The following is a 144179-nucleotide window of genomic DNA, read 5'->3' on the forward strand; positions in this document are numbered from 1 at the left end:
CTGATGACGTCAGGTACGCGCTTTAATCAGGCGCGCTTTAGTGGACCGCGGTTTTGACGGGTCACGCAGAACACCATGTTACTAACTGAAGAGCTGCAGTGGTTCACTTAACAACGGTGGCAAGAAAGGTCGTAAAATGGGGCAAAACTTATTTAACGACTGACGGTTTTGTAGGCAGGGTCTCTTGGCTTAGCAACAGAAGTTTTCGGCTCAGTTCTAGTCCTAAATTGAGATTGTATTCCCAATCTGCCCTTTGGATCTTCAGTGAGCGAATCCATTGCTGCTGTAACTGTAATCCATCCACCTAGCTACTGATGTCCTCATTCTTTACACTTTTCCTAATATTACCGTATTTTTTGGAGTATAAGATGCACCTTCCCCCCCCTAAAAGAGGGTGAAAATTTGGGTGCGTCTTATATACCAAATGTAGCCCCACCCATCCACCCACCCTTTGGCCTCTGCCCCCCAGCAATTTACCTCCTTGTGGAGGCTGCAATAGGCTACAGCAATCCCTGCAGCTTAAAACAGCTGATGATTGGGAGGCCCAAGCTGAAATTGAAGTGAAACTTGCTGTTTCCCGCTGGGAGGCAGAGGCAGATTTTTTGGGGGGTGCTAATCAGGCTGTTTGCTGTTTGCTGCAAGGAGGTAAGTCAATAACTATAAATGCCTGTAGAATGTTCAAATTATTAGACTTGTTTTTTAAAGACTGCTTTATTATTGTTCTAGACAACTTAACAAAATGAAGCAGCTTTTTAAAATAAATGCTTGAGCTGAAGAGGCCCAGTGCTATTGTATCTTCTTTTAAATAGCAGAGAATAACTATACTTCCAGAAAGCCACATCCATTTTAACAGCATCTGTACAAGTATAGTCTGAAATATAACACTACAAACAGTGTATATTGTCTGTACTGTTTGCTGTTTGTTGCAAGAAGGCAAATTGCTGGGAGGCAGAGGCAGATTTCCCCCCCCCTTGTTTTCCTCCCCAAAAGCTAAGTGTGCCTTATATTTCAGAGCGTCTTATACTCTGAAAAATACGGTAGGTATCTTTCCCCCCCAAAGGAATTGACCTTCCTAGAGTCCAAAATATGATCCTTTGAGCCTGGTCATTTGTGGTTCAAGGGAGAATCCTCGATTAATTTATTCTATGATCCATTTGTCTATAACAGGAGTCAGAAACCCACGGCTCTGGAGCCACATGTGGCTCTTTCATCCCTCTGCTATGGCTCCATATTGCCGGTCGGCTCCATGTTTGATACAGCTTTCAGTTAGGATAAGTAGAGGAAAAAGGACACTGCGCTAGGAGGAGACTCTATGGTGGGGGAACCTTACTTCTGATCAGATGAGGAAAAAGGATGCCACGGTAGGAGGAGACTCTATGGTGGAGGATACCGGACTTCTGATCAGATGAGGAAGAAGGATGCCACGCTAGGAGGAGACTCTATGGTGGGGGAACCGGACTTCTGATCAGATGAGGAAAAAGGATGCCACGCTAGGAGCAGACTCTATGGTGGGGGAACCAGACTTCTGATCAGATGAGGAAAAAGGATGCCACGCTAGGAGACTCTATGGTGGGGGAACCAGACTTCTGATCAGATGAGGAAAAAGGATACCACGCTAGGAGACTCTATGGTGGGGGAACCAGACTTCTGATCAGATGAGGAAAAAGGATGCCACGCTAGGAGGAGACACTATGGTGGGAGGAACCGGACTTCTGACCAGATGAGGAAGAAGGATGCCATGCTAGGAGGAGACTCTATAGTGGGAGGAACCGGACCTCTGATCAGATGAGGAAAAAGGATGCCACGCTAGGAGACTCTATGGTGGGGGAACCGGACTTCTGATCAGATGAGGAAAAAGGATGCCACGCTAGGAGCAGACTCTATGGTGGGGGAACCGGACTTCTGATCAGATGAGGAAAAAGGATGCCACCCTAGGAGACTCTATGGTGGGGGAACCGGACTTCTGATCAGATGAGGAAAAAGGATGCCACGTTAGGAGGAGACTCTATGGTGGGGGAACCGGACTTCTGGTTGGCTCCAGAATTGAATGGGCGGCTTCCAGTTAGGACTTTTGTGGCTTTTTGAGTGTTTAAGGTTGCCGACCCCTGGTCTAATAAAGATAAATGAATCCAAGTGGCCTATTGCTCTGCCTTCGCAATTAGTACTGGCAGTGCCATTTGGCCTAACATTACACACAGTATATGAAAGAAATTTGAATTGCAAATAGATGTAGAATCTTATGAATTTTGGACTTGCTTTACAAGGGGCGATGATTGTTGCAATAGATTTGTCAGTGTTCAGTTAGGGGGCGTAACGTGTTTTGTTTCTTCTCCTTTTTAACTCACATTTTTCTTTTTAAAACCCTTGTCTACTTTTGTTTCGTCTTTATTAATGTGTTTTTATTTTGTATTTTAATCTTTTGAATTAAAAAAAAATGAAGAAAGGCAGTAACACGGCCTGGTGAGTGAAAAGGTGCTATTTACCCCTTTTAATATACAGGGGGGAAAACATTTGGGGGGGAAAAGATTCTTATAGAGCTTCCTAATATGGGGGGTCTACTGTACTAGCTTTTTACAAGGGATTGAATAATTGTAAAGGGGGTTGATTTTTCTCACTGAAAATTCCTAGCTTCTCATTCATTGCTTCATTCAATTAAGCAATTCTATCTTTGACCACACAGTGGCTCCCTCCCCATGTAAAACGCATCCAAGAAGCCCTCTTAAATATATATATTTTTCTTGAAATATGACCTTCTCTTCCCAGCTTACCCTGTCTACAGTCTGCTTGCAGTGTGGATACCTGTCCTCTAGATGGCAGTGCCTTCCTTTATTTATTTAGCATATATGACATATCATACATGGACTATAGAGGTGGTCCTTGACTTAAAATCCATTTAATGACCATTCAAAATTATAATGTCACAGAAAGGAGTGACTTAGGGCTGTTTATCACCCTTACGACTATTACAGCATCCCCATGTCACATGTTCAAAATTTGGAGAGAGAGAGAGAGAGGGAGGGAGGGAGGGAGGGAGGGAGGGAGGGAGAAAGAGAGGGAGGGAGGAAAGGAGGGAGGGAGAGAAAGATTTAAATTTATACTCTCTGCTGGGCTTTGAATTTGAGCTTGTATTCTGATTGGTTGTCTCTCATGGGGCAATGCAGGGGCAACTCTGTAGACTCTCCTGAGTCCCAAGCTTGGTTGACACTTGCTGGGTGATGATGTAATGAAAGGGCTTTGGGATGCCTATTATGGCTCTGCTTGAAGGAGGTAGATCTTTGTTATGTAGAATAGGCTGGCCCAGGCCTTAAGGGCCCATTGACAAAGCTGGGGGTGGGGAGGGTGAGTTTCTGCCTCCCTTTTAGGGGAAATATTCTGCCCTTTTAATATTTCTGAACATATTTCTTTCTCTTTTTTTTGGCGAGGGGTGGCTGCTAATTTCCTACACGACTATAAATGAATTCGCACGACAGTCTAAGCTTAGCATGATCTACGATGCAATTCATATGCAAAACTTTGCACTCCGAATCTCATCACAGGTACATTCCCAGTTATAAAGCCGGTAAAATAAAATTGCTTGAAAATGTCCTCCCTTCCAAAGAGGATTCTTCAACTCTGTGACCCTTTTTCTGCAGAAGGATCTTCTGTTAGCTAGTAGTGAAAATGCTCAGCAATCCAAAAGCTTAAATACAATATTTAAAGATTTTTACTTCGGGATGCCATCATTCTGCTTAACAACTAATTTCCACAACACTGTCAAATAATTTACTCAGACTGTATTATTATTATTATTCTCTTCCTAATATCTATCTTTTCCAACTTACTACTATAAACATGTTGCTTGTATCTTTCAACTTATGTTGTTTTTATTTGTTTCCTAATACGATTTGATAGCTTATTAGTAACCTATGACTATCACTAAGTGTTGTATCTTTTTATTCTTTATGAATGTATTTTATTCTCCTTATGTACACTGAGAGCAAATGCCCCAAAGACAAATTCCTTGTGGGTCTAATCACACTTGGCTAATAAAGAATTCTGTTCTATTCTTCACTCTTCTCTTCTATTCCCTTCTTATTCTATTCTATTCTATTCTATTCTATTCCCTTCTTATTCTATCCTATCCTAACCCCTTTCTTATCTATTCCCTTTCTTATTCTATTCTATTCCCTTTTCTATTCTATTCTATTCCCTTTCTTATTCTATTCTCTTTCTTATTCTATCCTATCCCCTTTCTTATCTATTTCCTTTCTTATTCTATTCTTGTCCCTATTCTATTCTACTCCCTTTCTTATCTATTCCATTCTATTCCCTTTCTTATCCTATTCTATTCTCTTTTTTATTCTATTCTGTTCCCTTTCTTATTCTATCCTATCCTATCTTTTTCCCTTTATTATTCTATTCTATCCTATCCTATTTCTTATTCTATTCTATTCCCTTTCTTATCTATTTCCTTTCTTATTCTATTCTATTCCCTTTCTTATCCTATCCTATCCTATCCTTTTCCCTTTATTATCCTATCCTATCCTATCCTATCCTATTCCATTTCTTATTCCATTCTATTCCCTTTCTTATTCTATTCTATTCCCTTTCTTATTCTATCCTATCCTTTCCCCTTTATTATTCTATCCTACCCTACCCTATCCTATTCCATTTCTTATTCTATTCCCTTTCTTATTCTATTCTATTTCCTTTCTTATTCTATCATATCCTTTTCCCTTTATTATCCTATCCTATTCCATTTCTTATTCTATTCCCTTTCTTATTCTATTCTATTTCCTTTCTTATTCTATCATATCCTTTTCCCTTTATTATCCTATCCTATTCCATTTCTTATTCTATTCCCTTTCTTATTCTATTCCATTCCATTTCTTATTCTATTCTATTCCCTTTCTTATTCTATTTTATTCCCTTTCTTATTCTATTCCCTTTCTTATCCTATCCTATTCTTATCTATTCCCTTTCTTATTCTATTCTATTCCCTTTTTATTCTATTCTGTTCCCTTTATTATTCTATCCTATCCTATCTTTTTCCCTTTATTATTCTATTCTATCCTATCCTATTTCTTATTCTATTCTATTCCCTTTCTTATCTATTTCCTTTCTTATTCTATTCTATTCCCTTTCTTATCCTATCCTATCCTATCCTTTTCCCTTTATTATCCTATCCTATCCTATCCTATCCTATTCCATTTCTTATTCCATTCTATTCCCTTTCTTATTCTATTCTATTCCCTTTCTTATTCTATCCTATCCTTTCCCCTTTATTATTCTATCCTACCCTACCCTATCCTATTCCATTTCTTATTCTATTCCCTTTCTTATTCTATTCTATTTCCTTTCTTATTCTATCATATCCTTTTCCCTTTATTATCCTATCCTATTCCATTTCTTATTCTATTCCCTTTCTTATTCTATTCTATTTCCTTTCTTATTCTATCATATCCTTTTCCCTTTATTATCCTATCCTATTCCATTTCTTATTCTATTCCCTTTCTTATTCTATTCTATTTCCTTTCTTATTCTATCATATCCTTTTCCCTTTATTATCCTATCCTATTCCATTTCTTATTCTATTCCCTTTCTTATTCTATTCCATTCCATTTCTTATTCTATTCTATTCCCTTTCTTATTCTATTTTATTCCCTTTCTTATTCTATTCCCTTTCTTATCCTATCCTATTCTTATCTATTCCCTTTCTTATTCTATTCTATTCCCTTTTTTATTCTATTCTATCCTATTCCCTTTCTTATCTATTCCCTTTTATTCTATTCCATTCCATTCCTTATTGCGCATACTACCAGCCATAGAATGAAAACCGGGTAATCATGCTGGGAGATATAGCTATGCGTGTATCCCTTTAAAAAACATGGCATTCCCGTTATTTTCCTCTACTACTATGATCTTCTGATTTCCGTTCTTCACAAGCTTCAATCCTGAGCGACGCGTTAGCTCTACGATTGCCCCGCATATGGCGGCGTTCCAAAAGGATACCGGAAATGAAGGCTGCTCTCTTTCCTCCCGCTCCCTAAGGACCAGGGGGAGGAGAAAAGGAGCGCGCGGCTCCACCCCAGCGCGTGAATGTTTATCCCCCTCCTCGCCCTTTAAACCGGCGTCTGCGCGCTGGCGGCGGAATCTCCTTCCCCCTCCCTCCCCCCAGCACCCGGGTGAGAAGAATGGGCGGAGTTGGCTTCGCCGCGGAACGAGGATTGGTCTGAGGCCGGGGAAAGGGGGAGGCGTGGTCAGGGGAAAGGTGGGCGTGCCTCGCGCGAGCGGCAGGGGCGGGGCAAGGGAGAAAAAGAGGCGAGTCCGCGCGCGGGCTTGTCAGTCGGCGCTGGGCAGCGGCAGGGGGCGGAGGCTGCGGCAAGAGCAGTGGCAGCAGCGAAAACGGCGACAAGCGCCGGCGGTGGAGGAGCTGCCGCTGCCGCCGCCGCCCCCTCGCGGCTTCCTTCCTCCCAGCCCCGGGCCCGAGCGGCGGCCGCTGCCGCCACCACCGCCACGCTGAGCTCCTCTCGGGGGGCCCCTCCGCCGCAGCGCAGGTGAGGCTCCGCGGAAGCCTTGGCTGAGGCTCGGCCCGGCTGCTGTTTCAGGCGCCCCTGCACGGCCTGAGTAACCAGGCCCCGGCCCTTGGGAATTCCGTCGCTTGTTGAGACTCGGCCTCCTCTGTTTGAATGGGAGCTCCCATTTCTCTTTGCAGGGAGGATGAGCGATCTACCTTTGTGCAGGTTAGATCGAGGCTGGAGAAGGAGGATGGGAGCTGTAGTCCCTCGGGGAGGGGAGGGGAGGGCAGCTGTAGCAGGTGCAGCAGTTTGAGGGGCTGGGCCCAAAAGCAAGGATGTCTCTTCAGGCTGCTCAGGGTGAAGACCACGAAATGAGTGGGTGATATTTGGGATGGTGTGTATGTGTGTCTCTTCTAAGGTCTGGATAAAGAGGAATATTGCTTTATTATTATTATTATTATTATTATTATTATTATTATTATTATTATTATTATTATTATTATGTGGTTAATCTTTGGTGAGATTCACAGCCTTTGGGGCTGGTTGGTAGCTCAACAGCTTGAGTCCTAACCAAGGATCTAGGAACTGTTAAGGTAACGTGGGAGGATATAAGCTATTCCAAGTAGGGTATTATCGTTATTATTATTATTATCATTATCATCATCATTATCATTACTACTACTATTACTATTGTTACTATTATATTATTATTATCTTTATTATTATTATCTTATTATCTTTATTATTATTCATTAAACATGAAAGTCAACTGAACATTCAAAAATACATCACAAATACCACTGTCTCTTGTTACTGGTTGATACGGGTTGCTGCCAGCGTCCCAGGTATCAACCATGTACCTTCTTAAAATATACGATGTTATGATGATGATGATGATTTTATTATTATTATTATACTTTATTCATTAAACATGAAACTCAAGTCAACTGATCATTCAAAAACGCATCGCAAATACCATTGACTGGTGCTAATGGTTGATACGGCTTGCTGCCAGCGTCCCAGGTATCAACCATGTACCTTCTTAAAATATACGATGTTATGATGATGATTTTATTATTATTATTATACTTTAGTCATTAAACATGAAACTCAGTCAACTGATCATTCAAAAACGCATCACAAATACCACTGACTGGTGCTAATGGTTGATACCAAGGACCTTCTTAAAATGTACAGTGTTCCGAGTAGCACAGGGTTTTTTTTTTTACAGTTCTGCTGGTGTTATTGCAGAAAGCTGCAATTTGTGGATGTGTCTTGTAAAATTCTTGAACATGGTGCCAAGTGTCCCCATGACAATGGGTATCACTCTTACACGTTTCATCCATAATCGCTTAGTCTCGATGACCAGGTCACCAACTCTTAATGCCTTTTTGGCAATGCTGTTACAGTGAGCTCTGGCACTTAGATCATTTGATGTGAGTGGCCTTGGAGGTCTTCTAGTCCAACCCCCTGTTCACACAGGAGACTTGTACTCGGGATCCAAACTGTCGACCTTTCTGATCCACAAGCTCAGAGGAGAGTTGGCGGGAGGTGAAGTTTTGCATCCCGAGTCAAGAATGAAACCAAAGGACTGGCTTTGGAAGAAAAAGGTGGATTAAAATTGGGAAGAGGGAGGCTGCTGGAGAAGGAGATTAAAGTTATATAGTGGACGTTTTGGTTCAAAGTTGAATAAAAGGAAACTAGAAATAAAGAATAAATTTGGGATCCTTTGGATAGGCTGGGACTGCAGCTCCCAGAATTCCCTAGTTTGGCTGGCTAAGAATTCGGGGTAGTGGTGATGAGCATGATGGGACAGCAAGGTTTAAAGGAGAATGTGTAAATGGATTTTGCCAATGTGGGCCTTATTTCAGAACATCATTGAGGTTGCAACCTTCTCAATTTTCTTCTGTAAGGTTTACAGTGGCCTTTCTCAACGTGAACCGCTTTTAAGATGCGTGGTCTTCAATTCCCAGAATTCCCTAACCAGTTATCTGGACAACAACTTTCCAAAGATGTTTTCATTCAGTTGTTGATGTGGAATTGTTGTTGCAGCCTGAAAAAAAAAAATCACACCATTTAAAAACATTATGCCCTTTAATGTATCTAGCTTTAATCTTATGCTTTGATATAAACTGCAGAGAGTAAATTGTTGGAAGGATCTTGTTGGGTAAATCTGAAGACAACTATTTAATATTCAGGTCAAGATATCCCTCAGGAAGATCTGAAGGAGGTTAAGGAATGGCTTCCCATTTTATTCCTTTCCTTTTCTGAGGCAGGAATTGGAATTCCATTTTTAAATAGTTTGATAGTTTGATAGTTTGATAGTTTATTAACATTTATAGGCCGCCCTTTTCCCTGAGGGGACTCAGGGCGGCTCACATAAAATCAGGAGGGGGAATACAAACATATAAATGGCATTATATCCAAATGTCTTCCATGAATTGGAATGGAATGGAATGGAATAGAAGAATAGAATAGAATAGAATAGACTTCTTTATTGGCCAAGTGTGATTGGACGCCCAAGGAATTTGACTTTGGTGCATATGCTCTCAGTGTACATAAGGAGAATAAAATACATTCATCAAGAATAAAAAAAATACAACTTTAACAAGTGATAGTGAAGGTTACTAATAAGCTATCAAATCGTACTAGGAAGCAAATAAAAACAATATAAATTGAAAGATACAAGCAACATGGTTATAGTCATAAGTTGAGAAGAGAAGAATAATAGTAATACAGTCTTAGTAAATTATTTGACAGTGTTGTGGAAATTAGTTGTTAAGCAGAGTGATGGCATTCGTGAAAAAACTGTCCTTGCGTCTAGTTGTCTGATCTGCTTGTTTATTTATCAAATATCTCTAGCTGCTGATCTCACGGATGCGACTGGTTGGCGTACAGTAAAAACAAAATAACGAGAAACAAAGCCTGAAAACTAATTTATTTATTTATTTATTTATTTGTCTTGTATGCCGCCCACTCCCGGAGGACTCCGGGTGGCTCACAAAAGACAAGGGAAAGGGGGGAACAAGACAAAGACAACATATTAAAAACAAAACCAACATTCACAATTTCTATGGAGGTAGATGCTTCTTAGCTCCCCCAGCCTGCTGGAACAGCCAGGACTTGGTGGCTTTGCGGAAGGCCATCATTTTAAAAAATGATTAAAAATATACTGTAAATATACATAAAATCACTGGAGTTCTTGGGTCCTTTAAGGATGAATTCCAATGTATGGATATAAAATCCAGGCTGTGACTACAATTGCACTTGAGTGTCAAGGAACCAATAAAACAGCTGGAAATGACTGTGTTCTCAAAAAAATCAAATATTATCAAAGTTATTTTCAGGTTAGCATTAATAATGCAAAAAAATCAGTGGAAAGGTTAACCCACACACCGCCTTTGTTCACATTAGGGTCAGCATTAAGTCTTCCTTCTTTAATTCCTCTTTTTACCACTTCTGGTGTCGAGGGAGTCAAGTCTTTAACTGTGTTTAATATCAATCATATTTATTAGATATTTATTATATTTATTCAAGAGGAATAAATATTTATTAGATATGTATAGATATTTATTCAGAGCACCTGCGATGATCAAAGGCCTGGAGACTAAAACAGGTGAACGGCTGCAGGTGCAGTGTGGCCAATTTGATGTCACTCATGTCCAGGGGCGCCTCACCAGCCTCTACTCGCCACTCCTCCCCTACCTATTCGGACTCTTTGGGGCCCCAACAGGAAGCAGTTGCTGGAGCTAAGCAGCCACCATGAGAAAGAGTCGGCTAAACAGCTCAGTTCAAATTGGATCTGACCGAGAAGGAGGCTCAGCAGAAGCAACTCACTGAGGAGTACGAGCATAGGCTTTCCAAGCAGAGGGAAGACCTGCAGGAGTTCAAGGCCAGGTGCCAGCGCCTGGAGGCTCAGCGGGCTGAGATGGTCAGCCAGTTCCAGGCCATGATGCAGTCCCACTGGAACAAGGCCCTCCAGCTCTTCGCCACCAGCGGCACTTCCCTCCAGCCTTCGCCCAAAGCCCCACACCAGGAGGCCGAAGCAGTCCCCTAGTCAGAACTTCTCTCCCCCTCCAATCTGCACAAAATGACCCCGAAGGGGGAGACACTCTGCAGCAACACAAATGTTCATTGCACGTATCCAGCCCAGGGGCTGTAGTGTGAGGACCCCCGATTTAGCGCAAAATAAAAAATGCAAATAGTTTTTCTGTAAACAAACACCAGGCACATATTGCCACATGTGGTGGACCTGTAAAAAAGCAAGGAAATTTTGGTTACAAATGCATATGAGGTTAGGAAAAATAGTTAGACAATATATAGAGTTCAAGCCAGAATTATTTCTATTAGGCAGTATCACCGATGGCTAAGATAAAGGAACAATATACCTAATACTACACATCCTGACCACAGCAATAATAGGTGTATGCGCAGCAATGGAAGACTGAAAACACCGTTCCAAGGCAGAGATAATAAGATACTAGTCTGTGCAGAAATGGATAGATTAACATTAAAAATAAAAGACAAAAGGAGAGTCAGAATATTATGATACATGGAACAGATTCTATCAATGGTTAGAAGCACGAGGTGGAAGTCGGGATACGAAAAAATTAGGATAGGGGGACCTGGAATCTATATACGCATCGTGATATTAGAATGAATATGATGGTCAAAAATAATTGTATAACACTAGCACTGTTTAAGTAGCATATATGTTATTTGATTTCACTTTGGTTTTTATGGCAAGTGAAATGCCAGAGCAATCACACTCTGTGCTCAATATACCATATTTTTCAAACTATAAGACACACTTTATTGTCTCCCGAAAGAGGGTGAAAATGTCTCTGCGGCTTATAGACTGAATATTGACAAAGTCCCACCCGCCTGCTGATCATTTTTTGGCCTCCGCACGGTCCTTTTTCAGGTCTTCTTTTGGCCTGTTTTTGAGGCTTTTTTGGTCCATTTTTGAGGCACTCTTTGGCCAATTTTTGAAGGGTTTTTTGGCCTGTTTTTGAGACTTTCCTTGGCCCATTTTTGAGGGTTTTTTGCAGTTGTTTTGGAGGCTTGGGGGGGGGGGCTTTTTTGGGCCATTTTTCAAGTTTTTCTTGGCCCATTTTCGAGGTTTTTTCAGGCCATTTTTGAGATTTTTTTGGGGCCTGTTTTTGAGGATCTTTTTTGGCCTGTTTTTGCGGCGTTTTTCAGCCTGTTTTTCCCCAAAAGTGTGCCAAAACCCCCTCAAAAATGGGCCAAAAAACCCCCTCAAAAACATGGCAAAAAAGCTTCAAAAATATGCCAAAAAGCCCCCAAAATGGGTGAAAAAAGCCGCCAAAATAGGCCACCAAAACCTCAAAAAATGGGTAGAAAAAATGCTGGAAAAGGGCCCAAAAAGGTCCTAAAAAGGGCCAAAAATAAGGCACGCAGAGGCAAAAAACGTTTTTTTTGTTGTTTTCCTCTTATAAACTTAGGTATGTCTTATAGTCAGGTGCTTCTTGTAATCTGAAAAATACGGTATATGTAAATAATAAAAATGTATTTTAAAAAAATGTGAAAAAACAATCATAAGTCTGTTTTTTTCCAGTCCCATTGTAACTTTGAATACTCCCGAAATGAACTGTTGGTAAGTCTAGGACTACCTGTTCTGAGAGACTCGAAAATCCACCCCCCCCCCCCGAATGTTCCATCTGTTTCTGCCGGTTAGGAATTAACGCCGCGAGATTTTTTTTATTCAGCTGCATTCTTCTCCGTCTCCTGCTTTCCTCCCTGTTCCTTTGGTGCCTGAGGGACAAAGAGGAGGGGCAGAGGTGAGGGAGATGCTCCGACTGGAAACGCGCGCCAGCTTGGTCTAGTGGGTGACTGGAGGCGGAGGACTTCTCCCTCGAGGAGGTACAGCGCTGGAAAAACAAGCGAAAGAAAGTCCCTCAACCGGGAGAAGGGAAAGGAGAGACTCACAAAAGATGATCTGTGTTTTGGAGTTGAATGGAGAAGAGTAGACAGTCTGTGGTCATTTTAAGTAGCCTTCTCTAGCCTTGGTGGGTGGGTGTCTCCAGAAGGGTGGAGATAGGAGATCAAGAAGACCGTAACCGCCTGCATTCTCAAGGAGCCATGATTGAGGCACCCAGCGAGAGTGTCATTTGGACCATCGAATTAGCAAGGTGTTGTCGGCAAGACAGGATGGAACCTTGAACACCTGTCCTTGAATTTCCCCTTCAGGTTATGACAGCTTAATGAAGTCTTCTGTGTGTGTGTGTGTCATGCTTTCCCCCGAAATGGACCAGCCATCCCTCTTTGGACAGGCAACTTGAGCTGGGAATTTAACCATTTAACAGATTGACAGAGTTGGAAGGGACCTTATAGGTCATCCTGTCCAACACCCCCCCCCCCCCACTCAAGCAGGAGACCCTACACCATTTCTGACAAATGGCAGTCCAATCTCTTCTTGAAAGCCTCCAGTGATGAAGCCCCCACAACTTCCGAAGGCAACTTCTGTTCCATCGGTTGATTGTTCTCACTGTCAGAAAGTTCCTCATTTCCAGGTTGAATCTCTCCTTGGTCAGTTTCCATCCATTATTCCTTGTCTGGCCTTCAAGTGCTTTGGAAAATAGCTTGACCCCCTTCCTCTCTGTGACAGCCCCTCAAATATTGGAAGACTGCTATCATGTCTCCCCTGGTCCTTCTCTTCACTAGATTAGCCATGCCCAGTTCCTGCAACCGTCCTTCATATGTTTTAGTCTCCGGTCCACTAATCATCCTGGTTGCTCTTCTCTGCCCTTTTTCTAGAGTCCCAACATCTTTTTTATAGTCTGGTGACCAAAACTGGGATGCAGTACTCTAGGTGTGGTCTTACTAGGGTGTTACAGAGTGGTATTAGTACCTCACTTGATCTTGATTGTATACCTCTGTTAATGCAAATTAGGATTGCATTGGCTTTTTTGGCTGCCACCACACACTGCTGGCTCATTTTGTTCTCTGAGACCTTGGTATCTAAGCCAGGGTGTTAAGACTTGTGGACTTCAACTCCCAGAATTCCCCAGCCAACCAGGCCGGCAGAGGAATTCTGGGAGTTGAAGTCCACGGGGCCAAGGTTGGACATCTCTGAATTAAAGCATTGGAGGTGCTTAGGGCTTGATCAGCTTCAAGTCATCTTCTCTCCAAAAACAACAATACAGTTTCCTGGTTATTCCTTTTTTAAATTTCCGTATCTTACAACTATTATGTTGAGTATTCACACAGGTAGCGAGATAAAGAGTTTTGAAGGAGTACCCCAGCGTTTCCAGATTTGTGGACCGGTGGAGGTGTGGGGGGTGTTATAGGGGATGGTTTTTGTAAAAGTGGTTGGCAAGAGCTCACACATGGCTCCATTTCCACGACCAGCATGGCTGCACGCCTGCCGCTCCCTTAAATGGAGTGTGTACTCAACCAGCCATTTCCGTGGCCCAGTGGCAAACCCATCGTGGCCCACAAGTTGGGGATCCCTGCTGTAGCACTTGGCTCGTAGTTGGCATCTTGGTTTTGAGAACGTTCATTTCGAGAGGAAATTCCATCCTAAATGCAAAGATCTTGACTGGCTCTAAGCTTATGCACTGAAGATTTTGCCTTTTTTAAAAAAATGCAAATACCGTATTGTTCGGAGTACAACATGCATCTTCCCCCCCCCCCCCCATAAAAGAGCGTGAAAATGTTGATGCGTCTTATACACCGAATAGAGCCATTTTTGGCCTCCTGAATCCTGCCCCGCCTCCCATTTTTGCAAGAAAAATGGGCTGTTTTTTGCAAAAACGGAGGTGTTTTTGGCTTTCTCCAGCCCCCAGAAGCACTCTACAGATTTCAGCAGGGCTGGGGGAAGGCAAAAACACCCCCATTTTTGCGAAAAAGGCTCATTTTCTGCCTGTTTTTCACAGAAACTTTATGCCTTCTCCCATCCCTGTTGAAGCCTGCAGAGTGCTCCTGGGGGCGGGGAAGACAACAACTATTTTTTCTTACTTAACTCTTTCAGATTGGTGCGTCTTATACACAGCTGCGTCTTATAGTCCAAAAAATACGGTAATACAAACATAGTATATATGCATCTAAATACAAAAAGAAAAAAAGAAAGAAAAAGAAAAAAACCCTAAAATTACAGTGCATCTCCAACCCCCCCAAGACCCTGTTTCCCCCCCCTATATTTCTTCATTTATAACCGCTAAAAGATATACAATATATTCAAATTGGTCCCTTATGCCCTCCAAATAATGTATATTCTTGTGTGGGTTTATTCCCTTTACCTTCCACCAACACTGATTTTATAAACCCCCCCCCCATATTTCATTATAATTGTTTGCTTTGATCACCCCTTTTTTAAATGTAATTTCCGTTATTAATTTATCATTTGTTGCCATATTCCAAATTTCATTATGCCACCCATATCTTTGAATATCCCAATTTTGTCACCAATATTTAGCCATCACTAATCTGGCTGCCATTATGAAATTTACAATCAATTCCTTTTTTGTTTCATTGATATCCCATTTTTCCACCAGTAACAGTAATGCAGTTCTCGGTGACATGGCTAAATTTACATTCAAGAGTGCTCTAATTTCTCTAAACACTCATGTCCCATATTTTGGGTGCACTCCCACAATCCCACCATATATGTTTGTATGTTCCAACCTCTTTCTTGCACCTCCAAGAAATATTTGTATATTTACCTTCTATTTGATTTAATTTATGTGGTGTTAGGTACCACCTCCATATCACTCGCAGAGCCGAGGTGGCGCAGTGGTTAAATGCAGCACTGCAGGCTACTTCAGCTGACTGCAGTTCTGCAGTTTGGCTGTTCAAATCTCACCGGCTCAGGGTTGACTCAGCCTTCCATCCTTCCGAGGTGGGTAAAATGAGGACCCAGATTGTTGTTGAGGGCAATATGCTGACTCTGTAAAACCGCTTAGAGAGGGCTGAAAGCCCTATGAAGCGGTATATAAGTCTAACTGCTATTGCTATTGCTATAATATCCATTTTCTTTAACTCTAACTTGATAGCCCTCAGTTTAAGGTTAAGGAAAATGAGGATTTTGTCTTTATGGGGATGGCAACCGAAGGGTTGGGTGGGGTTTTCCTCTTGAGGTATGTCTGGAGTCCCTCAACAGAAGGATGTCTGTGACACCTATTGTTCTTCCCACAGCATGAGGCCAACGCCAGGAGGAAATGGTAGGAATTCTTTTCACACTAAAGCAGTTGGGTGTGCAAACCGATCATAGAATATTCCCAGGTGCCCTGTAGCGAGATTGGTAAAGGACTAATACAATCATGCCTTAATCCCATCACCCTGGAGCTGAAGGGGAGAGATCCTTGTTATATAGAATAGACTGGCCCAAGCTCTTTTAATGGCCCACTGACAAGGGGGTGGGGGAAGGGTTATCAAGAGTGAGTCTGCTTCCTGCCTAAAAACATGTTTCTCCATTTCGGATCCAGGAAAATGTACTATTTTGCCTTTTCAATATTTCCCAGGATATTTCCTTTTTCTAGGAGAGGGGTGGGTGCTAACTTCCTACAGTATTTGGTGCAATATAAAAAATGCAAATAATTTTTCTGCGGACCACCAAAATTTTCTTGCGGACTACCAGCGGCCCGCGAGCACGCTCACATTTGCAAACCGGTAGGGAAGGTGAAGTGAATACCACCCCTGATGTAATCACATAGTATAGAGTTGTGCTTGACTCAATCAAAGGAGATACTATTCTCCCAAGGAGCAGCTCACGGGGAATCTGGTTGTGCCCCATTCTATTTTTAACTTTCAGCATCCATTGTCTTCAAGCCACTTTAGAAATAGTTTAATGATTAATTTCCCATTAACCAGATTAAATAGTTTGTTTAACATTCATGGGGATTTCATTAAGCATTACAATTAAAAAAAAATAAGGACGACTACAGAAATTTTTAAAAAAGGACAGAAACAATGACTAAAAAGCTCAGAAAGAGTTTGGATACCCCCCCCCTCCATCCACACAAACACACAAATGTGACTTCAACTCCCAGAATTCCTGTGCCAGTTTGCTGAGGATTCTGGGAGTCGAAGCCCCATGCTCAGAGAGATACAATCTGTGCAAGATTTTCAACAGTTGCATGAATATGAATATCTTGTTAGGGAGCCAGATTGCCCAAGGGCATCAATGACCAGTTTGTGACACTGCAATTTCTGCCGGAGAAGTTGCATCTACTGTATTTTTTGGCGTATAAGACGCACCAGTGTATAAGACGCACCAAGATTTTGAAGGGGCAAATTTTAAAAAAAGGTTTTGCACAGTGCAGACCTCCCCAAAATGGCCTGTTTTTTGCAAAAATGCCAGTGTCTTCCACCACCACCCCTTGGAACTGAACCCAGAAAGGCATTTCTTCCAACAGTACAAGATCTCCTGCTTGAGCAGGGGTTGGACTAGAAGACCTCCGAGGTCCCTTCCAGCTGTATTTTGATTCTGATTTATAGTTCAACCTCGGGGTGAATTTGATCAGCTGCACGCAACCGGTGTGCGTTGACTGTCGGCCGATCGCAAGTGGTATGATGGTATATCTTTTTTTGTGTGTAATGTTTTTTTCCCAATATATTTTTATTATTTTTACATTTAAAACAATGCAGTACCGCGAAGTCGAAATAACCATACATTCACATTATATACAGCTAGTCTCAATCATTGACAATTAGCCTACTTAATACATTATCAATCCTTCTGTCCAATCACAATATATAGCGTTTGTTCCAGTCTTGTCACTTTGTCTTATACCAGTCATAAAATCTGTTCCAGACTTCAAAATATTCTGATTCCCCTTTATTTTTAAGTTCAAGAGTGAGCCTATCTGCTTCTGCACAGGCCAACACTTTTCTGATTATATCTAGCTCTGATGGTGTATTTTCTTTTTTCCAATATTGTGCATAAGTTATGCGCGCCACAGTTAGTATATGTATAATTAAATAAAGTGTATCTTTCTTAAACCCCTCCGGTATTATACCTAGGAGAAAAATTTCCAGTTTGTACAAGATTTGGTCTCCCACCATTTGTTCCAATCATGATTGAATCATTTTCCAATATATTTTGGCCTCATTGCATGTCCACCACATATGATAAAAAGTGCCTGGTGTTTTTTTACTCTTCCAATAATTTGGGGACAGATTTTTAAACATTTTGGAGAGCCGTGCTGGGAGGAGATGCCATCTGTAGAACATGTTATAAAGATTTTCTTTATACGACGTAGCCATTGTTCGTTTCTGATTAAGTATCCAAAGTTTTTCCCACTTAGCCAATTCCACATTGTAACCAAAATTTTTCACCCAAGCGACCATAGTTTCTTTGACATGCTCCTCCTCTAGCTTATATTCCAACAAAAATCTATACAACACTTTAATCAGCCTGTTTTCTGTCTGTATCAAAAGTTTCTCTAATGTTGTGTAGTCTTTGGCAATATCGTCTTTCTTCCTATCCTGTGCAAACCGTGACTGTATCTGTAAATAAGACCACCATTCTTCTTGTACCCCTTGTGATAGGTTTATAGGTTTATTACATTTATATGCCCCCCTATTCCCCGGAGGGACTCAGGGCGGCTAACAAACCCAAGGGAGGGAGTAATGCAAAACAAAAAGCAACCAACAGACAAGATACAGAGAGGGTTTAAAAACGATCAACAGTCACCCAATTCGAGCGGGGAAGGGAATTGGTCAACCTCAGGCCTGTCGGAACAGCCAGGTTTTAACGGCTTTACGGAAAGCCTGGAGGGTGGTGAGGGTCCGGATCTCCACGGGGAGCTCGTTCCAAAGGGCCGGAGCAGCCACAGAGAAGGCCCTCCTCCGGGTGGTCGACAACCGGCATTGGACGGCAGATGGGATTCGGAGGAGGCCAAGTCTGTGGGATCTGATGGGTCTTTGGGAGGTAATTGGCAATTCTAATCTAGTTTTAATCTGTGTGATGGTATATCTTGCTGGCAAGTGTTTTGAGGCGTCGTAAATGTTTATTCCTTGCCCTTCTCCCTCTGTTGCTTCTGAATGCTCTGTGACTTTCAACTCAAGTGGGAAAGGCTAGCCACCAATGACTATGAAAATAGAAGCTGCTTTTAGTAGCTGCACATGTCTGAGTCTCTGAGACCCACAGAGGCCAATTAAATGCCCCTGATGTTGCAAGGCTCTCGGGAAGCCAGAGGGAACAAAACCGTAAGTAGCGAAATCCTGGAAAAACAATATCTGAGCTTCAGTCTTTTCTTTATTGCAGTCATTAAAAGAAAACACAATCCAAAAGTCCAAATCCTGCTTCTTTTTTTGCAAGCTCACAAGGATTACTCCAATCCCCTTACTACAGCCCCTTGCTACAAATTCCCCCCCCCCCGCCTCCCCCCAAGCAGATTTGTGTGGGGTGTCAGTGTTGACTCCCGACAACTGCCTGAACAAGTCCCACCCCCCGCCGGTCTCTTGGTGAAGATTCGGAAGTGGTCTCCCGTTGCCTTCTTCGTGAAGTTGTTTTTGCACAATGTATTGGTGGTAGGCGAACGGCAGGGCTAAGTTAGAACCACATTGGTCACCTGACCTCTCTCTCTCTGTTGTATGAATCGGACAGTTTTGTGGTTTGCTTTGACTTTGCAAATGGTGTAAAAACACAGCCGTTAACGGTTTGTGCAGCCTCGTTTGTGGCTCAGTGCTTTGTGAGAAAACAGCCATTGTGGCTTGCTAATCATAGCTTATGATGTTCTGTAAACACAGCCTTAGTTGAGGGTTATCTGCGGTGCACTGGCCAGGATTTTGATTGTGTAGCAGTACGCTCTGTAAATTATACAGTGTGAAAAGTTTCCTTCCTTTTTCTTGTTCTGACTATGCTGGCAACTTTTACTTGAGTGTCTTTGATTTCTTATATACTGTTTATCCATAAAGAACGCCAGATTATTATTTTTTTCTAATAAGGTAAATGTAAAGGTTCACCTTGCACATGTGTGCTAGTTGTTCCCGACTCTAGGGGGCGGTGCTCATCTCCATTTCAAAGCTGAAGAGCCAGCGCTGTCCAAAGACGTCACCGTGGTCATGTGGCGGATATGACTAAATGCCGGAGGCGCATGGAACGCTGTTACCTTCCCACCAAAGGTGGTTCCTATTTTTCTACTTGCATTTTTGCATGCTATCGAACTGCTAGGTTGGCAGAAGTTGGGACAAGTAATGGGAGCTCATTCTGTGGCACGGCGCTAGGGATTCGAACCGCCGAACTGCCGACCTTACTGATCAAAAAGCTGAACGTCTTAGCCACTGAGCCACCGTGTCCCTAAAGTGCATTTCTAAAACGAACTGAGAATATGTTGAAACTGGCAGATAAAGGGGTCCACTCCCTCATCCTACCTTTTTTTTAAAAAATAACAAGAACCAGGAATTATAAATTTTGGGTTTCTTATCCCTTTGGATATTTTAAGAAAAAAATTTCCATCCTGGACATACGTATTATATTTTTGGCATCTTTCTTCCTATACTGAACTTCAAAAAACATTGACTCAACCTGTGTTTCTTCAGGACCATGGGCCCCTATTTGTAAAAGCCAACATCCTTTAAAACAGCGGTCCCCAACCTTTCGGGCACAAGGGACCGTGTTAAGTAAGCTCCCCGTTGGGAGAGCGAGTACATTCAGAGAAGTGTTGTGAGAGTTGTGTTGGAGAACACACAAACCAGCATACAGAGACACTGCAGTTTAAATAGGCTTTTACTTTCATGGAAATAGAGGTATCAGAGTCCATCAAACAGTCCAAGTCATACACGGATAAAACAGTCAGTCATCAACGTCTTTCAGTTAAGGGATAATCCAAATAACATAGTCCAGTATCATATAATCAGTTCAGTACTCAAAGTTTGCTAGCAGTTTCAAAACTTACAATAGCTCACGGCACTTTCTAACAGCCAGCTTCTAAAACACTCAGATCAGATCAGCCCAGCATCTAACAAACAGAGAGCTAACAGTCATTTTGGCTCCCTCTTATGGCCAATTGAGGAAAACAGCAACCAATCACATGTTACAGTATGATTTAAAGTAACAGGTACAGCTTTGCTATATGATTTATATATTGCCCACCCAACTGTTAGAATTATATTCCTAACAGACCGGTTTTGGAAAAATAAAACATCTTCCACAGACCAGGTAGGGGGAATTGTTTCGTGCGCAATCTATATTGTGCACGCAGATGGCGCTTTAACTGCTTGCCCACTGCTTGTGCGGCGCAGTTCCTAACAAGCCAAAGACTGGGACTGATCCACAACCCTAGGGTTGGGGATCCCTGCTTTAAAAGAAATAAATATTTTGACGGAATTCCCTGTTCAAGAAAACTGAATATATTTGGACCTTTGGCTGCTGCTGATTACTTGGCCAGGGGTTTGGTTTGTCAAACATGTACAAGATAACGGGTATAAGTATAAACATAGACATGAACAAAGGAAATGAGTACAAATAAATGGGGACAGTAGGACAGGGATGGTAGGCACGCTGGTGCGCTTATGGACGCCCCTTTACGGACCTCTTAGGAATGGGATGAGGCTCACGGTAGACAGGGTTAAACTTTTGGGGGCTTGAGGATGTAACAATGGAGTCAGGTAGAGCATTTCCAGGTGTTGACCAGGGGTGGGTTCCTGCCATTTCTAACCTCTTCTACAGAAGAGGTTCCACAAATCTACAGTGCCATTTAGAACCGGTTCCAGCTCCCTCCCCCCGCCCGTCCGCACATCATCACGATGAAGAGCAAGAGGAGGAATTCTGGGAGTTGAAGTCCACAAGTCTTAAAGCTGTCAAGTTTGAAGACCCCTGGTTTTTTTTTTCCCTAAAGGGTTAGGGGTGCAAGGGTCTTGTAACTTGACAGCTTTAAGACTTGCGTGCTTCAAATGCCAGAGTTTCTGAGCCAACATTTTGGTTGCTAAGCAAGAGCGTTGTTAAGTGAGTTTCACCACATTTTACATTGGCCACACACCCCCAGACACATGGCTGACAAGCCATTCCCACCCAGTCACATGGCCAGCAAGCCACTCCCATAAAGCAGACCACACCTACAGAAGAGGTTCTAAAATTTTTTGAAACCCACCACTGGCGTTGACCATTCTGTTGCTGAAGTCGTATTTTCTGCAGTCGAGTTTGGAGCGGTTTACCTTGAGTTTGTATCCATTGTTTGCCTGCAAACATGAAGCTGAAGTAGTCGTTGACAGGTAGGATGTTGTAGCAGACAATTCTGTGTACTATGCTTAGGTCAGACCATAGGGAGCGTAGTTCCAGGTTGTCCAAGCCCAAAATTTCGAGCCTGGTGGCCTAAGGCAGTGGTCCCCAACCTTTTTATCGCCGCGGACCAGTCAGCCTTTGATAATTTTACCGTGGCCCGCTGAGCGCGCGCAGGGGTGGGGGGGCGTTGTTCCCTCTCTTCCCTGGAGCCTTTGCGCACGGCCCAGGAGCTTTTGTGCACGGCCCAGGAGCCTTTGCACTGCAGCGAACATCAGAAGCCCAAAGCAGCATATATAAGTCTAATAAATAAATATTGTGCCATTTTTTCCTGCAACAACAGTGATATTGATTCATCTGAGAGCAAATGACCAAAATTACCCAGTGGACTTTTAGGTAAGGGACACCATTGACGGGGGGGGGGGATGTTTGATTTAAAAAAATTGTCTCACTTAACAAATGTGGCAAGAAAAATTGTAAAATGGGGCAAAACTCAATCAATTTCTCACTTAACAACATACATTTTGGGCTCAATTGTGGTCGTGCATTGAGGACTACCTGCACTTACCTTCAGTGTTACTTCATTCTACTGTAGCATTAAATTTCATATAGAACAAGCTTGTTCTTTCAGAATTGTGGAATTGTTATATAACTGTCTACCTTTAGAAAAGTTTCTCTTGAGTTAAATTCAGCTCCTATAATTTTATTGATGTGTCGTAATTTTCTTAGCAGTAGTATGAAAATTGTCATTGTTGCTTTTGGACAATTTTTAATATTTTACTATTAAATATACATTACTGAGATTCCCAGGTGGGTTCCCCTCCAATTATTAGCCAGGTTCAACCCTGCTCATCTTTTTGAGAGCAGGCAAAAACAGCCAGGTTACATCCCTACAAATTGAAAGCTCTCTCTCTCTATCTCTCTCCCCTCCCTTCCTGTCTCTGTCACTCTGTGTGTATGTGTGTGTGTGTGTCTATCTCTCACTCACTCACTTAATCACACACTCTGTGTGTGTCTGTCTCTCCCTCCCTATCACTCTATCCCTCTCCCCTCCCTTCCTCTCTCTGTCACTCTATGTGTATATGTATGTGTGTGTGTCTATCTGTTTCTCACTCACTCACTCACTCTGTGTGTGCATCTCTCTCTGTGTCTCTGTCTGTCTGTTTTTCTGTCTGTCTCTCCCTCCTTCCCAACCTGCAGATGGGCTCCGGACCAGTGGAGCCTCTTCCTTCTTTTTAACCAGGTGATCTTTATTAAGGCATAAAAATGAACCTTAATTAGAGGCTCAACAAAAGAAGCTGGAAAGAGATAATGAGATAATGGAGCCAAGAAGCTGAAACCTGGAACTGGAGAAAAACCTTTTCTATCCCCTTACCAGCCCATTCGGGAAGACGATCCCTCCCACCGTGGATGGGTTCTAGACCAGCGGAGCCTCCCTGGACATCACAGCAGCAGCAGCCCCAAGTGTGCCGATCTCGGCGTTTTTCACATCGGGGCGTGCTGCAAGAGGGAGTGAGTGAAGACCGGGGATTCAGTAGAAAGGAAAGCAACTTCAGAGCTACGGCTGGCGTTGGGCCAGCAAAGGCTTCCCACTGACCTCCCCCCCCTCCGAGTTCCTGACAGATCGAATTATTTCAGCAACAGCTTCCCCCACCATGGCGCCCAGCCTCCCCCTCGTACGTCACCTCCGCTCCGTTCTCCAGCAAGCCTCATGGGGGTTTTTGCCTTTAGGAATAAGAATGTTTAAAAGGCTTTTTTTTTTAAGTGCGCTCCCTGGCTCCCCGCTCCAATCTCGCCCGCCCAGTTCCCAGACCCTCTCTTTGGAAAAAGTTCTCCAGCAGCCTCTGGCGAGGTGTTTTCCCCGCCCCACTCGGGCGCAAAGCAAATAAAGCAAATAAAATATAAAATGCTGGTTTACCTTTCTCTGCTGCTTCTCTCCCTGGCTGGAGCCAAGAGGAGATCCCTGTCCTAGTCTTCCTGCTGCCCTCGTGGCATGGGCAAAACGGACGGTACTTTGTACCGGGAACTCCGGGAAGGTCCTTTGGTGGCAGCCCCCGGCCGCTGCAGCGATCATGGCCCCCGGCTGCTGCGCGGCCCGGTGCCAGGTACTCCACGGACCGGCACCGGTCCGCGGACCGGGGGTTGGGGACCACTGGCCTAAGGGATTCTGTTGTGAGCAGAGGAGTGGAGGACTCTACTCCTGAAATACCTCTGGACACATTCAATTGTATTAATGTCCGATATACAGTGTGGATTCCAGACAGAGAAGCTGTATCCAAGGATTGGTCTGGCAAAGGTTTTGTATGCCCTGTTTGCAGTACAATGTTACCAGACAAGAATCTTTGCAAAATTAGGTTAACAACTCTTAATGCCTTTTTGGCAATGCTGTTACAGTGAGCTCTGGGACTTAGATCGTTTGAGATCAGTACTCCTAGGTCCTTGACAGAGTGAGGGTCGTCTACGAGGTCGTATCTGCCCAGTTTGTATTTGATGTTCTGATATTTGTTGCCAATGTGTAAGACAGAATGTGCTGGTGTTTCCCTTGTCCATTTCTAGCTAGCAGGAGTAGGAGAGAAATGTGGTGTGTGTGCCGTCACCTAGCAACCTATGGAAGGCTGCTCTCTTGGTCATCCAGAGGCTTGCAGCCTTCCCGTACAAACACCGTCACGGTAGAGTCACATCCTGTGGTTGCCTCCATTGGAGGCGTGGGAGATGCTCCCTTATGGACCAGACCCGTCTATCTGGCTTGTTCCATTGACCAGGCAGGCTTTGCTCTACAGTGAAGTGGCAAGCACAAAGAGAAGGAATTAGTTGATACGGGCTGATCACAAGGAAAACGTAGCCCATCGTCGTGCATGGTCCACCTCTCCACTTTTTCCCCCTTGATTTGGCATGGGGAATGGTGGTCAGCTTATGGTCAACCTGAACCCACAGCTTTATTTAGGTGTCCTTCTGACTGAGCTGTGTTGTTTTGGGCTGTGTTGTTTTGTCCTAGAGCAGGGGTGTCAAACTCAAGACCAGGGAGCCAGATCCGGCCCACGGGGTGTTTAGATCTGGCCTGCAGGTTTGCCCTGGACACAGCGGACCAGCACGTGGTGCCTCTGCGAACAGAAAGCTCAGTTTTTGCTGGCAGCGGGTTGCAGGAGGCCATCACAGCTGAAAACGGAGCTCACAAAGGCCACAGGCTGCACTCCCAAGCTCTGTTTTGACTGGCAGAGGGTTGCACGAAGCTGTTGTAGGTAAAAAACGGGGGTCACGAGGGCTCCGGGTGGCATTCCCAAGCTTCATTTTCACTGGCATAGGGCTGCAAGAGGACATTGCAGCCAAAAACGGAGCCCATTTTCGCTGGCAGAGAGTGCTTGAGCCACCACAGGCATCCCCAACACGAGTGACGTTGAGCTGGCCATGCCCCCCCCCAAGGTCAAACACAACCCTGATGCAGCCCTCGATGAAATCCAGTTTGACACCCCTGTCCTAGGGTAAAAGGATCTCCAGATTGGGAAACTTTTTAGATTTGTGGACTTCAAGAATTCCTCAGTCATGCTGGCTGGGGAATTCTGGTAGTTGAAGTCCACGAATTTTAAAAGTGGTCCAGTTTGGAGACCCCTGTCCCTTGGGTATGTGCACTATTTTCAGGTCTCCTTCCAGATTTTGATAACACACTGTTTTGAGTTCCTTCCTCCCCCTCCCCCCTTTTTTTGTCTTCTTCAAACGTTGTGCGCCAGTGTGATACCAAAGCTATTATTCTAAATTTCTCACTTTTTTTCTCTTCCTGCCTTTGGATACCTGAAGTGTCACCGGATTCTGCTTGCTTTGCTGTCACATTGTTCAGAGATTGTTTCTATGCCGTGACGATGTTTCTTGCGGGGGTGTCTGTTCAACGCTTGTAAAGACTGTGTCCTTACGAAGTGCCTTTCTTCCACTTTCATTTGAATTAGCTTGGTGTGTTCAGGGTCAGTTCAGGAAATGCATTTGGTTGTATTTTTTCCCCCTGTGCAACAGTGGTGGGTTGCAGATGGTACACCCCAGTACGGGCATACTGGTGCCTGCTGGGAGCATTGGGTACCATTCCAGTACGGTGCTCCGGAAGGCCTGCCCACCCATCCTCCTCCTTACCTGTATTTGAGCTCTTCGGCGCTTCCGCACATGGTCCGTACGGTGCTCCCTGCGCAACACTCTGCCGAGCAGCTGGAGCATAGCGGAGGCTCGCAGAGGCACTACAGGAGGTAAGGACACATGCGTGCGTTCATGTGGTGGATGCTGGGCCTCGTACCGGTTGCAATGGGATCCGGAACCCACCACTGCTGTGCAAGAACGGGGAAGAATAAGTGGAGGGGAACGGTGGCTTGTCTCCTGTAGCCATTTCTGGGAATACAACAGTAGTTGAATTCTTTGGTGAAGTCCTAGAAAACCTTAGAGCAGGGGTATCAAACTGGATTTCTTTGAGGGTCAGATCAGCATTTTAGTTCTCTGTGGCCTGGCGGGGGAGATGGGACGGACGCCTCCTCTAGCACCTCCTGCAGCACTGGCCAAAACGGCACAAGGACACACACACAACCTCTTTTTCAGCCTGCCCAGCCTCCAGCAGCACTCTGCCAGCTAAAAACGGGCCACACGGAAGCCAAATTTAAGCACCTCGCAGTCCAGATCCGGCCTCCAGGTGTTGAGTTTGACACTCATGCCTTAGAGTTTGAGAAACTCTTGCTGCAAGGGTACACAGCTAATTAAGATGCAAGTGAACCATACCAATATTATTAATGGCGTAAATTAATTAAGTAAAATGTTTATTATATATAAAACAACTGAATTTGAAGATACATGTAACTTATAGAAAACAGATGGAAACGATGGAATGAAATATGTTAATCCTGGCAATGGTACGTACCTAATTAAGATGTGAGTGAACTATACTAATTCTCTAATTCTGTAAGTTAATTAAGTAAAATGTTTATTATATAAAAAAAAGCTGAAATTGAAAATGCATGTTGCTTACAGAAAATAGATGGAAAGGAAATGATAAATTTGGTTTATTTAAGAAAATAATAACAGCTAAAATTGAAATGTAAATATAATGCAAAATGAATTATGTATATGTGAAAATGTTAAAGGGGGAAAACTGGACAAGACTCTGTTTGCAAAAGAATTCTAACAATATAACAAAAAATGGAAAACTTTGTTTGAAAAAAAAAGAGAGAAATAAACTCTTGCTGCCCTGGAGAGGACCTGTGGTTATTATTTCATTTATTTATTATTTTTACAAATAACTCAAGGCGATGAACATATCTAGCACACCCTCCTCCTCCTATTTTCCCCACACAACAACCCTGTGAGGTAGGTTGGGTTGAGAGAGAAAGTGGGAGGAGGGAACTGGTCATCCAAGCTGGATTTCATGGTCAAGGCAGGCCTTGAACTCACATCCTCCCACTTCCTAGCTTGGTGCCTTAACCACTAAACCGAACTGGCTCTAGAGATGAAATTAAGAAGACTGAAATAGTAAGTTGAACTTGGTCCCCATGTCTTTCCTATAACGGAAGGGGCCTATACTGACGTCAGTCAGGGCATCATGAGTGATTTGTGTAGATCAAGGGGGTGGTGGTGAAGCTTGATTTCATTGAGGGCAGCATCAGGGTTGTGGTTGGTCTTGGTGGGTGTGGCCAGCTCGATGTCACTCATGTTGTGGGCGCTTGTGGCAGCCCAAGCGCTTTGCCAGCGAAAACGGGCTCCCGAGCTCCGTTTTCGGCTACGGCGGCCTCTTGCAACCCTCTGCCAGTTAAAACGGCGCTCGGGAGGGCCGCACATAGCCCTCCCAAGCTCTGTTTTTGCTGGCAGAGGCACTGCGGGCTGGTCCTTTATTGTTTCCAAGACTGCCCCCCCCCCCCCCGGGCCAAGTTTAAGCAACCCACGGGCTGGATCTGGGCATTGAGTTTGACACCCCTGGTAGAGACGGACGACAAACCGAACACAGTGTGGTCCTCGGTTCTCTCAAACCTTGTGGGGGTGGTGTCACCCACCTGAAAATAGATCCTTCGAGCTCCCTCTCAGTTGTATTGATGGTGCAGACGTATCTGTGGTTTTCAAACCTGTCCTCTTCGTCACACATCATGCTATAGTTTGGCAGGAAGAGGGAGGGGTGAAGTACAGAATCCCTTTTTGGGTGGTTGTTGCTAATTGCCTCCTTCTGGGCAGAAGGCTACCGACAGCAATTAGCATGCATCAGATTATGAAGCAGTTTCTGAGCTTTGTAGTCTCCAGGAAAAAAAAAAAACCCAGTACGAATAGCAGTATTACTAATCCGAGGTCAAATGCCCTGGGATCTCATTAATTCCAATTGGAAGTTAGTGTCTTTTTCTTCTTCTTTTTTCTTTTTTTTTAATTTTTTTAAATTTTAAACACATGAACACATCAACAAAAACAAACACATGTCTTAAAACAACATAGGAACAAGAAGTTCCATCATATATCATACAGCAGTTCCGTATCGGTTTCTTTGCAGTTAGTGTTTTCCCATCTATACATTTCTATCTTGCATTCATGGTCCGCTTAATCGTTATCCATTTTTATGTACTATTCTATATTTATTTATACTTAGCTATTTATAACAAAATATTGTTTACCTATATTATGCTTTATATTCTTACTGTCATTTATTCTCTTACATACAATTATAGATATACATTCACATCGTTATTCTTTTTTTTGCCGTTCTTATTCTTTTGTTATTCCATTTAAAAGGTTATAATATACAGTTTGGGTTACTTTGTTTACCATCCCTAGCACCTGTTGTAGCACCACCTTATTTTCCCTTTCTTTTCTCCCTCCCTTCCTTCTCTACTTCCTTCCTTTCTCCTCTCCTTCCCCTTCCTTCTTCCCTTACCTTTCCCCTACTCCTACCCTCTCTTTCCCTTCCTGCCCTCTCTCCTTCTCTTTCTCTCCCTTCCACCCTCCTCTCTTTCTCTCCCTCCCTTCTTCTTCTTTTTCTTCGACGCACAGGTGGGTTCAGGAAAGTTACTCAGCCATCAGCATTAGCCAAAGACGTTCATCTGTCGCAACGCAAGAATTACTTTATCGCTCCTCCCCTTTTTTGTCCAAATTAGTTGTCAATGGCTCAACGCCACCTGGGCCACAATTCCTTTCCCTAATGAGAAGCCACAATGGGAAGGTCATATTCTCGTTTCCTGGAGTTGTGATTACTTCAGTGCTGGAAGTTTTCAAGGAAAGAATTGGACAACCATTTGTCCAAGATGGTTTGAGGATTCCTGATTAAGAGGGTTGGACTAGAACAGTGATTGCTAACCCTTTTGTCCTCACGTGCCGACACCCATAATGCAATGCGTGCACGGGGCCTCCCCTGCGCATGGACATGTGACCCCCCCAAAAAAACTCTCCCTCCCCTTGTGCATGCATGTTCGACCCTCTGCCCCCAGCCTAGCAAGCCTCCCTGAAGCCTCCTGGGACCAAAAAGGTGTTAGAGTGGGGTGTGCCGCTTCCCCCTCGCGCTACCGCCCTACCCCCCTTGCAAGCCTATGCTCTTACAAGTGTTAGGTCTGCCTTATATGCGGCTTTATTCCTCTCTAGCATTCATCTCTGTTGTTCAGTGATGCATTTCCTGCCTCTCTAGGATTTACCTCTATCTGTGCCTATGAGGCACTTCCTGTCCCTGTTTCATTTCATTTCATTTATTGAATTTCTAGGCCGCCCAATCCCGAAGGACTCCGGGCGGCTTACAGAAATGAAAAATATTAAAAAAGAATTAAAACAATGAGACACAACAAAGTTAAGAAAAAGCACAACATACACCCAATCGGAGAGGGGGCTGGACCTCAATCAAAAAGCCAGGTTTTAATAGCTTTGCGGAAGGCCATGAGAGTGGGTAGGGCCCGGATCTCTGGGGGCAGCTCATTCCATAGGGCCGGAGCGGCAACAGAGAAGGCCCTACTCCTAGGTGTCGCCAGCCAGCATTGTCCCGCTGAAGGCACCCGGAGAAGGCCCATCCTGTGGAATCTTATTGGTCTAAGGGAGGTATGTGGCAGAAGACAGTCTCGCAGGTATCCAAGTCCTAGGCCATGTAGGGCTTTAAAGGTGATAACCAGCACCTTGAATCGTGTTCGGAGACCAATGGGAAGCCAGTGCAGCTCGCGGTGCAGCTGTTGGATGTATATAGTTATATTCTCGATGGCTTGTATAGTGTTTTAACTGCATTTTGATTAAACAACACGCGCTGCAGAGACCCGAAAGTCAGCTGGCCGGCGGGAGGCACGCAGGCATGCGCAGTAGAGCTCAGCTGGGGCGACGACTCGTGTGCTGGCAGAGAGGCTTCCACATGCAACCTCGGCACGCGTGCCATAGGTTTGCCATCACGGGACTAGAAGATCTCTACGATCCCTTCCAACCGTAGGTTTCTTGGAAAGAACTCGGGATTAGCAGGACTTTTAACCGAGGCTGTTGATTGTTTTTGGAAGTCATGCGGACGATCGGATGTGTTTGAAAGGCAAATGATGAGAGAGGTTTGCTAAATAAGTGGATCTGGGCTTTACTTGGATAGGTAGTGCTCGATGCTCGACTGCAATTGAGCCCAACATTTCTCTGGTAAATGAAATATTCGTTAGCCCTTAGACTTGTATACCGCTTCGAAGTGTGTTACAGCCCTCTCTAAGCAGATTACAGAGTCATCCTATTCCTCCCAACAATCTGGGTCCTCATTTTACCCGCCTCGGAAGGATGGAAGGCTGAGTCAACCTTGAGCCAGTCGGGATCAAACTGGTGGCAATCGGCAGAGTTTGCCTGCAATACTGCATTCGTTTTTCAGTTTTTTATTTTTTATTTTATTTTTTACAAACATATCAATGCGTGAACAGTGTGGGACCTGGGTATCATACATTCTAATACAAATAAAATTAATAGGATTAGTCAGTTATTACTTTCAACCAACTTATCGTATTTTTCGGAGTATAAGATGCACCTTTTCCCCTATTATTAAACTACATGTCCCAGCATCCTCGTAATCTCAGGGATAACGGGAGTTTCTGTGTGCCTGTGTGTTTCTGTAGGTTTATTTTTCTGTTTGATGAGACTCTTATCTGTGATTAATATGTATACACACACATATTATATACCGTATTTTTCAGAATATAAGATGCACCCTTTTCCCTCAAAAAAGAGGCTGAAAATCTGAGTGCGTCTTATACACTGAATACAGCATTTTTGGCCTCCCAAAACCCTGCCCCCTTTGCAAAAGGGCATTCCTAGCTTTTAGGAGGCTTCCATGGTGCTCCTGGGGCTGGGGAGGGGGAAAATGAGCAAAACATGGGCCGTTTTTCACTCATTTCCCCCCAGGAGCACTCTACAAGCCTCCTAAAGGCTATGCATGCCCCTTTTTTCCACAAAAAACGGGCCCGTTTTTGTTTTGAGGAAAACAGCAACCAATCACATTTTACAGTATGATTTAAAGAAACAGGTATAGGATTGTTACATGGTTTATATATTGCCAACCCAACCGTTAGATTATATTCCTAACACCACCTTTGGTGGGAAGGTAACAGCGTTCCGTGTGCCTTAGGCGTTTAGTCATGCTGGCCACATGACCATGGAGATGTCTTCGGACAGCGCTGGCTCTTCGGCATTGAAAAGGAGATGAGCACCGCCCTCTAGAGTCGGGAATGACCAGCACATATGTGCGAGGGGAACCTTTACCTTTACCTGTTCTTGTTGTATAGAAATAGCTATACAACCCCCTCAAACTTTCAGGCCAAATTATACCGGGTGTATTTCCTTGAGGCCTCCCACCCAACTATATTAGTAGATCCGTCCTTCTTACTTTTTGTATTTACAAGATCAACTTTCATGGTGTGACCTATAAGTTAACAAGATGCAAAATAAATTGGCGGATAGTCGGAGGGGCAGGTTTTTTGTTGTGTTCCGCGGTTCCCATTTAGCATAATCAACAGAAAATGGGACAATAGTGACAGATTTTAGAAGCTGGGAGGTTTCCTGGGCTTATGGGGGTTGACTTTACCATTCGACTTAATGAGGGAGCTGCCTTAAATAGCCAATTTCAGATGGTTGTGGGGGAAAAAAACCTGGTGCATTATATTTTAGATTTGGGGGAAGGATTTTCTGCTTCCTGGCTGTCAAAACTTCAAGGGCCTTGGGGTTGGATCGCTCAACCTTAGACCAGAAAATGCCTGGGGCCACTGTCCCTGTTTATCATTTTCTCTCCAAACCAGGATTCTTGCTTATCTGGTCGTAGCCTGCTTTAAATTCCCCTAATTTGGTCCTGTAAGTTGGGGGACAGGGGACATGCAGAAATGTGTCAACAGAAGTACCGATAAGTGGCAATGATAGCTAGGCTTCATTTATGCTCCTTGGCGTCAAAGAGAGGAATAGCTAGCCCATATTATGAATTTGGCTTTCCAGCTAACATGGTGTTCCTTTGGGGCTGCCAAGAACAGGAGAAGTCTTAATGGAATTAAGCCAAACTTAAAACTGACCTACAGGTAGCCCTTGACTTAACCACCACAATTAGCCGTAAATTTCTATTGCTAAATGAGACGGGAATTAAGTGAATTTTGCCCCATCCTAAGTCCTTTCTTCCTGCTGCTGTTAAGTTGTTAAAGTTAGTAGCAATAGCACTTAGACTTCTGTACCGCTTCACAGTGCTTTTACAGTCCTTTCTAAGCGATTTACAGAGTCAGCCTATTGCCCCCAACCACAATCTGCGTCCCCATTTTACCCACCTTGGAAGGATGGAAGGCTGAGTCAACTTTGAACCGGTGAGAATCAAACCGCCAAATTGCAGTCAGCCGGCAGTCAGCAGAAGTAATCTGCAGTACTGCATTCTAACCACCGCGACTCATAGTTACACTGTTGTTGAGTGAATCTGGCTTCCCCATTAATTTTGCTTGTCAGAAGGTCGCAAAAGGCGATCACAATCGCCATAAATACGAACACAATCGCCATAAACACGAATCAATTGCTGTGTCCGTCCTGCAGCCATCTTTTCTTTTGGATCTTTGGCCTGCCGCACTTTCTATTATTCGACTATGCATTTTCTATTGTGGGAAAATAGGAGGAGGGATTGTAAGGAGTGAGATGCGATGTAGCCATAACAAAATTCTTTCTACAAAGCCAAGGTCATCCTTTGCCTTCTCACCTCTGCACCTGACTGGAACTGGATGGGTGGAACTGCCAGCACGGCAGTGGGAGATTGGACCATGTGATGGACTTGTGGGTGTGGGGGCCAGATCTTGAACTTTCAACCGGGTGGGGAAAACCGGGAAGCTTTCAGATTCGGTTTTTCCCAGATGTGCCAACATGTCTCTCTTAATAAATTGGAACTTTAAGGAATCCTTTGCCTTGGATTCTGATTTATTTTGGGATGCTCTTTGGAACCCTGACATCCAAATTTTGATCATGTGACCATAGTGATACTGCAACAGGTTGTAAGGGTGAAAAACGGTCGTAAATCACTTTGTTTAGTGACGTCGTATCTTTGAATGGTCACTGAATGAACGGTTGTAAGTCGAGGACTATCTGCATTGTGTAAAATTGCATAAATGAATGTGAATATATGTGTCCCCCAGGATAACGTTGCAGGATCCAATCTGGGTCAGTCACCAGGACTAGAGGTTTTGTCTTCTGAGCTTTTGGATTCGTGCCGGAACTTTTATTTACCACACAAAAAACCACACACATTGGGCTATAGAGAAATTCCCTGAAAATGGGCTCCAGCAGAAGAGAAAACCTTTGGTCCCAGTGGCCAAACCAGATTGAATCCTGTAAAATTGGAATTAGGCTCAGGCATTTATATGAAAATAATACAATAACAGAATTGGAAGGGACCTTGGAGGTCTTCTAGTCCAACCCCCTGCCTAGGCAGGAAACCCTACACTATTTCAGACAAACGGTTATCCAACATCTTCGTCAAAACTTCCAGTGTTGGGGCATTCACAACTTCTGGAGGCAACTTGTTCCACGGATTCCTTGTTCTAACTGTCAGGAAATTTCTTCTTAGTTCCAAGTTGCTTCTCTCCTTGATTAGTTTCCACCCATTGCTTCTTGTCCTGCTTTCAGGTGCTTTGGAGAATAGCTTGACTCCCTCTTCTTTGTGGCAGCTCCCTGAAATATGGGAAGACTGCTATCATGTCTCCCTAGTCCTTCTTTTCATTAAACTAGACATATATTCCTGAAACTATTCTTGATATGTTTAGCCTCCAGTCCCCTAATTATCTTTGTTGCTCTTCTCTGCACTCTTTCTAGAGTCTCCACATCTTTTTTACATAATGGCGACCAAAATTGGATGCAGTATTCCAAGTGTGGTCTTACCAAGGCATTATAAAGTGGTATTAACACTTCACGTGATCTTGATTCTATACGTTTGTAGGGTTAAGGGCAAAAGAGTAAGGCTAGAGCTGATTTTTTTTTTAATGGCTAGGGACCTTGATACTTCGATAGTCACGAAAAACATAAGGCTGCTTTATAACGTCTGGACAGAGGTGATTTTAGAAGCAGGTTTGGGGGTTTAGCCCTCCTACAGGGTTACGTTTCTACCACATGGACTTCCTACTTCCAAAGGTCAGAAAGCTGCTATCAACTGTGAGCATGTTATGTTCAAGAGGGACCTCAAGGACCAGATAGAGGTGAGTTGCAGGTTGCTCACCTCTAGATTATGGCATAGAATGTGGGGTCATCCTGGTCAGTTGAATGTGTTCAATAAATCATAATTAACTCAGAGTCTGATGTGGTAGATGAACCTAATCCAAAAGTCTTCAGGACCATCTCTCCCGGCCCACCTTGAATAAGAGAAGTAATGGTGAAGGTTCCTCCCAATGGAGATAATATCTTAGGAGCATCTTCTCAGTTGAATACCCGATATCAAGATAGGTCCAAAACTCCTGATTTGTAAAAAGGTAAAGATTACCTTTGCACATATATACTAGTCGTTCCCGATTCTAGAGGGCGGTGCTCATCTCCGTTTCAAAGCCGAAGAGCCAGCACTGTCCGAAGATGTCTCTGTGGCCATGTGGCTGGCATAACTAAACACCGAAGGCGCACAGAACTCTGTTACCTTCCCACCAAAGTGGTCCCTATTTTTCTACTTGCATTTATACATGTTTTTGAACTGCTACATTGACCGAAGCTGGGACAAGTAACAGGAGCTGTGGCGCTAGGGATTCAAGCCACCGAACTGCCGACCTTTCTGATTGACAAGCTCAGCGTCTTAGCTACTGAGCCACCATGTACGTCTCAAAATACACCTTACCCAGAGCAGTATTTCTCTCAATCTAGAGGACTTTTAAAGTACATGAACTCCCAGAATTTCCCGGTCAGAATTCTGGGAGTTGAAATCCGTGTATCTTAAAGTAGCCCAGGTTGAGAAACACTGCCTTTAAAACATTGTTACTCCTCAGAGCTCTCAGCTGCTGCTGTTGCCAGGGTGCCTTAACTAGCTAGCAAATTGTCAACGCAGGTTTAATTGTTGCTTGTTTATTGTCATTGCAGCCATGCCGTAAACCATCCCTCTGGGAAATGAGTGTTTTAGAAATGTGTACATAAATAAATACCTCTAGATTATGGCTAGGAGATAAAGAGTAGCTCAGCATGCTGAGCTCTACATGTCCTTGTAGGACCAGCAACTCATAGTGATGGGAGTAAGCTAGAATGCAGTTTGGCATCAGCTGTCACCTTACTGCCTGCCACACACAGTACGTTAGTGCAATTATGTAATAACTTGGCAGAGGTACATTGACGAGGCGTTCCTGGAATAGGCGTGAGCCGCACGCCGTGTGAAATTTGGGGTTGCTCAGACGGACTGGCAAAAAAAAAAAGACACAACAGAAGGTTTTCTAAGCAAACTCTGTGGTCGCTCCCGCACCTACACCATCTTCTCTTTCATGCCAGGTAAGATGTCTTCAGTTATAGAATGAATCTCTACATCAAGCACAAAAAAGTAAAATAACAACAATAGGCAAACAAGAAATGATCCCTAGCAGTTCTCACAATGTTCGGCACTCTTGGGAGGGTAAACCATGCAGGATATAAAGTAGGAGAGTTAGTTTATTAGGTCAACAGGATCATCATGAAGACTCAGTTTTGGTTTTTCATCTGAGTACCAATGGTGTAGCCAAACGAGCAAATGCAATGGTAGAACAATATATAAGACGCTATGTAAATTTGGGCTGATTTATTGCCGTTTGCTGAAGTAGCATACAGTAATGAGGTACACAACAGCACTGGATTTACACCTTTCAAAGTGACCTCTGGGAGTGAATATGTGGCTATGCCTGAGATCCCTCAAGACATCCCATCATCCACAGCCTGGATGGGTAATATAAAAAGCACATAGCCGGGGGTACGCAAAGCTCTAAAACAGAGATGTCAAACTCGAATTCATTGAGGGCCATATCAGGGTTATGTTTGACTGCGCTGGGGTGGGCATGGCCAGGGTGGGCCTGGCCAGCTCTATGCCACTCGTGTTGGGGGCATCTGTAGCAGCCTGAGGGTTTTGCCAGTGAAAATGGGCTCCTGAGTTCCATTTTCCACTGCGATGGCTTCCTGCAACCCTCTGCCAGTGAAAACAGAGCTCAGGAGGGCCATGCGTTGCAGTCCATTGCTTTATTTTTGTGCCTTGGTAATTCTGAAAAAGCCAGGGAAGCAAATTCCAGTTATCCTCTTGGCATTGCTCATAGGCAATTCATCCTCACCCTGACAAGCTTCTGATTGGGAGGGTTTTTGCTGCCAACCAATAAAACAAGGTAAAAGGGTCCTTGCACATTTTACTCTGCCAGTTGTTGCCGATAATAAGGGGCAATTTTCATCTTCGTTTCAAGGCCATTGAGTCCAAAGACATTTCTGTTAGGAATATAATCTAATGGTTGGGTTGGCAATATATAAATCATGTAACAATGCTATACCTGTTCCTTTAAATCATACTGTAAAATGTGATTGGTTGCTGTTTTCCTCAATCAGCCATAAGAGGGAGCCAGAATGACTGTTAGCTCTCTGTTTGTTAAATGCAGGGCTGATCTGATCTGAGTGTTTTGGAAGCTGGCTGTTAGAAAGTGCCATGAGCTATTGTAAGTTTTGCAACTGCTAACAAACTTTGTGTACCGGACTGATTATATGATACTAGACTATGTTATTTGGATTATCCCTTAACTGAAAGACATTGATGACTGACTGTCTTATCTGTGTATGACTTGGACTGTTATGGACTCTGATACCTCTATTTCCACAAAAGTAAAAGCCTATTTAAACTGCAGGATGATGGTTTGTGTGTCCTCCAACACAACTCTCACAATGCTTCTCTGAACGTACTCGCTCTCCCAACGGCGTGTGGCCAGCATGAGTCACAGAGGGCTGTTCCCTTCCCACTGAAGTGGTACCTATTTATCTACTCGCATTTGCATGCCTTTGAACTGTTAGGTTGGCAGGAGCCAGGGTGAAGGCTGGAGCTCACTCCGTTCCATGACGCTCAGGTCTTGAACCTGGCTCCTGCCAACCTAACAGTTCAAAGGCACGCAAATGTGAGTAGATAAACAGGTACCACTTCGGTGGGGACCTATTTCCAGCCAACAAGCCCAGCATCTTAACTGCTGAGCCACCATGCCACCCGTTTGCTGCCACCTGCAAAGAATTACGGGAAACTCTCCTTGATTAGTTTCCACCCATTGCTTCTTGTCCTGCCCTCAGGGGCTTTGGAGAATAGCTCTTCTTTGTGGCAGCCCCTGAGATATTGGAAGACTGTTATGTTGTTGCCCTTAGTCCTTTGTCCTCATTAGACTAGACATACCCAATTCTGGCAACCGTTCTTCATATATTTTAGTCTCCAGTCCTTTAATCACCTTTGTTCAGAGGTGGGTTTCTGCCTGTTCTCCCCGGATCCCGCAAACTGGTAGCGCCAGCGACCAGAAGCTCTGCCCACCCACTCGGACGCTTCTGCACATGCAGCAAAACCAAACAGATCCTTAAATCTTTAAAATATAGTTTTTTGAGGGAGTGGAATTACATTTAGTACATTGCCTTATTGAATTCTTGCATTCAGGGCAATATTTGTTCCTAATAGAGATTGAGATGTATTTCCTCCCCCTCCTTGGCTATATTTCCTTGAGTATAATCTCCTTCAGTGACTACACGGTGGTAATTGATGGTGCTGGAGCTAATCAAGATTACCTTGCTAGAGGCCTGAAGTGGTTGCTTTGAAATTAGGTTAAGGGCCTTTTATCTTACCCTATTAGCATACTTTAGGAAATGTAATCAGGGTTAGGCATTGGGAAATAAAGAGATGTCTGTCCACTGATGTATACCCTCTCTTCCTTCAGGGATCTCAATGCAAAATCCCCTTTGTACAATACAATAGCAGAGTTGGAAGGGACCTTGGAGGTCTTCTAGTCCAACCCCCTGCCTAGGCAGGAAACCCTATACCGTTTCAGACAAATGGCTATCCAACATCTTCTTAAAGACTTCCAGTGTTGGGGCATTCACAACTTCCAGAGGCAACTTCTGTTCCACTGATTGTTTTCACTGTCAGGAAATTTCTCCTCAGTTCTAAGTTGCTTCTCTCCTTGATTAGTTTCCACCCATTGCTTCTTGTTCTACCCTCAGGTGCCCTGGAAAATCATTTGACTCCCTCTTCTTTGTGGCAACCTGAGATATTGGAACACTGCTATCATGTCTCCCCTAGTCCTCCTTTCTATTAAACTAGACATACCCAGTTCCTGCAACCGTTCTTCATATGTTTTAGTCTCCAGTCCCCTAATCATCCTTGTTGCTCTTCTCTGCACTCTTTCAAGAGTCTCCACATCTTTTCTACATCGTGGGGAGCTAAACTGAATGCAGTACTCCAAGTGTGGCCTTACCAAGGCCTTATAAAGTGGTATGAACCCTTCACGTAATCTTGATTCTATCCCTCTGTTTATGCAGCCTAGAACTGTGTTGGCTTTTTTGGCAGCTGCTGCACACGGCTGGCTCATATTTAAATGGTTGTCCACTAAGACTCCAAGATCCCTCTCCCAGTTACTACTGTTGAGCAAGGTACCACCTATACTGTACCTGTATGATCTCTACAATAATCTTTTCTTAGGGCTTGGAGTTAGTAGCCAGGCAAGATGGGCTTAACCCTAATTTTCCTAGCCCTGTGATGGCGAATCTATGGCACAAGTGCCACAGGGGGCACGCAGAAAGCCCTCTCTGCGGGCATGTGAGCTGTTGCCCCAGCTCAGCTCCACCGCGCATGTGCCTCCGGCCAGCTGGCTGATTTTTGGTCCTCTGCCATGCATGCGCGGGGGTGGGGCTCATGCGTCACGTTTTTGCTCCCAGCTTGCTATGGCATTTTCACCATAGCAAGCTGGCAGTGAAAATAAATCAATAATTTCAGGCAGTCCTCCACTTACGACCGCAGTTGAGCCCCAGATTTCCCTCGCGAAGCGAGACCTTTTGCTATTTTACGACCTTTCTTGCCCCAGTTGCTAAGTGAATCGTTGCAGTTGATAAATAGATCACATGGTTCTTGAGTGAAGCTGGCTTTCCTCATTGACTTTACTTGTCAGAAGGTTGCAAAAGTGGATCCCATGACCCCCCCAGCCCCGGGACACGGCAGCCGTCATAAATATGTGCCAGTTGCCAAGCCTCCGAATTTGGACCATGAGGATGCCGCAAAAATCAAAAAGTGTGAAAAACGCTCATAAGTCACTTTTTTCCAACATCGTAATGACAACTTTGAATGGTCACTAAACGAATCATTGGGGAACAAACTTAAAAATGACACTATCAGTTTCATACAAGGAAAACCAGTACAAAATGTTTTACAGGTGACACCTGGCACCAACAAGGTTAGCTAAAATCTTAACAAATGCCTCCCCAAAATGTTGGAAATGCGAATCAATACATGGAACATATTACCATTTATGGTGGACCTGTGAGGAGGCTAAAATTTTTTGGAAAAGGATCAAAAATTGGCTGGAGGCAATAACAGGGGTTAAAATAGAATGGAAACCTGAAGTTTTTTTTAATTAGGAATAATGTCTGCGAAATACAAAAAAGAAATCCAGTATTGAATACTACATATAATTACAGCAGCAAGGATTGCCTTTGCCCAGAAATGGAAAAACAAATTAATTCCAAGCGAAGATGAAATAATAAGAAAGGTTATGGATTGTGCTGAAATGGACAAACTAACTAAAGAAATCCAGGGAAAAGAAGAATCAGAATTCTACCAGATAATGGGATAAATGGTATAGGTGGGTGGAGGAAAGAAACAAGAATCAATGAAGGAATATAACAAAATTCAAAAAAATAATAGTTATGAGTAAAATAAGAGGGTTAAGAATGGTGAAATCCAAATGAAATACAATAGAAGGGGAAATAATATAAGGTGAGTGATATCGATTGATAATTGCTATTAGAAAGAACAGAAAGCTGTTCGTGTTGTGTAAATGTGGTGTACGTCTAAGTTTTGTGTGTGTGTATTTTACATGTTTGTTAATAAAAAAAAAACCCGAATGGTTCTAAGTGGACCACTTACCTCAATAACGTTCTGATTTTTGTAAAGCAGGAGGTCCTTTTTTTCAAACTCCTCTAATTCGTTGAGGACTGGAAGCTTATGCTACTGTGTTTCCCTGAAATAAGACTGCATCTTATGAATACGGCATTCAGTTTTGGTCGCCACGATGTAGAAAAGATGTGGAGACTCTAGAAATAATTCAGAGAAGAGCAACATAGGTGATTAGGGGACTGGAGACTAAAACATATGAAGAACGGTTGCAGGAACTGGGTATGTCTAGTTTAATGAAAAGAAGGACTAGGGGGAGACATGATAGCAGTGTTCCAATGTCTCAGGGGTTGCCACAAAGAAGAGGGAGTCAAACTATTCTCCAAAGCACCTGAGGGTAGAACAAGAAGGAATGGGTGGAAACTAATCAAGGAGAGAAGCAACTTAGAACTGAGGAGAAATTTCCTGACAGGGAGAACAATTAATCAGTGGAACAGAAGTTTCCTCCAGAAGTTATGAATGCCCCAACACTGGAAGTCTTTAAGAAGATGTTGGATAGCCATCTGTCTGAAACGATATAGGGCTTCCTGCCTAGGCAGGGGGTTGGACTAGAAGACCTCCAAGGTCCCCTCCAACTCTGCTATTGTATTGTATTTATTTTTGCTTCAAAAGACGCATTAGGGCCATGATGGCGAACCTATGGCACATCTGCCATGCAGAGCCCACTCTGCGGGCGCTCCAGCTGTCGTCCCAGCTCAGCTCCCACCACGCATGGGCACGCGCCTCCCGCCGGCTAGCTGATTTTGGGGTCTCCGCCGTGTGGGGGCATGCAGGAGATGTATGCGTGGGGCAGGGGATCGTGTGTGCATGTGCATGGGGGGAGCGCCCACCCCCTCCCACTGCCTTTTTTTTGTCCCAGGAGGGTGCGGGGAGGAGCAGAGGGCGGGGTCATGCACGCAAGCACGGGGGCAGCATACGTAGGAGGGCGGGGCATGGGAGGTGTCGCACATGCATTGCCTTATGGGTGCAGGCGCGTCCGGCATGCGTCAACAGAAAGGTTAGCCGTCACTACATTAGGGCTCCTTTTCCAGTGATGTGTTATTTTCAGGGAAACGCCCGGATTGCTAACCACACGTCCTTTTCAGGTCTTGCAAACTCCTGTTTTGAATGCAGGCCTGCTTCTTCCCTTCGTCTGTGTCTTTCTCTCTCCCCCCTCCCCCCTCCCCTCATCTTTATTTATCAATGGCCACAGGCTGCCAGCCCTGTCAGGCGGCATCAAGGAGAAGAGATGGCAGCTTGCTCGGCATGCCAGGGGGAAAGGGGAGGTGGGAGGAAAGGTCATTGAGAAGTCGGGATTTTTTTTCTGGTGGAATACAGGTGGTCCACGATTCATTTAGTGACTGTTCAAACGACCAAAGGCCCTGACCTACGGGTCATTTTAAACAGCGACGACTTGGGTAGTAGTAGTAGTAGTAGACTTATATACCGCTTCATAGGCCTTTCAGGCCTCTCTAAGCGGTTTACAGAGAGTCAGCATATTGCCCCCAACAATCTGGGTCCTCATTTTACCCACCTCGGAAGGATGGAAGGCTGAGTCAACCCTGAGCCGGTGAGATTTGAACCGCTGACCTGCTGATCTAGCAGTAGCCTGCAGTGCTGCATTTAACCACTGCGCCACCTTGGCTCTTGGTAGCCTCCCTGTGATTGTGTGATTGAAATTCAGATGCTATATAAATAATGAATACTATTATGTGTTAATATTATGTTTGTTACATTATAGGACAAGGTTCAGGAGTGGGTTCCTGCCAGTTCTAACCTCTTCTATAGAAGAGGTTCCACAAATCTACAGTGCCGTTTAGAACCGATTCCAGCTCCCTCCCCCCGCCCATCCTCCCATCATCAAAATGAAGAGCGAGAGGAGGAATTCTGGGAGTTGAAGTCCACAAGTCTTAAAGCTGTCAAGTTTGAACACCCCTGGGAGTTTTTTCTAAAGGATTAGGGGTGCAAGGGTCTTGTAACTTGACAGCTTTAAGACTTGCGTGCTTCAAATGCCAGAGTTCCTGAGTCAACATGACTGGAGGAGGAATTCTGGGAGTTGAAGTCCACAAGTCTTAAAGCTGTCAAGTTTAAACACCCCTTAAGTTTTTTTTCTAAAGGGTTAGGAGTGCAAGGGTCTTGTAACTTGACAGCTTTAAGACTTGCGTGCTTCAAATGCCAGAGTTTCTAAGCCAACATTTTGGTTGCTAAGCAAGAGCGTTGTTAAGTGAGTTTCACCACATTTTACAAGTTGGCCATGCCCACCTGGTCACATGGCTGGAAGCCACTCCCACCCAGTCACATGGCCAGCCAGACACTCCCACAAAGCAGGCCACACCTACAGAAGAGGTTCTAAAAAATTTTGAAACCCACCACTGACAAGGTTATAGTGAGAGGAAGGCAGTGCAGAAGGGAGAATTATAAAAGCTAAGAAAGAAAGCCGATAGAGAAAGCTGTAAAATTACTGTATATTGTCATGTATGTTCTGTGTTTTGTTTTGTCTTATTGTGTTTTTTTCTTTGCTGTGTCTTTCCTATTGTTTTTAAAGATCAAAACATTTAATAAAAATTATTTAAAAAATAAAATTCAGATGCTTGGGAACTGGTTCATATTTATGACCGTCGCAACGTCCTGGGGTCACACCTTTGTGACCTTCTGAGAAGCAAAGTTAATGGGGGAGCCAGATTCACTTAACAACCAATTCACTTAACAATTGTGGCAAGAAAAGGGGCACATGGGCAAGAAAAGGTGCATGCAAAGGGGGTGAAACTCACTTAAGAAATTTGTGACTCAACAAACGGAAATTTTGGGCTCCGTTGGGGTTGTAAGTCGAGGACTACCTCTAGTATTTTATGAACGATGAGTTCATTTGTGTCAGCCATCTTGCCCTTAGCTATTTAACGCCGAGTGGTCCCAAAAATTAGAGCAGGAGTCCCCAAACCCCGGGCAGCAACCAATTCAGAATTGGGCCGCAGGAGTGGTGGTCCAATTCTCCCGCCCTCTCTCCCCCCTCCAATCGGGCCATAAAGGTTGGGGACCACTAGGTTAAAAGTTCTGTCATAGCTAGTCGTGTGGATCCAGTCAATTTGGATTCATTCACGGTTTAGCCCACCCGGTTGAAACCAAGTACCTTGACTTACTATTGTGGCCCATCAGCGGCCAGCAGAGCTGGCAGCAGATTCGGGCCATGGGGAGGAACATGGGCCAGTCCTGGAGTCTGGGGGAGGCTCTGATGAGGGCTCTGTGTCGGAGACAGAGATGGGGCCAAGGAGTTTGCTTCATGCTCTTGAGGAAGCCTTGGTCAGAACACTTAGGACCACAATTGAGCCCAGAACTTATGTTGCTAAGTGAAACATTTGCCAAGTGAGTTTTTTTGCCCCATTTTACGACTTTGATCCAGCGAATCGCTTGCAGTAGTTCAATTAGTAACGCTCGTTGTTAAGTGAATCTGGCTTCCCTGTTGGCTTTGCCTGTCAGAGGTGCCCCCTCGGGATGCCGTGACCATCATAAACACCAACCGGTCGTCAGGCATCCGAATGTCAATCACGCTGGGATGCTGCAACGGTGGTAAATGTGAAAAACTGTCATAAGTCACGTGTTTAAATGACCTTGTCCCTTCAAACAGTCGCTAAATGAACCTTTGTAAGTCGAGGCCTACCTGTTATCTTTCCTTGAGCAAACCCTGCTACCCTTCAGGTCTATTTCTGCCTCAATCTGTGACCTTGTTGTTAGTTGTGAAGTCGTGTCCCACCCATCGCGACCCCATGGACAACGTTCCTCCAGGCCTTCCTGTCCTTTACCATCCTCTGCAGTCCATTTAAGCTCATGTCTATAGCTTCAGTGACTCCATCCAGCCACCTCATTCTCTGCCGTCCCCTTCTTCTTTCGCCCTCCATCATTCCCAGCATGAGGCTCTTCTCCAGGGAGTCCTTCCTTCTCATTTGGTGGCCAAAGTATTTGAGTTTCCTCTTCAGGATCTGGCCTTCTAAAGAGAAATCAGGGTTGATCTCCTCTAGGACTGACCGGTTTGATGGCCTTGCAGTCCCAAGGGACTCGCAGGAGTCTTCTCCAGCACCAGAGTTTAAAGACCTCCATGCTTTGGCGCTCAGCCTTTCTTATGGGCCAACCTTCACAGCCATCCATGCAACTGGGAAAACCATCGCCTTGACTATACGCACTTTTGTTGGCAGGGTGATGTATCTGCTTTTTAGTATGCTGTCTAGATTTGTCGTAGCTTTCCTCCCCAGGAGCAAGCGTCTTCATTTCTTGGCTGCAGTTCCCATCTACAGTGATTTGGGGAGCCCAGGAAAATAAAATCTGTCACTATCTCCATTTCCTCCCCATCTATTTGCCAGGAATTGAGAGGGCCGGATGCCATGCTCTTAATTTTCTTAATGTTGAGTTTCGAGCCAACTTTTGCACTTTCCTCCTTTACCCGCATCAAGAGGCTCTTTAGTTCCTCTGTGACTGTAAAGGTCTAATTACAAAAAAAGCTTTCTGAAAAAGTTTTTTCAGGCCTGCACAGTCAGCCTTCTCTCCCCCTCACCCCCGCCGCCGCCTCACCAGGCAGCAACGAACGGCATTTGAAAAACAAATGGCAGAGAGTAGATTCTGAATTGAATTGAAAAGCACCTTCCCAACGGATGACATCCCCTGTGGGAAAATGAGTGTGCCCGTTGCATTTTGTGATATGCTCGGCCCCGGTTTCCATGCTCGTTTTTTGGGGGAGGCTGTCAATCTTTGTGACATGAAACTTCCTCGGAAGCGTGGATCCTCCCCACTCTCATATTTTCAGAATATACAGGTAATATATAAGGTAATATACAGGTCAAACTGCCCAAGGAGCTGCTGATTCAGTTCTACAGAGGAATGATTGAGTCTGTCATCTGCACCTCCATAACGGTCTGGTTTGGCTCTGCAATCCAACAAGACACAGACTTCAGAGGATAATCAGAACTGCAGAAAAAAATCAATTGCTACCCATTTGCCTTACATTGAGGACCTGTATACTGCAGGAGTCAAAAACAGGACTGTGAAAATATCTACAAGACTCCTCACATCCTGGACATAATGTTTTTCAACTTCTACCCTCAAAACGACGCTATAGGGCACCGCACACCAGAACAAATAGACACAAGGCCAGTTTTTCCCCCGAATGTCATCACCCTGCTAAACAACTAATTCCCACAACACTGTCAAATTAGTTTCTAAGATTGTATTACTTCTCACCCTTCCTAGTTGCTTGCATCTTTACGATTTATATTGTTTTTAATTGTTTCCTGGTATAATTTGATTGCTTTTTAGTAACCTATGATTATCACTGTGTTGTATCTTATGATTCTTGATGAACGCATTTTTTTTTTATGTACACTGAGAGCCTATGGACCAAATTCATGTGTGTCCAACCACACTTGGCCAATAAAGAATTCTATTCTACTCTATTCTCTATTCTATTCTCTATTCTGTTCTGTTATAGTCTATTCTCTATTCTATTCAATATTCTATTCTATATTCTGTTATATTCTATTTTACTCTATATTCTGTTATATTCTATTTTACTCTATATTCTATTCTATTCTATATTCTGTTATATTCTATATTCTATTCTATTCTATGTTCTATTCTATGTTCTATATTCTATTCTATTCTCTATTCTCCTATTCTATTCGATTCAATTCGATTCGATATTCTATTTTTTTCTCTTCTATATTCTATTCTCTTCTATATTCTATTCCTATTCTATATTCTAGTCTAGTCTAGTCTATATTCTATTCCTATTCTATATTCTATTCTAGTCTATTCTATATTTTATTCTCTTCTATATTCTATTCCTATTCTATATTCTCTTCTAGTCTAGTCTATTCTATATTCTATTCCTATTCTATATTCTATATTCTATATTCTATTCTATTCTATTCTATTCTATATTCTATTCTCTTCTATATTCTATTCTATTTTATTCTCAGTTCATTTAGTGATTGTTTAAAATTACAGAAGCACTGAAAAAAGTAATCATTTTTCACACTTAACAACCGTTGCAGCATCCCCATAGTCACGCAATCAAAATTTGCACGCTTGGCAACCGGTTCATATTTATGACGGTTCCTCTGTCCCTGCCATCACGTGATTTCCTTTTTGCCACCTTCTGACGAGCAAAAGTCAACTGGGCAAGCCAAGTGTAGTGTCTAACTCGGGGGTGTCAAACTTGATTTCATTGAGGGGCTGCATCAGGGTTGTGTTTGACTTCGGGGTGTGTGTATGTGGGGGGGGGGGGCGTCTCAGCTCAACATCACTCATGTTTGGGTTACCTGTGGTGGCTAAGTGCTAAGGCAAGACTTCCCTCAGACCTACGCCCCCTCATAATCTCCTTCCTTCCTTCCTTCTTTTTCCTTCCCTCTTCCTTCTCCTTTACAATACAATAGCAGAGTTGGAAGGGACCTTGGAGGTCTTCTAGTCCAACCCCCTGCCTAGGCAGGAAACCCTATACCATTTCAGACAAATGGCCATCCAACATCTTCTTAAAGACTTCCAGTGTTGGGGCATTCACAACTTCTGGAGGCAACTTCTGTTCCACTGATTCATTGTTCTAACTGTCAGGAAATTTCTTCCTCCTTCTTTTTCCTTCTTTTTCCTTCCTTGCTCTCTTCCCATCTTCCCATCTTTTTCTTTTCCCTTTCTCCTTTCCTGCCCCTTCTTGCCTGCTCAAATGCAAAAGGGGGAAACGTTTCCCCTTGTGTTTCATTTTCAGTTTGTTTTGCTAGCCCCCTGCCAGCTAAAACGGTGGTTAGAGGGGTGTGTGTTTTAGGCTTGGGCAGCATCCTGCAGCCCTCTGCCAGTGTAAACGGAGTTCGTGCGGCCCTTCCTTGCTCCGTTTCACTGGCAGAAGCACCACAGGCTCATCCTTTGCGGCCAGATGTAAGCACCCCTGGGCCTTGAGTTTGGTACCCATGGTCTAATAACTTAACCACTGCAGGGATTGACTGAACAACTCTGGCAAGAAAGATCGTAAAACCGGGCAGAATCCACTTAACAAATGTCTCGCTTAGCAGCAGAAATGTTCTATTGCGGTTGTAAAGCGAGGACTACCTGTACTTCTAGTTTCCTTAGCTTTAAATTATTGATTTCTGTCTGTTGTACCTTGGATGACATCTCTTCTCCCCCCCCACTCCACCCAGGGTTCTCCCCCCCATTCAAAAAAGGTTTAGAAACTTTATTAATTGACTTTTATTTAAAAGATGTCATAAAGTTGTAATTGGAGGATTTTTTTGAAATAGCTAATGAATGCCATTGTGTGGTTGTGTCTTTAAGTATAATTGTAGTCAAATGAGAATTGTGGTACATTGATAGAAAGATATGCAAAGATTTTTGACTTAAAGTGTATAATCTCATATGAACTATAAGTAATGACTGTGGAAGAAATGCACAAAGGTTATCTGTAACCAATCAACACGCTTTCTACAAGATGTAATGAAGGATGATTCCTTTTTGTGTATGTTTTTGTTCAGTTAAAATATAAAAAAACTTTTTTAAAAAAGGTCTCTTTCTGTTCTGACCGAGGCTTCCCGAGAGCATGAAGTAAACTCCTTGTCCCGACAAAAGACCCTTTAATTAATTGATTGTGAATTCTGCTCATTCACATCCAGCAAAGTTTTTCAAGGGAGGATTTACAGTCACCGACCATATCTGGCTTGGAGAGCTGCCAGGTCGAGATCTGCAAAACTTGGCAAGGAGTCTCCAAGAGTCATGAACCAATGAAGCGAACTAATGGTCTCCTGCAAACTCCACTCCCCTTTCACTCCTCTTTTATTTCCTCTGGGAGGGGCCATTCATCGTCCACCTGTGGCCTTACTCTTAAGTTGACCCTCGTTCTTTAGCTGGTTCCTTCAGCTGGCAACTTTGCGCATGCGCACAGTAGGAACAGGCTCCAGCTGTTCGTCAGCCTCACTGATATCTGACTCTGAAGGCAGCTGATAACTGTCTGATGGTTCACCGACAAAACCGCGCCCGACTAAACCGCGCCCGACTAAACCGCGCCGCTGACATCATCAACAGGGCGACAACAGCGCGGAGACAGAAGCATGCTGTAAACCCTAAACCTAAAATTAACACCTAAACCTAAACCTAATCCCCCTAAACCTAACCCTAACCCTAACCCTAAACCTAACCCTAAACCTAAACCTAACCCTTACCTTAAGTTGAATTGGCTTGCTTTCAAAGCACTATTTAAAGCGCCCTTCTTTCTCCACGCTGGCTGTTGTCGCCCTGTTGATGACGTCAGCGGCGCGGTTTAGTCGAGCACGGTTTTGACGGGTCACGCTGTCCGATGGCCCTGGCCCCCTCTCTGCCTCCAACACACAGCCCTCATCAGAGACTTCCCCAAACTCCAGGAATGGCCCAGGTTCCTCCCCAACCTCCTCACTGTCCGAATCTGCTGCCAGATCCACTGGCCGCTGGCAAGCCACAACACTTTCTCCCCCCACCCTCTCTTTTGCTATGGCCTTAATTTGGATTAGATAGCGCTACTCAAAGGATCTACAGAGGCCTCTCTTTTACAAAAGCCTATTCCGCCACTAGAAAAGTCTCCATGAACCAAGTGTGCACACTTGTGTGTGCTTGGGTGGGCATGCATTTTGTTCCTCCTACAATTCCCCCACCTCGCCCGCACACCCTGCCACTCGACTCGGGGCTGATGGGAAGGTGAGAGCCAAGCGTGATTAATTCCTGGCGGCTATAAGAGGCTTTCTCTCAAATCCTCGCCGTAGTTTGGGGGCCGAGGAAGCTTAGCGGTGCTTTGCCTTAATAAGAGCTGGGCAAGAGAAAAGATAGCGTTGTGGACAGAGGAAGGGGTTTGATGTCTGATTAGAGAGGAGACCCAGCTTATTTTAACAGTGCAGATATTATCAGCGTTCTCCTCAGAGCATCCTCTGAGTAGAACAGAACGGCACAGCATAGAAATGAATTCTTTATTGGAAAGTGTGATTGGACACACAAGGAATTTGTCTTTGGTGCATATACTCTCAGTGTACATAAAAAGACAGGATACATTCGTCAAGAAGCATAAGGTACAGCACTTAATGGTAGTCCCAGGGTACAAATAAAGAATCAAATCATACTAGGAAACAATCAGTATAAATCGTAAGGATACAAGCAACAAAGTTACAGCTATATAGTCATAAGTGGGAGGAGATGCGTGATAGAAACAATAGAAGATTAATACTAGTGCAGACTTAGTAAATAGTTTGACAGTGTTGAGGGAATTATTTGTTAGCAGAGCGATGGCATTCAGGAAAAAACTGTTCTTGTATCTAGAATAGAACAGAATAGAATAGAATAGAATAGAATAAGCATACTCGATAGATGATTGATGGGATTATACATAATTGAAAATAGTGATATATTAATCGTAATTGAATATATGTTGTACAATGAAAGTAAGGTATCTAGTTATATTAGACGGAAAATCTGTGATTGTATATGTAATTGAGAATATGGATGCAAAAACACTTATAACCAAACGACATGCTGTATGTAATGGATGAGAATTTTTTTATGTTTAAAAATAAAAAAAATGCAAAAAAAGAATAGAATAGAATAGAATAGAATTCTTTATTGGCCAAGTGTAGTTGGACACACAAAGAATTTGTCTTTGGTGCATAGGCTCTCAGCGAACATAAAGAAAAATAAAATACATTCATCAAGATTCATAAGATGCAACACTTAGTGATAGTCATAGGTTACTAATAAGCAATCAAATTATACTAGGAAACAAATAAAAACTATAAATTGTAAAGTTACAAGCAACATGGTTATAGTCATAAGTTGAAAGAGATAGGTACTAGGAAGGATGAGAAGAATAATAGTAATACAGTCTTAGTAAATATTTTGACAGTGTTGTGGGAATTAGTTGTTTAGCAGAGTGATGGCGTTCGGGGGAAAAACTATTCTTGTGTCTAGTTATTTTGGTGTGCAGTGCCCTTTAGCGTCATTTGGAGGGTAGGAGTTGAAACAATTGATGTCCAGGATGCGAGGGGTCTGTAGATATATTTGCACAGCCCTCTTTTTGACTCGTGCAGTATACAGATCCTCAATGGAAGGCAGGTTGGTAGCAATTGTTTTTTCTGCAGTTCTAATTATCCCTTGAAGTCTGTGTCTTGTCTTGTTGGGTTGCAGAGCCAAACCAAACAATTATAGAGATACAGAAGACAGACTCAATCATTCCTCTGTAGAACTGAATCAACAGCTCCTTGGGCAGTCTGAGCTTCCTGAGTTGGCGTAGAAAGAACATCCTTTCTTGCGCTTTTTGAGTATCTATCTATCTATCTATCTATCTATCTATCTATCTATCTATCTATCTATCTATCTATCTACATACTATGTATGTATGTATGTGTGTGTGTGTGTGTGTGTGTGTGTGTGTGTGTGTGTGTGTGTGTATGTATGTATGTATGTATTGTGTCAAAACCCCTGGTATGCCCAAATATGGGAGGAAGCATATTGCTTCCTTTCTCTGTCTCGGCTCATCACAAGAGACCATCCAGACAGAAAGCCATTATTTTTACTGTTGCCTTTGAATCCTAGTAAGGGTATGGCTAGCTGATGAGAGCTAAATAGCTTGAAATAGATCTATACTAGTCTCCCTTTATTTATTTATCAGCACAAATGCAACATATGTATGTATGTATGTATGTATGTATGTATGTATGTATGTATGTATGTATACATGTATACATATATATACAGCTGATGTAGGTTTTTGTCTATGCCGTTGGGGAATACTGAGAGTGGAAGGTCCAGTACATCCACATGTGAATATTTCCAGGAAATTTGTAATGCCTGCGTCCTCCTGCAGCCGGAGCATCAAAAAGACTACAGGGAGTCATTGACTTAACAACCATCCGTTTATGAGAAAATACCATTGCAGGAGGAAGTTATTCATAAAATAATGGAATGTGCTGAAATGGGTAAATTGACATTTGAAATTAGAGAACCAGAAGATAAAACAATTTTATAATTGAAGAGGGAGTTTATTCTTTATAAAAGAAGAAGGAGTCAAACTATTCTCCAAGGCACCTGAGGGTAGAACAAGAAGCAATGGGTGGAAACTAATCAAGGAGAGAAGCAACTTAGAACTGAGGAGGAATTTCCTGACAGGTAAAACAATTAATCAGAGGAACAACTTGCCTCCAGAAGTTGTGAATGCCCCAACACTGGAAGTCTTTAAGAAGATGTTGGATAGTCATCTGTCTGGAACAGTATAGGGTTTCCTGCCTAGGCAGGGGGTTGGACTAGAAGACCTCCAAGGTCCCTTCCAACTCTGCTATTGTATTGTATATCATAAGACATGGGATTTATTTTACCAATAGTTAGATAAAAAACATGGAAATGAAAGATATTAGAGAATGTTATTAATACAAGAAGAATAGAATGATATTGAATATAACATAAAGATATATTATTATTGGATAGATTGAAGATGATGTAATGAATTGTTATAAATGAACCCAATATTCAGTAAATCTCGTTTAATATAAAGGAATAATAGTGATAGTCAAACAAATGAGATATAATGATAATAATGTTTACAAACCTATTCGATTTGATAATATGTGATTCATATAAATTGGTAACCAATCAGCACACTGTATGTAATGGAGGATGGTTTTGTGTGTTGTGTCTTGTCTATCTCTGTCTAAAAAATCTTTAAAAAAACAATAACAACCATCCATTTAGAACAATCAACAATAAATTAACAATAAAACAGCAGAAACGGAGGCTCTGGAGGCTTTTGCGGAAGAGTAGTGGGTGACGGCTGGCGTGCCCGGAGAGATGGCTCTGCGGGCCATACATTCACCATCTCGGTCATAGAACAGAACTAAGTTCTTGGGGAAGGATAGACCCACTCCCCTAATCTTTAAATATGCCTTCCATTGCTATAACTGGTTAGCTGTGTATATCTTACTTTGGGGCTGGGGGCTTCTTGCACTGGATGGGGGTTTCCCATGTTTCATCTTAAGGACAAGGTTGTTCAATTCTCCCGGCAGGACCAAAGCTGCTGTCACGCTGAAGCGCCACAGGTAGCCTTCCTTCGGACGGACCTTTCCGGCATTTGACCATTTTGCAGGTAAGCCGAGGAGGAACGCCGCGCTTTGCCCTGGAGTTAGGAGTGGGCAGCCTGCAGAGAGCACTGATGACGGTGGAGGGTGTAAATCGGATGTAAATCAGTGAATGGGATTCTCTGCAACGGGATTGTTAAAATCAAAACCGCTGGGCAAGGGAGAAGACCAGGTTTGAAGTTGGGATGGATCCAGGCGGATCGTTTAGTAGAGCTGAGCTGGCATCTTGTGAGTAAATGCCAGCCATGCTCAGGGTTCAATAAGGCCTCTTCCAAAGGAGGACATCTCTGACATGTTTGTCTGTCTGTATTTCTCTCTCTCTCTCTTCCTTCCTCCCTCCCCCTCTTTCCCTTCCTTCTTTCCTTCCCCTCCTCCCTCCCCCTCCCTTTCCTTCTTTCTCCCTCCGTTCCTCCTTCCTTTCTTTCTCTCTCCCCTTCTTTCCTTTCCTTCTCATCCTCCCTTCCTCCATCTTTTTTCTTTCTTTCTCTCTCTCCCTCTCTTCTCTCTATCCCTTCCTGCTTTCCTTCCCCTCCTCCTCTTCCTTCTCCCCGTCTCTCTCCTCCCTCCCCCTCCTCCCCCTCTCTCCCTGTTTCTTTCTTTTGTTCTTTGTTCTTTCTTTTTTCTTGTTTCCTTCCTCTTTCTTTCTCTCTCCCTTCCTCCTTCCTTTCTTTCTCTCTCTCCTTCTTTCCTTTCCTTCTCGCCCTCCCTCTCTCTTTTTTCTTTCTTTGTCTCCCTTTACCTCTCTTCTTTCTATCCCTTCCTGCTTTCCTTCCCCTCCTCCTCTTACTTCTCCCGTATCTCTCCTCCCTTCCCCTCCTCCCCCTCTCTCCCTCTTTCTTTCTTTCTTTCTTTTGTTCTTTCTTTTTTCTTGTTTCTTTCCTCTTTCTTTCTCTCTTCCTTCCTCCTTCCTTTCTTTCTCTCTACCCCTTTCCTTTCCTCCTCCTTCTCCCTCCCTCCATCTTTTTTATTTCTTTCTTTCTTCCTCTCTTATTTCTATCCCTTCCTTCTTTCCTTCCCCTTCTCCTCTTCCTTCTCCCCTTCTCTTTCATCCCTTCCCCTCCTCCCTCTACCTCTTTCTTTCTTTCTTTTGTTCATTCTTTTTTTCTTGTTTCCTTCCTATTTCTTTCTTTCTTTCCTCCTCCCTCCCACTTCCTTCCCTCTCTCTCTCTCTTCCGTTCTTTCTATCTATCTATCTATCTTTTGTTCTTTTTCTTGTTTCCTTCATCTATCTTTCTTTTTCTCTTTCCTCCTCCCTCCCACCTCTCTTGTTCTCTCTCTCTCTCTCCGCCCCCCCAGTGGAGTATCGGAATCGCGCAAATCTGGGTTTGAAACAATGAGTTCGGTCGCTGTGTTAACACCCGAGAGCTTTGCTGAGCACCGCAGCGGCCTGAGGGACGAAGAATCACGAGGTGAGAGGGTTATGCCGGTGAAGGATGCTGGCGCAGGAAGAACATCCTCACTGCCAATGAGTGGCAAAACCGCTCATAAGTCACTTTTTTCCAGTGCTGTTGTAACTTCGAACGGTCACTAAATGACCGGCTTGTAAGTTGAGGGTTATCTATTTGTTCTGACCCCTCTTGTCCCACACCAACACACACTCCGAGCCAAAAATAAGTTACAGCATTTAAGTAACAGACAGACAAGTCCTTGGCAACAAACCGGCACAGACAAGCTTGGGCAGCAATCCAGCACAGATAAGGCTTGGCAGCAATCCAGCCTGCCAAGCTCACAATAATGTTCTCCGACATTCATTCCTGCATTGACTTCTGCAAGAGGGGCGTGTGCACAAGCAGCCTTTTTATAGTCTGGAGAGGAGCATAATGACCACCAGCTGAGTGCAATTACCTCCTGTAACTGTGCAACTGTTCCTGACGCCTATTAGCTCTTTGGTGCCGAGCATCCAGGAACAACTCATTGCTGGCATCCGGCTCACTCTCCCTTGTCTCCTCTCCACTGGTCCAAGGCTCAGGCGCCTTCTGGTGGCTAACCAGCCTCTCTGCGCCCTGCTCAGAGTCAGAACCCTGTCCATGGTCCTCCATATCCTCCAGAGCTGACTCATAGGGCCCCTCGCTGTTGGAGTCTGGTGGCAGCTCCAATGGCTCCTGCTGGGCCACAACATCTATTTAATTGAAGTTCACTCAAAAGAGCCGTTGTCTTCATACATTTCTCTCTTTATGGTCTTGTAATATTGGTTTCTTTGTGGTCTCTGCTCCAAGCAGGTGGTGTCCCAGAAGATGAGGCCTACATCCCCCACTTACTTGGAAGCTTTCCCGCCGCTCCCAGAAAAGGGGGCTCCGGGGGAAAGATCCAGTGAGTTCACAGGAGTATGGAACAAAATCCGGCCTATCAAATCTTCGGTCATCACCCAGGTGAGCGTGCGGAGGAGGTGTGTGCAGTGCGCAGTGTGGTGTGATCCATGGATAGGATTGAAAAAATTTATCAACTGGTTATCTGTCCAGTTGCTGGTTCGGCATGGCCATGGGGGGGGGGGCTACTCGGCATCCCGCACCATGGCATGGGGGGTCATATTCACCCTGCCCAGACTCTGGAGGCTTTCCTTGAACCTCTGGGAGGGAGAAGACGTCCTCCCCCAGGCTCTGGAGGCCCTCCAAAGGATGGAAACAGGCCCGTTACTGGACTTCCAGGAGGCCTATTTTTCGCCCTCCCCAGGCTCTGGAGAGTTTCTTTGAGCCTCCGGGAGGGCGAAAATGGCCTCCTCCCCCGGCTTCTGGAGTCCAGAAACAGGCCCATTTCTCGACTTCCAGAACTTCTGGGAAGCTTGTTTTTCACCCTCCCAGAGCCTCTGCGCTGGCCTTGCACTTATCTGGCATGATCAACAAGCCATATGGAGGCTCCTGGGGAGGGATGGGCATGGCCAGCCAGTCTTTCTAACTACCAGTTTGGCAAACCAGATGCAAAATTAGCATCCCGAACCAGTCCGAAACAGCTGCATCCCACCCTTGGTGTGATCTCTCACAGAAAACACGTGTGTGAGTTGGAAGCCACCTTTACCGATGTCTTGTCCTCCCAAGTGGGTGTTTGAACACCCCTGGGTTTCTTCCCCCTAAAGGTTAGGGGTGCAAGGGTCTTGTAACTTGACAGCTTTAAGACTTGCGTGCTTCAATGCCAGAGTTCCTGAGCCAACATGGCTGGAGGAGGAATTCTGGGAGTTGAAGTCCACAAGTCTTAAAGCTGTTGAGTTTGAACACCCCTGGGGATTTTTTTCCTAAAGGGTTAGGAGTGCAAGGGTCTTGTAACTTGACAGCTTTAAGACTTGCGTGCTTCAAATGCCAGAGTTTCTGAGCCAACATTTTGGTTGCTAAGCAAGAGCATTGTTAAATGAGTTTCACCACATTTTACAAGTTGGCCACACCCTCCCAGTCACATGTGCCAAGCCACTCCCACTTGGTCACGTGGCTGGCAAGCCACTCCCACCCGGTCACACGGCCATCAAGCCGCTTCCACTCAGTCACATGCCCGGCAAGCCACTCCCACAAAGCAGGCCACACCTATAGAAGAGATTTTAAAAAAATTTGAAACCCACCACTGCTACAGTCCTCCTCCTCCTGCTCCTCTTCTTCTCCACAAACCCTACTCCCTTCTTGCACTTACGATGTTATCTAGTTTTGGTCAAAAAACGCCTGCAAGAAAACAACAACCAAGTTCAATGAGCACCAAGGATTCCCCCAGAGCCTGTTTTATTGTGGGGATGTGTGGGTTAATGGCTTTGTTGGAGACTGGGGAGAGAGATAATTTGGGTCAAACCATTTAAGAGCAACTGATCTGGAAAATTAATCATAAATGCAAGGAAATGAAAAGACAGAATTGCAATATCTCCCCCACCCCCCACCCCCAACCTCATTTAAAATCTCTATAGATTGAATTCTGCTTGGAAAGGGAGACATGGGATTGGGGCCATGGGCATTTGGCACCCTGCTACGATTAGTTTCTCAACCTCTGCAACTTTAAGATGGGTGGACTCCAACTCTGGTCACACACACACACACACACACACACACACACACACACACACACACACACACACCGGCCCAGGGAAAGAAGATTTGGTGTTCTGGATCAATTCTTTGGGCATGATCCAAAGAACAAGTAGGAAGGCATTTTGGGGGTCTTCTAGTCCAGTGGTCACCAACTAGTGGTCTGCGAGAAAATGTTGATGGTCCACAGAAAAATGATTTGCATTTTTTATGTTGCACTAAATCAAGGGTCCTCAAACTACGGCCCCTAGGCTGGATACCTGCAATGAACTCTTGTGTTGCTGCAGAGAATCTCCCCCTTTGGGATCTTTTTGTGCAGGTCAGAGGGGGGAAGAAATTCCATCTTGGGTCTGCTTCAGCCTCCTGGTGTGGGTGAAGGCTGGAGGGAAGTGCCGCTGGTGGCGAAGAGCCGGAGGGCCTCATTCCAGTGGGACAGCATCATGGCCTGGAACTGGCTGATCATCTCAGCCCACTGAGCTTCCAGGCGCCGGCACCTGGCCTTGCACTTCTGCAGGTCTTCCCTCTGCTTGGAAAGCCTGCTCGTAGTTCTCAATGGGGTGCTTCTGCTGAGCCTCCTTCTCAGTCAGATCCAATTTGAACTGAGCCAGCTGTTTTGCCAACTCTTTCTCATGGCGGCTGCTTAGCTCCAGCAACTGCTTCCCGCTGGGGCCCTAAGGAGCCCGAAGCGGGCAGGTGAGGAGTGGCAGTAGACGCTGGCAAGGCGCCCCTCGACATGAGTGACATTGAGTTGGCCACGCCCACCCAGCCACATGAATGGTCCGCGGGATTTAAAATTGTGAATTTAGTGAGGTCCGAAAGGTTGGTAAACGGTTTTGCTCAAGGAGGAGACCCAGTATCGTTTCACGCCAATGGCTATCCAGTCTCTTCTTAAAAACCTCTGTGGATGGATTTGGTTATTTGTTTTGACTGTTAGGAAATTTCTCCTTAGTTCTAGGTTGTTTCTCTCCTGGATGAGTTTCCACCCATTGCTTCTAGTCCTGCCTTCAGATTCTATGGAGAAGAGGTTGAACCCACCCACCCACCCGCTTCTTTGTGGCAGCCCCTTAGGATTTCTCTTAGGATCCAGCAAGGGCGACTGGAAATGTTGTAGGACAGGGGTGTCAACCTCAAGGCCCAGGGGTCGCATCAGGTCCATGGGGTATAGAGAACCGGCCCGTGGAAGCAGTGAAGACCCGCCCTGTGGTGCTTCTGCCAGTGAAAACAGAGCCCATGCTCCGTTTTCGGCCACGACAGTCTCCTGCAGTCCTCTTCCAGCAAAAAAGGAATTCCGGTGTGTGTGTGTGTTTGTGTGGTGGTGTTGCACCCCTGCCCTGTGCTTTTTTTTTTTTTTTTTGGCTGGCAAAGGGCCATCAAAGCAAACTAAAAATAAAACAAAAAAGGAGAAATGTTTCCCCTTTTGCATTTGAGCATGCAAGAAGGGACAGGAAAGGAGAAAGGGAAAGAGGAAAGGGAAAGAAGGGAAGAAAGAAGATGAAAGGAGAATGAAGGGGGAAGGAGAAATAAGAAAACAGAATAGACTTCTTTATTGGCCAAGTGTGATTGAACACACAAGGAATTTGTCTTGGGTGCATATGCTCTCTGTACATAAGGAGAATCAAAGTACATCCATCAAGAATAAAAAGATACCACGCTTAGTGATAGCCAAGGTTACTAATAAGCTATCAAATCGTACTAGTAAACAATAAAAACAATATAAATTGTAAAGATACAAGCAACATGGTTATAGTCATAAGTGGGGAGAGAGAGCGACTAGGAAGGAAGAGAAGAATAGTAATACAATCTTGGTAAATTATTGGCAATGTTGTGGGAATTATTTGTTTAGCAGAGTGATGACATTCGGGGAAAAACTGTCCTTGTGTCTGGTTGTCTTGCTGTGCAGGGCTCTATAACATCGTTTTGACGGTAGAAGTTGAAATAATTTATTTCCAGGAAGTGAGAATTATAATAATAAATTAATATAAATAATATAATATAAATAATATGAATAATATAATATAATTAATATAATATAATATAATATAATATAATATAATATAATATAATATAATATAATATAATATAATATAATATAATAATATAATATAATATAATATAATATAATATAATATAATATAATTATAATATAATATAATATAATATAATATATAATATAATATAATATAATATAATATAATATAATATAATATAATATAATTAATAGAATAGAACATAATAAATATAATATAGAATAGAATAGAATAAAATATAATATAATATAATTAATATAATATAATATAATATAATATAATATAATATAATATAATATAATATAATATAATATAATAGAAGAAAAGATGTAAAAAAGATGTGGAGACTCTAGAAAGAGTGCAGAGAAGAGCAACAAAGATGATTAGGGAACTGGAAACTAAAACATATGAAGAACAGTTGCAGGAACTGGGTATGTCTAGTTTAATGAAAAGAAGGACCAGGGGAGACATGATAGCAGTGTTCCAATATCTCAGGGGTTGCCACAAAGAAGAAGGAGTCAAGCTCTTCTCCAAGGCACCTGAGGGCAGAACAAGAAGCAATGAGTGGAAACTAATCAAGGAGAGAAGCAACTTAGAACTGAGGAGAAATTTCCTGACAGTTAGAACAATGAATCAGTGGAACAGCTTGCCTCCGGAAGTTGTGAACGCCCCAACACTGGAAGTCTTTAAGAAGATGTTGGATAGCCATTTGTCTGAAATGGTATAGGATTTCCTGCCTAGGCAGGGGGTTGGACTAGAAGATATGCTAATATGTGCGAGAACTAAAATGGCTGCAAGGCTCCGTCCGCTCTAAATCTACCCGACGAAATTCAGAAAAAAAACCGCGAGTAACAACGCAAATATACAATATGAGAGGCTCGTCCGGGAAGCTTAAGACCCAGGGAGCCCGAAAAGATCAACTAGCGGTAGGGGCTACCTCTTTGGGGATAGCCCCGGACCGCAAAGGCTCCGGCGTCTCCAGCGGCTTCCATGCTGGTCGGGCCGCTCGGCACCGAGGAGGGGAATTTCAGCTTGGAAACGGCGGCGGCGTTCTTCGGCGGCTCCGTCGCTTATTCCACCTTCTGGCTTTGCCTGCTTGCGACGGGAGCGCCCTACGATCGTGGGACCACCCCCAGGACCATCTTTGGGCCGTTTGGACGCTGCAGCCGCGGACCACGGGGATTTTGGCGGTTCTAGCGGTCTCCGTGCTGCTTTGCCTACATCAGCTGTTCGGCGGCGAGGAGAGGAACTCCAGCTCGGTGGCGGCGGTGTCGTTCTTTGGCGGCCCTATTGCCTGCCCCACCTCTTTATTCTGTCTGCCTGCAGTGAAATCGAGGAACTGGGGAGACCACCCTTGGACTTTGCAGACCTGGATGACCCCATTGGCTTTAGAGATTCCGGAGGTTCTCGGGCTGCCTTGGCTATTTAACGCTGAGGGAGCAAGCTCCATCTTGAGAACAGCGACGGTGTCTCCTGGCAATTACAACGCCTGTTCCATCTTTTTATCCCATCTACTTTTAGTGGTGTGCCTCTGGGAACCCCTTGGAGTGGTTTTACCCCCAGAAGGAAGACTCTGGACCTGGGCTGCGGGTGGACAGATGATGGCAGCACTGTGTGTCCGCTCTGAACCCCCACAGGACCCTCTGACTAACAAAGTTATAGAAAAAGAGAGGGGTTATAAGACACTCCCCCATATATTCCTTTTGAACTATAATTGGCCCCCAGCCACTTCAACTCTGAACATTAAGAGCCAATCTCTGCCATCTGAACTCGCACCTTAAAATTTTAATCAATTGCGCAATTTTTAATTTCCTTCTTTTCTTTCATCTTTTTCTTCTTTCTTTGCATGGGATATGTATGAGATGTGTATGAGATGAATGAATGTCCCACTTTTATTATTATATTGTTGTAATTTTCTGTGTTTTTAAATTTTGACGTGGGGATTGTTTGGGGGAGTGCATGGGTATGTATGATTCGGAGGACCTGCCGGGAGATGTGGGGGCCATGGGGGTGGTTGGGGGGACCAGAGACACGGGAGAGGGTCGGGGTATTACGGTCGTAACAGGGAGGGGCAGATACGGCGGGGACTTTAGGGCAGGCCATTACCGGGGAAGGAGGGTTCGCTACATTACAGAGATCCCTCCTTCCGGCCCTTTAAGTCCCACTCCGAGACCAGATGGCGCAAGTAGTCAGGACCCTGGTCTCAGGCTGTTGTCGCTAAATGCCAGGTCTGTTGTACATAAAGCTCCTCTCGTCCGGGACTTAATTTTAGACGAGAGGGCAGACCTGGCATGTATTACTGAAACCTGGCTGGGCCCAGAGGGAGGAGTCCCCCTTGTAGAGCTGTGCCCAGAAGGATTTCAGGTGCTACACCAGCCGAGAGCCCAGGGAAGGGGTGGGGGTGTGGCCATTGTTATCCGGGAGTCGTTAGTTCCTCGTAGGGTCCCTGCTCCGGAGCTTGTCGGGTGTGAGTCTCTGCTGATAAAGTTGGACCTCAAGGGTCAAGTGGGCCTGCTGTTAACGTACCTGCCTCCCAACAGCGTTGCAGCAGCCCTCCCCTCGCTCCTCGAGTCAGTAGCCGAGCTGGCAATTGAGTTCCCTAGGTTGATGGTCCTGGGGGACTTTAATTTGCCGTCGCTCGGTGAAAACTCTGATGGGGCGCAGGAGTTCATGGCTTCCATGACAGCCATGGGCTTGACCCAAGTAATTCGGGGCCCAACCCATTCGGCGGGGCACATGCTCGACCTCGTATTTCTCTCGGAGCAGTGGATTTGTGATCTTGGTCTGAGGGGTAACGACATCATACCCCTGTCGTGGTCAGACCACTGCCTACTGAGGCTCGACTTCCGGAGACCAAACCCCCACTGTAGGGAGGAGGAACCGACCAGGTGGTTCCGCCCCAGGCGACTTATGGAACCGTTAAGGTTCCAGACGGAGCTTGGGGTTATTCCTGACACTTTCGCCCACAGTCCGGTAGAGACTCTGGTTGCTGCTTGGCACTCAGCAGCATCGGAGGCCCTCGACCGGATTGCGCCACTACGGCCCCTCCGAGGCGGCGGATCCCGGAGACCTCCTTGGTTCACCGAGGAACTCCGGGAGATGAAGCGCCGGAGGAGACGCCTAGAGCACCGTTGGAGGTCCGATAAGTCCGAATCGAGCCGAGCAATGGTAACCACCTGCACCAAGGAATACACCAGGGCACTTAGGGCAGCTAAAAGATCCCACATAGCCACCTTGGTTGCGTCCGCTGAGTCCCGCCCAGCCGCCCTGTTTAGGATAACCCGCTCCCTATTGAATAAAAGGGAAGCGGGGGAACCCTTGCAGGGCAGAGCTGAGGATTATGCCCAATTCTTAGCGGACAAAATTGCTCGGTTTCGGTCGGACTTGGACTCCTCCCCCGCAGTTCCAGCCGAGGCACAGGAGGATCAGGTAGAACATCTCTGGGTTGAGTTTCAGGATGTTACCCCCGGGGATGTGGACAAGGCCATGAGGGCTGTAAGTGCCTCCACCTGTGTACTGGATCCGTGTCCCTCATGGCTGGTTACTAACAGCAGTGAGGTGACACGAGGCTGGATCCAGGCGGTTGTTACCGCCTCTCTTTGGGAGGGGAACTTCCCCGCCTCACTGAAAGCGGCGGTGGTGAGACCCCTCCTTAAGAAACCATCTCTGGATCCAGCCGTTCTTAATAACTATCGCCCAGTCTCCAACCTTCCCTTCCTTGGGAAGGTTGTTGAGAAGGTGGTGGCCTTCCAGCTCCAACGGTTCTTGGAGGAAGCAAACTATCTTGACCCCTTCCAGTCAGGCTTCAGACCCGGTTACAGCACTGAAACCGCTTTGGTCGCATTGACCGATGATCTCTGGAGAGCCAGAGATGGAGGACATTCCTCCATCCTGGTCCTCCTAGACCTCTCAGCGGCTTTCGATACCATCGACCATGGTATCCTTCTGCGACGACTGCGGGAGGTGGGAGTGGGAGGCACCGTGTTGCGGTGGTTCTCTTCCTACCTCTCGGACAGGTCGCAGTCGGTGTTAGTGGGGGGGCAGAGATCGTCCCCTAGGCCCCTAACATATGGGGTGCCTCAGGGCTCGGTCTTATCCCCCCTACTATTCAACATCTACATGAAACCGCTGGGAGAGATCATCCGCAGGCACAGGATCAGATACCATCAATATGCGGACGATACTCAACTGTATCTGTCCGCCCCGTGCCAACTCAATGAAGCGGCAGACGTGATGAACCGAGGCCTTGAAGCCGTTATGGACTGGATGAGGGTTAACAAGCTTGTACTCAACCCAGAAAAGACCGAGTGGCTGTTGTGCTTCCCTCCCAAAGATTCGATCAATATTCCATCAATCAGGCTGGGGGGTCAAATTCTATACCCCTCAGAGAGGGTTCGCAACTTGGGAGTCCTCCTGGACCCACAGCTGTCGTTTGACCACCACTTGACGGCTGTGACCAGGGGGGCATTCGCCCAGGTTCGCCTGGTGCGCCAGTTGCGACCCTACCTGAATCGGGAGGCTCTCACAACAGTCACCCGGGCCCTTGTGACCTCTAGGCTGGAATACTGCAATGTGCTCTACATGGGGCTGCCCTTGAAGAGCATCCGGCGACTTCAGCTAGTACAGAACGCGGCCGCGCGAGTGATTGTGGGTGCACCTCGGTTCACCCACATAACACCTATCCTCCGCGAGCTGCGCTGGCTACCTGTCGATCTCCGGATGCGCTTCAAGGTGCTATTAGTCACCCATAAAGCCCTACATGGTAGTGGATCTGGATACTTGAGAGACCGCCTTCTGCCAATTACCTCCCTGCGACCAATAAGATCCCATAGATTAGGCCTCCTCCGTATTCCATCGGCCAGCCAGTGCCGGCTGGCAACTACAAGGAGGAGGGCCTTCTCAGTAGTAGCCCCGACCCTTTGGAACGAGCTCCCCGTGGAGATTCGTACCCTCTCCACCGTCCAGGCCTTCCGCATAGCCCTTAAGAACTGGCTAGCCCGTCAGGCCTGGGGACAAGGATAGCCGCCCCTCCCGAATGATGAATGTATGTTGCTGACTATTTTACTATATGTCTCTTTGTCAATGTTCGTCTTCCCCTCCCCTGATTTTATGTGAGCCGCCCTGAGTCCCCTCAGGGAAAAGGGCGGCCTACAAATATTAATAAAATCTCAAAAAATCTCAAAGACCTCCAAGGTCCCTTCCAACTCTGCTATTGTATTGTATTGTAAAGTCAAACTAGAGTCTTGCACTTTAAGAGAGCTAATTTCAATAAACTTAGAGAGAGAGCTTGGGAAGAATTCCATGGATGAGAATCCTCAAGGGAATCCTTATATTGTATAATATAATAAATATAATATATATTATAATATAAAAATAATGTGAGGATATAAGGGAAGGGAAGGAGGAGATTATGAGAGGGAGGGAGGGTCTTGGGGAAGTCCTGCCTTAGCCCATGGCCTCCACAGGTGCCCCCTCCACAAGCCCTGTATCATGGCCACCCCCAGCCACCTCCACCCCAACCCTCCGAGGTAAAACAAAACCTTAACGTGGCCCTCAATGGAAATAAGAGTTTCAAACCCCTGTTGTAGCATTTCAATAACAGTGCCTGGTTCTTCCGGACAGGTGTTTCACGTCCCTCTGGAAGAGCGACGCTACAAGGACAACAGCCAGTTTGGAGAAGGCGACGAGGCCAAAGTCTGCGTGGACATCATGCAGAAGACGGGGGCTCATATTGAGCTTTCCTTGGCCAAGGACCAGGGCCTGTCCATCATGGTGACTGGCAAACTGGACTCTGTGATGAAAGCACGGAAGGAAATTGTTGCTCGGCTTCAAACCCAGGTGACGCATCAAAAGTTAGCTTCCCTGGCAGTCCTTGCGCTGATGTTTTCACCATCTCCTGCTTCCAAGTCAGCACTTAAAATATTACAGTTAACATTATTTAAGGGTTTCCAGGGTGACACATTGACTTTGTCGTCGTCCTTCGAAAACTGGCGGCAAATCGGATCTTTTGTAGAAGGCTGCCTTCAACAGAATCTGGGGCCATTGGCCTATTGGTCCCAGTTCTGCCGGAGCACCTTTGAACAGTCTGGGGGCTACACCCCTGGGGGGGGGGGGGGTGTTCTGTGAAGATACAGCCTGTTGTGCCTTAAAATGGCTTCTAATGTACTGCCGTAAAATGGCTTCTACTCTATGGCGCAGTGGAGTTGCCATGGTAATGGCTTCACAGTACTCCACAAGGGGGTTCCCTCTAGTAAGGGGGAAAATCCAGCATTAGAAATTAGGTTTAGTCTGGACATTTCCCCCCTATAAATAAATACCTGAGCAACGCCGGGTTATTAACTACCATGTTTCCCCGAAAACAAGACAGGGTCTTATTTTCTTTTGGCCCCCCCAAATATATGGCTTGGGCCTTATTATCAGGGGAGGGCTTATTTTTGGGGGTTGCTGGGTAGCTGCTCTCTTGTGAGCTCACTAGTCAGCCTTATTTTAAACTAAGTTTCCAAATTTAGAGTGTTCTCTTTCCAATAAAAAAAGATTTAAAACTCACACCAAACGACATGTTCTTATCCAGTCTCCTTAGGGCTATCCGCAGTTTCATCAGCCTTATGGCTGGTTCGGAAATCACTGGCAAAGAGGGTTTTTCCTAGGTCCCCAGAGACTTTGCGAACATCTCTGGGACCACTGGGTCTCCCCTACCTTTCACTGTCTCTTCGGGACAGCTTGGGTCCAAAAAAGGACCATCCAGATGATCCGGTTTAGATGGTCCTTCAGGAACAGCCTGAAAGTCCGTCTTCACACTGCTAAGCCTTATTTTCTTTTGACGCCCCCCCCCCCAAATATGGCTTGGGCCTTATTATTAGGGGAGGGCTTATTTTGGGGGGTTGCTGGGCAGCTGCTCTCTTGTGAGCGGGCTCCTGAAGAGCCGGGCACAGCCTCAGGGGCAAACGGCTGGGTTGCACTGTCGCAGCAGCGCAACACAGCAGCCATGAGATGACCATGCTAATGAGTAGCAACCTGGCATGGCCTTATTTTCAGGACATGTCATATTTTCGGGGAAACACGGTAGTAGCATAAAAAAATAGCAATCAATCTCCTCCCTTATTATCAAAGGTTACATTCTTCACTCCGGACTTTTGGCTGGGTTGTTGATTAACTTTCCTCTCTTCAACAGCCACCTGTGTATCTGACCTTGGTTCCCATGAGAAAGCTTTTTGTTTTGACTGCTAGCTAGGTTATCATGTCTCCCCTTCCCCTCTACTAGTTTGTGGCAACTATGAAGCAGCAGAAGATGGCTTTGGCCAGGTTCTCAGAGTTGACAGCTTGACCTTGGGTAAAGTTCTGTTCTTTGTCTGCTTTTCCAGTGAATCTACCCCCTCAGATGCTTTAATCCCTCTCCATACATCACTCCTTCCCACAGGCTTCAGCTACTGTCACAATCCCCAAAGAACACCATCGCTTTGTGATCGGCAAGAACGGCGAGAAACTGCAGGAGCTCGAGCTCAAGACAGCCACCAAGATCAACATCCCACGGCCCGAGGATCCCAGCAGCCAGATTAAGATCACTGGCACCAAAGAAGGCATCGAGAAAGCACGTCATGAGATCTTGCTCATCTCAGCAGAGCAGGTGAGCGGCTGGGCCCCTCTCCTTTTCTCCGAAAGGCGACAGGATGGCGACGTTGAAGTTCACAAGAGATAATATTGAATGTCCTCTGCAGTTGATGCGGCTATGTCTTGATTCTAGAACAATGAGCAGGCACTCTCTTCTGACTGAATCTTCCCAAGAGCATGAAACAAAATCCTTGTTCCAGCAAGAAATCCTTTTATTCATTTACAGTGAATTCTGCCCATTCACAACAAAGTCTTTCAAAGGAGGAATTATGTGCTGTTAATTTTACCATAGAGTTAACCAAATAAAAACTTTAATGAGTACCTTTTCTCCTAAAAGGCGAGGAAGGGTTCTTGCACGTTAGTTTTTTCTTAATTTCGGGAAAGCGTTTGTCTTTTTTCACACCAGGCTTCCATTGAAAATAGCAATAAGCACTTAGACTTACCGTATTTTTCAGAATATAAGACACACCGGAGTATAAGACACACCAAGATTTTGAAGAGGCAAATTAAAAAAAAAAAGTTTTTGCACTCTGCAGGCCTCCCAAAAATGGCCCGTTTTTTGTGAAAACAGCTCCGGTTTTTGTCAAAGAAAAAGGGCATGCATAGCCTTTAGGATGCTTGTAGAGTGCTCCTGGGGCTCGGGGGGGGGGGGAATGAGCAAAAAACAGCCCATTTTTCATGAAAACGGGCCCATTTTTTGTCAAAAATAAGGGCATAGCCTTTAGGAGGCTTGTAAAGTGCTCCTGGGAGCTGGTGGGGGCAAAAAACAGCCTGTTCTTTGCTCATTTTTGCCCTTTCCAGCCCCCAGGAACACTCTGGAAGCCCCCTAAAGGCTATGCACAGCAACTTTTGCAAAGGGGGCGGGATTTCAGGAGGCAAAAAATGCTGTATTCAGTGTATAAGACACACCCAGATTTTCAGCCTCTTTTTTGAGGGAAAAGGCTGTGTCTTATACTCCGAAAAATATGGTATATATCACTTCCCAGTGCTTTTATACAGCCCTCTCTAAAGCGGTTTACAGAGTCAGCATCTTCCCCCCACCCCCCAACAATCTGAGTCCTCCTTTTACCAACTTCGGAAGGATGGAAGGCTGCGCCAACCTTGGTCCCGGTTTAGATTTGAACTGCCAAATTGCAGGCAGCTGGCAGTCAGCAGAAGTAGCCTGCAGTAGTGCACTCTAACCACTGCGCCACCCGGCTCTTAAATAAATCAACAATTGCAGGCAGTCCTCGGTTAATGAATCCCTGCAGTTGATAAGTTAGTAACACATGGCTGTTAAGTGAATCTGGCTTCCCAGAGCTTCAGTTGTGTCACGTAGAACAGAAGGAAGCCTGTCCCGAAAGTGCTTTTTTCAAGAGGCAACTGGACTCCCTTGTTTTTCTTTGAAGACGTTTCGCTTCTCATCCCAGAAGCTTCTTCAGCTCCGACTTTCTCTTTGTTCATCTCTAGTGAGGCTGAAGCTTCTCCGGGTTTTTTCCTTTTATAGGACAAACGAGCCGTGGAGCGCTTGAACCTGGAGAAGGTCTTCCACCCATTCATCGCGGGGGCCTTCAACAAAACGGTCCAGGAAATCATGCAGGAGACAGGGGCACGCATCAACATCCCGCCACCCAGCGTCAGCAAAGATGAGATCATCATTACTGGGGAGAAGGAACCTGTCTCCCAGGCTCTTCTGCGTATCCGCAAAATCTACGAGGACAAGGTAGTGCTTGGGAGACCTCTCGGGGGTGGGGGGTGGGGGGCGGAGGGTCCACACTATTGCAGTATCTGTCGCCATATTTCTTATTCCGCTCTGGCAGCAGTTTTCTTCCTTGTCTCTTCAAGTTTCCATCCCTTCTCAGAGGCAGAGTAGCTGGGATTGTGTTGGGGAGAGATTGGCAAAGCCAGGGGGAGGAGTCAAATGGGGAATTAGTTTAGAATCTCTATGTAGCCACAAGGAAACAAAAGCCAATCTCCCTTGAATGCTATTGAACCTTACCCAGGTACAGACGCTTAGTCTGAAATGATTCCTGTGAACAATAAAATGCGAAATCGAATCCTTCACATGGAGGCCTGATTGTTCACACATGACAGATTGGGAGCAAAAACATTTCCAAGTTATTGGGTGTGAGTTCATAAAGTCCTCAAGTTAGAAGGGGCTAAGGTAAAGGTTTCCCTCGCGCATATGTGCTAGTCATTCCCAACTCTAGGGGGCAGCGCTCACCTCTGTTTCAAAGCCGAAGAGCCAATGCTGTCCGAAGATGTCTCTGTGGTCATGTGGCCGTCATGACTAAGGTGCATGGAATGCGATTACTTTCCCACCAAAGGTGGTTCCTATTTTTCTAGTTGCACTTTTACATGCTTTCGAACTGCTAGATTGGTAGAAGCTGGGAGAAATAACGGGAGCTCACTCCATTATGCGGTGCTAGGGATTCGAACCGCCGAACTGCCAATCTTTTTTTTATATATATATATTTTTATTCACATGACTGCCAAGCCACTCCCACCTGGTCACACGGCTGGCAAGCCACTTCCACCTGGTCACATGGCCGGCAAGCCACTCCCACCTGGTCACATGGCTGGCAAGGCACTCCCACCAAGCAGGCCACACCTACAGAAGAGGTTCTAAAATTTTTGAAACCCACCACTGATTCTTAGGAACATCAATCCTCACATTTTTGCTGCTAGTTGAACAGAAAACCTGGCAGTTTCGCTAGGCAAGCAATTTCAGAGCAGTGACCCTCTGCGTCTTTTGATGTGTGTCGCCTGAGTGATTCTCGGTAGCGAAAAACAAGAAAGAAACAGTTATAAAAGGAGGGGAAAAATAGAAGGACTTTGAGGCCGATAAGGATTTCATACCAACCTTTCCCTCGTGTCTGGGAAGAAACGGGGCATATTTCTCACCCAGGCCGTACCTCTTTTTCAACCTGAATATAGCACCTGGATGTGCAGTTGTGTGTGTTGTGTGTTTAAACTTTCCAATGTTGTTCAAGCCATAAGTCTGATACTTTGAGATCAGCTACTGTCAGCCTTGCAAGAGAGTCCAGACAGGAAACACAACAAATTCTACTTTATGGTAAGGTTACCTTAACAGAACCTTGCAAATCAAAAAGTACCTTTCTTCCCCACCACGTTTAAAGCCCAAGAATCTAAGGAGGGTTACTTGATAGGCATTTGCCACATCCTCATTGCTACTACAGGCTAAGCTGCCTCTTATCTGATCATTCCCCTGGCTGTAGCTCTGCCTTGTCTCTCAAAGCCAAGGGACAGCAACCCTCGGCTCTGGAGCTGCATGTGGCTCTTTCATACCTCTGCTGCGGCTCCCTGTCACTCAAAAGGTGCGTCACAACCGTCAATGTGCAAGACGCCGGCTTGCGATGTATTGAGCCTTTCGACCCTGGTAGGCCAACCACGGATAAACCCAAGAAAAGAAAAGTTTTAGAAGAAAACAGAATTGTTTAATTCAACTACATATGCTAGCTTTGTGGATGCTCAGGAAATAGTCAGGCAAGGGAAGGGTTTTGTGGCTCCCGATGTTTTCTTTTCTGTGGGAAACGGGTCCAAAAGGCTCTTTGAGTGTTTAAGGCCATTGTCATTTATAGGCTGAATACTACTGTAGTTGTTGCATTGAAATACATTCCAACAATGAATTCCAACTCTCAGTCCTGATGTTGTTCCGGGACATGTAAGCATCAGCCCCAGTGAAAAGGTGGAGGATCGTCTTTCCTTCCGACAGGATTATTGGGAGGCTAAGATGAAGGTTGGCTTTGCATCTTTTTCTGGTTTTGAAGCTGCCTCTGGCTGTCTTCCAGAAGCGCAAGACCACCACCATCTCCGTGGAGGTGAAGAAGTCCCAGCACAAGTACATCATCGGCCCAAAAGGAAACACCTTGCAGGAAATCCTAGACACCACGGGAGTCTCAGTGGAGATGCCGCCCCTTGAAAGCAGCTCGGAGACCATCATTCTGCGTGGAGAGCCGGACAAACTGGGGCCAGCCCTAACTCAGGTCTATGCCAAGGTAACCCTCTGCCACAGTCGCCCAAAGACCCAGTAACCCTGGGACATTTGACATGGGATCAGCACAGCAGCAGCCTTAGCAGCCAGGTGTGCCAAAATCAAGAAACGAAATCTGTCTTTCCCTCTAGAATTTGGGTAACTCAGGGGTGAAATTCAACCGCCTCGGCCCAGCTTGGGAGAGGCGGTAGGGACAATTTGAATCGGTTCGCAGAGCCAGTAAAAATCGCCCCTGATTGGCCACGCCCACACCCTCTCCCATGGGGAATTCTGGGAGTTGAAGTTCACAAGTCTTAAAAGTTTCCAGCTTTGGAAACCTCTGATTTAAAAAGAAAGACCCAAAATATTGGTGGCAATTTTGAGCTGACTCAGCTATAGTCTACCCTTGGGGAGACACAATTCCCTAATTTCCCTATGTACCGTATTTTTCGGAGTATAAGACCCAAGGTTTTGAAGAGGCAAATTATAAACAAAAAGTTTTGCACTGTCCAAACCTCCCCAAAATGGCCCATTTTCCGCAAAAACGGGCCTGTTCTTTTTTTCTCAAAAAACAGGCAGGCATAACCTTTAGGAGGCTTGCAGGGTGCTCCTGGGAGGTGCCCCCCCCAAAAAAACAATAAAAAAACGATCCATTTTCCATGAAAACCTCATTTTTTTGTCAAAAAAAGTGCATGGACAGCCTTTAGGAGGGTTATAGAGTGCTCCTGGGGGCTGGGAGGGGGGGTAAAATTGAGCGAAAAACGGGCTGGTTTTCGCTAATTTCTGCCCTCCCCAGCCCCCAGAAGCTCTCTGAAAGCCCCCATAAGGCTATGCACGGGCATTTTTGCAAAGGGGGCGGGGTTTCAGGAGGCCAAAAATGCTGTATTCAGTGTATAAGACACACTCAGATTTTCAGCCTCTGAAAATGAGTGGGTGGCTGGCTGCGGGGACCCGGAGGGAAGCCGGTGTGGGGCAGCTCCATCCCCACCGCGAGCAAACAGAAGTAGGCCTCTCATACATGGGGGGACACCCCTAAAAATAAGCCCTAGTGTTTATTTTGTGGCCCAAAAGAAAATAAGACCCGGTTTTATTTTCGGGGAAATATGAATATATGAATCCTGGAAACTGAAGATTAACTAACTTTGGCTTGGTGTAATTGACCAACTTGCACATCTAAGGTGTGTGAGAACGCTGCAATGATGCCCTATTGACACCTGGAGGCAGAATGCAGATATTGCAGCACTGAAAACACTTGCTGGCATAATGATGTGGCCAGCTTTGATATCTTAACTCGAATGCAGCAGTGAAAATGAATATTTTACCTCAATTTTTATTTCTTTTCCAAATGCTACCTATACTTAAAAAAGATGTGAACCTGCTAGAATGGCAGAAGGGTATTAATAAATTTGTATGGGCAGGGAAGAAGCCAAGAGTAAAACTAAAAATAATGCAAGATGTGCGTGAGAGGGGAGGTTTGAAATTATCCAATTTAAAACTATACTACGACGCAGTAATTTTATCTGTAATTAGTGATTGGATTAATTTAACAAATGGTAGGATACTTAATATCGAGGAGTATATGGCTGGCATGCTTACCTGCTATATAACAAAAAAGTGGACAAGAATTTTAAAAGTCATATTTTAAGGAATGCTTTACTGTGGGTCTGGGAAAAATATCAATGCAAATTAAATGATAAGATACCCATGTGGGCAATTCCTAGACATGCAATAGAAAATATGAACATAGTACAAAAACAGGATATAATTACTTACAGACAGCTTCTTACCCTAGAAAGGGGTGTATTACAACTAAAATCCTTGGATGAATTAAAAGAGGAAAAGATATCTTAACTCGAATGGAGACCTGTCTGTAGCCAGGTTGTCAACATCACTCTTGTGAATGATGCCGGGAAACTCTTCTTGTACCTTTTCCTCAGGCGAAGAGTGTGATGGTAGCTGAAGTAATGGCCCCAGCTTGGTTACATCGTTTTATAATTGGGAAGAAAGGACAGAATATTGGCAGAATTACCCAGCAACTCCCTAAGGCAAGTATCCCTAAAATAACAAAGCTATAAATAAAATAGCAAGAGTAAAAATCTCTGGTTTTAATGCATGAAATATTGTTTAAAAATAAAAGCCTGCCTCTCTCTTGTGGATACTGGGAAAGCAGGAGTTAAATTTTGAATCAGTGGTGGCTCCCTACCAGTTTGGATTGGTTCAGCTGAACTGGTAATGGTTTGGTGGCCTGAGTCGCTGGAACCGGCAGCAATCCAGGCCTGCCATGGCCCCCGAATCGGTTCTCCGGGCTTGTTTTTCAGCAGAAGTAGTCTGCAGTACTGCACTCTAACCACTGCGCCACTGTGGCTTATTAGGCAGTCCTGCTAGAAATACTTCACAACCTTCTCCCAGAGGGGAGCAATAAAAATAGACCATGAAATGGGTGTCCCTAACAATGCTTTGAGTTCTAAGCATATAGCGCTCATAAGTTGTATCCTGAATAATGGGAAGAGAGCTTACTATAATCTTCTCAGTTGTCCCCAACACTCTCTGTATGGGCTTTCTATCTGAGGCAATGCTTGCCACCAAATCAAACAGGGATGCAGTTTGTTTAAAATGTTCTCAATTGTGCCTCTGTAAAAAGTGGCCAGGACAGAAGGAGAAAGACATACAACCCTTCTTGAAGGTAGACAGACACGGCTTGCTTTTTTTAGGTTCACATTGAATTCACGGACGGCGATGAGAAGATCACTCTGGAAGGACCCACTGAGGAGGTTGAGTTGGCCCAAAGCCAGATTCAGGAAATCATTCGGGACCTGGTGAGTTGTCTTGTGAATCTTACATGTATTGTTCCTCTCTTTCTTCATCAGATTCTTTGCTATAGCAGGAAGAACAAACCTTTTAGATTCAGATCAGCCATTTATCTGTTGCCTCCTTGGCAGCGGTGTGAAGTTTGCCAGTGATATTACGAGGGCCGCCCGTTGGCGAGGTGACACAGAACTATTTGCAGAAGAGGCTGCTTAAAACGCCCAGAATTGCTCTTTCTGAGGTGCCTCTTAAAACTTCCTCAAAAAAAACTAATCCAGAGCCGTGCCTATTCAAACGGGCAGCAGAAGTCCAATAACAGAAACTGCAGTCCTGTGGGTTATTTCTCCCCCACACAGTTTGATACCAGCTTTTGCCATGTTGCGAGTAGGGTGATGGCTCAGTGCAGTGGTGGGATCCTGCCGGTTTAACAACTGGTTCGGTGATTGGGTGCTTTGCGCGCTCGTGCTCTGCGCTCCCCCACGCCTGATGCGTGCTCTGCACACATGCACAGTTTTAACAAAACGTACCTTCCACGTTATTTCTGGGGAGTCACACAGCTGAGGCGCAGAAATACGCTCTGCCACGCGAATCAGCTGAGAGGATACAGATAAGTAAAGCGGGTGGGAGGGCCCACCTGATCGTTGGCACGAACCGGTTCGCTCCCCAGCTGATTGTTGGAACTACCGGTTTTGCTGGAACCGTTCCGAACTGATTGAATCCCACCCCTGGCTCAGTGGTTAAGGAAGCTGGGCTTGTCAGCTGGAAAGGTGACAGTCCAGGTTTGAGACCCAGCGCCATGCAACAGGATGAGCTCCCAGGTTCGAGACCCATTGTCATGCAACAGGGTGAGCTCCCAGGTTCAAGATCCAGCGCCACACAACAGGGTGAGCTCCCGGTTCCTTGCTCCAGCTCCTGCCCACCTCACAGTTTGAAAGCATGCAAATGGAAATAGATAAATAGGTACCACTTTGGTGGGAAGGTAACAGCCTTCCGTGTGCCTGCATATGGCATGCGGGCCATCTGACCATGGAAGTTTCTTCGGACAACGCTATCTCCCTCTGCTAAGGAACAGAAATGAAGACCGCCCCTTAGGAGTCAGACACGACTGGACAAAGGAAAAATTTACTTCTACCTTTTTTGCCACGTTGCCAAAAAGGGCCCTGGATTTCCCAGAAAACAAGGATTGCTTGGAAAACCTTAGCAAAACTGTATTAATGGGGGAACAAATAGATTCCAAATTCAGGCATCCATTCTGAACCTGTGAACACTGAAAATCCACTGAGATGCAGTTTTGTGTGTGTGTGTTTATTTTTAAGAATCTCAGAAGAACTTTGTTGTTAGGTTAACTGAATCATAGAATCAAAGGGCTGGAAGGTACCTTGGAGGTAGGGGTGGGCTTCTGGGGGTTCGCAGGGGTTCGGGAGAACCTCCAGCTAAGATTCAGTTTGAGAACCCCAAATCCCACTCCCGGCTGGCCCCTCCTACCCCACCCCTCCAAGGAGTCCCCACGTGGCCCGTTTTAGATTCAGGTAACTTTAGGGCATGCATGGAGGTTCGGGGAGAGCGAAAAACGAATCTACTGGAAGTTCGGGAAGGCTGGAAATGGGGGAGGCCGTTTTCGCCCTCCCGGAAGCTCGAGGAAAGCCTCCGGAGCCTGGGGGTGGGGCAAGAACACCACCCCCGGTGGTGCAGGAGGCCAACTAAGCCATGCCCACCCAGCAACCGGGCAGAGAACCCCTTGCTAAAATTATTGAAGGCCACCCTTGCTTGGAGGTAAGGGAAGTGAGACAGTGTGCCATACCTATTCGGTTTTACATTAGCTCGGGAGTCTCGAAACTTGGCAACTTTAAGACTTGTGAACTTCAACTGGCCGGGGAATCCTGGGAGTTGAAGTCACAAGTCTTTGATGTGATTACTGATGCCGAGGATGAATCCTATTTGTCTTGAGGCCCCATGTTTGTCTTGCAAGTCTTGTGTCTCACCACCCCGTCTTCTTCTGCAGCTCAGACGGATGGACTACACCGAAGTGCTTATTGACCAGAGGTTTCATCGCCATCTGATTGGGAAAAACGGAGCCAACAGTGAGTCTAGAGAGCAATAAACGAACCCTGAAGGGTTGAGGTGGCTGGGGCAGGGTTAATTTTCCCGCCGATCACTGTAAAGTTGTGTTGTGGCCTGCCAGCGATCAGCAGAGCTGGCAGCAGAGTCGGACAGTGAGGAGGTTGGGGAGGAGCATGGGCCAGTCCTGGAGGTTGGGGGAAGGCTTGGACAAGGGCTCTGTGTCGGAGACAGAGATGGGGCCGAGGCTGTCTGGCAGTGATCAGGTGCCTACGGAGCAGTGGTGGGTTTCAAAAATTGTTCGAACCTACTCTGTGGGTGTGGCCTTCTTTGTGGGAGTGGCTTGCCGCCCATGTGACCGGATGGAAGTGGCTTGCCGCCCATGTGACCGGATGGGAGTTGCTTGCTGCCCATGTGACCAGATATGAAGATGCCGACGACACTTGTCAGAACCACCTTAAATTACCTCACACACAGCACTGGCATGCATAAGAATATGATGTAAACTTGTTTTTTAAAAGGCATCTTTGGTTTGCGTTAAAACAACTTCAACACACGCAATGTTCTGGTTGCACCACAAATGCAGTAGTCATCCTTACCTTTCACAGAGGCACTGAGTTTTATAAATATGAGCATGATAGTGTAGAATAATCATATCCAAGGACCAGTGGTGAGTTTCAAAAAATTTTGGAACCTCTTCTGTAGGTGTGGCCGGCTTTCTGGGTCCACTGGTGAAACCTCTTCTAACCGGTTCGGTAGATTTGACGAACCGGTTCTACCGAATAGGTGCGAACTGGTAGGAACCCACCTCTGCTACGGAGCTAGACAGCAGTGACGTAGAGGAACAGCTAAAGCCTGTTCCCAGTGTGCGTATGCGCAGAGCTGCCAGGAAGAAAAGAACAGCTCAGAAATCAAGGTCGACTTGGGAGTAAAGCCACAGGTGGAAGTTGATTGCCCCTCCCATAGGAAATAAAAGAGGAGCGAAAGGGGAGGGGGCTTTTGCAGGAAACAATTCCTTCGTTCGGTCATTAGATTCATTTCAAGAGTGTGAAGGTCTGTCTGTGAATCTCAGAGACTCTGTGCCCGGTCTTTCCTTGCACAGCACCACATTTGGAAAATATTTTCATGGCAGCTTTCCAAGATAGATGAGGTCTGTGGTCATAAATATTCCTTCGAAAGACCGTTTGCCAGGCCTTTGCTGAATGTGAATGAGAGGAATTCACAATCGTTTAATAAAGGGATTTTGTCAGGACCAGGACTCTGCCTCACGGTTTTTGGGGAAGCTTAGGTCAGAACAGGCTGAAGCACACACACAACCACTAAATAACAACTAAATCGTTTCTGCTAACATTTCCCAGCGTGTCCATGGAGAGTCCCCAGCCATCCAGATCAGGGTTGTCCCAAAGGGTCTTTTTCAAAAGACAGCTGGACTTCGTTTTACCTTGAAGACGTTTTCCTTCTCATCCAGGAAAGCCTCTTGGGTTCAGTTCCAAACTGAAGAAGCTTCCTGGATGAGAAGCGAAACTTCTTCAAGGAAAAATAAAGTCCAGCTGTCTTTTGGGGGGGGGAAATAACCTTTGGGATTTCCCAGACTGACTAGTAGGTGATGGAAGCCAAGTTCTCTCTTTTTCGGCCTCCTTAAAGAGATTAACCAAATAGCCCTTTTCCTCTTCCATACTGGGTGTTAAATCTTTTTTCAAGGGGACCCTGATTCTCATCTGTGTGACTTGGTTCAGGGATATAGGTGAGCATTTTTGCTTCCCGCTTTTTAGTTTCCCATCAACCCCAAAAATAAGTTGATCTCGCTCCAATCCTGCACCGTAGGTTATCTTGACAGAGAATAGCTCAAAAGTCCTCGGGGGCTTTTGCTTTGGGGATTATAAAGTTCCTGAAGACGCCTTCTTTTATTGCATCTGTTAATCGGACGGGTGCCATTGAAACTTGCGTTTCTTCGGTCTTTGGATTTCCTTTTTTCTTTTGCTGAGGAAATGATTTTAATTTTACAACACATGGACAGAGTAAATCGTGGTTTCAGTGCGGTGAGCATCCTAGTCTAAGGCGAATCCCAAAAGCTAGAAAATTCCTAGAAGCCTGGCATTTAAACAAATCAGCCATCACCAGGCACATAGAGATAAACAAACGACTACATGCCATTCGAAAGAAAAATAAATAATTCAAAAAGGAAACAAAAAGACCAAAACTCCTCCTCCCCAGCAATCTACACCCAGATGAGCAGCAAATGAACAGCAAGATTGATAACAGACCAAGGATCAAGAAATGAGCAATACCCCAATGAGGAGATGTGGTTTTCTCTCCAGCAAAATACAGAAGAACCCTGTCTACAATCTTGATCAGTGGTTTTGGGATTTTTGGATTTTCACTATCACACTTCGCTGGAGAGAGGGAGCAGAGCCGGCAGGAGACTCACACAGTGAGGAGGTTTGGGAAGAACTTGGGCCAGTTCTGGATCCTGGGGAAGGCTCTGATGGGTCCTCAGCGTCGGGCGTAGAGATAGAGCAGCTAAAGAGGCAGCTGCCTTTGGAGTCAGAGATAAGTGAGGACGAGGAACAGCTGGGCCCTGTTCCAGATGTGTGGATGTGCAGAGCAGATAGGAGAGGTGGACAACGATGATGACATGAACTAGCAGAATGAAGTAAAACACTGTAAACAAGGTAATAGTATGTTTTAATTAGGATGCCTGAGAGCCACATCAATACTTTTCAATGTGTAAAGTAATTGTGTTAAATGCTGATCATAGAAAAAAATTGAGCTTTTTGTGTTGATGGTATTTATAATTCCATTTCAATATACATAAAAAAGAAAAAATAAGGCATAGCAGTATACATGTACAGTCATATTACCTTAAAATCCAACACCCCTCCTCCAAGCTAGTATACTTCCCTCCCTCCCACCCACCCCCAACCTTCCCCCCCTCTGACTTCCCAGAACCAATACAAGGTATAAATCTTTAACAAAAACAGTTTAAAATATACTTAAAGAGAAAATAGAAAATAATAACGTCCTTAAATTGAGCTTAGCTTCTCCTTGCTAGGCTAACTATAAACAATTTGTATCATTCCTGATCTTAATCATAAGCTATCTGAAATTTCCTAGACCCATATTTATTTTGAATATAGTCAATCCATTTTTTTCCAGTCTCGTTTATATCTCTCATTTGAATAGTCCTTAAAAAAATTGAGCTTGAAGACATATGTTGCTAATAGAAAACAGATGGAAAAGAAATGATATGATTTTGTTTTTTCAAGAGAAAGGAGGGGGAATGATATAAACAATGATATTGTTTATATATGTTAAAATTTAGAAATTGGAAAATATGAGTAGAAAGGCAATACAGCTGAAATTGGAAATAATGGAAATATAATGTAGAATGAATTATGTGGAAATTTTAAAGGGGGAATCCGGACAACACTCTGCTCACAAAAGAATCTTTTATTACGTAACAAAAATAAAACAAAAGAAACTTTTATACATATCTTATCTAATAAAATTAGATACGTATTTTATCTAATAAAATGAAATTCAATGGTGAAAAGAGTAAGGTTCTACATTTAGGCAAGAAAAATGAAATGCACAGGTACAGTATAGATGGTACCTTGCTCAATAGTAGTAACTGAGAGGGATCTTGGAGTCCTAGTGAACAACCATTTAAATAGGAGCCAGCCGTGTGCAGCAGCTGCCAAAAAAGCCAACACAGTTCTAGGCTGCATAAACAGAGGGATAGAATCAAAATCACGTGAAGGGTTAATACCACTTTATAAGGCCTTGGTAAGGCCACACTTGGAATACTGCATTCAGTTTTGGTCGCCACGATGTAGAAAAGATGTGGAGACTCTAGAAAGAGTGCAGAGAAGAGCAACAAAGAGGATTAAGGAACTGCAGACTAAAACATATGGAGAACGGTTGCAGGAACTGGGTGTGTCTAGTTTAATAGAAAGAAGGACTAGGGGAGACATGATAGCAGTGTTCCAATATCTCAGGGGCTGCCACAAAGAAGAGGGAGTCAAACTATTCTCCAAGGCACCTGGGGGGTAAGACAAGAAGCAATGGGTGGAAACTAATCAAGGAGAGAGAAGCAACCTAGAACTGAGGAGAAATTTCCTGACAGGTAGAACGATTAATCAGTGGAAGAGAAGTTGCCTCCAGAAGTTGTGAATGCCCCAACACTGGAAGTCTTTAAGGAGATGTTGGATAGCCATTTGTCTGAAACGCTATAGGGTTTCCTGCCTAGGGAGGGGGATGGACTAGAAGACCTCCAAGGTCCCTTCCAACTCTGCTATTGTATTGTATATAAAAAAGGAGAGGTGAACAATGGAGGACAATGAACCCGCTCAGGAAACAAAACAAACATGGATGCTGACTGGCCCCTCCCTGGCTGGGGAATAAATAGAATAGAAGAGGGGGGGCGTGGTTTTGTTGTCCCAGACAACCGTTTGTATATCTGGAAAGTTTGTTCCTTGTGGGTTTTGTGAGACTGCCTTGCCCACAACTGAGGTTTGTCTTATGTCTCTGTTTGAAGTGACTTAATTTGACGCCTCCCTGCTGGGAGCTCACAGCCTTCCGTTTATCATAATGACTGATAAGGACTCTTGTTTTGGTTAACTCCTTGCAGGGTTCTTGCCTGGACTTTCTGTTGGTGAATGCAGTTCATTTTAAAAAAAAATTTTTTGGGTATTTTCCTCCCCAGTCAACCGCATCAAGGAACAGCACAAAGTCTCCGTCCGCATTCCTCCCGACAGTGAGAAGAGTAACCTGATCCGGATCGAGGGAGACCCTCAAGGCGTTCAGCTGGCTAGTAAGGAGCTGCTGGAAATGGCAGCTCGGATGGTAAGGAGAGGGGTGCTCCTTGGGGCTGCCTCAAGGATGTCTCTTGCCTATTGGCTGGAAGTCCTCAGGGAAGGTGGCTCGGCGGCTAAGACACCGAGCTTGTCGATCAGAAAGATCTGCAGTTTGGCGGTTCAAATCCTAGCGCCGCGTGATGGGTGAGCTCCAATTACTTGTCCCAGCTTCTGCCAACCTAGCAGTTCGAAAGCATGTAAAAATGCAACTAGAAAAATCCTTCGGTGGGAAGGTAACAGCGTTCCGTGTGCCTTCAGCGTTGAGTCATGCCGAGTCATGCCGGGTACATGACCACGGAGACGTCTTCGGACATCGCTGGCTCTTCGGCTTTGAAACAGAGATGAGCCGAGGTGGCGCAGTGGTTAGGGTGCAGTACTGCAGGCCACTTCAGCTGATTGTTATCTGCAGTTCAGCAGTTCTAATCTCACCGGCTCAAGGTTGACTCAGCCTTCCATCCTTCCGAGGTGGGTGAAATGAGGACCCAGACTGTGGGGCGATATGCTGACTCTGTAAACTGCTTAGAGCGGGCTGAAAGCCCTATGAAGCGGTATATAAGTCTAACTGCTATTACTATTGCTATGAGCACTGCCCCCTAGAGTCTGGAACAACTAGCACATATGTACGAGGGGAACCTTTACCTTTACCTTACCTCAGGGAAGAGGTCCAAACAAGCAGTTGTTTTGGGTGCAACGCCTTCCCTGAATTCTTCTCCTAGGAAAATGAACGCACCAAGGACCTGATCATCGAGCAGCGCTTTCACCGGACAATCATTGGGCAAAAGGGCGAGAAAATCAAGGAAGTCCGGGACAAGTTTCCAGAAGTAAGGAATTCCCGCTTGTCCTGTTGCAACATATATATATATATATTTAAAGTCACAACCCCTGGTATGCCCAAATATGGGAGGAAGGTCACACTTCCATTCTCTGTCCTTCGGCTTGTCACAAGAGACCATCCAGACAGAAACCCAATATTTTTTACTGTTGCCTTTTTGTTACATTTGTTATATTTGTGTTGATAAATAAATAAAGGGAGACTAGTATAGATCTATTTCAAGCTATTTAGCTCTCATCAGCTAGCCATACCCTTGCTGGGAATCGAACCTGTGCTCTATTGCCTCTTAGGCAGGTGTGTTAACCATTGAGCTACAGAGCTCGACTCCTTATCAGCCAGGCCAGGGTGAAAGGTATATATTTAAAGTCACAACCCCTGGTATGCCCAAATATGGGAGGAAGGTCACACTTCCATTCTCTGTCCTTCGGCTCGTCACAAGAGACCATCCAGACAGAAACCCAATATTTTTTACTGTTGCCTTACATCTGCCTAAGAGGCAATAGAGCACAGGTTCGATTCCCAGCAAGGGTATGGCTAGCTGATGAGAGCTAAATAGCTTGAAATAGATCTATACTAGTCTCCCTTTATTTATTTATCAGCACAAATATAACAAATGTAACAAAAAGGCAACAGTAAAAAATATTGGGTTTCTGTCTGGATATATATATATTTCCAGGTTTCTGGCAAAAATGCAACACTTCGTTTTGGGTTTCCGAGTAGGCTTAGTGCTTTATTTTAGCTTAATTGAAATATATTTTATTTTATATTTCAATTTGTTGCTTTTCTAGCTCATCTTTCTTTGGGGACACTGGGTGCAAGCAGCCCGAGTCACTCATGAAAGGTTCCAGTCATCAATTTGTTGACTTCTACCTGTCAGGATTTCGACCAGTGCCCTAAAGCAATTAAGAGTCTTAAGAATAGCGTAGCATAGCATAGCAAAGCATAGCATAGCATAGCATAGCGATAGGATAAGATAGGATAGACTAGAGTAGAATTAGAATAGAATACAATATAGAATAGAATAGAATAGAATAGAATTCTTTATTGGCCAAGTGTGATTGCACACACAAGGTATTTGTCTTTGGTGCAGATGCTCTCAGTGTACATAAAGAGAATAAAATACATTCATCAAGAATAAAAAGATTCCACACTTAAGTGATAGTCAAGGTTACTAATAAGCTATCAAATCATATTAGTAAACAAATAAAACAATATAAAATTTAAAGATACAAGCAACATGGTTATAGTCATAAGTGGGAAGAGATAAGATACTAGGAAGGACGAGAAGAATAATAGTAATAATAGAATAGAATTCTTTATTGGCCAAGTGTGAATGCATACACAAGGTATTTGTCTTTGGTGCAAAGGCTCTCAGTGTACATAAAAAGACAAGATACCTTCCTCAAGAATCATGAGGTCCAACACTTAATGAGAGTCATAGGGTACAAATAAGCAACCAGGAAACAATATCAATTATAAATTGTAAGGATGCAAGCCACAAAGTTACAGCCCTGCAGTCATAAGTGGAAGGAGGTGGGTGATAGGAACGATGAGGAGACTAACAGTAATAGTAATGCAGCCTTGGTGAATAGTTTGACAGTGGTGAGGGAATTATGTGTTTAGCAGAGTGATGGCGTTCAGGGAACTGTTCTTGTGTCTAGTTGTCTTGGTGTGCAGCGTCGTTTTGAGGGTAGGAGTTGAAACAATTCATGGCCAGGATGTGAGGGATCTGAAAACATTTTCACAGCCCTCTTTTTGACTCGTGCAGTATACAGGTCCTCAATGGAAGGCAGGTTGGCAGTAATTGTTTTTTCTGCAGTTCGGAGTTTCCTCTGAAACCTGTGTCTGTCTTGTTTGGTCTGCAAAACCAAACCAGACAGTTATAGAGGTATAGATGACAGACTCAATCATTCCTCTAAACCAGTGTTTTTCAACCTTTTTTGTGCAAAGGCACACTTTTTTCATGAAAAAAATCACGAGGCACACCACCATTAGAAAATGTTAAAAAATTTTAACTCTGTGCCTATATTGACTATATATAAAGTGTTTTTCCCACGGCACACCTTACACTATGTCACGGCACACTAGTGTGCCGCGGCACAGTGGTTGAAAAACACTGCTCTAAACCATCCGGAAATAAAATTCCAGTCCTTTATTAGGAGCACCAAACTTAAACACTCAAAGAGCCACAAAGGTCCTAATCGGAAGTCCTCCATTCAATTCTGGAGCCGACCGGAAGTCTGGTTCCCCCGCCATGGAGTCTTCTCCTAGCACAGCGTCCTCTGCCTGTCCTAATTGAAAGCCCTATCAATTATGGAGCCGACCGGCAAAAGGGAGCCACAGTAGAAGGATGAAAGAGCCACATGCGGCTCCAGAGCTGCAGATTGTTGACCCTTGCTTTAGAGTCACTTCCTAGCGCAGCGTCCTTTTTCCTCTGCTGACTGGAAGTCCAGTTCTCCCACCATAGAGTCTTCTCCTAGCGCAGTGTCCTCTACCTGTCCTAATCAAAAGCCCTATCAATTATGGAGCCGACCGGCAAAAGGGAGCCACAGCAAAAGGATGAAAGAGTCACATGCGGCTCCAGAGCTGCAGATTGCTGACCCCTGACTTAAGCCAACTCTGACTTCACTCCCTTCATGCCTTGCCTCTGACCCTGCTCCCCCCCCCCCAAAAAAAAGTGTGTTATCCTGTCACATTCCCCAACGAGATAATTTTGTGGGTTGTAGAAGTCACTCCCTTCCAGGCAGTGCTGCTATCCACGGAAATGGCCTTGACTTACTCAGCCAGAATGCATCTTGTTATGACTGAGGAGTGAATTCCTTTTGTGCATCTGGGAGGCACGATTTCCTGTCCCCATGCCTATGGCAACTCGGGAGCAGGTCAGGGAAGCTTCGCGAGTTGACACTACCTATATTAGAAGAGTTTCCCCAAACTGTTTACTTTTGCTTAGGAACAACCAGATATGGTTTCATGGATCTTGGGAGGACAAACAGTCAGGTTTATGCCTTTTTCAATCATGCAAGGATTCAAGGCTAATTTCCTGCTTGATCCCACCTTCCAACCCAGCTGGCATTTTCCCAATAAGAAGGCATGTCTACAAGTCTCGCCTCATTTTATTTCCATAGCAATAATCCTCTGGCTCAGGGGTCCCCAACTAGGGGTGGGTTCTGGCCAGCTTTACTGCCGGTTTGCTCGTGTGTGCACTTCTCATACGCACTGGATACACGCTGTGCACACATGCACAGTTCAATTAAAATTGTTCTGCGCATGCCCAGAAACTCAAAAACAAGATGGCGACAGCGGCGACTGAGTAACCGGTTCGGGAGCATGGCAGGCCTGGGTTGCTGCTGGTTCCCGCGACCCAGGCCTGCCACGCCTCCCGAACCACACCCCCGAACCACTACCGGTTCAGCTGAACCAGTCAAAACCGGTAGGAACCCACCTCTGTCCTCAACCCCCAGGCCATGGCCTGTTGGAAACCGGGCCATGGGAGGAATGGGTGTGTGCGAAGCTTTAATCATGCCATTGGAGGGTGCCTGAGCTCATGCGCAAAGCTCCCTTCTCGTAAGTGGAGCTTCACATGTCAGCAAAAGCGCCCTCGACTTAAGTGCCCTCTGCTTGAGTAGGTGCCCTCCCCTCACACAAATGGAGCTTTGTGTGTGAGTGCAAGTGTGTGCCAGGTCTCTACTTTGCAGTAGGGCTTAAAGACTTTGGGGTGTGTGTGTGTGTGTTTATGTAGATAGATGGATGGGTGGATAGATACATACATACGTACTGTCAACTTGTAAAGTGTTTCCATGCCTATTATCAAGTTGACATTGAAAGAACGGGGGGGGGGGGGAATTCCACGCATACCTTCGACCAGGGTCGGATCTCAGATTTCTACAGCAGGCATGTGAGGTGGGAAAGTTTACAACCTGCTGTAGCACTTCGTTGGTGGATGTGATTTATGACACAGACTGAGGGGAGGGGAGACACGGGGGTCATTTTTTTTTTTTTAGTCATTTTATTGTCATTTATAGGCCACCCTTTTCCCTGAAGGGACTCAGGGCGGCTTACAATTCGTGGGAAAGGAGTGCAAGACAAAACATGAAATAATATGTGAATAAAATAAAACAATAAAACACAACATTCATTCAACATTCGGGTGGGGCGGATGAAAATCTTATCCCCAGGCCTGACGGGATAGCCAGATCTTAAGGGCTGCGCGGAAGGTCTGGACGGTGGTGAGGGTGCGAATCTCTACGGGGAGATCGTTCCAAAGGGTCGGAGCTGCTACTGAGAAGGCTCTCCTCCGCGTAGTCACCAGTCGGCACTGACTGGCGGATGGAACTCGGAGGAGGCCCAATCTGTGCGATCTGATGGGTCGAAGGGAGGTAATCGGCAGAAGGCGGTCTCTCAAGTACTCAGACCCACTACCATGGAGGGCTTTATGGATGGTGAGTAGCACCTTGAAGCGCACCCGGAGATCAACAGGTAGCCAGCGCAGCTCGCGGAGGATAGGTGTTATGTGGGCGAACCGAGGTGCGCCCACTATCACTCGCGCGGCCGCATTCTGGACTAGCTGAAGTCGCCGGATGCTCTTCAAGGGCAGCCCCATGTAGAGCACATTGCAGTATTCCAGCCTAGAGATCACAAGGGCTCGAGTGACTGTTGTGAGGGCCTCCCGATTCAGGTAGGGTCACAACTGGCGCACCAGGCGAACCTGGGCAAATGCCCCCCTGGTCACAGCCGACAGATGATGGTCAAAAGTCAGCTGTGGGTCCAGGAGGACTCCCAAGTTGCGAACCCTATCTGAGGGGTATAGAATTTGACCCCCCAGCCTGAGCGGTGGAACACTGGCCAAATTATTGGGAGGGAAACACAACAGCCACTCGGTCTTGTCCGGGTTGAGTACCAGTTTGTTAGGGGTAAAGTTCAGACACTGTTAGCTAACCTCCCCGTTGGGAGAGCGAGTGCATTTAGAGAAGTGTTGTGAGAGTTGTGTTGGAGAACACAAAAACCAGCATACAGAGACACTTTCGTGGAAATAGAGGTATTAGAGTCCATCAAACAGTCCAAGTCATACACGGATAAGACAGTCAGTCATCAATGTCTTTCAGTTAAGGGATAATCCAAATAACATAGTCCATAATCATGTAAACAGTCCGGTACACAAAGTTTGCTAGCAGTTGCAAAACTTAGAATAGTTCACGGCACTTTCTAACAGCCAGCTTCCAAAACACTCAGATTAGATCTGCCCAGTATCTAACAAACAGAGAGCTAACAGTCATTCTGGCTCCCGCTTATGGCCGATTGAGGAAAACAGCAGCCAATCACATTTTACAGTATGATTTAAAGAAACAGGTATAGCATTGTTACGTGATTTATATATTGCCAACCCAACCGTTAGATTATATTCCTAAAAGCCACCATTAAATGGAAATCAGATTTGGCTCCCCGGCAGGAAATGCCAAAATGTTGCTCCAAATAAATGACCGGATTTCTTTTGAACTTTGCCTCGAGCTTCGTAAATTAATCAGGGCATCTTTTGGAAACCTCACACATAGAGAGAGAGAAAAAGAGACGATAGAGAGATAGAGATAGATAGGAGTTCTTCTTTTTCAAACTTCACGTGTCGTGCCCCTCTACCCTACAGGTAATCATCAATTTCCCCGACCCATCGCAGAAGAGCGACATTGTACAGTTGCGTGGGCCCAAAAACGAGGTGGAGAAATGTGCGAAGTACCTACAAAAAGTCATTGCGGAATTGGTGAGTCCACTCGGATGAGCTTCCAGGGAAGAGGTTTCCCCTCTTTTTCCGTCATTGGGGCATAGAAGGGAAAGGCCGTCTATTCTTTTTTTGGATAGCTGCTGCTATTCCTTGCGATGGTTAGGATAGTAGCGAGGCAGTGCAGCATCTTATCAAAGGACCAGTCCACACCCGAAGGGCCAGTTAAACCAATCCATTGCCATAAGACTTAAGCCCAGGGATCTTCTCAAGTAATGGTTAGCAGCTGTGGAGTGATTTAACTCCATTCCTTGGTTTATAAATTCCATTAGTTTATTTAGTTATTTAAGGGTCAATAGGAATTTAAAAATTTTTAAAGTTAAATTGTTGGGATTCTAGAACGCTTCCTCTTTTGACTCCATCCCTGGATTCGGTTCACCGACAAATGCGCGCTCAACAAAAGCGCGCTGACGAAACCGCGGCGAGAAAACCGCGAGGTCGAAATCGCGCCGACGAATGAGCGCAGAAGCGTGCCGACAACAGCGCGCCGACAAAAGCGCGGCTTCAACAAACAACTAATAACAACCTAATAACCCTAAACGTAACCCTAACCCTAAACCTAACCCTGAACCTAACCCTAACCCTAACCCTTACCTTCACTTAAATTGCAGTTTTGTGGGTGCGGTTTTGTTGGCGCGTTGTTGTGGGCGCATTTATGAGTCATGGGTTTTTCACCGCGGTTTTGTCGGCGCTCTTTTGTCGTGCACGCATTTGTCGGGTCACGCCTGGATTCTGCCCACTCTTCCTATAATATCAGGAGATGCATAGGCTGAAGCGCTCCCCCTGGGATGTTAGGTGGCTGGTGTGCCTCTATACCGTAAAGTCTGAGTAAGCCAGAGGCTGGGCTATAGCGCCATCTGTGCCCTGGTCCATCCTTCCTGTCTTTACATCTGGAAGTCCCAAGATGCATTAATGGAGGTGAAGTAGAGCAGGAAGTAGAAATCTCTCTGGCTTAACTCCCTTCCTTTTCTGTGCCTTAGATCGAAAACAGTTTTTCCATCCCGGTTCCCATTTTCAAGCAGTTCCACAAGAACATCATTGGGAAAGGAGGCGCCAATATCAAAAAGGTAAAAGGGGGAAGGCTCTCCCCATCTCACACATTATACACTCTGTCTTCTGTGTGCAAGTAGGTAAAAGGGTACATATGCCCCTTTTTATGGAAAGGGTTAGTGGGACAAGGATTTAAGCCTAGGTATGTAAAAGGATGCGAAGGCGTTCCGTTCGCCTTCGGCGTTTGGTCATGCCGGCCACATGACCACGGAGACGTCTTTGAACAGCGCTGGCTCTTTGGCTTTGAAATGGAGACGAGCACTGCCCCCTAGAGTCGGGAACCAGTAGCACATATGTCTGAGGGGAACCTTTGCTTTTACCTATGTAAATCTAAAACGTTACCCTGCAGTTTTATATACATTAGAGCATGGGTGGGCTTCAAAAATTTCAGCAACGGGTTCTCTGCCTGGTTGCTGAGTAGGCGTGGCCATACTGGGTGTGGCTTACTGCACTACCCGGGGGGGGGATATTTTCACCTTCCCCGGGCTTTGGAAGCTTTCCTCGAGCCTCTGGGAGGGCGAAAAATGCCTCCCTTGGGCTCCGGAGGCCCTCTGGAGGTCGGAAGCGACCCCGTTTCTGGCCTTCTGGAATTTCCGCGAGGCCCATTTTTACCCCTTCCCGAGCCTTACCTCACATCCAAAACGAGGCCGCATAGAGACTCCTGGGAGGGGAGGGGTGGGCGGGGCCAGCCGCGGATGGGAATAGCAGGTTCTCTGAACCGACCATAATGTTAGCTACGGATTTTCCCGAATCCGGGCGAACCTGTAGCAGCCCACCCCTGCATTAAGAGTACTCACAGGTCACACTGGATTCCAAAACTGTTGTGATTCCCAAATAGATGGGCCCTTGGATTTGGAGATTCTCCCCGTATTTGGGGTTCGCATTAGGAGACATCAACACCCATTGAGAATATGTGGCCCAAGTAGGTTCCCTATCACCTTGAAGGAGCCCCTTCCACCCATCATCTCTTGATGGCAGTTCCTTGTAGAGTTCATGAGAGTAGTCTAGCTTCGCGGCTCTGGGGTTTGATGTTGTCTCTTCACAATAGATTCGAGAGGAAACCAATACCAAGATTGACCTCCCTACAGAAAACAGCAATTCCGAAGTGATCCTGATCACGGGGAAGAAGGCCAATTGTGAGGATGCTCGGGATCGTATCTTGGCCATCCAGAGAGAGCTGGTGGGTGTGTGAACCATTTTCCTCCTCCTTCTCTTCTTTCTTCTCTTCCTCCTCCTCCCCCCCTCCCCCTCCATACTCTGATTGTGCTGCCCCCCCACTCAGCCACACGTCCAGGGTTGGTGTAGAGAGCTTTGTCCAGGCTATTCCCCCAACAGTTCCATTTCAGGTAGGAAAAAAGGTTAGCAATAGCAATAGCAGTTAGACTTATATACCGCTTCATAGGGCTTTCAGCCCTCTCTAAGCGGTTTACAGAGTCAGCATATTGCCCCCAACAACAATCCGGGTCCTCATTTTACCCACCTTGGAAGGATGGAAGTCTGAGTCAACCCTGAGCCAGTGAGATTTGAACAGCCGAACTGCAGAACTGCAGTCAGCTGAAGTAGCCTGCAGTGCTGCATTTAACCACTGCGCCACCTCGGCTCTCTTAGGTTCCGACAATCAGCTGTGTGCCACGCAATTTATATTCTCTAGAAAGCAGGAAATCCTTTCCTAAATCGCGTGGCACAGCTGAGTCTACTTTGCAGACTCAGGAAAGGCTTCTTAGCGCCTGCGGTGCATAGGCGCGCATGACGCGAACCGGTAGCAGATTTCAGAGCATTTCACCCCTGCAGAAACCTACTTGTAAAATTGTAACCTGGGATAGTGGGGGGGGATTCTGAGTGCTGGAGAATAGAAACACCCCTGGTTCAGAATGTTTCTGAACCATGGATTCTAACGTACCCATGTCTGAGCAAGCCATAAAGATCCATAAAGGTGTTTCATTATCAAACCGGGTAACATCGTCACAACACTGATAACGTAGTCCACCTTGTTAATGAAACATCTCTAAGAAAACCTCAGAGAACCCCCAAAGATCTCACAGTTGAAACCTGAGTGACAAATATCTTGTCGGAAGAGAAATCGAATATGGTGAATAATGTGGAGGCCAGATTATTTATTCATTTTGAGCTTGAATTTTGCTCTTCTCGCCCTCAGGCTAACATCAGGGAAGTGGATATCTCCATCCCCGCCAAACTGCACAATTCGTTGATTGGAGCCAAGGGGCGGCTGGTGCGTTCGATCATGGAGGAATGCGGCGGGGTGCACATCCATTTCCCTTCCGAAGGCTCGGGCAGCGAGAAAGTCACCATCCGAGGGCCCGGCGAAGAGGTGGAAAGAGCGAAGCGCCAGTTGCTGCATCTCGCTGAGGAAAAGGTAGGCCCTTGGTCGACGTCCATCCCCAATTGGGGGGTTTGCAGAGCAGATTAACAGATTGACAAAGAGTTGGAAGGGGTTTGTAGGTCATCTAGTCCACCCCCTCCCCACCCAAGCAGGAGACCCTACACCTGTGATGGCAAACCTGTTGTAGCCCAGCAGGAGCTGTTGGAGCTGCCACCAGACCCCGACAGCGTGGGGCCCTTTGAGTCGGCTCTGGAGGATGTGGAGGACCCTGGACAGGGTTCCGACTCCAAGCAGGGTGCAGAGAGGCTTGTTGGCCACCAGGAGGCGCCTGAGCCTTGGACTAGTGTGGAGGAGACAAGGGAGAGTGATCCGGATGCCAGTAGTGAGTTGTTCCTGGATGCCCGGCACCGAAGAGCTAATAGGCGTCAGGAACAGTTGCCCAAGTACAGGAGGTAATTGCACTCAGCTGGTGGTCATTAGGCTCCTCTCCAGACCAAAATAAGACTGCTTGTGCACATGCCCCTCTTGCAGAAGTCAACGCAGGAACTAATGTCAGAGAACATTATTATGAGCTTGGTAGACTGGATTGCTGCCACGGCTTATCTATGTTGGATTGCTGCCAAGGCTTATCTGTGCCGGTTTGCTGCCAAGGACCTGTCTGTCTGTTAATTAAATGCCGTAACTTATCTTTGGCTCGGAGTGTGTGTTGGTGTGGGACGAGGGAGGTAAGAACACAAACCTATGCATGTGTGTCAGAGGTGACACGCAGAGCCCTCTCTCTGGGCATGTGCGCCATCGACAGCTGCTCTTCTTCTTTCTAGCGCACACATGTGTGCCAGTCAGCTGGTCTTTGCGGGTGCCAGAAAACAGATTGAAAAATGCCCAAAAAACAGGATCGTTTTTAGATTGTTTTGGGCTCATTTTCAGGCTGTTTTTCGGGCCCAAAATGGCCTAAAAACAACCAAAAACCAGGCATGTGTGTGCTGGCCAGCTGATCTTTGGGGGGATGCCAATAAATGGCCCGAAAAACGGCCAAAAAACAGACCCTTTTAGGCCATTATCAGGCCATTTTTCTAGCCGTTTTCAGGCTGTTTTTCGAGCCAAAAACAGCCTGAAAATAGCCTGAAAAATGACCATCGCTGCCCTACTCCATTTTTGACAAATGGCAGTCCAATCTCTTCTTGAAAGCTTCCAGTGATGAAGCTCCCACAACTTCTGAAGGCAACTTCTGTTCCATGAGTTGATTGTAGGGAACAGCTCTAAAGGGCCTTGAAGGGCTGGAACAGTAAGGATGTGGACTAGCTTTGAATTAACCATTATTAACCAATAAACGTTAAGCAAAATAATCAGGCATTTAGGGTATCAAGGAAAGCAGAGACACCATAGAGCAGGGGTAGGGAACTATGGCAACTTTACAACCTGTGGACTTCAACTTCCAGAATGCCTGAGCCAGCCTGGCTGCCTAAGGAATTCTGGGAGTTGAAGTCCACAAGTCGTAAAGTTACCATAGCTGACCATCCCTACCATAGAGTTTTTCTCCTTAGCTCTCATGCCCTTAACTCTTTCATAAAGAGACATTTAGGGTATCAAGGAAAGCAGAGACACCATAGAGTAGGGGTTGGCAACTATGGCAACTTTACAACCTGTGGACTTCAACTTCCAGAATTCCTAAGCCAGCCTGGCTGCCTAAGGAATTCTGGGAGTTGAAGTCCACAGGTCATAAAGTTACCATAGCTGCCCATCCCTATCATAGAGTTTTTCTCCTTAGCTCTCATGCCCTTAACTCTTTCATAAAGAGACATTTAGGGTATCAAGGAAAGCAGAGACACCATAGAGTAGGGGTTGGCAACTATGGCAACTTTACAACCTGTGGACTTCAACTTCCAGAATTCCTAAGCCAGCCTGGCTGCCTAAGGAATTCTGGGAGTTGAAGTCCACAGGTCATAAAGTTACCATAGCTGCCCATCCCTACCATAGAGTTTTTCCTCCTTATCTCTCATGCCCTTAACTCTTTCATTGCCACACTCAACTTCAGGTTTCAATTAATATTTGTATTGGTATTTTTTCACTTATAATAATTACATTTAAGAGTCATTCCAAAGTGCTGAGAATCTGCATTATTTTGCTTCTGCTTTGTTATAAGACGGTATGGCTGCTATTTAGTGTTACATCAATAATATTTTTTAAAGTTTATTTGTAGTGTGGTTGTGGATCCGGCCTTGGGAAAACACTGCATTTTTAATTTTGTTTTTTTAATGCTTCCTGGGTTTTAATGTCTAGTCAGTTGTAGTGGAAGGGCTCAACAAAAATCACTCAACTTTTTAGGAATATCCCGAGATACTAAGCTGAATCTAGTAAGAAAGCAGGAATCAGTTCTAATAAAAAAGACAACAGATTTATTGTCAACTACAAGAAATCCAAAGAGCTAAACAGAAATGCAAAATGCTACAAAGTGACCTTAGAAACCAGTTTTAAATCTGGAGTTCACTGCACAAAATTAAGTGGGTTTTCATTGGTTGCATTGGACTCTGTTCTTTCTGGTAGTCAATACTAAATCTACATTTTTTTCTGAAATGTTCTGATGGCCAAAGATTTGAAGAGTTAGAACTTCTTTCTATGGAGACCTCAATTTTTTCTACTTAAAACATTGGCTTGTGTTTTACCTTTTAAAAAGAACCTGGAAGTGGGTCACAGATTGCTTAACGTACAACATTTTAATTCGATTCAAGTCTAGGAACAGGTAGCTAAGTGATGTTTTGGAATACAGATTCCCATGGAGAAACAAATATTGGCAGTAGGAGCTGAACGTTATCTTGAGTACAGGGAGTCCTCGACTTACGATGACAATTGGGACCAGAATTTCCATCGCTAAGCAAGGCAGTTGCTAAGTGAGTCGCACCCGATTTCACAACCTCTTTTGCCATGGCTGTTGTTAAGCAGATCACTGGAGACCATGAATTACATGATCGTTCAGTGGATCCAGCTTCTCCCGTTGACTTTGCCTGTTAGAAGCCAGGTGACAAATGGTCACCACTTGACCCTGTGACCTCTCAATTGTCATAAATATGTAGGAGATGACCAGGCTGAGCCCGAGGGAGGTATCAAATGCGCCATAAGTCATGAGTCCCTGCGCTCCTGCAAGGGATCTATGTCGAGCCCATCTTGAATGCCTTTCTTATCTCCCACTAATTTGCCTTGACTGTTAGTAGCTCAGATTCTTGTAGAGCGCTTGAGCTTGCTATAAATCTTTACGCTCATTTCTTTGTTTTTTATTATTATTATTATTTTCCTCGTACAACACCTTACAGTCATTATATCAACATTATTATGTCATCATACCTGGACATGCAAATATTACTTCGCTTCTATGTTTATAAAACTTTATACCCAGTTCTCGCTATATATATATATATATCTTGTTTTTCGGCTTAATTAATTTTATTCTTGTTTTGCAGCCATTTGTACCAATTGTTCCAAATTTCATAATATTCCGGCTCTTCTTTGTCTTTTAATTTTAGTGTTAATTTGTCCATCTCTACACAATCCAGAATTTTTTTTATCACTAATTTGTCCGAGGGGATATTATTTTGTTTCCAGCATTGGGCAAATGCTATTCTAGCTGTGGTCAGCAGATGTGTTAATATGTACTTAATTTTCTTTGTATATTTCCCTTTGATTATTCCGAGCAGAAAGAGTTCGGGTTTGTATTTTATTTGTTCTCCTGTAATTTCTTGCACCCAGTTCCAAATTTTTGTCCAATATTTTTGAGTTTCCGGGCAGGTCCACTATATGTGATAGAAAGTCCCTTGTATTTTTTTTATACTTCCAGCAGGTCGGATTCATGTTTGGGTACATTTTAGCAAATCCTGTTAGTGGTAAATGCCAACAATAAAATTTTTTATACATATTTTCTTTGAGTACTACTGATCGTGTTAGTTTATAATTTATATTCCAAATTCTTTCCCAATCCACTAGATCTATATTGTGTCCAAAGCTTTTGGCCCATGCTATCATGCAACCTTTAACTTTTTCTTCTTCTAATGTTACTTCTAATAAATATTTGTAAATTTTTGTTATGAATTTTCCGGACCAATTAAAATTTCATCTATTTTTTGTAATTCTGTGTATATTCCATATTCTTTTACATCTTTTTGTGAATCTCAATTGTAGGTGAAGATATGGTCACCAGTCTATATTTATATTTTGCTCCTTTAATTCCTGATTTGTTTTCAAATTTCCTTGGATGTCTAAAATTTCACTATATCTAACCATTTTTGATAGATCTAATGTATTGGGATGTGTCTTGGCTTCCATAGTGGAAAGCCATGTCAGTATTTTCATGTAGTATCTTTCTCTCATTTTATTCCAGACCTGTATCAGTGCATCTCTAATATAGTGTCTATGAAAGTATTTTTTTTTCTTTTTACCCTCTTCCCATAGGAAAAAGTGCCATCCCGTTTGCAAATCGTGGCCCTCTAATGTTAGTATTCTTTTATTTTTTAAATTTATCCAATCCCTAATCCATGTTAATGCTGCTGCTTTGTAATAAAGCTCCCAGTCAGGGAGTCCCATACCACCTCTGCTTCTGTCATCCTGTAGAGCTTTCAACTTTATCCTGGCTTTCTTCCCTTGCCATATAAATTTTAATATAATTTTGTTCAATTCAATAAAATTATAATTTTATTATAATAATAATTTATTATTATGAGGATTGTTTGAAATAAGTATAACAGTCTCGGTAATATATTCATTTTTATCGCTGCTATTTTTCCTAATAATGATAGTTGTAGTTTCCCCCATAACTCTACATCTTTTTTTTATTTGTTGCACTAATTTTGTATAATTATTTTCTTTTATAGTTGAGCACTTTGCAGTTGGCCATATTCCAAGATATTTAACTTTCTTTGTCGCTTGCAGTCCTATTATTCTTTCTAATTCTTTGTTTTGTTCTTCCTTCAAATTTTTAGTTATCATTTTAGTCTTTTCTCTATTAATCTTTAACCCTGCTACATCTCCCTATTTTTCTAATTCTCGCATTAAGCTATTTCCTGTTTCTAACGGATCTTCTATAATAAATGCTCATTTCAACTGCCCGAATCTCCTATTTTGCCCAGCGCTTGGCGAAATACATGCTAAGCACCCAAATTTTGATTGTGTGACCAGGGGAATGGTGCCATGGTGTAAGAGTGAAGACCAGATATAAATCACTTTTTCCCAGTATCCTTATAACTTCAGATAAGGGAAGGCCAGGGTCGCCGGTCCTACTTGAAGTCTTTTGGAGAACTGATGCATCTCCGCATTTTTTTTTAATCTCCATCCAGCAAATCAACAACCACTCAGTGGAACTGCACGCTAAGCCAGACTACCACAAGTTCCTGATTGGGCGTGGAGGTGCTAATATCCGCAAAGTGAGGGACCGCACCGGTGCCCGGATCATCTTCCCCACCCCTGAGGATAAGGACCAGGATGTTATCACCATTGTGGGGAAGGAGGAGGCAGTACGGCAGGCCCAGCAAGAACTGGAGTGTCTCATCCGTAACTTGGTATGGGTCGTACAGCTTTGGCAGAGGTCTCCAAAGATGGCGTGTTTAAGACTCGTGGATTCAGCTCCTCCCAGAATTCCTCTTGAGGAATTTGTTGAGTGGACAAATCCCTAGAGCTCTAGCGCCGTCGCTGTGATTTCATTCATGCAGGTTGATCTTCTCTTAGCACGTTTTCTCTTCTAGAAGGTGGGTTGGTAGAGATGGAGGGCCACCAAAAATCATCTCTACTTTGGAAGGGGAAGGCTAACTGTTCTGACCTAGGCTTCCCCAGCAGCACGAAGCTGAGTCCTTATCCCGATAAACCCCTTTTATTTAATTTACAGTTAATTCCTCTTCAGCAAAGCCTTTCGTCTCCCACAGCCTTTCAAGATAGTTCACAATTACCGACCTTTGTCAGGCTTGGAGAGTGGCCAAGCCAATATCTTTCAGACGCCGCAATACTTGGCAAGAATAAAGGAATGAACCAATTGTCTCCTGCAAACATTGTTCTCCTCTGGAGAACCGGTAGCGGAATTTTTGAGTAGTTCAAAGAACCAGTAAATACCACCTCTGGCTGGCCCCGCCCCCATCTACTCTCTGCCTCCTGAGTCCCAGCTGATTGGGTGGAAATTGGGATTTTGCAGTATCCTTTCCCTGGAGTGGGGTGGGAATGGAGATTTTACAGTGTCCTTTCCCTGCCACGCCCACCGAGCCACGCCCACAGAACCGGTAGTAAAAAAACTTTGAATCCCACCACTGTTTTATTCCCTATGGGAGGGACCATTCACTGTCCACCTGTGGCTTTACTCCCAAGTTGACCCTTGTTCCTTAGCTGTTAGCTTCGTCTGGCAACTCTGCGTAATCGCACACTGGGAACAGGCTCCAGCTGTTCCTCTGCCTCACTCATGTCTGACTCTGAAGGCAGCTGCTAACTGTCAGACGGCCCTGGTCCCATCTCTGCCTTCGACACAGAGCCCTCATCAGAGCCTCCCCCAGACTCCAGGATTGGCCCATGTTCTCCCCCAGCCTCCTTGAACCTGTCCGAATCTGCTGCCTGCTCTGCTGGCCACTGGCAAGCCACAACAATAACTATAACTCTTCTGCATTAGGAAGATTTTATACTTTTTGCAATTCCTGCTTAAAAGAAACCTGTAGGAATTGATGGGGAAGGGCTCGTCCTAGGAATTCTGGGAGTTGAAGTCCACAAGTCTTAAAGTTACCAAGTTTAGTAGACCTCTGAGCTATTGGATGGGGTTGGGGCGAGATGCTGGGTCAAGAGTGGGAGCATTCTTTCCACACATCCTTATTGTAGGAGTTGCTGTCATTGTTTTCATAGGGATTGAAACCTCCCCTTATTCCTCATTATTCCTCATAACGATATTGCCGCTAATGGTTTTAACCAGGCCAAACCAGAGGTGAGTTGCTGCTGGTTCGGCCTGGTTTGGTAGTGGTGGCGGCGGGAGGCTCCGCCCAGACTCTTCTGCGCATGAGCACGAACAAACTGGTAGTAAACTGGTTAGCAGCCCACCACTGGGCCAAACATTCTCTTTCCAGACGGGATCAAATTGTGAAAGGTGGAGGAGAAACAACTTCCATGAAGCGCGAAAGCTTAGTGACTCCTTCTGTTCCCCACCCGCTACTTCCCCTCTAGGATAATGTCATTGAAGACTCGATGGTGGTGGATCCCAAGTACCACCGCCATTTTGTGGCCCGTCGGGGACACGTGCTGCGGGAGATTGCAGAAGAGTACGGTGGGGTCACTGTGAGTTTCCCCCGGACAGGTGTCCAGAGTGATCGCGTGACGCTCAAGGGAGCCAAGGATTGCGTGGAGGCGGCCAAGAGGCGCATCCTGGAGATCATCGGTGACTTGGTAGGTCAGGCTCTTCTCTCTGGATTGCGGTGGGCACTAAAAGTGACTCTTGGGTGGACCAGAGTGTGAGTCGTCTTAGAAAAAGCACCTTTCTCGTCCTTCTACCATGAATCTGCCAGCAGAGAATGCCTCTCATGCTGTCCCATTTAATGAACAAATCCCTAGAGGTCACAGCAACTTTTAAGATAGAGAAGATAACCTTTATTGGTATTTTCTACCATGAGCACACAGGCATACATTAAAATTGAAATTCTGTTGCCTGCTCTCAAAGGAAAGTGTATGTATACCCATGCTCATACATTACACAAATATACACATCCTATACACACACACCCACTCTGTATCTATGTACATACATACATACATACATACACACACTCATATATAAAGATATATTCTCTCTGTAAGAGTGTGTGTGTGTGTGCAGTTTCCAAAAGATGACCTAATTAATTTACAAGCCTCGAGACAAAGTTCAAAAGAAATCCAGTCATTTATTAGGAGCAACATTTTGACATGTTCTTCTGCAGAGCCGACACTGATTTCCGGTTAATGGTCTCTGAACTTTACCCCTGTGTCTCCCCTTCCCTCAGTCTGTCATAAATCACATCCACCAGCGAGGTGCTGCAGCAGGCTGTGAACTTTGCTCCTAACATGTCTGCTGTAGAAACCTGAGATCCGACTCTGGCCGAAGGTATGCATGGAATTCTCCCTTCCTCCAATGTCAACTTGATAGTAGTCGTGGAAACGCTTTACAAGTTGACAGTACACACACGCACACATAAACACACTATATATATATATATATATATATATATATATATATATATATATATATATATATATATATATATATATATATATATATATATATATATATATATATATATATATATATATATATACACACAGACTGTATGTGTCTATATATGTGTCTGTATGTATATGTATACACACACACATACATAGAGACACACATACATACTGCATACACTGTGTCTGTGTGTACGCACACAGAGAGAATATATCTTTATGGGTATGTGTATATATGTATTAATATATATATGTGTGTACATATATGTGTATATATGTTTGTGCACGCTTGTGAGACAGAGACAACAGAATTTCATATATATACACAGACACATGCACTGCACTATATATGTGTGTCTGTATGTGTGTATGTATCTGTGTGTGTGACAATCTCAATCTTACACGGGAAAAGACCCGAATACAACAAGACACACACTCACTCACTCTCTCTCTCTCTCTCTCTCTCTCTCTCTCTCTCTCTCTCTCTCTCTCTCTCTCTCTCTAGATATAGATATAGATATAGATATAGATATAGATATAGATATATACATACACACATGCATACACACACACACACACACACACACACACACACACACACACACACACACACACACACACACACACACACACACACATATATATATATATATATATATATATATATATATATATACACACACACATACATACATATATATACATATATATACATATATATGTACATATACATATAAACAACAAAACCATATATATGGACCCTGGGCAGGGTTCAGACTTCGAGCAGGGACCAGGGAGGCTGGTTGGCCACCAGGAGGCGCCTGAGGCATGAAGCAGTGGGAAAGATCAAAGGGAGTTTATCCCTGATGTCAGGCATTGGAGCAGTGGTGAAGATCAAAGGGAGTTTGTCCCTGACGCCCGGCAACGAAGGGCGGAGAAACGGAGGCAGCAGTTACGGAGACAGACTCATAAGAGATAATCAGGTCCAGGTGGTTGTGGCTTGGCTCCTCCCAAGAGAGTATATAAGAAGAGACTTTGGGAGGAGCCCTTTTGCAGGACACAACCGTTCATACCAAGCTGGAGAAGCTCTTGTTTGTATTGTATCTCTTGTCTGTGGAAGTCTGGGTTGCTGCCAATGTATTGCCAGTGAGTCATGTTGGGCTTTCAGCCAACAGGATTGTAATTGCTGTAAATAAAGAGTGGCAAACTATTAAGCCTGTGTTGGCGTTAATCGCTGGAAGGAGGGGGGTCAGAACGTACACACACACACACACAGAATATATCTTTGTGTGTATATGTATGAATATATCTGTGTACATATATGTGTATATGTGTGTGTGTGCACATACACATGTGTATAGCATGTATATGTTTGTGTTATATATATGCATGGGTATTTATACATTTCCTTTTGAGACAGAGACAACAGAATTTCATATCTATGCACACACACACTGAGTTTGTGTATGTGTGTACGTACACACCAGCAGTGGGCTTCATATTTTGTTATCCCGGGTTCGCCGCCTGCTCGCTTCGCATGCGCTTTGCCTGTGTGGTCCCCTTACATGCATGCGCCCGGCTTCAAAAATGTGCCTAAATAGGACGGCACAGAACCGGGGCAGGGTGGTGGTGGGCCCACCTGCCTTTTCCGCTACCGGTTTGGGTGAACAGGTCCGAACCGGCTGAATACCACCTCGGACACGCGCATGCACACACACACTCAGACACACTTTGCAAAAGGTGCAGTTTGCAAAAGGTGATCGCACAACCTCGAGACACAGCAGCCGCCATAATTATGGGTCAGTTGCCGAGCATCTGAATTTTGATCACGCGAGGAGGTTGCGGATGCTGTGAGAAAAACGGTAACCAGTCATTCTTTTTCAGTGCCGTTGTCACTCCCGAGCGATCCCTGAAATGAACTGTTGTAAGACGAGGACTGCCTCTAATGTAACATTCACCGCCTTGAGTTTCCGACAAAGTAATGAAGGTGAGATGAAAATCTTGATAAATATATAAACCAGCGCCTGGGCTTGGATTTCTCACCTTCCGCAGGAGGCTCAGGTGATCCTGGAATGCGTCATCCCTCAGCGGTACCATCGGGTCGTCATGGGGGCGAAAGGTTACAAGGTGCAACAGATCACTCGGGATCACGATGTCCTCGTCAAGTTCCCGGAGCGAGACGACAATTCAGGTGGGTGGGGTGAGGTGGAGTGGTAGGTGGTGTAGTTTTCAAACTCCCCTGCCCCCCCCCCCCCAAAAGAAATTCCAGGAAGAAACTCAGGACGGTGAGTGCATTGTTTTTTTTTTAAAGCTCCTCTATTATTTCAATTTATTTTTTTCTTCTCGCAAGCAGGTTCAGAAGCACAGTCTCAGGAAAACGGCGACGTGATGCCCGAACTGGACACAAGTCCTCGCAAATGTGACATCATCCTCATTTCCGGACGCAAAGAGAAGTGCAAGGCTGCCCGGGCAGCTCTGCTGGTTAGGATCTTGCCTTCCTACTTCGTTCGGGAAAAACGTTCTTTGTCTTTAGCTGTTTAGTCTTACTCACCTGTACAGGTGACCTCATTGGTTTTCCAACCTGTTTTTAACCGAAGAAAGCATCTGGCTAGTATTTAGCTGGGTGTTACATTGGCCTTAGGTTCTGTGTTCTGCTGGGTAGCCTAGACCAAGTTGGATTTCCTGCCAGTTACCTGCTAGAGGTGCGAAATGAGAGAAATATTTCACCATTAAGGAAAAGTTATACAGGTTCACTTTAATATACTTTATTGTCATTGCACATGGTACAATGAGATGAAGTGCTGTCTTCAGCGTACATTACAGTGATAAAAATAAAAACACAAACATACAACCTTTACATTCTATGTACACTATATTGCCAAAAGTATTCGCTCACCTGCCTTTCCTCGCATATGAACTTACTGTAAGTGACATCCCATTCCTAATCCATAGGGCTCAATATGATGTCGGTCCACCCTTTGGAGCTATAACAGCTTCAACTCTTCTGGGAAGGCTGTCCACAAGGTTCAGGAGTGTGTTGATGGGAATTTTTGACCATTCTTCCAGAAGCGCATTTGTGAGGTCGCACAATGACGTTGGACGAGTTTACGTGGCCTACCACTTTGTGGCTGAGTTGCTGTCGTTCCCAAACACTTCCACGTTCTTATAATACAGCTGACAGTTGACTGTGGAATATTTAGGGAGGAAATGTCACGACTGGATTTTTTGCACAGGTGGCATCCTATCACAGGTCCACGCTGGAATTCACCGAGCTCCTGAGAGCGACCCATTCTTTCACCAATGTTTGTAAAAAGAGTCTGCATGCCTAGGTACTTGATTTTATTCACCTATGGCCATGATTGGAACACCTGATTCTGATTATTTGGATGGGTGAGCGAATACTTTTGACAATATAGTGTCCCGATATCACCAGTGATGGGGAACTTTTTTTGGCTCATGTGCCAAAAGCGGGGAAGTGGGATCGTGCATGGGCGTGCCACACCCATAATACAATGCACCTGACCCCAGCATGTATGCGCGCATGACTAGCGCTCCACCCCATTTTTGGCATGCTTTTTTTGCTCTCCCCAGGCTCCAGAGGCTTTATAGGAACCTGGGGTGGGCGAAAACAGCCTGACCCCCCCCCCCAAGGTTTCAGGAGCTTCCCTGAAGGCTCAGGAGTGCAGAAAACCAGCCCTCCGGGCAAACCAGAAGTTCAGGAACAGAGTTCCGGTTTGCTCCTAGGGTTGGTTTTAGCCCTCCGGAGCCTTCAGGGGCCTTCCGGAGGCTTCCCTGAAGGCTCCGGAGGGCAAAAAACGACCCTACAAGCAAATGGGAAGTCATGCGTGCCATAGGTTCACCATCCCGGCATTATACCGTAGAATTCAATATGGTTACTGCCCTGGGATAGAAGCTGTTTTTCAGCTTGTTCTTGTTTTTATTGTCCTGTACCGTCTGCCAGATGGTAATAGTTTAAAAAAAAAAGTGCCCACCATGGGATGGATCTTCAAGAATGTTTTGAACTTTCTTAAGGCAGCGGGAACTATAAAGCTCTTCCAAAGAGAGGAGAGGGCAACCCGTGATCTTCTGGGCAATGATGTTAACCCTCTGGAGCTCTGTCTTATCTGCCACTGTGCAATTGGCAAACCATACACAGATGCAGTCAGTTAAAATACTCTCTAAGGTGCAGCGGTAGAAGGTCACCAGAAGTTTTTCATTCAGTTATTGTTTCCTGAGAAGTTTCAGGTAGTATATTCCCTGCTGGGCCCTTTTGACCACTGCTGCAATGTGAGTTGCAAGCTGGTCCTCATGTCATGCCCCCTGTCGAAACCTGAATCTGCGGAGGAAGACAAGATAAAGCTGGAGCTGACGGAGATTGAGGAGGTGGCTTTGTTGGCTTCGGAGGAATGTGGGGAGAAGCAGGCCAGGGCCTTTCAGGATTGGGATTGGGACAACTTGTAGGCAGGGAAGAATGGGGGCAGGATGATCAAGAGAGACTAAGGAGTGAACATGAGAGACAGAGCTCAGGCGATGAGGAAGGACCACCCTCTCCTGATCCTTGAGCATGGAGAGTGGAGAGAAGGCAAGAAAAGCACAGGCTCACTCAACAACTCGGGAGGTGGCAGGATGATCGAGAGACTAAGGAGTGAACACGAGAGACAGAGCTCAGGCGATGAGCAAGGACCACCCTCTCCTGATCCTTGAGCATGGAGAGTGGAGAGAAGGCAAGAACAGCGCTGGCTTTTCCGACAACTTGGATAAGAGAGCGCCCCACCTCTCTTCACAAGGCACACCTGGGGACAGACTTAAGGAGATGCTGTGGGGAGGGCCATTTGTCGGGAACAAATGCTGAATTGGTAGAGTTTGGTGTGCCGGTACCGATATTTGGCATTTGTAGGACTGTTTGCTTCTACCTTATTTGTGAACTCAGTGCCTTCTTCCTGACTTCGTGAACTCATTACCTTGTTCCTTGTTTAGTGGACTCACTGTTTGTTCTTTGTTTCGTGGGCTCCTTTCCTTGTTCCTTTGTTTTGCTGGACTGGGCACAGGCAGAGGGTATAGTGGAGCAAAGTTCACTCAACAAAGGTCTTGCTTAGCTGTTGTGGCCCAGCAGGAGCCGTTGGAGCTGCCACCAGACTCCAACAGCGAGGGGCCCGATGAGTCGGCTCTGGATAATGTGGAGGACCCTGGACAGGGTTCCGACTCTGAGCAGGGTGCAGAGAGGCTGGTTGGCCACCAGGAGACGCCTGAGCCTTGGACCAGTGGGGAGGAGACAAGGGAGAGTGAGCCGGACGCCAGTAATGAGTTGTTCCTGGATGCACAGCACCAAAGAGCTAATAGGTGTCAGGAACAGTTGTGCAAGTACAGGAGGTGATTGCACTCAGCTGGTGGTCATTAGGCTCCTCTCCAGACTATAAAAAGACTGCTTGTGCACACGCCCCTCTTTGCAGAAGTCAACGCAGGATCGAATGTCGGAGAACATTGTTATGAGCTTGGCAGGCTGGATTGCTGCCAAGCCTTATCTGTGTTTATTGCTGCCCAAGTTTGTCTGTGCTGGTTTGCTGCCAAGGACCTGTCTGTCTGTTAATTAAATGCCGTAACTTATCTTTGGCTCATAGTGTGCTTTGGTGTGGAACGAGGGGGGTCAGAACACTTAGCAATCAATATTTTCGGTTCGATCGTGGCCGTAAGTCGAGGACTCCCTGCATTACCAGGACATCAGAAGTACAAACTGCTCTGCCACGTTCCTCTCTCCTTAGGCTCTGGTACCCATCACCATGGATGTTGACGTTCCTTTTGATCTGCATCGCTACATCATTCGGCAAAAGGGAGCGGGCATTCGCAAGATGATGGAAGAATACGAGGTAAGGGGGGATGATTCAACTTGCGAACCTGCGCTGTTAATCTGGGTTTTGGGTGGGTTTTGACAGACTTTTAACCAGTGGTGAAATCTATTTTTTTCTCTCTGCAAGTTCTGTGGGCGTGGCTTGGTGGGGGGGGTCATGTGACTGGGTGGGTGTGGCTATGTAGTGATGTGACTGGGGTGTGTGTCAAAAGACAGAAACTCACTTTAACAATGTCCTGCTGGAGCAGGGGGTTGGACTAGATGACCTCTGGGTCCCTTCCAGCCCTGGAATGCTGTGTTCTTTCAAGGTATCCTCTGAAGCTGTGTCTAGTGTCCTTCCTTCCTTCCATTTTTTCCTTCCTTCCTTCCTTCCTTCCTTCCTTCCTTCCTTCCTTCCTTCCTTCCTTCCTTCCTTCTTTTTCTTTCTTTCTTTTCTTTCTTTTTCTTCCATCCCTCCCTTTTCTTCTTTCTTTCTTTCTTTCTTTCTTTCTTTCTTTCTTTCTTTCTTTCTTTCTTTCTTTCTTTCTTTCTTTCTTCATTTTGTTAAGTTGTCTAGAATAATAATAAGAGTCTTTAAAAAATAAGTCTAATAATTGAACATTCTATAGGCATTTAGAGTTGTTGACTTACCTCCTTGCAGCAAACAGCCTGATTAGCACAAGGGGGAAAAAAACCCTGCCTCCCAGCAATTTTCCATGTGGAACAAACAGCAAGTTTCACTTTCAATTTCTCCCGATCATCAGCTGTTACAGGCTGCAGGGATTGCTATAGTTTATTAAAGCCCCGTTTGCTGCAAAGAGGTAAATTGCTGGGAAGCAGAGGCCAAAAGGTTGGGGCCGGTGGGTGGGTGGGGCTACATTCGGTGTATAAGATGCACCCAAATTTTCACCCTCTTTTAAGTGGGGGAAGGTGCGTCTTATACTCCGAAAAATACAGTAGGTAACATCTTCAGTGGAATTTAGGGGACATCCCATTACAAGTCCCTCACTTGACACGACCCACACCTAACCCATAATAAGAATCTTACTTGACATGACCCTCACTGGATGTGACCTCCCCATCACAAGGCCTACTGACCACATGAAGACCTTATAAGCAGTATCACAGATAGTATAAGCAGTATCACAAGAGCCAAGGTGGTGCAGTGGTTAAAATGCAGCACTGCAGGCTACTTCAGCTGACTGCAGTTCTGTAGTTCAGCTGTTCAAATCTCACCAGCTCAGGGTTGACTCAGCCTTCCATCCTTCCGAGGTGGGTAAAATGAGGACCCGGATTGTTGTTGGGGGCAATATGCTGATTCTGTAAATCGCTTAGAGAGGGCTGAAAGCCCTATGAAGCGGTATATAAGTCTAACAGCTATAGCTATTGCTATCTTCTAAACCCCATTAAAGATTTTCAGAAGTGGTATTCAGCTGGTCCAGACCGATTTGCCTGAACCAGTAGCGGAAATCACGTCTAGGCCTGCCCATCCGCCCCGGCTCTATGCCCTCCTAATTAGGCATGTTTTTGAGGCCGGGCACATTTGCGGAAGGTGCATGCGTGAAACCCACCACTGAAGATCTTACCTAGCCCGTCTCTCTCTCTCTCTCTCTCTCTCTCTCTCTCCCTCCCTCCCTCCCTTCCTCCCTCCCTCCCTCCTTTTTTTTTCATTTGCCTCTTCAAAACCCTGGTGCGTCTTATACTCCGGTGCATCTTATACGCCGAAAAATACGGTAGGTTCTAGCTTGGCATATTCTTTGCTCTACTAATTTCTGTTTGGAGAAACAGAAATTTGGGGAAAGAAAAAAAAATTAAAATTCTGAAATTTGATATTAGGACTTCAAACATCTTAATTAATAAATATTGTATTTTTCGGACTATAAAATGCACCCAGCTTTTGGGGAGGAAAACAAGAAAAAAAATCTGCCTCTGCCTCCTTGCAGCAAACATCCTGCTCAGCTCCAGCACAGCCTGATTTAGTACAAGCAGCTGATTGGTGGTTGGATCGGCTTCCCAGAATACCTCCAATCAGCTGTTCCAGGCTGCAGGGATCGCCGCCACCCATCGCCATGTCCACGTGCCCCATTTTCGGCCTCTGCACATCTTGTTTTTGGCCTGTTCCTGGCAGTGGGGATCGGCAGCAATAGGAGGCGGCAATCTCTGCGGCCTGTAGGGCTAAAAATGGGATGCGTGGGGGCCGAAAATGGGGGGGCGCAGAGGTGGTGATGGGCGGCGGCAGTGATCCCCGCAGCCTGGAACAGCTGGTTGAAGGTATTCTGGGATGCTGATCCAACCTCCAACCAGCTGTTCATGCTAAATCAGGCTGTTCTGAAGGCTGTTTGCTGCAAGGAGGCAAATTGCTGGGAGGCAGAGGCCGAAAGGTGGGGGCCAGCGTGTGAGCGGGGTTTCGACCACATTCGCTCTATAGGATGCAAAGACATTTCCACCCAATTTTGGGGGGAGGGGTGCGTCTTATAGTCCAAAAACTACGGGTAACCGAGCTCACACTCCCCACTTCGTTCTGCAGCAGATATAACTGTAGCAGGCTGATTTGACCACAGCATCTCTCAGGAAATGGATCACCCCCGTCCTCTTTTCATTTTTTTAAACATGGCTGTTTTCCATTCTGCAGGTGGCCATCTCAGTGCCGCAGCCCGAGCAGCAGTCAGATATCATCAAAGTCACCGGCCTGGTGGCCAATGTCGAACGAGCCAAGGCCGGTCTCCTGGACAGAGTTAGAGAGCTGCAGGCTGAGCAAGAAGATCGGGTACTTCCCCTTTAAAAAATAATAATAATTAAGGAACAAAAAAAACCCCAAGCACTAAACTAATATCATTTGGATGGAGGAATGGAATGGAATAGAAAATGGAATGAAATAGAATAGAATAGAATAGAATAGAATAGAATAGAATAGAATAGAATAGAAAATATGGAATGGAATAGAAAATGGAATGAATGGAATGGAATAGAATAGAATAGAAAATATGGAATGGAATGGATTAGAAAATGGAATGAATGGAATGGAATAGAATAGAATAGAAAATATGGAATGGAATGGAATAGAAAATGGAATGAATGGAATGGAATAGAATAGAATAGAAAATATGGAATGGAATGGATTAGAAAATGGAATGAATGGAATAGAATAGAACAGAAAATATAGAATGGAATGGGATAGAAAATGGAATGAATGGAATGGAATAGAATAGAAAATATGGAATGGAATGGAATAGAAAATGGAATGAATGGAATAGAATAGAATAGAATAGAAAATATGGAATGGAATAGAAAATGGAATGAATGGAATAGAATAGAATAGAAAATATGGAATGGAATGGGATAGAAAATGGAATGAATGGAATGGAATAGAATAGAAAATATGGAATGGAATAGAAAATGGAATGAATGGAATAGAATAGAATAGAAAATATGGAATGGAATAGAGAATGGAATGAATGGAATAGAATAGAATAGAATAGAATAGAATAGAATAGAATAGAATAGAAAATATGGAGTGGAATGGAATAGAAAATGGAATGAATGGAATGGAATAGAATAGAATTCTTTATTCGCCAAGTGTGATTGTCCTTGGTGCATAGGCTCTCAGTGTACATGAAAAGACAAGATACATTCACGAATCATAAGATGCAACACTTAATGGTAGTGATAGGGTACAACTAAGTAATCCGGAATCAATATCAACATAAATCGTAAGGATACAAGCAACAAAGTTACAGTCATACAGTCATAAGTGGGAGGAGATGGGTGATAGGAACGATAAGAAGATTAATAGTAGTGCAGACTTAGTAAATAGTTTGACAGTGTTGAGGGAATTATTTGTTTAGGAGAGTGATGGCATTTGGGGAAAAAGCTGTTCTTGTGTCTAGTTCTGGTGTGCAGTGCTCTATAGCATTGTTTTGAAGGTAGGAGTTGAAACAATTTCTGGAAGGAAGAAAGGAGGGAGGGAGTGAAGGAGATGGCAATGAGAAAGAAGGGAGGAAGGAAGGAAGAAAGAAAAATAGGAAAGGAAGGAGGCAGAGAAAAAAGGGAGGGAGGGAGGAATGAGGAAGAAATAAAAGAATGAATGAGGAAGAGAGGAAGGAAGAGGAGGGAATGGAGGAAGGAAGTGGGGAGAGGAAGGTGGGAAGGGAGGGAGGAAGAAATGAGGAAGAGAGATAGGAAGGAAGAGGAGGGAATCGAGGAAGGAAGGGGGAGTGGAATGGAGGGAAGAAGGAAGAAAGGGAAGAAGGAAGAAAGGAAAGAAGGAAGGAAGGCAGAGGAAAAAGGAAGGAAAGAAAGGAATGAGGAAGGGAAAGGGGGAGGCAACGATGGAAGGAATGAAAAAAGGAAAGAAAGCACAACAAGAAAGAGTAAAAAGAAGTGAAGCTGTTTCTGATTTCCCTCTATACCAAACATGAAATATGTGTACAAAAACACTTCTGCTTACCAAAAAAAGATCAGGTATATCAAGTCAGAACTTGCCCTGCCTGTCTCACCCAAAAGAGTGGCAGGGGCTCTCCAGCTGCACATACACACCCTCCAAAAAAAAAACCTACTGATATTCTCTTCTCCTTAGGCCCTGCGAGGGTTCAAGCTGACGGTGAGCGTGGAGCCTAAGTACCACCCCAAGATCATCGGCAAAAAAGGAGCGGTCATTTCCCAGATCCGTAAGGACCACGACGTCACTGTCCAGTTCCCCGACAAAGGGGACGAGCATCAGGTAGGGGTCTCCCCCTCTTTGAGTGTGTGGCCCCAAAGAAGGGTGGCTGTTGTGGCCCACCAGTGGAGCTGGCAACAGATACAGGGACAGTGAGGAGGTTGGGGAGGAAGATGGGCCAGTCCTGGAGTCTGGGGAAGGCTCGGGTGAGGGCTCTGTGTCAGAAGCAGAGAGGGGGCCAGGGCCGTACGCCAGTTATCAGCTGCCTTCAGAGTCAGATGTCAGTGAGGCAGATGAACAGCTGGAGCCTGTTCCCAGTGTGCGCGTGCGCAGTTGCCAGATGAAGGGAACGGCTAAAGAACAAGGGTCGACTTGGGAGTAAGGCCACAGGTGGACAATGAATGACCCCTCCCAGAGGAAATAAAAGAGGAGCCAAAGGGGAGTGGAGTTTTCAGGAGACAATGAGTTCATTTAATTGGTCCATGACTTTCCAAGACTCCTTGCCAAGTTTTGAAAATATCAGCCTGTCAGCTCTCCAAGCCATATAAGGTCTGTGACTGTAAATCCTCCTTTGAAAAACTTTGCCAGCTAGGAATGAGCAAAATTCCCTATAAATTAATAAAAGAGTTTTTTCCTGGGGCAAGGAGTCTGCTTCATACTCTTGGGAAGCTTCGGTCAGAACAGCGGCTGAGAAATACCTAGCTGGTATTCCAATGAGGAGATGGGCCACGTTTCCCCACAGAAAGCCAAGATTCCTTTAGCCCCCTTCCCGATCAGCTAAAGATCGACGTTGTTAGGTAAGCTCCTTATTGGGAGAGTGAGTACTTTCAGAGAAGCGTTGTAAGAGTGTTGTTGGAGAACACACAAACCAGCATACAGAGACACTACAGTATAAAAAGGCTTTTACTTTCGTGGAAATAGAGGTATCCGAGTCCATCAAACAGTCCAAGTCATACACGGATAAAACAGTCAGTCATCAATGTCTTTCAGTTAAGGGATAATCCAAATAGCATAGTCCAGTATCATATAATCAGTTCAGTATTCAAATTTTGCTAACAGTTGCAAAACTTACAATAGCTCACGGCACTTTCTAACAGCCAGCTTTCAAAACACTCAGATCAGATCAGCCCAGCATCTAACAAACAGAAAGCTAACAGTTGTTCTGGCTCCCTCTTATGGCCGATTGAGGAAAACAGCAACCAATCACATTTTACAGTATGATTTAAAGAAACAGGTATAACATTGCTATATGATTTATATATTGCCAACCCAATCGTTAGAATTATATTCCTAACAGATGTTAAAATGTGTAACGATAAAACGTGGGGAGTGGCCGAGGCCCGAGGCCGGTGATCTAAATTATTTCTCTTTTCCTGCTGCTTTCATGCCCTCACCTTAAAGGATCTTATCACAATCACCGGCTACGAGAAAAACACCGAGGCTGCCCGAGACGCCATCTTGAAAATTGTCGCCGACCTCGAGGAGATGGTCAGTGAAGACATCCGCCTGGATCACCGAGTCCACGCCCGCATCATCGGTGGGAGAGGCAAAGCCATTCGCAAACTCATGGAAGAATTCCGGGTAGGGGATCAGGCTTAGAGCAAGGTGGGAGGCAGACACGCCCGGGACTTTCCCCTCCCAGGGAATTCGGGGGGGGGGGAGTCATAAAGTCATGATGCCCCATCTGGGTTTCTCCTCTGTCCATCTACTGCAGATAGCCCTCGTCTTAAACAAGCGTTTATTTAGGGATCCTTCAAAGGAGTGGCGCAGTAGCCTAGAGGTGGAGTTCTCGCCTCACAATCAGGTGGCTGTGAGTTTGATCCTAGGAAGAGGCAGATATTTCTCTCTCTGTGCACATGAAATGCAATACAATACAATAGCAGAGTTGGAAGGGACCTTGGAGGTCTTCTAGTCCAACCCCCTGCCTAAGCAGGAAACCCTATACCAGTGGGAGTCAACCTGGTCCCTACCGCCCACTAGTGGGCGTTCCAGCTTTCATGGTGGGCGGTACAGGTTTTGTCTGATACTGAAGCACTTTCCTTTTTCAAATTTAATTGACTTCCCTACTTTATAAATCACCATTACTATGGAACCGGTGGGCGGTTAGAAAATTTTAGTACTAACAGAGATACAAAAGTGGATGGTAGGTATAAAAAGGTTGACTACCCTTGCCCTATACCATTTCAGACAAATGGCTATCCAACATCTTCTTGAAGGCTTCCAGTGTTGGGGCATTCACAACCTCCGGAGGCAAGCGGTTCCACTGATTAATTGTTCTAACTGTCAGGAAATTTCTCCTCAGTTCTAAGTGTTTGTTCGTTTTTGTTTATTGGATTTATGTGCCGCCCTTCTCCCAAAGGACTCAGGGCGGCGTACAACATTAAAAAGAAACTCATATTACAAAAGTTAAAAAGGAAATTAGATAAGAGTATCGAAAAACAAACCCAATTAATATTAACAATAACATTTTAAAAATTAGATTAAAATTAACAATTAAATCAATCATTTATTTTATTTTGTTCAGGCCAGGCCGGCTTGCTGGAAAAGCCAACTTTTTAGGGTGCTTCGGAAGGACCGAAGGTCGGAGTTTATGCGAAGCTCCGGGGGCAGTTCATTCCAGAGGGAAGGCGCTCCCACAGAGAAGTCTCTCCCCCTGGGGATCGCTAGCCGACACTGTCTACCCAACGGCACCCTAAGGAGGCCAACTCTGTGGGATCGCACTGGATGATGGGAGGCTACCGGTGGCAGTAGGTGGTCTCACAGGTACCCTGGGCCTAAGTCATGGAGCGCTATAAAGGTCATCAGTAGTACCTTGAATCGCACCGGAAAAGAACCGGCAACCAGTGCAGGCCGCCCAAAAGGGGCGTAACATGGGAGCACCTAGGTACCCCCATGATAACCCGCGCGGCGACATTCTGGACCAGCTAAAGTCTCCGGGTGCTCTTCAAGGGCAGCCCCATGTAGAGAGCGTTGCAGTAGTCCAGGCGAGAAAGGACGAGGGCATGAGTGACTGTGCACAGAGCATCCCGATCCAGGAAAGGGCTTCTCTCCTTGATTAGTTTCCACCCATTGTTTTTTGTTCTACCTTCGGATGCTTTGGAGAATAGCTTGACTCCCTCTTCTTTGTGGCAACCCCTAAGATATTGGAAGACTGCTATCATGTCTCCCCTAGTCCTTCTTTTCATTAAACTGAACATACCCAGTTCCTGCAACCGTTCTTTATATGTTTTAGACTCCAGTCCCCTAATCATCTTTGTTGGGGATACATTGAGAATATATCTGCTTAACAAAACTCCGCATTGGCAACAGGAAGGGCATCTGGCCATTAAAACACTCTGCTAGCTCCATTCAGTTGCCCAGACTCCAACCTGCAAGGGATTATGGGGGTCGTTAAAAGACAAGGATGGTTTCGTGACCATTCAAAGTTACAACGGCGCTGGAAAAGTGACTTGTGACCGTTTTCCACACCTACGACCGGTGCAGCATCCTCATTGTCAGGCGATCGAAATTCAGAGGTTTGGCAACGGATTCAGACTGAGGACTATCGCAGAGCCTCGCGCTACACTTTTTTTGTGACCTTCTGGCCGGAAAAGTTCAGGGGGTGGGGAGCCACTTCACGACCCGTGTTTCAAACCTAAAAACTGCAGCTGGTTCGCTGAACAATGCAACTCACTTAACAACTCTTCTGTCTTGCTTTGTGACAGAAATTTGGGGTCCCATTGCGGTCGTAAGTCAAGGACTACCTGTACGACAAGGGTGTCTGAGTGAAATGGTAGCCAGGGGTTTTGGATTCCCCCCCCCCCCTTTAATCGATGGAAAGAAAAATCTATCCGCTTTTCTCCAAAGTAACATTTTCTTCGAGTTGAGCTTGATTTGGTGTGTTTATTTGGGCCACAGGACAGGTTTGGTTGGCAGCCATTTTAAGTTCTCCGTTTGGTCTAAAGCAGGGGTCTCCAACCTAGGCAAATTTAAGCCTGGTGGACTTCAACTCCCAGAATCCCCCAGCCAGGGAATTCTGGAAGCCCACCAGGCTTAAAGTTGCCAAGGTTGAAGACCCCTGGTCTAAACCTCTGGGGTTTTTTTCGGTCACCATTTTTTTTGAGATCCGCCAAGATCAGGTCTCTCGGCGGAACCAGGTTTATTTCAAAAGAGCTTTTTCCTCTCGGCAGGTGGATATCCGCTTTCCGCAGCCGGGTGCCAGCGACCCAGATAGAGTCACGGTGACGGGGCTGCCTGAAAACGTGGATGACGCCATCGACCACATGCTTAACCTGGAAGAGGAATATGTGAGAGGGAATTTGCATGGGTTTTGAGGGGTGGTTGAGGGGGAGAAGCTGATGAAAACCCGGTTGAAATGAATAGAGGAAGTAGAAGGGAAGGCATCCCTTTTGCTCTGCTGCTTCGGAATTTCCCCATCAGCTGTTCATCTTTTAGGGCAGGGGTGTCAAACTCAATTTTCTTAAGGCCCACATCAGGCTGTGGTTAACCTGCAGGGGTGTGGCCAACTGGGTGGGCCTGGCTAGTTTGACACCACTCCCCAAACTGCTGGCATGTTTCCTCTTTGCGTTGACTGGCCCGATCTTTCCACTTCACATTGGGTGGGGGGGCGGATCTGACCACATCACAGGCCCTGAGTTTGAGACCCCTACACTAAAGGAAGCCGAGAAGGACAATATGCCTGAGCTTCCCACTGGCCTGATTTTTTTCTGGAGCTTCTGGACTGTTGTTGACAGCATTTTCAGATGAAGGCAACTCCTTAGTCTATCAAATTCTTTGGGCAAGGAATTCCTTCATACTATTAACCAGCCTTGGTAACTTTATGACTTGTGGACTCCCAGAATTCAATGCTGGTTGAGGAATTCTGGGAGTTGAAGTCCACAAGTCGTCAAGGTTGGGGATTCTTGCTGTTAACTACTCATCACCAAATCTCCAGAACTGTAAAGCCTACAAAATTGAAATTTAGCATATATGTTCCTCTTGGCTTCTCGCTAAGAAAGGGTGTTTCGAAATGACCATCAGATCATTAGTATTTTTTATACAATAATTAACACCCTCTAATGCTAAGGTGTTCTACTCTCCCTCCCCACCTGAAAAGAACTCTGTTCCAACTCCAGTTGCCTTATATTAACACACACTGATGCTAAGGAGTTAGATATTCTACTCCCCCTCCCCACCTGAAAAGAACTCTGTTCCAACTGCCAGTTGCCTCACATTCCTTTTTACCTCAGTTCAAACTGGCAGACGTGCCACTCCTTCACTCAGGAGAGGACTGGTGCTTCTTACAGTACTAAATGTTGGTACCTCATCAAAATGTCTACGCATTCCACCTATGGAACTGCTTTTGGACTCAAGGCAGCGGGAGCAATATTCCTTATGTGTTTTAATCCCCGACCGCCACTGAGCCAACAAATTGAACTGGAGTGAACCGGATTTCTCCTGCATTGCCCGATTACATAGTTTCATCGTGAAGCATGGGTATTCAGCTAGTATTACCATATAGCCCATCCGTAGTTGCAGGTGGAATCCTTAATTGTGTTGTCACAACACCCCTGACCTAACCAGCAGATATATTTGAACAAAAGAATAATCTTGGTTAATCTTAATCGGGGGTTTTAGGAACAGCTTGGCCAGTCGCACAGATCCAACCTGCTTTGTGAGTTTAAAACTTGAGTGCGTAGTGAGAACTTTTGACAATGGGTGGCTTCAATAATCCGATTAATTGTGTAAGCAGTAGCTGCCTATTCCAGGCAGGCGTCCCCAGAATACGGTGCCCAAAGGAAATGAGATAACTTTTAGAACATTAAATGTGTTATTTGCACCTCGGGATAACATCAAATGCTCCTTTCAAACAGCATGCCAATTGCTTGCAAGGCAAGGTGGTGGAATGAGCCTTTAATCACTGGTATGAATCAGTCTGAAGGTTTGTTGTTTACAAAGCCTCACAATTTATGACGTGGCAATTGTGAGGAATGCCCGACTCTAGTGGCGGATTCCAAAGGAATCTGTCTGGTTCTTCTTTGAACCAAAATTCTAAGCTGAATTTCACTTAAGAGGACAAAAACAGGCATGATTTCGTCCAGCTATCATCTAGCTATTGTCTATCAGCTATCTACCGCTATATATACTAGCTATCATCTAGCTATCATCTTTATCATCTATCAATCTTATGTATATCATTTATCATCTGTATCAGGGGTGTCACTTTGTCGTCATGTGACGTATCGGAACTTTTCCCCCTTCGCTAAACCGGGGGTGGGCATGGCCAGTGCATGGCCAATGTGGGCCCGGAGTTTCACACCCCTGATCTCTCTCTCTCTCTCTCCTGTTTGTCTGTCTGTCTGCCTATCTATCTATCTACCTATCTATCTCGCTCTATCATCTCTACTTGTCTGTCTCTATCTATCTAATATCTAACTATCTAACTTGCTCTCTATCATCTGTCTCTATTTGTCTGTGTCTCTCTCTCTTTCTATCTATCTAATCTCTGTCTGTCTGTCTGTCTGTCTATCATCTATCTATCTATCTATCTATCTATCTATCTAATATCTCTCTGTATCTTGCTCTCTGTCATCTCTATTTGTCTGTGTCTGTCTGTCTGTCTGTCTGTCTACCTACCTATCTATCTATCATCCATCTATCTATCTATCTCTCTATTTCTCTGTCATCTGTCTCTGTCTGTCTGTCTTCTATCTATCTAATCTCTATCTATCTATCTCGCTCTATCATGTCTCTGTCTCTTTCTGTCTGTATCTAATCTCTCTCTATATCTCTATCTGTGTCTATTTGTCTCTCTGTCTGTCTGTCTGTCTATCTAATCTCTGTATCTCGCTCTCTCATCTATCTCTATTTGTCTGTCTGTCTGTCTAATCTATCTAATCTCTTTCTATCACTCTATCACTCTATCTATCTATATCTATCTATCTATCTATCTATCTATCTATCTATCTATCTATCTATCTATCTATCTATCTAATCTATCATTTGTATAGTTGTCCATCTCACGGAAAAGCCAGCATAAGTTTGGGAGTTATTGTCTACAGGTTCTTAACGGATAGCTGTCTCCTTGCAGATGATGGATGTGGTGGAAACAGAAACCATGGCTGCTTACATGAAGCCCCCCTCCCGCTTGGAAGAGGAGCCTCGGGGCCCCGCCAAGGGCTTTGTAGTGCGTGATGCCCCCTGGAATGCATCGGGCAACAAGGTTGGGCTCAACACCGCCGGTGGTCCCTCATTCACTTAGTTTGACCATTTGACCAGCTTCAGATCTTGTTAAAGAGCTGTAGGGCTCAAACGGCCAGCTTTCTAATTCTAAATTATTAGTGGTTGGTCGTCCAGGAGCCAGATGTTTAGACTGGATTTGTCATTTTTATCCACCTTTTGAGTCCTTCCCAAAGTCCCAAGATAGGCAGAGGGTCTACATTACTGTTGTTCTTGAATGGGACACGGTGGCTCAGTGGCTAAGACGCTGAGCTCGTCTATCAGAAAGGTCAGCAGTTCGGCGGTTCGAATCCCTAGCGCCGCATAACGGTGTGAGCGTCCGTTACTTGTCCCAACTTCTGCCAACCGAGCAGTTCGAAAGCATGTAAAAAATGCAAGTAGAAAAATAGGAACCACCTTTGGTGGGAAGGTAACAGCGTTCCGTATGCCTTGGGCATTTAGTCATGCCAGCCACATGACCACAGAGATATCTTCGGACAGCACTGGCTCTTTGACTTTGAAACAGAGATGAGCACTGCCCCCTAGAGTCGGGAACGACTAGCACATATGTGCTTTACCTTTACTGTTGTTGTTATTATTTTGAGAAAGGTGGAATTTAGAATTTGAAAAAGAAATACAGAGACTTCATGACAGACAGCAATCCGTTCAGCGACTGTCCAAAGTTGGAACGACCATTTTGCACACTTAACAACCATTGCAGCATCCCCCCACGTATCCCGGGGTTACGCGATCCTCTTTTGCGACTTTCTGAATGGGCAAAGTCAATGGGGAAGCCAGGTTCCCTTAACGGCCATGTTACTGACTTCTCAACTGTAGCAGCAGTTCACTTAGCAACAGTGAGAAGAAAGGCTGTAAAAGGGGGCAAAATTGACTTAACAAATTTCTCCCTCAGCAACAGAAATGTTGGGCTCAATTGTAGTTGTAAGTTAAGGACTACCTGCCTTGTGTGGAAACGTGCTTAATTTCTTACTTTATCTCTCTATATAAAAATGGCTGTGTGTATGTATGTTCCAGCATAAGTGCATCGAGCAATTTCAACCAAACTTGGTACACAGATGACTTACTCTCTGCAAACAAATACTGTGGGGTTTAAGGCACCCCTAAAACCCCTCGGGGTATGTGTTCTGTTAAGATACAACCTGTTGTGCCTTAAAATGGCTTCTACTGTACTGCCGTAAAATGACTTGCTGTGCAGCGCATGGTAACAGCTTCACAGTACTCCACGGGGGGGGGGGGGGGCTCCCTCTGGTAAGGGGGAAAATCCAACATTAGAAATTACATTTGGTCCGGACATTCCTCCCCCCACCCTCCCCCAAATAAATAAATACCTGGGCAACGCCAGGTTATCAGCTAGTTACTGAATAAAACTCCCCATCATTTATTCTTTATTCACATGAGAGCCTCTGCTCTTGGGCTGCCATCTAAAAGACAGGGAGGGAAGGGAAGAGAAGGGAAGGAAAGGAAAGGAAAGGAAGAAAGAAAGGAAAGAAGGAAAGGAAAGGAAGAAGTGAATTCTTTATTTGTAATTGTACGCTCTTGCCATCGCTGACCGGAATAGACACAGTTGAAGAAAAGGACTAGCATTGCACTAACTTCTTTCATGCAGGACATCCAGAGTACAGGGAGTCCTCTATTTACGACCACAATGGAGCCCAAAATTTAGGTTGTTAAGTGAGGCAGATGTGAAATGCGTGTTGCCCCATCTTACAACCATTCTTGCCTCCGTTGTTAAGTGAATCAACTTGATAAGTTAGTAACCCAGTTGTTAAGTGAATCGGGACTCCCTATAGTCAGAAGGTCCCACAAATGACATGACGCTGGGACCCGTGAATGGCATACATGTGAACCAGTTGAATTTTGATCGCAGGATTGTGGGGTTGCTGGAAAGGTCATAACTCTGAAAAACAGTCAGGTCACTTTTTCCATCATAATGTTGGACGGTCACTAAAGAATGGTTGTAAGTCAAGGACTACCTGTACATTCTTCGTCTGGGGGCTGCCTAATAAGAAAATCACCAGGGGTGGGATTCAGCCAGTTCGGGCAAGCCAGATGTTAATTTTAGATTTAGAACCTGTAGTTGAAAGGACTGGCTGGCCTCGCCCATCCCTTCCCTCCCAGGAGTCTCCACGCAGCCCATTTTGGATGCCGGTTCTTGCATGGAGGCTCTGGGAGGGCAAAAAATGGACCCATTTCCAGCGTCTGGAGCTCAGGGAAGGCCATTTTCACCCTCCCGGAGGCTTGAGAGAAGCCTCAAGCTTGGGGAGGGTGAAAAGCCCCCCCCCAATGGTGGGGTAGGAGGTTGAATAGGCCACGCCCAGCGAACAACTGGGCAGAGAACCGGTTGCTAAAATGTTTCAATCCCACCTCTGGAAATCACCTTCTCTGAATTTGACTCTCATCTTTTCGTTTCAGGCCCCGGACGTGAGCAGCGCTGAAGAGTTCCCCATTTTCGGCACCGGCGTGGTCCCTAAGCAGGCGTCGGTTTGGGGCCCTAAGAAGTTTTGAGGTTCAGGCACCGCCACGCCTGGCTTGCCAGGCAAGGCCTCGTGGCTGTGGCGGGAAGAGGGAGGAGCGCTCCGTGGCACCATCAGCTCCCTGCCGCCAGTCGCCTCTCTTGCTCTTCGAGACTCCCTCGCTCGTCCTCGTCGCCTGCACTCCTCCTCTCCGTGACTCTGTGCGAAACCATTAACCGATCTAAAAAAAGCCATAGCCTCTTCCCTCCTATTCTTTTCTTCTTGTGGAGCCAAAAGTAGGCCAGGTTGTAAGCACACGTATGTTCAAGGAGACTCGTGCAGCTAGCGGGTTCCCCCCCCCCCTTTTCCCGTTTGCCAGATTTCAGGGCATTAAACTCCTCGCTAGATCTCCCCACCCGCTTCCACCTCTCTGCCATGAAAGGAGTAAGTCCCAAACTTCTTCTGACCGGTTTCTTTTTCTGGGGTCAAGGCGGGGGACCTATTCACGCATCGAGATGTCCTCGGAAGAGCTGGAGGGGCGGGTTCGGACTTGCCGAAGTCGAAGCACAGTTCCTCGTCCACCCAAACCTTCGCGCTCTCTGCTTTCGGATGTCCAAAAGCAGCTTTAACTTTGTTTCCTGGGCTTTCCTAGTGAATTTGGAGCTGGGGGAGGCCTAAAACTGGAGGAAGGAAGGAGAGGGTGCGTGTTTGTGTGTGCGCGAAGATCTAGGAACGAGATTGGGTGAAAGGCTCACTTGAAAAGCAGGTAGCACTTAGCGACTTTGGCAACTAGCAACCTTCGTCCTCCTCTTCTTCCTCCTCCCGCCCCCTCTCAGGAGTCTGGGAATGAGGTTTTTTTCCCCCCACTTCTTCCTCCATTTTCAGCTGATTCCCATCTCTTTTTTCCCCGGCTCCCCCTTTCTTCCCTTCCCCTTTGTCCTTCCTTCCCCTCGTTTTGAACTGTGTCAAGGGAAAATAACGCAATCGTTGACCAGTCAAGGCAGAGATTGTCTTCGACTTTTCCTTTTTCCTTCGACTACTAGTCCTCATCGTCCTTCCCAGGTTTTAAACTGTGATTTCTGTGAGCGAGAGCGTGTGTATTTGGGTGTGTGTCCACAAGAGTGCGAGTTAAGACCCCACTCCCACCCCGGCTCCATCCCTTCTCCCATCCCCCCCGCCACTAACCCCTGCGCGAAGGGGGGGGGCACAATGTAACAATTTTTTTAAAAAAGGAAAAGGAAAAAAAACAACCTAACGGAGCAACCTAATCAAGTTTTTTCATTTTTCCCCCCTTTTTTTCTTTTTCTTTTTTTCTTCTGAAGAAGGCAGGGTTTGGGGGAGAATTAAAAATATGGCAAAAAAAAATCAGAAGACACTATTGGCCTTAACGGGAGGGAGGGGGGGGAGACAACAACAACGGGGTGGGGTGTGAGAGGGAGAAAAAAAAAAGAAACTTAAGTTTGACAATGGAAATATGCAAACTCTGTAGGTCACGCCCGGTGACTGGATTTTTTTTTTTTTCTAATTCCAAATTAAAAACGAAAAAACGGCGTGGGGAAAATAAAAACTCCTTTTGGTGAATTTTCGCCTGCGTCCGTTGAGCTGTGTTGAGGGCCTTCTTTGCTTTCTCCAGACTGAAAAAGAAATCCCACTGATGGGAGCCACTGTTCTTCTATTGCTATTCCGATGGAGAAGCGAGTGCAGGTTTAGTGCCCTTTTGAAAGTACAACAGCACTGAAAAAAAAGTGACTTAGGAACATTTTCTCACGACCATTTGCAAAATATCCATAGCTGGACTTTTAATTGGGACTAGAATTTCCTTTGCTAAGCCAGGTAAAAGTAGAGTAGAGTAGAGTAGAAAATTAAAATAGAATATAGAATTTAGAGAATAGGAAATGGGAATTGAATGGAATAGAATAGAATAGATTAGATTAGATGGAATCAGTGGAGTGGGCTAGAGTAGAATAGAATGGAATGGAATAGATGGAATGGAATAGAATAAAACAATAGAATAGAATAGAATGCAGTGGAGTGGGATAGAATAGAATAGATGGAATGGAATGCAGTGGAATGAGATTGAATAGATGGAATGGAATGCAGTGGAGTGGAATAGAATAGATTAGATTAAATGGAGTGCAGTGGAATGGGATAGATTAGATTGAATGGAATGCAGTGGAATGGAATGGAATAGATGGAATGCAGTGGAGTGGAATAGAATAGAAGGAATGGAATGCAATGGAGTGGGATAGAATAAATGGAGTGGAGTGGGATAGAATAGATTAGATGGAATGGAATGCAGTGGAGTGAGATACAATAGATTAGATGGAATGGAGTGCAGTGCAGTGGAATGGGATAGATTAGATTGAATGGAATGCAGTGAAGTGGAATGGAATAGAATAGATGGAATGCAGTGGAGTGGAATAGAATAGAAGGAATGGAATGCAATGGAGTGGGATAGAATAGATTAGATGGAATGGAATGCAGTGGAGTGAGATACAATAGATTAGATGGAATGGAGTGCAGTGCAGTGGAATGGGATAGAATAGATTGAATGGAATGCAGTGGAATGGAATAGAATAGATGGAATGCAGTGGAGTGGAATAGAATAGAAGGAATGGAATGCAATGGAGTGGGATAGAATAGATGGAGTGGAGTGGGATAGAATAGATTAGATGGAATGCAATGCAGTGGAGTGAGATACAATAGATTAGATGGAATGGAGTGCAGTGGAATGGGATAGAATAGATTAGATGGAATGGAATGCAATGAAGTGGGATAGAATAGAATAGATGGAATGGAATGCAGTGGAGTGGGATAGATTAGATGGAATGGAAAGCAGTGGAGTGGGATAGAATAGATAAGATGGAATGGAGTGCAGTGGAATGTGATAGATTAGATTGAATGGAATGCATTCCATTGTAAGCCGCCCGGAGTCCTCCGGGAGTGGGCGGCATACAAATAAATAAATAAATAAATAATAATAATAATAATAATAATAATAATAATGCAGTGAAGTGGAATGGAATAGAATAGATGGAATGCAGTGGAGTGGAATAGAATAGATGGAATGGAAGCAATGGAGAGGGATAGAATAGATGGAGTGGAGTGGGATAGAATAGATTAGATGGAATGGAGTGCAGTGGAATGGGATAGAATAGATTAGATGGAATGGGATGCAGTGAAGTGGGATAGAATAGATGGAATGGAATGCAGTGGAGTGGGATAGATTAGATGGAATGGAAAGCAGTGGAGTGGGATAGAATAGATAAGATAGAATGGAACGCAGTGGAGTGGGATAGAATAGATAAGATGGAATGGAGTGCAGTGGAGTGGGATAGAATAGATTAGATGGAATGCAGTGAAGTGGGATAGAATAAATGGAATGGAATGCAGTGGAATGGGATACTTAGATGGAATGGAGTGCAGTGGAATGGGATAGAATAGATGTGGGATAGAATAGAATAGATGGAATGCAGTGGAGTGAGATAGATGGAATGGAATGCAGTGGAGAGGGATAGAATAGAACAGAAGGAATGGAGTGCAGTGGAATGGGATAGAATAGATTAGATGGAATGGAATGCAGTGGAATGGGATAGAATAGAAGGAATAGAGTGCAGTGGAATGGGATAGAATAGATTAGATGGAATGCAGTGAAGTGGGATAGAATAAATGGAATGGAATGCAGTGGAATGGGATAATTAGATGGAATGGAGTGCAGTGGAATGGGATAGAATAGATTAGATGGAATGGAGTGCAGTGGAATGGGATAGAATAGATTAGATGGAATGGGATGCAGTGAAGTGGGATAGAATAGATGGAATGGAATGCAGTGGAGTGGGATAGATTAGATGGAATGGAAAGCAGTGGAGTGGGATAGAATAGATAAGATAGAATGGAACGCAGTGGAGTGGGATAGAATAGATAAGATGGAATGGAGTGCAGTGGAGTGGGATAGAATAGATTAGATGGAATGCAGTGAAGTGGGATAGAATAAATGGAATGGAATGCAGTGGAATGGGATACTTAGATGGAATGGAGTGCAGTGGAATGGGATAGAATAGATGTGGGATAGAATAGAATAGATGGAATGCAGTGGAGTGAGATAGATGGAATGGAATGCAGTGGAGAGGGATAGAATAGAACAGAAGGAATGGAGTGCAGTGGAATGGGATAGAATAGATTAGATGGAATGGAATGCAGTGGAATGGGATAGAATAGAAGGAATAGAGTGCAGTGGAATGGGATAGAATAGATTAGATGGAATGCAGTGAAGTGGGATAGAATAAATGGAATGGAATGCAGTGGAATGGGATAATTAGATGGAATGGAGTGCAGTGGAATGGGATAGAATAGATTAGATGGAATGGAATGCAATGAAGTGGGATAGAATAGAATAGATGGAATGGAATGCAGTGGAGTGGGATAGATTAGATGGAATGGAAAGCAGTGGAGTGGGATAGAATAGATAAGATGGAATGGAGTGCAGTGGAATGTGATAGATTAGATTGAATGGAATGCATTCCATTGTAAGCCGCCCGGAGTCCTCCGGGAGTGGGCGGCATACAAATAAATAAATAAATAATAATAATAATAATAATAATAATAATAATAATAATAATGCAGTGAAATGGAATGGAATAGAATAGATGGAATGCAGTGGAGTGGAATAGAATAGATGGAATGGAAGCAGTGGAGAGGGATAGAATAGATGGAGTGGAGTGGGATAGATTAGATGGAATGGAGTGCAGTGGAATGGGATAGAATAGATTAGATGGAATGGGATGCAGTGCAGTGGGATAGAATAGATGGAATGGAATGCAGTGGAGTGGGATAGATTAGATGGAATGGAAAGCAGTGGAGTGGGATAGAATAGATAAGATAGAATGGAATGCAGTGGAATGGGATAGAATAGATTAGATGGAATGGAATGCAGTGGAATGGGATAGAATAGAAGGAATAGAGTGCAGTGGAATGGGATAGAATAGATTAGATGGAATGCAGTGAAGTGGGATAGAATAAATGGAATGGAATGCAGTGGAATGGGATAATTAGATGGAATGGAGTGCAGTGGAATGGGATAGAATAGATTAGATGTGGGATAGAATAGATGGAATGCAGTGGAGTGGGATAGATTAGATGGAATGGAATGCAGTGGAGAGGGATAGAATAGAACAGAAGGAATGGAGTGCAGTGGTATGGGATAGAATAGATTAGATGGAATGGAATGCAGTGGAATGGGATAGAATAGAAGGAATGGAGTGCAGTGGAATGGGATAGAATAGATTAGATGGAATGGAATGGAATGCAGTGGAATGGGATAGAATAGAAGGAATGGAGTGCAGTGGAATGGGATAGATTAGATGGAATGGAATGCAGTGGAATGGGATAGAATAGAATAGAGAATGGAATAGGAAATGGAGTGTGGAATAGAGTTGAGTAGAAAAGAAAATTAGAATAGAATATAGAATTTAGAAAATAGAATACAATGGAATTTAGAATGGAATAGAATAGGAAATGGAATAGGAAAGCAATAGAATAGAATAGAAAAGAATAGAATAGAATAACAATTGAAAAGCACCTTGGAGATCTTCTAGTCCAACCCTATTCAGGCAGGAAACCCTGTATCATTTCTGACAAATGGTTGTCCAATCTCATCTTAAAAACTTCCAGTGTTGGAGCATTCATAACTTCCGGAGGCAAGCTGTTCCACTGACTAATTGTTCTCACTGTCAGGAAATTTATCCTGAGTTCTAAGTTGCTTCTCTCTTTGATTAGTTTCCACCCATTGCTTCTTGTTCTACGCTCAAGTACTTTGGAGAATAGCTTGACTCCCTCTTCTTTGTGGCAACCCCTGAGGTATTGTAACACTGCTATGTCTCCCCTAGTCCTTCTTTTCATTAAACTAGACACACCCAATTCCTGCAACCGTTCTTCATATGTTTTACCCTCCGGTAAAATATATGAAGAGCTTCATCTGATTTTATGCATTTGGTTTTATGCTCTTTTTTTCCCTCTCCACGGTTGTTCATCGAATCACTAGTCGTTAAGTGAACCACGCTGCCGTTGAAGTTGAATCCAACTTCCCCCATTGATTTCGCTGGTCGGAAACCAGCCGGGAAGGTGCCAATGAGTGATCACACGTCCCCGTCACCGCATAACTGTCAACAGACACACGCCAGCGCCCGATCTCTTGATCACATGACGCAAGGATTCTGAAACAGGCTGAAGTCTGAGAACCAGGCCTAAGTCGTCCCCGTTCCCCCCACCCCACCCCAGTGCTGCTGTAACTTGAAACAGTCGCTAAGCGAATGGCTTTTAAATCAAGGACTAGCTGCGGTCACCATTTTGGGCCTATAAGAAACAAAGCTGAGGCCGCCACCTTATGTAACCCAGCCTTGGCACTGTCTTTCTTGCATTCTCCTCAACCTTCCCGATGAGGTCTTTCTGGTCTGTTTGGAAACGCAATCCAATCTGCTTAAGAACTGCCGTTTCGGTTGACAGCTTTGACTCTTTAATCCTACGGGGTCAAAGAAGCCGGTCGGTCGAGGTTGGGACACGGAAATCGGTTTGTGGGCCTCTGCTCAGCTGCTGATCCTCTATAGGAGGAGATCAGCCAGGGGAAGTCGGCCATTGTTTGCTTTCCTCTTTATTCTTTTATAATTTCTGCTTGGCTTTCTGGTTCCAGTTTCGTAGTAATTATACTGGATTAAAAGTATACCGAACTTTTTTGTCCAGTATAATTACTACGCAAACTGGAGAGGGCCCACCAACACCACCAGTTATACGGGTGGGATTAGGGTGTCTTTGGTCTCACCAAGTCCGCCAAACGCTTAAAATTAGGGGCAACCCCCCCCACACAATTCAGATGATCCTTTAGCGAAAGTTGCACCCGCTCTTATCAAATCTGCCCCTTTGCCACAGCGTAAATCCCCGCGATCGGAAATTGTCAGGCTGTTGTTGAATGTATAAAAATAGGAAGGAAGAAAGGAAGGAAAAGGAAAGAAAGAAAAGAAGAAAAAGAAATAAAAAAGAAAGAGAAGGAAAGAAAGGAAGGAAGGAAAAGGAAAGAAAGAGAAAAAAAGAAAGGAAAAAAGAAAAAGAAGAGAAAGGAAGAGAAAGGAAGGGAGGAAAAGGAAAGAAGAGAGAGAAAGAGAAAAAAAAGGAAAGGAAGGAAGGAAAAGGAAAGAAAAGAGAAAGAAAAAAAAGAAAAAAATGAAAGAAAGAAGAAGGAAGGAAAAGGAAAGAAAAAAAAGAAAGGAAAGAAAGAGGAAGGAAGGAAGGCAAAGGAAAGAAAAGAAAAAAGGGAAAGAGAAAGAGGAAGGAAAAGGAAAGAAAGAAAGAAAGAAAGAAAGAAAGAAAGAAAGAAAGAAAGAAAGAAAAAGAAAGAAAGAAAAAGCCAATTTGGTGTAGGGGTTAAGGCACTGATGGCAAACCTTTTATACAGAATGCCCAAACTACGCATGTGTGCATGCCCAAACAAAGGTGTGTGTGCATTAATGTGCACATGCATGGACATCACCGTGCACGATGCACGGATATGCACATGTGCACAAACATGCATGCATGGGCAGCCGAAACCCGAAGACAGCTGGCCGGCGGGAAGCCAGGCATCCTCACACCGGCCGCGCAGCGAGAGGTTTTTTCTTCTTTTTCGTAAGCCTTTTTCTTTTGTGAGCTTCTGTTTCATCATATGCAGGGAGATAGAAGTTCATAATGGAGATCCGACTTGGGGCGAAGGCGCACGTGCCAGCAGAGAGGGCTCTGCACCCCTCTTCTGGCACGCATGCCACAGGGCAGGCGTCAGCAACCTGTGGCTCTGGAGCTGCATGTGGCTCTTTCATCCCTCTGCTGCGGCTCCCTGTCACTGGTCGGCTCCACAATTGATAGGATTTTCGGTTAGGACAGATAGAGGAAAAAGGGACACTACACTAGGGGGAGACTCTGATTGGGGAACCGGACTTCCAGTGGGCTCCAGAATTGGATGCGGGGGGCTCTGGTTAGGATCTTTGTGGCTCTTTGAGTGTTTAAGGTTGCCGACCCCTGCCATGGGGGATTAAGGTGTCAGGTTAGAAACCCGGAGTCTGAGTTGTAGTCCTGCCTTAGGCCCAAAGCCAGCTGCGTAACTCTAGGCCAGTCGCTCGCTCTCAGCCCTAGGAAGGAAGCAACGGCGAACGTCTTCTGGAAAAACCTTGCTGCCGGGACTAATCAGGGCAGCTACCAGGAGTCAACACTAACTCTCAGGCACATTCACACACACACACACACCCAAAAAAACCTTGTAATAATCTTTTGTTTAGTGAGTTGGGAACTCAGCCACTTCTATTTATGGCTTAGCATGTTGAATGGGACCCCTTCTTGTTCGTCATTATCCAGCAAACTCTGGTTATTGGAAATTGACTATTGTATACAAGCCAACCCAGCCGTTTGTGTAGGATGTTAAAGGAAGCACACACAAAGACAAACACGCAAGTTGGAGACGAGCCTCACAAATTTTGTGTTGTGCAGCCCACCAAGCTGGGACAAGGAAGCTGTGAGACTCACAGTACCTTTCTGGCACGATCTCAATCCAGATATTCACCTGCCGTTTCGTACACAAATAGCTGTTTCCGCCCTGCGTGTTCTTTTCAGTCCTAATTTGTTTTTGTACGGCTTTCACTACCACCAGGAATGCTGAAAGGGGCATAAAGGATGCAAACATAATGAAAACACGCCAACCAATTAAAAGCAGCGACCGAAAACGCAGGAAACATTTTTTTTTAATTAACAGCCAGGTTGAAAAAGACGCTCCTTCCCAAAACCACAGGAGTTCCCAGATGTGCGGAAATGACAAAAGTTGCAAATCTTCAGTCGCAGATTGGGTGGACTTTGCCATCTGCTAAAAGGACTTCCACCCCATCCATACTGGTCATCCACCCGGGTCAATTTTGAATGCCATATGGCTGCAGAGATGCTTGGCCTTAGCCGGGAGCCCACTTACACCTTCGGCCGGGCCCAGCACCGAACTCATTTCGCCAGCTGCCCCATTCAAGCCAATAATCGCCCCGGAAGAAGGAATCAATATAATTCAATGATTGATTTCAATATCTTCATAAACGACTTAGATGAGGGAATAGAAGGGGAACTTACCAAATTTGCAGATGATGCTAAACTGACAGGAATAGCTAAAACCGTGATGGCGAACTACCTAGGAGAGAGCCCTCTACGGGCCCGCAAGCCATCACCCTAGCTCAGCTCCACTGCGTATGCGCGGGTGCCTCCCTCTGGCCAGCTGGCTTTTGGGTCTGCTGTGCGTGTGAGGAGGTGGGGTGCATGCAGGAGACATGTGCATAAGCAGGGGGTGCGGCGTCCCCCTCCTCCCTGCGGCCTATTTTTGGTCCGAGGAGCTGCAGGGAGCCCTGGTAGGTCCCAAACAGAGTGCGGGAGGGGGGTTGTCACACGTGCATTTGCAGAAGGGGAACGCAGTGGGCTTGTGCTCATGCACAGGAGGGCACACATTGCATTATGGGTCTGGACACGCATTCACACGTGCATTTTCGGGACGCGATGACAAAAAGGTTAGCCATCACTGCCCTAGATAATAGGCTCAAGATCCAGATGGATCTTGGCAGACTTGAACACTGGGCCCTATCCAGTGGTGGGTTTCAAAAATTTTTAGAACCTCTTCTGTAGGTTTGGCCTGCTTTGTGGGAGTGGCTTGCTGGCCATGTGACTGGGCGGGAGTGGCTTGCCAGCCATGTGACAGAGTGGGAGTGGCTTGCTAGCCATGGGACTGGGTGGCCTGGCCAGCTTGTAAAATGTGGTGAAACTCACTTAACAACGCTCTTTCTTAGCAACCAAAATGTTGGCTCAGAAACTCTGGCATTTGAAGCGTGCAAGTCTTAAAGCTGCCAAGTTACAAGACCCTTGCACCCCTAACCTTTTAGGGAAAAAAAACCCAGGGGTGTTCAAACTTGACAGCTTTAAGACTTGTGGACTTCAACTCCCAGAATTCCTCCTCCAGTCATGTTGGCTCCGGAACTCTGGCATTGAAGTGTGCAAGTCTTAAAGCTGTCAAGTTACAAGACCCTAGCACCCCTAACCCTTTAGAAAAAAAAACCCAGGGGTGTTCAAACTTGACAGCTTTAAGACTTGTGGACTTCAACTCCCAAAATTCCTCCTCCAGTCATGTTGGCTCAGGAACTCTGGCATTGAAGTGTGCAAGTCTTAAAGCTGTCAAGTTACAAGACCCTTGCACCCCTAACCCTTTAGAAAAAAAACCCCAGGGGTGACAGCTTTAAGACTTGTGGACTTCAACTCCCAGAATTCCTCCTTTCGCTCATCATCTTGATGATGTGCGGATGGGCGGGAGAAGGAGCTGGAACCAGTTCTAAACGGCACTGTAGATTTGTGGAACCTTTTCTATATAGAAGAAGTTAGAACTGGCAGGAACCCACACCTGGCCCCATCTAACAAAATGAAATTCAATGTAGAGAAAAATAAAGTTTTACACCCAAAGTACACATACAGAGTGGGTGAAGCCAGGCTTAACAGCAGTAACTCAGAGGGATCTTGGAGTCTTCATGGACAACCAGCTAAATATGAGCCATCAGTGTGCAGCGGCATCCAAAGAAGCCAATGTAATCCTAAACTGCATTAACGGGGATACAATCAAGATCAAGTGAGGTACTAATATCACTCTATAAAGCCTTAGTAAGACCACACCTAGAGTACTGCATCCAGTTTTGGTCACCACACTATAAAAAAGACGTTGAGACTCTAGAAAAAGTGCATAGAAGAGCAACCAGGATGATGAGGGGACTGGAGACTAAAACATATGAAGAACGGTTGCAAGAACTGGGAATAGCAATAGCAATAGCAATAGTTAGACTTATATACCGCTTCATAGGGCTTTCAGCCCTCTCTAAGCGGTTTACAGAGTCAGCATATTGCCCCCAACAACAATCTGGCTCCTCATTTTACCCACCTCGGAAGGATGGAAGGCTGAGTCAACCCTGAGCCGGTGAGATTTGAACCGCTGAGCTGCTGATCTAGCAGTCAGCTGAAGTAGCCTGCAGTGCTGCATTTAACCACTGGGCCACCTCGGCTCATCTAGTCTGGAGACTAAAACATGAACGGTTGCAGGAACTGGGTGTGTCTAGTTTAATAAAAAGAAGGACTAGGGGAGACATGATAGCAGTCTTCCAATATCTCAGGGGTTGCCACAAAGAAGAGGGAGTCAAGCTATTCTCCAGGGCACCCAAGGGTAGAACAAGAAGCAATGGGTGGAAACTAATCAAGGAGAGAAGCAACTTAGAACTGAGGAGAAATTTCCCGACAGTTAAAACAATTAATCAGTGGAACAGCTTGCCTCCAGAAACGGTTGCAGGAAGTGGGCATGGCTACCATAGTGAAGAGAAGGTCCAGGGGAGACCTGATAGCAGGGTTCCAATATTTGAGGGGCTGCCACAGAGAGTAGGGGGAGTCAGCTATTATCCAAGGCACCTGAAGGCCAGACAAGGAACAATGGATGGAAGCTGACCAAGGAGAGATTCAACCTAGAAATAAAAAAATTTCTGAGAACAATCAACCAGGGGAACAGCAGTTGCCTTCAGAAGTTGTGGGAGCTTCATCGCAAGAAGAGACTGAACTACCATCTTTATCAGAAGTGGTGTACGGTCTCCTGCTTGGGCAGGGGGTTGGACTAGAATCAGTGGTCCCCAACCTTTTTATCGCCGCGGACCAGTCAGCCTTTGATAATTTTACCGTGGCCCGCTGAGCGCGCGCAGGGGTGGGGGGGCGTTGTTCCCTCTCTTCCCTGGAGCCTTTGCGCACGGCCCAGGAGCTTTTGCGCACGGCCCAGGAGCCTTTGCGCTGCAGCGATCATGGCCCCCGGCCGCTGCAGCGATCATGGCCCCCGGCCGCTGCAGCGATCATGGCCCCCGGCCGCTGCGCGGCCCGGTGCCAGGTACTCCACGGCCCGGCACTGGTCCGCGGACCGGGGGTTGGGGACCACTGGATTAGATGACCTACAAGGTCCCCTCCGACTCTATGAATCTGACTTCTGTGCAGAATTGAGATATTCAAAGATGTTTTCAGAATGGGATTGCTTAGAAGCCAAGCCCAAATCAAAACAGGCCTGCAGATATACCGAGACCCACATTTCTGTTGTTAAGCAAGACGGTTAAGGGAATTTTGATTCATTTTACAACCTTTCTTGCCACAGTCGATAAAGGAATCGCTGGAGATGTTAACTTAGTAACACGATTCTTAGATGAATCTGGCTTCCCCATTGACTTTGTTTCTCAGAAGGCCGTAAAAGTTGATCACGTGACCCCGGGACACTGCAGGCGTCATAAATATGAGTCAGTGGCCAAGTGGCTGGATTTTGATCACTTGACTGTGGAGATGCTGCAACGGTCATGTGAAAAATGTTCATGAGTCGCTTTTTTTTTAGTGCCGTGGTAACTTTGAACAGTCACTAAGGAAATTGTTGTAAGTTGAGAACTATAGTACCTGTATACCATAAACTACATATAATACAATACAATACAATAGCAGAGTTGGAAGGGACCTTGGAGATCTTCTAGTCCAACCCCCTGCCTAGGCAGGAAACCCTATACCATTTCAGACAAATGGCTATCCAATATCTTCTTAAAGACTTCCAGTGTTGGGGCGTTCACAACTTCTGGAGGCAACTTCTGTTCCACTGGTTCATTGTTCTCACTGTCAGGAAATTTCTCCTCAGTTCTAAGTTGCTTCTCTCCTTGATTAGTTTCCACCCATTGCTTCTTCTCCTGCCTTCAGGTGCTTTGGAGAATAGCTTGACTCCCTCTTCTTTATGGCAGCCCCTGAGATATTGGAACACTGCTATCATGTCTCCCCTAGTCCTTCTTTCTATTAAACTAGACACACCCAGTTCCTGCAACCGTTCTTCATGTTTTAGTCTCCAGTTCCCTAATTCTCTTTGTTGCTCTTCTCTGCACTCTTTCTAGAGTCTCCACATCTTTTCTACTTTGTGGCGACCAAAACTGAATACCGTATTCCAAGTGTGGCCTTACCAAGGCATTATAAAGTGGTATTAACCCTTCACGTGATCTTGATTCTATCCCCGTTTATGCAGCCTAGAACTGTGTTGGCTTTTTTGGCAGCTGCTGCATACAGCTGGCTCCTATTTAAATGGTTGTCCACTAGGACTCCAAGATTCCTTTCATAGTTACTACTGTTGAGCAAGGTACCACCTATACTGTACCTGTGCATTTCATTTTTCTTGCCTAAATGTAGAACCTTACTCTTTTCACCATTGAATTTCATTTTATTAGATAGTGCCCTAATATAATGAAATTCAATATACATGTCAGAATGTCCTGATATTTCAATCACTTGTTCCAGTGTCAAACACACACTCATAATAAGCGTGGGGAGATGCACTTACTAAGTTAAATTCTGTAGGTTTGTGTTTTTTTTAAAAAACAAAACAATGTTTTTATTTTTGAACTTGAATATATCATCTTCCATTAAACAGTGTGTTGTCTGGGTACAAATATCCCTCTACAATTACAATCAAGATTTACAATATTCATTGCACTGATGGTAATTCTCTAATCTTACAATATTAATGATCAGTATTATAACTCTATTCATTTCTCCCTCTTAACGTTATCTTCTAATGAAAACATAACTGTGGTCATTTTAACAATCATAATATTGTTTACATCTCTTATCTTTACACATATTCTTTATTTCACTAGTCTCTACTGAATGCTGACTATAAAAATATTTGCTTCAATAATCGCAGGAAGACTGGGGAAAAAAATTTCTAAACCAATTTAATCATTCAGATCAAAATGGTTTTCTACCTAAGAGGCAAAATCAAAGATAATACGTAGGTTTGTGATTTAACATGCTAACAAACTTTCTCCCTCCGGATTTTAACTTTTTTACTTCCACATTATTGCTGGGACCCGCACGAAAGCAAAATGCTACATTATTTTTCCACTTGCACAATTCTTTTCCGCAGTTACACCATTGTGCCAATGCTTCCTATAAATGGAGGGTTTGTAGTCACTCTCTTTAGTTTCTTCTGACAAGTTTCCAAGTAGGCGTTGGCCAACTGTTGGTTCTAACAATGGCTTGCCAAGCAAAAGGACAAAGTGAATGGAGGAAGTAAAAGAAAGACTAGCTCTGATAAAAGTTAAACCATGTCTTGTTCGCAGAAACCCCTTGAAAGTTTGATAGTGGGTTAATAACTCTAGGGGACAATGCAGGTAATCCCCAATTCATTTAGTGACCGTTTGAAGTTACAACGCCCCTGAAAAAAGTGACTAATGACCATTTTCACACTTAACGACCGTTGCAGCAATCCCCATGGCCGTGTGATTTACATTCAGATGCTTGAGACAACTGGTTTATATTGACGGTTGCGGAGTCCCAGGGGTCACATGACCCACCTTTTGCGACCTACTGACGAAACACAGTCTACGGGGAAGCCAGGATTCGCTTAACAACCGAGTTACTAACTTGTGATTTGCTTAAGAAACGTGGCAAGGCAAGTCATGAAACGGGGACAAAACTCACTTCCCAGATTTCTCATTTTAGCAACATTAAATTCCGGGGTTCAATTGTGGTCGTAAATTGAGGATTACTCGACTCCGGTTGGGTGCCCATTCTCTGGGAAGCCGAGTGGCGCCCCCACTCACCCAAACCCCACTGCGGGCATTCCCACCAGATGCTGAATGAATAAGCTGGAAGGGACCTTGGAAGTCCACCCCTCTCTGCTCAAGCATGGAGAACCTATACCATTTCAGATAAGTGACTTGTCTAGTCTCTTCTTAAACCCAGAGGGAGAGGAGGAAGGAGGAAAGAGTGGGGGGGGGGAGGAAAGGGAGAGGAAAGAGAGGGAGTCTCTTAAATCCAGAGAGAGAGAGAGAGAGAGAGAGGGAGAGAGGGAGGGAGAGGAGGAGGAAAGGGGGGGAGGAAAGGGAGGGAGTCTCTTCTTAAACCCAGAGTGGGGGAGGGAGAGAGGGGGAAAGGGGAGAGGAAGGAAGGAGGGAGGGGAGAGAGGAAGGAAAGACAGGGAGGAAAGACAGAGGGCAGGGAGGGAGAGGGAGGAAGGAAGGAGGGGAGAGACGGAGGAAAGAGAGAGGGAATCTCTTCTTAAACCCAGAGAGGGGGAGGGAGGGAGGGAGAGGGAGGGAAGGGGAGAGGAAGGAAAGACAGAGGGCAGGGAGGGATTCAAGAGGGAGGGAGATGAAGGAAGGAAGGAGGGAATGGGGAGAGGGAGGAAAGAGAGAGGGAGTCTCTTTAAACCCAGGGAGGGGGAGGGAGAGAGGGAGGGAAGGGGAGAGGAAGAAAGGAGGGAGGGGAGAGAGGAAAGAAAGAGGGCAGGCAGGGAGACAGTAAGGGGAGGGAGTCTCTTCTTAAGCCAAGAGGGGGAGGGAGGGAGGAAAGACACGGAAGAAAGAGAGAGGGCGATGGAGGGAGAGAGGGAGAGAAGAGGGGGAGGAAGGAAAGAGACATGTAGGAAAGAGGGAGGGAGAAGGAAGGGGAGAAGGGGGGAGAGAGTAAAGAGAGGGGAAGGAAAGACAGAGGGCAGGGAGGGAGGGAGGGATTCAAGAGGGAGGGAGTGGACGGAAGGAAGGAATGGGGAGAGGGAAGAAAGAGAGGGAGTCTCATTTTAAACCCAGAGAGGGGGAGGAAGAGAGGGAGGGAAGGGGAGAGGAAAGAAAGAGAGAGGGCAGGGAGGAAGAGAGGAATTCAAGAGGGAGGGAACGGAAGGAGGGAATGGGGAGAGAGAGGAAAGAGAGGGAGTCTCTTTTTCAACCAAGAGAGCAGGAGGGAGAGAGGGAGGGAAAGGGAGAGGAAGAAAGGAGGGAGGGGAGAGAGGAAGGAAAGACAGAGGGCGGGCAGGGAGAGAGGGAGGGGAAAAGGGGGAGGGAGTCTATTAAGCCCAGAGAGGGGGAGGGAGGGAGGAAAGACACGGAGGAAAGAGGGTGATGGAAGGAGAGAGGGAGAGAAAGGGGAGAGGAAGGAAAGAGGGAAGAGACACGAGGAAGGAAAGGAAGAGAGAGGGAGGGAGAGGAAGGGGGAGAGAGGGAGAGGAAGGAAGGGGAAGAGGGAGGAAATTAGCTGGGGAGGGAGGGAGAGGCTGAACCGTGCCATCCGCTTCAAGCCCTAAGAAGCCTTTGAACTACCTCGGATTAACGCCAGTCATGCTAAGCGCGTCGGGTCGGGGCAACCCAGGGTTGTTTTTTTTTTAACTCTCTCTCTCCCTTTGAGCCGCTTCAAGCCGCTCTGCCGAACCAGCCGGTGCGCACCGGTCTCCCTCCCTCACATCCCCCCCGCCAAGCCACTCGGCCTCCACATCCCGCCCTTGCCCCGACCCCCGTTTCCCGCCTCCCCCCCCCTTTGCCCTTTTCATTCATAAAAGACCCTCCCCCCCCCGCCACGTCCTCTCCTATTGGTCAGCAAGCCAAGCCGGCTCCCCGCAGCAGGGAAAGCTGCGTTAAAAAAAAACCACCACGGCGCTCGCGGGGCGTGACGTCGTGGGAAGCGTGGGGAGGGGGAGGCGTGGGGAGCCGTTGGCCAGCCAACCCCCACTCCCCGCCGCCGGTTGAGGGCGTGGCCTCGGCGGGGGTGGTGGGGGAGCGGCTGCCGGTCCGCGCGCGCACACACACCAGAGAAAGCGGCTGCTTTCCCTCCCCGGCGCAGCCTTCTCGCCTCGGCTCTCTGAAGTAAGCCGGGGTGGCCGCGATCGCCCGGCTGCTCGAAGAATTCGCGGTCGCGGATTTCCCAGCCCGAGGCCACCGGCACCCGGGGAGCGTTGCGCTGGTCCCTGGTCTCGCCCCAACCGCTTTCCTTGCTTTCCACCCACCTTGGCTTCTTCTTCTTCTCCTCTGGCAGCTTTGGCTCCGCTGGGTTTCTTGTGATCCTGGCTTTCCGCTTCTCATGGTTCTCCCCTTTGCCTCCTGCTCTTCCTCTCCCCGGCTGGGGGAAAGAGGGACCCCCGGGACCCTGATGGTGACATCCCCTGATGGTAACACAGCTTTCTTCCTCACCTTCTTCTGGATGATGATGATGGTGATGATGATGGTGGTGGCAACTTTTTCTCTGTCATAGTGGCCCTTCTCCCCTCCACTTGACCTTCCATCTTCCTTCCTCTTTTCACCCTCCATTCTTCACAGAAGTGCTGCTTCTGGCCTTCCATGAACCTGGTGTAGGTCCTTTGAGAACCTGGTGTAGGTCCTTTGAGAACCCGGTGTAGGTCCTTTGAGAACCCGGTGTAGGTCCTTTGAGAACCACCCGGTGTAGGTCCTTTGAGAACCACCTGGTGTAGGTCCTTTGAGAACCACCTGGTGTGGGTCCTTTGAGAACCACCCGGTGTAGGTCTTTGAGAACCACCTGGTGTAGGTCCTTTGAGAACCTGGTGTAGGTCCTTTGAGAACCACCTGGTGTAGGTCCTTTGAGAACCACCTGGTGTGGGTCCTTTGAGAACCACCCGGTGTAGGTCCTTTGAGAACCTGGTGTAGGTCCTTTGAGAACCTGGTGTAGGTCCTTTGAGACCCTGGTGTAGGTCCTTTGAGAACCTGGTGTAGGTTTTTTGAGACCCTGGTGTAGGTCTTTGAGAACCACCTGGTGTAGGTCCTTTGAGAACCTGGTATAGGTCTTTTGAGAACCACCTGGTGTAGGTCGTTTGAGAACCTGGTGTAGGTCCTTTGAGAACCACCTGGTGTTGGTCCTTTGAGAACCACCCTGTGTAGGTCCTTTGAGAACCACCTGGTGTTGGTCCTTTGAGAACCACCCTGTGTAGGTCCTTTGAGAACCTGGTGTAGGTCCTTTGAGAACCACCTGGTGTTGGTCCTTTGAGAACCACCCTGTGTAGGTCCTTTGAGAACCACCTGGTGTTGGTCCTTTGAGAACCACCCTGTGTAGGTCCTTTGAGAACCTGGTGTAGGTCCTTTGAGAACCACCTGGTGTAGGTCCTTTGAGAACCTAGTCTAGGTCCTTTGAGAACCTGGTATAGGTTCTCCTTCCGTGCCTCCTTAGATCCTTCAACCTTCACCTTCTTCGCTTCTTCTCCTTTCGAAAGGTCTTGGGTTACTCTTACCTCCATAGTTTCTCTTCTTCTCTTCTAGCTCCCTTGACCAAGCATCCACCCTTTGACCCACCCGTAATGGACTTTCTTCTCAGTGGAGTGGCTGCCTGTGGGGCCTGCCTCTTCACCAACCCCCTGGAAGTGGTGAAGACCCGGATGCAGCTCCAGGGGGAGCTCCGCGCTCCCGGCACCTACACCCGCCATTACCGGAATGTCTTCCATGCCTTCTACACCATCGGACGGGTCGACGGGTTGGCAGCTCTCCAGCGAGGACTTTCCCCGGCCCTCTTCTACCAGTTTGGTTTTAACGGCATCCGCTTGGGCACCTACGGGATCGCGGAATCGGAGGGCTACATCCACACCCAGGATGGACAAGTCAGCCTGGTGCGGGCCACCCTGGCAGGAGCGTTGGCAGGCGCCGCAAGTGCCATTGTGAGCAGCCCCCTGTATCTGGTGGGTCTTCACCCCAGAAGCATTACCGTAGAATAAGAGAGAAATTGCCCCCAACTCATTTCTGTCTGGAATCCAGAGATGCCGGGTGGAATCCAGAATCCAGGGGTAAAGAATAAATTCTGCCAATAAATCCAACGTGGCCTTTATTTTTTTTAAAGAAAAAACGCCACGGTCACTAAAAATATTTCCTGATAGCGCTCAGCCTTATATATACCGCTTCACAGTGCTTTTATAGCCCTCTCTAAGCGGCTTTACAGAATCAGCCTATACTTCCCCCCCCCCCCCCAACAATCGTGGTTCTCATTTTACCGACCTCGGAAGGATGGAAGGCTGAGTCCACCTTGCGCTGGTCGGGATCGAACTCCTGGAGTGAGCCTGTGGTTGCTGCATTCTAACTGCTGTGTAAATGGGCCGCCTGGTTGCTACTTTTTCGCACCCGTCCCTGTGCTTTTTACAAGAGCCAGATTTGCTACTGGGCTGGTTTTTCACTGACTGTGTGAGAACATCCTTCCTCTGGCTTAAAAGCAACTTTCAGATTTAACAGAGTTGGAAGGGACCTTGTAGGTAATCTAGTCCAACCCTCTGCCCAAGCAGGAGACCCTACACCACTTCTGACAGAGGGTAGTCCAGTCTCTTCTTGAAAGCCTCCAGTGTTTGAACACAAGTCTTTACCTGCCCTGATTAATAGAATGAAAACACTGCTTCAGAAGGGAGTAAAGCATTGGTGGGAGAAACATAAACCAACATTTTGGAATGCATCTTCCTGTTGTTTCTTAGGAAAGTGATTTTTCTCCAATCCTCTCTCCAGGTGAAGACTCATCTCCAAGCCCAGTCAGCTTCTGAGATTGCTGTAGGACACCAATATCAGCACCAGGTAAGCAGACTTTACCCTGTAGCTTTATCGTGAGAAAGTTTTAATTTGCTGAACTTTTGATTCCTCGGGATCTCGCCGTAAATTACTGGTCAGCAAACTTGCACGATTTTCAAAAGGGGTCTTTCTTAGCCTTTCTCCTTAGAGGACCTCTGGAATGATTTTAAAAAATCTTTTAAAAAAAGAGAGAAATTAAGATTCTGGTCCTCATGACTCTAAATCACGTCTAGCGAAGAATGGTTATAGGAACTGGGCATGGCTATTCTAACGAAGAGAAGAACCAGGGGAGACATGATAGCAGTGTTCCAATATTTGAGGGGCTACTACAGAGAAGAGGAGGTCAAGCTATTATCCAAAGCACCTGAAGGCCAGACAAGGAATAAGGGATGGAAACTTATCAAGGAGAGATTCAACCTAGAAATACGGAGAAATTTTCTAACAGTGAGAACAATCAACCAATGGAACAGAAGTTGCCTTCAGAAGTGAGGATCGTTTTTACATTTGATTCTCTGTGGAGAAAAAAAATAGTTAAATATCAGGTTCAATAAATGTGGACCCAGAATTTTATAATAATATTTTTTTGCAGCATGAAATTTGTGTGTAAAAAAATTAAGTATAATTTCAGGATGTTGGGTTTTACTGTGATTTTTTGTATCTTGTAATTTTGATTTTTTGAAGTAGGGCTGAATTTTTTTTTTCTACGATGATTCTATAGTAAAATAATTATGGAAATTGCGGGATCAGAGAAAAATATGTCTACAAAGCATTAAGGGATGTATCCATATAGGGAATGTGCCAGACTTCATTCCTGGAGGCTTACTGCCATCTGTCAGAAGTGGTGTAGGGTCTCCTGCTTGGACGGGGGGTTGGGCTAGATGACCTACAAGGTCCCTTCCAAGTCCGTTAATATAAAGAGAAGGACTAAGGGTGATTTAATGGCACTCTTCTCATACTGTCGTAGGGAAGAGGGGGTTGACCTCTTCTTCAAAGTACCCGGGGTAGGGGGGGCAGGATAAGAAATAGTGGGTGAAAGGAAGGGAACATATATCTGATTTCACATGTATTGACGACAGCGAGAATAGTATTTGCACAACAGTGGAAAAGTGAAGAGATCCCAACAAAAGAAGATGCGATTGGAAAAAATACTAGAATGTGCAGAAATGGACAAACCAACACTTACAATTAAGGAAAAGAAAGAAACTGAATTTTTTTTTTTGACTTGGGATTTATTTTATCAATGGTTAGCTGACAAAACCAGGGAACAGGGAAATATATGAAAGAATCAGTGATACACGGAAGATGTGTTAAATCGGTTAAACAAATAGTATGACTATTATTGGTATTAATACATTGGTATAAATGCGATGAATATGGCTGTAAACATTTTGAATATTACTTCTTAAAATGAGTTGCACCCAGGCGACACACTGTTCAATTGAAGTTGGAATTTTTATGTGCTATAAAATAAAAAGTTATTACAAAAAAAAAGAAGAAGTAGTAACAGGTGGAAGTTCGTTAAAGAGAGCTCAAACCTAGAACTAAGGAGATATTTCTTGACAGTGAGAACAATTTATCAATGGAACTAGCTTATCTCTTGTGGCCTGCCAGCAGCCATTGGAGCTGACAGTAAAGTCGGATAGTGAGGAGGTTGGGGAGGAGCATGGGCCAGTCCTGGAGGCTGGAGAAAGCTCAGACGAGGTCTCTGCGTCCAAGGCAGAGATGGGGCTAAGGCTGTCTGGCAGTGATCAGGTGCATACGCAGCTAGACAGCAGTGAGGCAGAGGAACAGCTGGAGCCTGTTTCCAGTGTGCGCATGCCCAGAGTTGCCAGAAGAAAAGAACAGCTCAGAAACCAGGGTATACCTGGGAGTAAAGTCACAGCTGGAAGGTGATTGGACCCTCCCATAGGACCTAAAAGAGAAGCGAAAGGGGAGTGGGCTTTTGCAGGAAACAATCCCTTCGTTCGGTCATTAGATTCGTTTCAGGAGTGTGAAGATCTGTCCGTGAATCTCAGAGACTCTGTGCCCAGTCTTTCCTTGCACTGCACCACGTTTGGAAAATATTTACATGGCAGCTTTCCAAGATAGATAAGATCTGTGGTCATAAATATTCCTTTGAAAGACTGTTTGCCAGGCCTTTGCTGAATGAATGAGAGGGATTCACATTTGTTTAATAAAAGGGGTTTTGTCGGGATCAGGAATCTGCTTCGTGCATTTTGGGGAAGCCTAGGTCAGAAGATTATCTTTGGAAGTTATGAACTGCCCCATCACTGGGGACTTTTAAGAAGGGACCTAACAAATGTTTGGCCAGAATGATACAGGGTCTCTAGCTTTAACAGGAGGTTGAGCTAGAAGACCTCCGAGGTCCCTTCCCGCTCTATTATTCTGTGCTCTACAGGCCTTTTCAAAATTGGAACAACGGAAAAGTACCTCACCATGAAATAGTCCTTCCTGCATCACTGATCCGGAACCGAACACAGTTCTGCACTGGCCTCCTTCCCAGTATTATCCAAAGATGCCTCCATAAATCTCATCGTTTGCGCTCCCAAGTTGCATACCTAAAGAAAAACAACACAGACCTCTGGGTCCCTTAAAGACGAATCATTTTATTATATAGATACTCCTTGACTTACAACCTACAATTGCGCCCCAAAATATCTGTCGCCGTACGAGGCAGTTGTGAAGGGAGTTTTCTCCCCTTTTACGACCTTTCGTTGCCAAAGCTGTAAGCGAATCACTGCGGTTGTTAAGTTAGTACACAGTTGTGAAGTGAATCTGGTTTCTCCCATTGGCTTTGCTTTGTCAAGAGGTCACAAAAGATGACCCCAGGAACACCACCACCGTCATAACTATGAGCCGGTGGCCAAGCCTCTGAATTTTGATCCCGTGACTGGAGGTGATTGTTAAGTGTCATAACAGTCATAAGTGACTTTTTTCAGGATTGTTGTAACTTTGAAGGATTACGAAATATGTGACTGTTAAGTGTAAATATAATGAAAGATGAAGAATATTTATTATATATAATAGTATATAACGATAAAATGTAAAAAATATCTAAAATACATAATATATATGTGTGTATGTATGTGTGTGTGTGAATATATATATGTGTGTTGCATTTGTGCTGATAAATAAATAAAGGGAGACTAGTATAGATCTATTTCAAGCTATTTAGTTCTCATCAGCTAGCCATGCCCTTACTGGGAATTGAACCTGGGCTGTATTACATATCAGGCAGTTATATTAGCCACTAAGCCACAGGCTCTCTTCCTTTATCAGCTAGGCCAGGGAAATAGGTATGTGTTGTGTCACAACCCCTGGTATGCCCAAATATGGGAGGAAAGGTCTTCTAGTCCAACCCCCTGCTTAGGGAGGAAACCCTACATCACTTCAGACAAATGGCTATCCAACATCTTCTTAACAACTTCCAGTGTTGGAGCATTCACAACTTCCGGAGGCAACTTCTGTTCCACTGATTCATTGTTCTAACTGTTAGGAAATTTCTCCTTAGTTCTAAGTTGCTTCTCTCCTTGATTAGTTTCCACCCATTGCTTCTTGTTCTATCTTTAGGTGCTTTGGAGAATAGTTTGATTCCCCCTTCTTTGTGGCAGCCCCTGAGATACTGGGACACTGCTATCATGTCTCCCCTAGTCCTTCTTTTCATTAAACTAGACATGTTAAGTGAGAATTTGTTACATCTGTTTTGCTCCATTTTGCGACATTTCTTGCCCCCGTTGTTAAGTGAGTCACTGAAGTTGCTAAGTTAGTAATGTGGTTGTTAAGTGAATTTGGCTTCAACAATGACTTTGCTTGTCAGGAGGTTGCAACCCCGGGATGCTACACATGATCTTGGGGATGCTGCAAAAGTTGTAACGGTGAAGAATAGTCATAACTCAGGGATTTTCAGTGCCACTGTAATTTTGAACAGTCACTAAATGAACTGTTGTAAGTCAAGGACTACTTGTAACAACTACTGGCCAGTTGTTAACTTTGGGTCTTTGAAAGAGCAATAAAAGCATTGTCTACACCCTCTCCTTTAAAAAAAATACCTACATTTGGCCTAGTGATTAAGTGGTTCAGTTTGGTCTATTTCCCAGGTGGGGCACTATAGTCCCTTTATGACTTCTGGACTTCAACTCCCAGAATGCCTGAGCCAGCAAAGAATGCTGGCTCAGGAATTCTGGGAGTTGAAGTTCAGAAGTCATAAAGGGGCCATAGTTCCCTCAGGAATTCTGGGAGTCGAAGTCCCCAAGTCATAAAGGGTCCATAGTTCCCTCAGGAATTCTGGGAGTCAAAGTCCAAAAGTCATAAAGGGGCCATAGTTCCCTCAGGAATTCTGGGAGTTCAAGTCCACAAGTCATAAAGGGGCCACAATTCCCTCAGGAATTCTGGAAGTCAAAGTCCACAAGTCATAAAGGTGCCATAGTTCCCTCATGAATTCTGGGAATTGAAGTCCACAAGTCATAAAAGGGTCATAGTTCCCTCAGGAATTCTGGGAGTCGAAGTCCGCAAGTCATAAAGGGGCCACAGTTCCCTCATGAATTCTGGGAGTCGAAGTCCACAAGTCATAAAGGGGTGATAGTTCCCACAGGAATTCTGGGAGTCGAAATCCACAAGTCATAAAAGGGCCATAGTTCCCCACCTTTGGGCTAAGGTAATAGGCTAAAAAGCGGGACACAGTGAGTTCTAATTCTGCCTCAGCCATGAAAGCCAGCTGTTCAATTTTAGACCAATCAACCCAACCCACCTCACAGGGTTGTTGTTGAGTTGGAAGTAGCAGAAGGGAAGGCTTGTTGGATCTATTTGCCACCTTGAATTATTTGTAATAAACGTGGGAGATATATAAAACAAAATAAATAATAAAGAAATAAAACTGCCAGCCATATATTATATATATATGCTTTCGTAGATTTTCACGGGTGTAGGTATGCTGGTCTTGTTGTATTCGGGTCTTTTCCCGTGTAAGATTGAGATTGCCTTGGCAATGTTTCAGCGAGGTCTCACTCGCCATCTTCAGGCTGGGTTTTGGGCTTAAAGTGTGACCGGAGCTGCCGTCTTTCTATAAATCTTGGCGGGGGGTGGGTGGGTATGGAGTACTGGCTTTGTTTCAGTAAGTGGAGTGATTGGTTGTGTGGTTGTATCATGATTGGTAGATTAGTGCTGATTGGTGCTGGCTGTGTGTCCGTTGTTGTTTCGTGTTGTAACGGCCTGGGTGGTGGGTAGGGCTCGTTTGTTGAGTAGGGCTGGTTTCCAGATGTCTGGTAGGCAGGAGGTATCGGCACGTTTATTCATGTTGTGGGGGTGTTTCTCTATTTCGATAGCTTCCATAATTATTCTCTTGTTGAAGTGTTCAGTTTTGGAGATTAACCTGGTTCCTTCAAAATTAATTTCATGTCCTGTAGCTTTAAGGTGCTGGAAAAGGGAGGGAGTTTTTTTCTTTTTTTCTGACTGCGTTCTTGTGTTCTGCGATGCGTGCATTTATTCTCCTGTTTGTCCAATGTATGTAGCTGGGCAGATTTTGCATGGTATTTCATAGACTCATTGGTTTTCTAGCTGGATTTTGTCTTTGGGGTTTCTTAAGATGTTGGCTATCTTTTGGTCGGTGCCAAAGGCTGTCTTGATATTGTGTTTGTGGAGAATTTTGCTGATTCTATCTGTGGTGCCTTTGATGTAAGGGAGGAGCGCGATGCCGTTGTCCGCAAACCCGGAACCAAACCAAAGCCCGGGATGTTACATCACAGCCATCTGCTCAGGACGTTACATCACAGAACTCAGGAGGTTACAACGCAAAGGCTCAGGGTGTTACAACAGAGCCAACCTCGACCAGTGTAATGGGCTGTGTGATGACATCCTGAGCTCTAGTGTAGTGATATCCTGTGCTGCAACATCCTGGGAGGTTGGCTGAGCCCCACCCACCACCCAGGCCGTTACAACACGAAACAACAATGTACACACAGCCAGGACCAATCAGCACCAATCTACCAATCATGATACAACCACACAACCAATCATTCCACTTACTGAAACAAAGCCAGCACTCCACACACACCCATCAATATGTATAGCAAGATTTGATCCCAGTAAGGGTATGACTAGTTGATGAGAGCTAAATAGCTTGAAATAGATCCATACTAGTCTCCCTTTATTTATTTATCAGCGCAAATGCAACACAAATGTAACAAAGGCAACAGTAAAAATAATGGCTTTCTGTCGTGATGGTCTCTTGTGATGAGCCGATAGACAGAGAAAGGAAGCAGTATGCTTCCTCCCATATTTGGGCATACCAGGGGTTGTGACACAACACATACCTATTTCCCTGGCCTAGCTGATAAAGGAAGAGAGCCTGTGGCTTAGTGGCTAATATAACTGCCTGATATGTAATACAGCCCAGGTTTAATTCCCAGTAAGGGCATGGCTAGCTGATGAGAACTAAATAGCTTGAAATAGATCTATACTAGTCTCCCTTTATTTATTTATCAGCACAAATGCAACACACATATATATATTCACACACACACAAACATACACACATATATATTATGTATTTTAGATATTTTTTACATTTTATCGTTATATACTATTATATATAATAAATATTCTTCATCTTTCATTATATTTACACTTATTTCCAATTTCTAATTCATTAATCGTCTTTCATTATTAGTTTTCTAATCTTTGCATCTACGATCAAGCCAATTATACCATATATCCCAAATTAAATAGTATTCTGTTTCTCCTTTGTCTTTAATTTCCATTGTCAACCTATTCATCTCAGCGCAGTCTAATATTTTCTTTATTATCATTT

At 45.2% G+C, this 144179-nt stretch overlaps 2 protein-coding genes across 2 annotated transcripts in view; both read left to right on the top strand.

The window, feature by feature from the left end:
• Positions 1-6392: 6392 nt before the first annotated feature.
• LOC148046609 (vigilin-like) lies at positions 6393-119564 on the top strand. The gene is given in 29 exon segments (XM_087714172.1): positions 6393-6536; positions 52243-52322; positions 53611-53723; positions 54534-54562; positions 54564-54683; positions 63959-64174; positions 65754-65960; positions 67431-67646; positions 69736-69942; positions 71855-71962; positions 72629-72733; positions 74725-74803; positions 79486-79625; positions 80353-80457; positions 86107-86220; positions 87219-87305; positions 88337-88468; positions 89444-89662; positions 94951-95172; positions 96803-97021; positions 99884-100022; positions 100185-100312; positions 103591-103695; positions 106288-106422; positions 108232-108375; positions 109714-109893; positions 112482-112598; positions 115382-115513; positions 117943-119564. Coding segments are annotated over 27 exon segments (3774 nt in total). The 5' UTR covers positions 6393-6536; positions 52243-52322; positions 53611-53647; the 3' UTR covers positions 118036-119564.
• Positions 119565-135640: 16076 nt separating this feature from the next.
• The window catches only part of SLC25A35 (solute carrier family 25 member 35), a 21993-nt gene continuing 13454 nt past the window's right edge, over positions 135641-144179 (top strand). Inside the window, exons 1-2 of the mRNA XM_087714173.1 lie at positions 135641-136506; positions 137315-137380. Of these exons, the coding sequence (XP_087570299.1) occupies positions 136132-136506; positions 137315-137380 (441 nt within the window). The 5' untranslated portion in view covers positions 135641-136131. The remainder of the gene's footprint in view (positions 136507-137314; positions 137381-144179) is intronic.

Source organism: Thamnophis sirtalis, unplaced genomic scaffold, assembly GCF_051295495.1.
Source record: "Thamnophis sirtalis isolate CommonGarterSnake01/CBP01778 unplaced genomic scaffold, rThaSir2_p1.2 scaffold_4, whole genome shotgun sequence".
NCBI lineage: Eukaryota > Metazoa > Chordata > Lepidosauria > Squamata > Natricidae > Thamnophis > Thamnophis sirtalis.